The sequence below is a fragment of the Dendrobium catenatum genome, unplaced genomic scaffold, assembly GCF_001605985.2.
Source record: "Dendrobium catenatum unplaced genomic scaffold, ASM160598v2 fragScaff_scaffold_743, whole genome shotgun sequence".
NCBI lineage: Eukaryota > Viridiplantae > Streptophyta > Magnoliopsida > Asparagales > Orchidaceae > Dendrobium > Dendrobium catenatum.
In genome coordinates this window covers 2,425,114-2,552,037 of record NW_021319205.1, presented here as the reverse complement: position 1 = coordinate 2,552,037, position 126,924 = coordinate 2,425,114, and the positions used below count along the sequence as shown (strand labels likewise).

At 34.3% G+C, this 126,924-nt stretch overlaps 2 protein-coding genes across 5 annotated transcripts; one reads left to right on the top strand and one right to left on the bottom strand.

Moving 5' to 3' along the window:
* The first annotated feature begins 16,520 nt into the window (after positions 1–16,520).
* LOC110110895 (leucine-rich repeat extensin-like protein 6) lies at positions 16,521–18,575 on the top strand. The gene has a single exon (XM_020842548.2). The coding sequence runs from the start codon at positions 16,635–16,637 to the stop codon at positions 18,573–18,575; it is 1,941 nt and encodes a 646-aa protein (XP_020698207.2). The 5' UTR covers positions 16,521–16,634.
* A 6,897-nt stretch (positions 18,576–25,472) lies between these two features.
* LOC110110872 (coatomer subunit beta'-1-like) lies at positions 25,473–82,544 on the bottom strand. Of its 4 annotated transcripts, none has more exons than XR_002304767.2 (26): positions 82,415–82,541; positions 82,119–82,139; positions 81,953–82,014; positions 81,789–81,843; positions 79,130–79,166; positions 78,719–79,044; positions 78,487–78,618; positions 78,262–78,410; positions 69,315–69,383; positions 68,901–69,051; positions 68,738–68,803; positions 65,278–65,466; positions 64,534–64,674; positions 64,370–64,444; positions 64,009–64,185; positions 63,825–63,916; positions 63,611–63,727; positions 58,855–58,969; positions 58,695–58,766; positions 57,809–58,005; positions 57,599–57,692; positions 57,370–57,476; positions 56,236–56,365; positions 28,805–28,971; positions 27,972–28,021; positions 25,473–25,819 (listed from the first exon to the last, which is right to left on the bottom strand). XR_002304767.2 is itself a non-coding variant. In XM_020842520.2 (26 exons), exons 1-25 carry the CDS (start codon positions 82,415–82,417, stop codon positions 27,999–28,001), a joined length of 2,715 nt encoding a protein of 904 aa, XP_020698179.1. In that variant the 5' UTR covers positions 82,418–82,540; the 3' UTR covers positions 25,473–25,819; positions 27,972–27,998. The 4 variants fall into 4 exon arrangements, 2 of the variants coding, with proteins under 2 accessions (XP_020698179.1, XP_028552272.1); XR_002304765.2 differs by having other exon boundaries at positions 28,781–28,971; positions 82,415–82,540; XM_020842520.2 differs by having other exon boundaries at positions 28,857–28,971; positions 82,415–82,540.
* Positions 82,545–126,924: the final 44,380 nt, after the last annotated feature.

Genomic DNA, 126,924 nt, shown 5'->3' with positions numbered 1-126,924 from the left:
CCGGTAATAAACGGCGCAGGCACCGGCGGAATTGTTCGACGAAAATTTTGCGTCAACATTTCCGGCACAAAATACGTCGTAAATTTACCGACGCCGGTTCCGCCGGTCGATCCGACGGTATAGGGATGTCTGAACCATTTCCGTCGCACGTTACGGCAGAACAATTCCGATGTACGTTACCGACGGACATTGCGCCGGCGTATTTAAACTCAACGAAATAGAACTGACGGATGAGACGTCGAAAATTATACCGACGTCAATACCATTTTTTAACGTTGATAACAGTTCGTTTTTTCACCAGTAATTCGTCGAAAACTGCGCCGGAGAAATTTCCGGCTCAAGATTTGCGCCGGAAATAATTTATCGACGCAACCAAAACCGACGTATGAATTTCCGCCAAAACGTGCACCGGAAACTTATAGTTCCGTCGGAATATCTATGTTTTCCGGCGGATTTCGTCCGCCGGTAATATGGGGTTTTCCTGTAGTGACTCCAAATGACGCCGGAATTCTGCCCGACTTCCACGGGACGCCAGAATTCTGCCCAACTTCCACGGGATGCTAAAATTATTCCCAATTAATGATAGAGTTTCCTCCTGATGCGAAAACTCTGCCCAAGTGATGCCGGAGTTTTCCTCGGCCACAAACAGACGTCGGACTTCTACCCGACGTTGGACCTTCACTCTTTGACAAGTTTCTACCCAACGTCGGACTTCTATATGTTATCGAACTTTCGCTGGACGTATATCCAAAGATGGATTTCTTTCCATTGTTGGACTTCTACCTGACGTCGTCCTTCTGACCTTCATCATCAGACACAATCCTTCTAGCCTCCGTCGCAAGACAACAGTCTTTCCGACCTCCTTCGCCCGTCGACTACACTCCTCCTTATTTATATCGCCCACCAACTACAGTTCTTCTGGCTTATGTCTCCTACCAACTACAGTCCTTCCAACCTCCGTTGCCAGCCGACTACGGTCCTCCTAACTTATGTCGTCTGCAGACTACATTCTTCTGACCTCCGTCACCAGACTATGGTCTTCCCGACCAAACGAATACATCAACAGTGACTCTCTGTATTTCCAACATGTAATGTACTTCATATAATGTACATCAAGCCCAGGCCTTCCCCAAGGAAGGGCCTCATTTGTAATCGACTATAATACTAGTGGATTTATTCAAACTGGCTAGGCCCCGTGGTTTTCCCCCCTTTTTAGGGGTTTTCCACGTAAAAATCTTGGTGTCTCATAAATGCTAAACCCTTTCTCTTATCAGATTGCGTGCCAGATTTTCGTATAATGCTAAGATGTTAAACTTTATATTTCTCTACTGCCGTGAATACTCCTGGACGCAACAGTTTGGTGCCGTCTTTGAGAATCTAGTTCCCGACTGGGGGGCAACTATTGCTCTAATCTCAAAAGATCACTCTTATCAACTTCTTGACATTAGTCATCATTGCATCAGTTGCGGACTGGGGGCAACTTTGACTCTAACTGTGGTCAAAAAGATCTTCTGATGCTTTCATCATCAATATGATATTTCAGGAAATCCTAGCAAATGCAAGGATGCTTCCAATCAATTACAAGCTTATATAGTCCCATGCTGGACTTCTACTCCTTGGGCAAGGTCTTAATCTCAACCTCAAAAAGGTAGTAACGGTCTAAAGATATTCCATCCTTTACCTTTGATTCGGGATACACCCAGCGTTCGCCCCTCCAATCAAGGCAAAATCGATCCCAGGGGGATCCGATTTGACCTCTTCCACACAAGTTAATATCGTCGAGCAAAGGCTCCGACATACAACCTTGGATAGGTCTCATATCCTTGGTGGATTCTCTCGACCTCTTCCACACAGGTTAATGTCATCGAGTAAAGGCTCTGACATACAACCTCGGATAGGTCTCACATCCTTGGTGAATTCTCTCGACCTCTTCCATACTGGTTAACGTCGTCAAGCAAAGGCTCCGACATACAACATAGGAAAGGTTTCACATCCTGGGTGGATTCTCTCGACCTCTTCCATACAGGTTAACATCTTCGAGCAAAGGCTCAGACGTACAACCTCGAAAAGGTCTTAAATCCTTGGTGTATTCTCTCGACCTCTTTCACACAGGTTAACGTCGTCGAACAAAGTCTCTGACATACAACCTCGGATAGGTCTCACGTCCTTGGTGGATTCTCTCGACCTCTTCCACATAGCTTAACGTTGTCGAGTAAAAGCTCCAACATACAACCTTGGAAAGGTCTCATATCCTTGGTGGATTCTCTCTACCTCTTCCACACAGGTTAATGTTGTCAAGCAAAGGCTCCGACATACAACCTCGGATAGGTCTCACATCCTTTGTGGATTCTCTCGACCTTTTTCACATAGGTTAACGTCGTCGAGCAAAGGCTCCGACAAACAACCTCGAAAAGGTCTCATATCTTTGGTGGATTTTTTTGACCTCTTCCATACAGGTTAATGTCGTCGAGCAAAGACTTCGACATACAACCTCGGATAGATCTCACATCCTTGGTGGATTCTCTTGACCTCTCTCGCATATGTTAACTTCATCGAGCAGGGCTTTGACATACAACCTCGGATAGGTTATATATTCTTGATGGATTCTCTCGACATCTTTTACAGAGATTTTTAGAATGCTAAAAAGCCTAAAAAAGTATATTATGCAATATATCAGATTATGACTCAAAGATGCATAAACAATTCAATTTCCTCTGAGGGATAACATCTCAACTTCATATTCAATATCATTGGAGTTACATTGCAAAAATTGTACATCAAGTTTATTTTTGTAAGAATCTAAAAGTGAAAAGTACATTGGCATCAACCATATAAGACTACAAGTTACTATCATATCCTTAGTGGATCTGAAATACTTCTTCTCTATTGCACACAAGCATCTCCTACAACTTCTTTTTCAAAGAAAGATTACAATTTGGTCTTCATCAGGCCTCAACTCAGTTAACAATATACATGTGTCGCTAGAATGTCGGCATAACACACTGCTCCGGCCCCTTGACTCAGGGATATTTGATGTCAATACACTTAAGTATAGATTCATATTGTATTAGCAAAATGTCACTGGACTACCGCCATCATTGGGCCTTCATCTGATATTTGCTGGCGGCCCTTCACTTTATATCAGCCATCATCGACTTCTCGCTCGACTGCTACTTGCAGCGCACCCTCGAACTCTCTCATTCAGCTCTACACTCGACCGTTGACTGCTAATGGGCTTCAACTCGATCATCCATCGCCGATAGATTTCCACTCAAATGACATTGAAAAATCCCTCATCTACTCATCACTTCGAGTTCTCCTCCAAGACACTATCACGCTAGGTCTTCTCAAATTACCCTCGCATACAAGCAGTAATGGATATTCTTCTGTCAAGGGTTATCTATTAAGAAGATAGCCTCTCATCACGACTTTTTCTATACAATAGAGGGGCATTGAAACTTGATAGGGGAATGCCGCCTATCTCTAACAGTGGAATGCCTCCAATATAAAAAGAAGAACACAAGTGAAGAATAAGGAGGAAAAAATTCTCCTTCTATACAATAGAGGGGCACTAAAACTTGATAGGGGAATGCCACCTATCTCCGATAGTGGAATGCCTCTAATGTAAGAAGAAGACCAGAGAAGAAGAAAAGGAACGACTGCAAAAATTTGAACTTCTACACACGGAGAGGGGACCTGAATTTTAGTAGGGGATGCCGCCTACAACAAACAGGAGAATGCCTCAACTGTAAGAAAGTTAGAATGAGGGAAGAGAAAGAAAAGAAAAAAATGTAAAAAGTCTAACTTCTGTACGAGAGGAGGGGCTCCGATTTAAGTAGGGAAAATCACCTACGAAAAACAACGGAACGCCACAATCGTAAGAAGATTTTCAGAGGAGAAGACAATGCAAGCAGAAAAAAAAATTGTACTAAAGAGGGGCGCTAATTTAATTAGAGAAAGTCACCTACGAAAGATAATAGAAAACCTCTAGAGTAGGAAGAAAAATAGGAGAGAAAGAAAAGAAAATTTTAACTTCTATATAAGAGGAGGGGCGCTGAATTGAGTAGGGAAAGTCACCTACTCAAAAACAATGAAAAGCCTCAACTGTCAGAGAGACGGAGGGAGAAAGAAAGAAATTCTAGATTGTAACAACCATTAAGTTTTTTTTTTTTGTAAACTCTAATCAGCCATATATAACTCTAAATATAGTCTCTCACCGTCATTTTTTAGCTTAATCATAAATCACAAAAGGGACCTGCAATCCTCCCACAAACTACTTTGAATCGAATAAATAAACTTAACGCTAAGAATTTTATGCTCAAGTCTCATTTTGTTGCAATTTGATAGAAAAATATATTTTAAGAATTAATATTTTTTGTTGAATCTCTTAAAAAGCAAGAAAATTCCTTTGTTAACACCACCTCTTTTAAAAACAAAGAGACAAGTGCAAAGGCTTCATAATTATAATTATTTATTCTTGTAAATAAATTAATTATGTCATTGCTTGGCTTCATAATTATACTAGAATTAATATATTATATTTTTGTACTTTCTTTAATGGATAAGAAAAGCCTTGGTTTTTATATTCATTAAATATTTGGTCTTAAATTGATATGATTAGATCAAAAGGGCAAATGTCATTTAGGTATGGTTTGTAATGAATTTTTTCATAAATATGAAAAGTGTTATTACCAAGAAAGAAAAAAAAACCAATTAATCCAAGTTAATATGTGTAATAAATGACATAAAAGTAGTTACTACATGCATACTCAAATTATTAAGGTTTTGTTTAGGGAAATTTAGGAAATTTATATTACCGCTTTCTGAAGCAGCTGTTTAGTACAAAAATTTTCTGAACTACGAAAACGAAAGCTATTCCAAATGAAGCCTTAATCACAGTTTAAAAAATATTCTTTCTAAATACAACATTTAAAAGAAAAAATTTAAAACAATTGTGAAAAAATAAACTTACGAACACACTATTTTTTACTAACTATTTTTTCTTTCCAAGAACACGGAAAAAAAGTTGTTCCAAGTAAAGTCTAAATAGAATGAAAGTTATTATACCCTCTAATATTGTCTATGAAGTCATTAAAACTAAATGTTTTGATGATTAATATTAATTATTAGTTAATTATTACTAAGGATCATGTTAAGAGAGATATTTATCTCATTGAGTATATTTTTGAAATTAATGAATTATTCAGTTAATGTTATTGCATTGCAATTACCAAATTGCATAAAACAATTGTTACCTTATATCATGCCAAAAAAAATTTTGCATCATTAAACTTTTAATGACTTGATTAATGTTATAAAATTTCAAATAAATTGCATTATAAATTATACAAAAATAAGAAACTAAAATTTGTATTTTTTTTGGACATTTAGGCCAATTAAGACAAACTCAAACTCAATTCCTCTTGGTTGGTAGCCAAAGCTCCCAACCGACAGAACATGATGAGCTATGTAAATTTGTAATTCTTACTCTTCAATAATGAACTTCTCATAAGTGCAAGCCCTTATTACATCCCCGTATATGATGCTCCTATCAATTGTATGTTTCAATGAAGTACTCAAATTGTTGCAACATGAGTGGTTCACCACTTCCAAGAAGACCATTGAATATTATGATTTAGGGAAAGGAAAAGTTTTGTCAAGATTGTGTAAAATGTACCCATGGAGAATAAGGGTGATCAAGACCAAAAGATAAGCTTTATTAATTTGATTACATCATAAGGTTATGCTATATTAATAAAATTATGAGTATTTTACCATCTTAAAGATTAAAATACATCTCTCTCTCTCTCTCTCTCTCTCTCTCTCTCTCTCTCTCTCTCTCTCTTTCTCTCTCTCTCTCTCTCTCTCTCTATATATATATATATATATACAAAAATCCATAATACAAAAAATAAGAAAATGTATTATATGTATATAGATAAAATACATACATATACACACACACACACAATTAAAAAATCCATTAAAAAAATTCAAAAAGATAAAAAACAATTAACCTTGCAAACTAGCCTCACTTTTTTATTGTCACACAGTGTAGCCCCCATCTCTGTTGCACGCAAAGGTATAAATTGTGTAAGACTTAAAAATCTCAAAAATATATATTGCGTTGCAATCAACATAAGTAGCGAAACTTGTGCACACTTTTATTAGCATGAAGGGGGATACTATGGGCGAAGTTCGTGATGCTACAAGTAAGTCCTATGTGCACTTTTTCTTGGCACGGTGGATAAAATTTTAAGTATGTGTGCTCATCTGTCTTGATGTAATGAGAATAATGTAAATATCAAAAGAGATACACAAAACCTCATGCATGTTTTTCTTGATGTGGACGGATGGATCTCGCCTTAGACGAGGAAGTAACGACAAGATCTTGCTAGAAAGGGGCTTCGATTGTCATTCACCTCTTTCCGTATCAGTAAAGATCTTTCATCGACTAAGAAGAGACCAAAAAGTTGCAACAGAATTTCACTGAAAATTAGAATGATGAGATTTACGATGCACAGCTTTCACCACCTCATCTTCAATTCCTAATTCAGCATACACAACACTCTCATCATCTCCTTTCGCCGCCTTGCTAAACCCCCATTGTCATTGCCAATGACATCTTCCTCGCCATCGATGAGAAGAATGTTATTTTTATATTATTTAAATTTTGAGTGTTATTAATGTAAATTACAATATCTTTTAGTTAGATATGAAATATATAAACTCTTAAAATTTGAATGTTATGCATATAAATCCTCCTAAAATAAAATATTTATGTTTTTACCTCGTATTTATTTCAATAAGGTTTCAGTGCCCGGGTATGAAGGCAACTACACGTTAAAGTTTAAACTATGATTTGTGGACTTGGTTTATTTCGATCTTCGGCGCCTCGGCTAACGTGCCCCGGCGGCCGGCGGCCCGGCCGGTTGACATTGCCAGTCGTGCGAAACAGTCCAAGCGTGCGAGTTAAAAATGATGAGGCCAGCAACGCGTAATTTAAACATTCCAAAGGGATCTAAATGGAAAAAGTCAACCACATGCGTCATAATTATTATTTTTAAATTAATTTAAAAAAATGTCAAATATTTTTGTTATAAATATTTTATATTACATTCATTTTAAAATAAGTTTTAAAATATTAAAACTCGCTCCAATCAAAATAAAAATTTAGTCTGAATAATTTGATGGAAACATTATATAGGATGTTATGATCAGGATGCGTTTAAATCTTTTGAATTTATTTTGAAATAAATATAAAATATTTTTTTTATATATTGTACTAATCTTAGAGCAAATTCAAATACTTTAAAGTTTATCTTGACATGAAATTTTAATTAGTAAATCTTATTATGTGCTAGAAAATTAAGTTGGAAGAGTAAAAAATATAAGTCTAAACTTTTGAAAAAAAACTCAAAACAAACAGATAAGCCTGTAAGAGATCAGAACTTGTTTTACGTAGAAAATCCAAAAGGAGAAAAAACCAATTGAAAAATTAATTATATAGCAAGTGATACTAAAATCCTCCCTTTCTCATAGTTGAAGAGGAATGACTATTGAGAATCAATATTTGAGTTTTGTTATAGAGATTACAAAAAGAAGACGTCCACAAAAGGACAATTAAACAAAACAACCGGCCAACCGGGTAAGATCTTGATAGGAGTCTAGAAACAATGGTTGTCGGCAACGATTGCTGGAGGCCGTCTATCACGACCCAACCCGATCGGGACGGATCCCACTCGCATCGAGCCGCGACAGAAAATAAAATCCATGATCTAGTTTTGGAAACTTGCTTCAGAACTTTCTTCTAAGTATTCAAACAAATAGAAACACAGAGCTACTATAAACTTCAAATATACATAACAGATCTATATTTTCTTTCATCAAAATAATCATGTACAATACAGTGCATGGCTGCAGACAGAAAAAACAGAACAGAAAAGCCATGACTATACAAAAATCAATAGTACAAAATACCTAATCACTGATCAGACACAGAACTGCTAGTCCAAGGCTTTCTTCCCTTTTCCAGAACCTGAAAACCATGCAGAAAATAAGGATGAGCTAACAGCTCAGCAAGACTACACTCACCAATCAAAATCTTCAGAAATACGCATCAGAAAATACATCATAAATCATACAAATACTTGATCACACAGAACTTAAACCACTGATACAGAAAAATTGAATTCATTTCATATCACATAACATCACGTCAGATTTCTCATAACAAATAGAATCGTATAGAACATACAGAATCATACAGAACAAACAGAATCGTACAAATCAAACAGAATAGTACAGAACAAATGTCAAATCAGATAAAATCACATTTTAGATATCACATTTCACATATCACATATCCCTGACCCTGACAGAATCTCGACGGATTCTGGCCCCTTATGCCTTCCTTCCCTAACACTAACAGAATCTCATATTCTGACCCCTTATGTCTCCCTTTGTGCTTATAGCACCAGAATGGAACAGATATACAGAAATTTCAGAACATAACTTATTTTCAAATTTCTCAGATTTCCCTAACACAGACAGAATCTCAAAGGATTATGGCCCCTTATAACTCCCTTCTAATGTCACATCACATCAAAACATTCAATTCAAAAAATCGAATTACGTCGGAAAATCGTCAGCGGCATAACGGTACGGAATTTACACATAATGCACAGATTCAAAAATTCACCAAATTATCACAGATAACACACAACATCATTATAAGACTTTCATTGTACTGAAGTAACATTTTTCAACAACCCAATAATTTGTTATTCGGTTAAAACACCGCAGAATTCAAAATACCCAGAGAAAATCTTTTAGAAAATACTCAAAATGTGCAAAAATATCATCTCAGAGACAAACCAAAAGTTACGCGGTAAAAAGTTTATCAGTGCAAAATGAAACCAAATATTTGGTAACGGAAACAAAATTTGGATCAGAAAAATCATCAAAATCCTCATTTCTGAAAATTGAGAAAGGCGGAATGTGCCTTACCTCAAGTCGGTCAACTTTCTCAACTGCAGCTACGGACGAAAACTGAAAGAAGTCGCCCAAAAATCATTTCTTTTCTTTTTCCTTCTGTTTTCTCTCTCCTAGGTTTTCTCTCTCTTTAAAAAGATCTCGATTCCATATATACCCATGCAGATCGTCCCGGACGATCCCAGATCATCCCGGAACGATTTGCCCTTTAGACGAATTTTGTTCAGACGAAATTATTATCGTATCAGGACAAGTTGTTCTCGGGAGAAATTTCGTACGGACAAACCTCATTTCGTCCTGGGACGAACCTTCCAACCAGAATTTTCTTCACAACCTGTACCGATCATCATAGGACGATCCAACTTTGTCCTGGACGATCTTGGAAGGAATACATGAAAAATGAGCTTTCACAATCTCCCCAACTTCAAAAAAATGTCATCCTCGACATTTTCAAAATAAAACTAAGTCAGAATAGATGCGGATATAACTGTCTCATATCCGACTCCTTCTCCCAAGTCGCCTCTCGTGCTGTTATGTGCTTCTACTGAGCTTTAACCATCGGATTCTGTTTACTTCTTAACTTATGAACATCATAAGTCAAAATCTGTTCAGGCTCTTCCTTGTATTGCAGATTCTTCTGAATCTCCACATCATCAATAGACAGTTTATTTTCAGAATCAGATATCCACTTTCTCAAAGAGAATACGTGAAACATATTATATACATCAGACATTTGATCAGATAATAACAATCTATAAGCTGAATTTCCAATCCATTCAAGGATTTTAAAAGGTCCGAAATACCTTGGACTAAGTTTGCTCGTTCTTTCAAATCTGCTGACACCTTTCATCGGACTGACTTTAACATATTCAAAGTCACCAATATAAAATTCAACAAATATGTACTTCTGATTGTAATACTTATGTTGTCTGTCTTGTGCAGCTTTCAATCTTTCCTTAATCAAATTGATTTTTAAAACAGTTTCATCCACAAAGTTGCACCCATTTTTTGTTTATCTCCCACTTCAGTCAGAGTCAAAGGGGTTCTACACTTTCTGCCGTACAGAGCTTCATAAGGTGTCATACAAATACTGAACTGAAAACTGATATTATAGGCAAATTCTATCAAAGGAATGTGATCCTCCCAACTTCCTCCAAAATCCAGAACACATAACCTCAGAAGATCTTCCAATACCTGAATAGTCCTTTCAGATTGTCCATCAGTCTGCGGATGAAAAACTGTACTGAAATGCAACTTCGTACCCATATCTTGCTGAATACCCTTCCAAAGTTTGGAAGTAAATCGTCCATTTCAATAAAATACAATCACTTTTGGCACACCATGTAATCGGATAATTTCTTTAACATAAATCTGAGCTAACTTATCCATCGGATCCGTCTGTCTGATCGGAAGAAAATGTGCAAACTTCGTCAGGCGATCAACAATCACCCAAATGGCAATATGTCTTTGCCTTGATAAAGGAAAACCCATAGCAAAATCTATAGTTACCTCCTCCCACTTCCACTCAGGGATAGGCAACGACAACAAAAGACCTCCTGGTCGCTGATGCTCTGCCTTCACCAACTAACAGGCTTCGCATTTTGAAACAAAGTCCGCTACATCATTTTTCATTCCGGGCCACCAAAACAAACTTTCATATCTCCATACATCTTACCACTTCTTGGATGAATGATATAACCAGAATAATGAGATTCATACATAATCTCTTTCCTCAGATTTCCAGGCATAGGAATCCACAGTCTGTTCTTACAGAAAATAATACTATAATCAGAAATTTGTAGTTCATGTTTCTTACCAGATTCAATCTAAACAATCAGCTTTGAATATTCAGAGTCTGTCTTCTGAGCTTCAATAATCCTCTCTTCCAAAGACAACTGAATGTCCATCTGATTTAACGCATCAGAATTCGAACAAGTAGAGGAAATTATCTCCAACTGTAATCTTTTCATATATCATATCAGATACTCATCAGAAGTGAGCTGAATATCTGCTAATCCAGAAGACTTCCTTCTCATAGCATCTGTTACCACATTAGCCTTACCAGACTGATACAAAATCGTCAGATCATAATCCTTGATCAACTCAAGTCACTTCTTTGCCTCAAATTCAGATCCTTTTGAGTGAAGATGTACTTCAAACTCTTATGATCTGTAAAGATCTCACACCTGACGCCATACAAGTAATGACGTCAAATATTCAAAGCAAAGATAACTGCAGCCAATTCCAAATCATGCGTCGGGTAATTCTTTTCATGTGGTTTCAACTGCCTTAAAGCATAAGCAATTACTCGACCATGATGCATCAGAACACAACCCAAACCTTTCAGTGAAACATCACTGAATACCTGAAATCCTTCCGTACCTGACGGAAGTGCTAATACCAGAGCAGATGTCAAACAATCATTCAATCTCTAAAAACTAGCTTCACACTCCGGTGTCCAAACAAAAAACTACTGACTCTGAGTCAGTCTCGTCAAAGATGCAGAAATCTGGGAAAATCCCTTCACAAACTTTCTATAACAACCAGCCATGCCTAAGAAACTACGTACCTTAAATACAATAGTAGGCCTTGGCTAATTAGCAACTACCTGAATTTTCTGGAGATCAACAGAAATACCTTCGCCGCTCACTACATGCCCTAGAAAAAAATTCAGCCATAATTCACATTTGGTGAATTTAGCAAACAACTGGTGCTGCCTCAAAGTCTCCAACACAATCCTCAAATGTCTGGCATGATCTTCCTCAGAAGCAGAATATACCAGAATATCATCGATAAAGACGATCACGAACTGATCCAGATACTCCTTGAACACTCTATTCATCAGATCCATAAAAATAGCAGGTGCATTATTTACCCCAAAAGGCATAACCAAAAACTCGTAGTGCCTGTATCGAGTATTGAAAGCTGTCTTCATCACATCAGCTTCCTTTACCTTCACCTGATAGTATCCAGATCTCAAATCAATCTTTGAAAATACAGAAGATCCAGCCAGTTGATCAAACAAATCATCAATATGTGGTAACGAATATTTATTCTTGATAGTGACTTTATTCAGATCTCTATAATTCACACACATACGCAGTGTTCCATCCTTCTTCTTTACAAATAGCACAGGTGCTCCCCAAGGAGAAACACTAGGATGAACAAATCCTCTATCCACCAACTCCTGAAGCTAAACTTTCAACTCTTAAAGTTCCTTCGGTGCCATCCTGTACGGAGCTTTAGATATTGGAGTCATACCTGGAAATACATCAATACAAAACTCAACATCTCTATCCGGAGGTAAACCAACCAACTCCTCAGGAAATACATCTAAAAACTCTTGTATAACCGGAATATCAGAAATAGAACCCGCATCTATGTTCATATCCTGTACTGAAGCCAAAAATACTGTACAACCCTTCTTTCACATTCTTCTGACTTTCAACACAGAAATCAAACAAAATAAAACTCCTCTTAACCCTTGGAATACACATCTTTCACCATCCAAAAATAAACTCACTTGCTTCTTCAAACAGTCAATCTGAGCCTCATACAAACTCAGTCAATCGCTGAACCTCTTATATGAAGAAATCAGCAATAAAATCAAACATGATTTCCACTTCTTGCCAAAAATATCAATCTCAAAGAAACAAAACTTTCGGGCAATCAAATTATTCCCAGCCGGTAAAAGAATATAAAGTGAAACCGGTAGCAAAACAGAATCCAGATGTAAAATATCAAAATAACGCTCGGAAATAAATGAGTGACTAGCTCTAGAATCAAACAAAACATGACAAAGATGATCAAAAATGTAAACCGTACATGTCACCACATCCGGAGCATCATGAGCCTCTTGTTGATTCAAACTATACACACGTGTCTGAACTGGAGTTGAAGCCATAGAACCACTAGGCTCGCTCTGAGTACCACTAGGTGGTCTCCTCGTCATAGAACCTGATCCACCAAGTCTACAAAAGGATCCCTCAGAAAAAGTACGTGGAGGAACTGTCATCGGCCTTCCTGCTGGTCTAACAAAACTATCAGATTTGGACTCAGCTCATCGATCAAATCCAGTTTGTGGACATTCTGCAATCCGATGTCCTATCTGACCACATCTGAAACACTGACCAGTCGTCCTATAACACTGGCCAAAATGTCGTCGACCACAAGTCTGTAATATAGGTGCCCCACTAACTGATCCAGAACTAGTAGTTTTGCCACTACCGGAAATTGTAGTGGAGCCTGACTGCCCACTCCTCCTGGAGTCGCCAGAAACAAACCTCTTCTTTCCAGAAAAACCACTACTAGAAGCATCACCACTGAACCTCTTCCTACTAGCAATCCACTGCTGCTGAGTAGCCATCAGATCATTCTCTATCAGACGAGCTCTCTCCACAAGATCAGAGAAATTAAATATGTGAAATGGTACCAGGGGCTACCTCAGACTATCTCGTAGTCCTCTCAGAAATCTGTAGCACTTCTCAGCTGAAGTACTTACCAGCTGTGGAGCATATCATGCCAAAGCAGTAAACTCTGCCTTGTACTGCATAACTATCCTGCTCCTCTGAATTAACCTCAGAAAAGTCTCCTGCATTTACTGTCTTGTAGAAGGAGGTATAAATCACGATCGAAATACCTCAGAAAATTCTTCTCAAGTAATCAGAGAGTTCAGCTTGCCTTGGAATTTCTCCTCTTGCTAGCCCGTCCACCAGCGCTCAGCTTCCTCATCTAACAGAAAAATAGCTAACGGTACCTTCCTATCAGGAGGGCATTGCATACCGTCAAAGGTCTTTTCCAACCTCCTTAACCACTCCTCAACTGCTCTGGGCTCAACAGTGCCCTCAAATCTCAGAGGCTTTAATCTCAGAAACATATGTAGATGTCTATCCACATCCTCAGATCGAACAGTAGAGGCTCTACTCTGAGTCTCGCTCATCATATAAGCAACCAGTGTAGCAAACTGAGAAGCTGTATCAGAACCAATCACTGGGGCAGTACTGTTCATAGGAGCTGCCTGACTAGCTCTCTGTTCATCATTCATATCTAGGTCTGGCAGATCCATAATTACATAGAAAACTATGCAAATAAAATAACACAATAAAAAATCAAACAAACCAGAACTACCCCGACAAACTTACAGATCAATTCCTATAGCTCTGTCTTACAATCCAAGTTCCAAAACTAGTGCTCTGATACCACTAAAGTTTTGTCACGACCCAACCCGACCGAAATGGATTCCCGCTCGTATCGGATCATGACGGAAATTAAAATTCAATGATCTAGTTTTGGAAATTTGCTTCAGAACTTTCTTTCAAGTATTCAAACAAATAGAAACACAGAGCTGCTATAAACTTCAAATATACAGAACAGTTCATCTATATTTTCTTTCATCAAAATAATCATGTATAATACAGTGCATTGCTGCAAACAGAAAGAACAGAATAGAAAAGCCATGACTGTATAAAAATTAATAGTACAAAATACCTAATCACTGATCAGACACAGAACTGCTAGTCCAAGACTTTCTTCCCTTTTCCAGAACCTAAAACCACAGAAAACAAGGATGAGCTAATAGCTCAACAAGACTACACTCACCAATCAAAATCTTCAGAAATACGCATCAGAAAATACATCAGAAATCATACAGATACTTGATCACACAGAACTTAAACCATTGATACATAAAAATTGAATTCATTTCATATCACAGAACATTCACGTCAGATTTCACATAATAGACAGAATCGTATAGAACAGACAGAATCATACGGAACAAACAGAATCGTATAAATCAAACAGAATAGTACATAATAGATGTCAAATCAGATAAAATCACATTTCATATATCACATATCCCTGACCCTGACAGAATCTCAACAGATTCTGGCCCCTTATGCCTCCCTTTGTGCTTATAGCATCAAAACAGAACAGAAATACATAATTTTTAGAACAGAACTTATTTTCAGATTTCTCAGATTTCCCTAACACAGACAGAATCTCAAAAGATTCTAACCTCTTATAACTCCCTTCTGATATTACATCACATCAAAATATTCAATTCAGAAAATCAGATTACGTCAGAAAATTGTCAGCGGCATAACGATAGTATACAAAATTTACACAGAATGCACAAATTCAGAAATTCACTAAATTATCACAGATAACACACAACATCATTATAAGACTTTCATTGTACTAAAGTAACATTTTTCAACATCCTAATAATTCGTTATTCGGTTAAAACATCGTAGAATTCAAAACACCCGGAGAAAATTTTCCAGAAAATACTCAAAATGTGAAAAAACATCATCTTAGAGACATACCAAAAGTTACGAGATAAAAAGTTTATCAGTGCAAAACGAAACCAAATATTCGCTAACGGAAACAAAATTTGAAACAGAAAAATCATCAAAATCCTCGTTTCTGAAAATTGAGAAAGGCGGAATGTGCCTTACCTCAGGTCAGTCAACTTTCTCAACTGCAGCTATGGACGAAAATGGATAGAAGTAGCCCAAAAATCACTTTTTCTTCTTTTCCCTTTGGTGTTCTCTCTCCTGGGTTTTCTCTCTCTTCAAAAAGATCTCGATTCCATATATACCCATGCAGATCGTCCCGGGACGATTTGCCCTCTAGACGAATTTTGTTCAGACAAAATTATTATTGTATCTGGACGAGTTGTTCTCGGGAGAAATTTCATACGAACGAACCTCATTTCGTCATGGGACAAACCTTCCAGCCAGAATTTTCTTCACAACCTGTACCGATCGTCCCAGGACGATCCAACTTCGTCCTGGACGATCCTGGAAGGAAAACATGAAAATGAGCTTTCACACCGTCGTTGTAATGTCCCAAAATACAGTCTATTACAGTCGTCAACAATAATAGCTTGTGGTAGTTATCCTTAACGAGAATTGATGGTGATCATAGAGACCTAGGAACCTCTTTACTTCTCTCAATACTCCATCCTCTCCTCTCATTCTATCTAGACTAAAGCTCTATTCATAAGCTTTTTGATATATTAAAATGTTTAGAAGTTTCAATAAGGAAGTTAATGAAACTTGTGGCATTCAAAAATATTCTTATATAATTTTTTTCTATTCTCATCATTTTTTTTTCTAACTTTTTTTTTCCCAACATTTGTTCTGCAAATTACTTCAATTTTATTACAACAGATATCATCAATATTTTTAAAAGGGGTAATTACATTCATAATATTTAAATATTAGCTATTTACCAAATTAATATCCAAATATCAAAATCTGAATAAAATCCTCACCAAAATTTTGTCACTTTTCTCCTTTTCTCAATAATTTAATTATATTATGCAAAAACATAAAAGAGTTGGACAATTTAAAAAAATAATAATAATATGAGTATCAGAAATTTAAATAAGGATGTGTTTTACAATATTTAAATATATTTTAAAATTTTAAATTCAATAAACTATTTTTTTATCATTTAAATATATACAATATTTTTATTCTCATTACCGTTTCTTCCCTCCATCGTTCTCCAGAAGTCCGTTCCTACTGGTCTTTCCCAGCTCTGTTTTATCCGTCCCGCTTGTTTTATTTCCCTCCGCCTCCAGCTTTCTCTTCATCTTCTCCTCTCCCCCATTCACTCACGCGGATAATGAAATGAAGAGAGAAGCCATTGATCCGTCTCCAATAGCTTTTCTTCTCTTCATCTTAGCACTAATCCCCATCGCCGGCCACGCCCTCACCGATGCCGAAGCCGGCTATATCCGCCACCGCCAACTCCTTTACTACCGCGATGGATTCTCCGAAAAGGTTTCGATTCCTCCGTCCTTCTCTTTCCCAAACCCTCGCCTTCGCGACGCTTACATTGCTTTACAATCATGGAAACTCGCCATAATCTCCGATCCGAAAAACAAAACTGGCGATTGGGTCGGCCCAGACGTTTGTCATTATACCGGCGTATTCTGCGCGCCTCTGCCTTCTGATCCTAGCCTAATCGTAGTCGCGTCCATAGATCTTAACCATGGCGATATTGCAGGGTTCTTGCCAGAAGAGCTCGGCCTGCTCTGCGATCTTGCGGTTTTCCATATCAATTCCAACCGTTTCTGCGGCACAATACCCAATAGTTTCGATTCGATGCATCTGCTCTTCGAGCTCGATGTAAGCAACAATCGCTTCGCCGGTAAGTTTCCAGATGTTGTTCTCCGTCTTCCTTCGTTACACTATTTCGATATCCGGTTCAATGAATTTGACGGGGAGGTTCCAGACGCGCTTTTTGAAAAGAAACTCGACGCGATTTTCATTAATAATAATAGATTCTTTGATGAAATTCCCGATACTGTTGGGAGCTCGCCGGTTTCTGTGCTTGTTTTGGCGAATAATCGGTTTCATGGATGTGTTCCGTCGAGTTTGGGCAATATGTCCGACACATTGGAGGAGATCATATTTTTGCATAATAAGTTGAAGACTTGTCTGCCGAAGGAGATTGGGTTGCTGAAAAAGGTAAAGGTTTTCGATGCGAGTTTTAATAGTTTGGTTGGGGAATTGCCGGAGGAGATTGAGGGGATGGTGAGTTTGGAGGAGCTTGATGTCGCGCATAATTATCTGACGGGGGAGATACCGGAGGGGATATGTGAGTTGCCGAGGTTGAAGAATTTTACGTATTCGTATAATTTTTTTACTGGTGAGCCGCCGGCGTGTTTGAATGTGCCGGCGTTTGATGATCGGAGGAATTGTATCAAGGGAAGGCCGAAGCAGCGGTCGGCGAGACAGTGCAAGGCGATTCCGAATGAGCCGGTTGACTGTTGTTCGTTTAACTGCAAGCCGTTTGTGCCGGCAGTTCCGCTGCCACCGCCGCCTTCTCCTCCACCACCGCCATCACCTCCTCCACCAACGCCTTCTCCTCCTCCGCCACCTCCGTCTCCTCCTCCGCCATCGCCCTCTCCTCCTCCGCCGCCGCCACCACCTCCTCCTCCGCCGCCGCCACCACCACCTTCTCCACCTCCACCATCGCCTTCTCCTCCACCGCCTTCTCCACCATGCATTGAACCACCACCACCGCCACCTTCTCCTCCACCACCATCACCACCTTGCATTGAACCACCGCCACCGCCGCCTCCTTCTCCACCATCCACCCCACCATATCAATATAATTCTCCTCCACCACCCTCTCCTTCCCCTCCATACCAATATCCTTCACCCCCGCCGCCTTCACCTTCACCACCACCGCCTTCTCCACCATCCACCCCAACATACCAATATAATTCTCCTCCGCCACCTTCTCCTTCCCCTCCATACCAATATCATTCACCCCCGCCACCTTCACCTTCACCACCACCACCTTCTCCACCATCCACCCCACCATACCAATATAATTCTCCTCCACCACCTTCTCCTTCCCCTCCATACCAATACCCTTCACCCCCGCCGCCTTCTCCATCGCCACCACCACCTTCTCCACCATATGCCTACTCTTCTCCTCCACCACCCGAACTTCCTTGTGAAACTCCTCCACCTCCTTCACCAGTATACGAAAGCCCATTGCCACCTAACAACACGGGAGCCTCATATCAATCTTCTCCACTTTCCTCTATCTCATAATTTCACGAAGGTTCTTCCGGGCAAATCAAAACTAGGTGAACAATCATCTGTCTCCGACTTCAACTCATGCATCTTCGAGGCAGAAAAAAATAATAATAACAATAATATTTTGCTCATTCAAAATTTTAATATTAGATCAATTTATAACAAATAAAAAATCATGTATTTTACATGATTTTTTTAATTTGTTGATTTGATGTTAAATTTTTGCATAGGTAAAATATTATTTGAGTTGTGACATTGATGATATTTGATATGGTAGATCTTTTTTCTCTTTTTGTTAAATTTTATTTGATTAGAAAAAATTTGATTTGTGAATAAATGGTTGTGTGAAACAAAGTTAGATAGAATGAGAACAATTTTTTTGTTGTTTCTTAAAATAATTTTTATTATTTGAGTTGTGACATTGATGATATTTGATATGGTAGATCTTTTTTCTCTTTTTGTTAAATTTTATTTGATTAGAAAAAATTTGATTTGTGAATAAATGGTTGTGTGAAACAAAGTTAGATAGAATGAGAACAATTTTTTTACTGTTTCTTAAAATAATTTTTAGAAAGAAAATTTTAATTTTCGTACTAAAAATTATTTTAAAAAATAATAAAAAAATGGTTCCTAATGAATGATGAATGTGCAGAGAGAATGAGATGGAATGATACTCATTTGTTGGGATTATTATCACCTTCTATAATTTGTTCTTTTTATATCTGATTTATTTCAGTGTCATTTTTGTGATTCCTGAATCTGATCTTTGTGTGATTTATATTCTTCAATTTTTGAATGTTTACATATTCTGTGGTTAGCAAATTAAGGTCTTTCTCTTACGTTGAATATCATCATGTTATAATTATTAAAATAATTTATTACTGTTACGGGGGCAATTGCCTAAGATCATAGTATTTTAATTTTTTTAGAGGGTGAGTAAAAAAAATTGGAGGGGAAAAATTACCTGAAGATATATATATATTGGACAATCCTAACTCTGATTTCAGCAAAATTACAGTCGAACTAAACATCTCAAGAATACGAACCTAACGACACCAAATTCGACTCAATCCGAGCCCAAATGGGTTTAAATCGAAAACTCGAAGCAGATTTAGAAAGTTAAATCCATAAATTGAATGACCAAACGATTTCCAAATGTGACATGCTAATAATCTAATCGAGCGTCTCGACGAGACGAATCCAACAAACCTATGATTGTTGAATTCTGATATCATTAATACATTCAAATGCCCAGTAAATTGTCCATAATCAAGGGGATCAACATCGACCGTCCATTCAAACAACTAGCTCCCAACTTACCTTTGATCTCCCTCCTATTTACTAGCTATGCCACTCTCAAAAAATTATAAATAAACCTCTCATTCATCATGAAAACGGGACTGAAATAAGGAAGGGAGAAAAACTAGAGTTCTCTTGCCAAAAGAATCCTCCTCGACTAATAACAGACTTCCGCTCGGTCATCGATTCATATTGAACTTCGACCGGCCACCGGCTGACGTTGGACTTCCGCCTACCCATCGATTAAAGCCGGACTTTCGCCCGGTCACAGACTGATTTCAGACTTCCACCCGACAATGATTAACACTGGACTTGTGCTCGGCCACCGATTGACGCTGGATTTTCTCCTGGCTACCGGTTGACGCCAAATTTCTTCCCAACCACCAAACATCGTTAGATTTTCATCCAATCTCCGTTTGTCGATCGCTACATTTCAACCCAACGGTTGACTTGTAATATAATCATCCTCAATTTCAAGGATGAATTAAGTCACTTTTTTTCTATTCAAATACTAATTGAATCATTTTAATTGGGCGTGACCCCATGGTTTTCTCTTTTCTGAGGTTTTCTACGTAAAAAAAAATCTTGTGTTTCTAAATTTTCGTTTGTGTGCAGGATATTTGTACAACACTGAGTTGAAATATTATAACTATATCTCCGCGTATATTCTACCCCGCAACATTCATAATTATTGAAACGATGAAATTATTGATGACATTTATATCACATTTTTAAGGATATTATTTTGCCATAATCAATTTTATCATTTTGATATAAAAATAGATAGAAATGAAGATATTTATAATAGTTTTGAAGCCTAATATTAAATTTAAATAATATATATATATCAAATATGAAGACTCATGCTAGACATATAAAAATCATAAAATAATTAATTTTATATAGAAACATATGAGTAATGCCACGTGTCATTATGTTAAGGGATCCTAATGAATTAAAAAAAAATCTTATTACTTAATTTCTTTCGAAGTTATTGAATGCAAAATACTCTTATATGAGGAAGAGCTCACTGAGAGAAGTGTTTGAGTTATTGAATTTTTCATTATTGATATATCATATATTATATTGATCGAGCACAAATCTCGATGTAAAATCAAGTTGGAAGCATAAAAAATTTAATCTGGGATCATTTGAACTCCGATTTTAGCAAACTCAGTGACGAACTGAATGTCTCGGAAATATAAATCCAACAACACCAAATTCAACTCAATCCGAGTTCAAATGGTTCCAAATCAAAGACCCAAAGGGCATTCAGAAGTTCAATCCATAGGTTGGATTACGAAATAGTTTCCAAACGTGACATGCTTATAGTCGAATAGACCGGCTCGACGAGACGAATCCAATGAACCAAGATTGTCGAATTTTGAAATCATTAAAACATTCAAATGCCCAATAAATGGTCCATAATCAAGGGATTCAACATCGGTAGTCCATTCAAACCACTCCCAATTTATCCTTGATCTTTCTCCTATTTACTAGTCATGCTACTTTCAGAAAACTATAAATAAATCTCTTATTCCTCACGGAAGGGCCCAAGTAAGAAGAGTAGTAAGAGAAGAAAGATTTCTCTTACCACTAGACTCCTCCTCGAACACCGTCGAACTTCAACCTAGCCACTGACTATCGCCAGACTTTCACCTGGCTACCAACAGACGCCGAATTTTTGTCTAACCTCCAACTGATAGAGTATTTCTGTCTGGCCACCAATAGATACTGGATTACTGTCCGGCCACTATCTGACGCCGCATTTCTGCTCGACCACCAACTAATGCCTAATTTCTACCTAGCCACCAACTAATGTCGAATTTCTGCACGGCCACTAATTAATGTCGAACTTTGGTTAGTTGTCAGACTTAGGCCCGTCGCCATATTTTTGCTTGATGACGGACTTCTATCCAACACCGGACTTCTACCCGTCGTCGGACTTTATCCAGATTTCTACCTATCGCCGGACTTCCGCCTATCAGCGAATTTCTACCCGACACCATACTTCCACCATTCGTCGAACATCTGACCGTCACCAGATTTCTATCTGATGTCAAACTTCTGCCCATCGCTGGACTTTTGTCCGATTTCTACCCAACGTCGGACTTCTACCCGTCATTAAACTTTTGCTCGTCGTTGGATGTTCGTTGGACTTCTACCTAACGTAGGACTTTCGCGCATCGCTGGATTTACACATAACACCAGAATTCCACCTGTCGCCAAACTTTTTCCCTTTGTCAGACTTTCGTCGGAGTTCTACCAGACGTCGATCTTCCATCAACCGCCGGAATTCTGTCCATCACCAGACTTCTACCCGACGCCGGACTTCCACTCATCACTGGACTTCTACCAGTCATCGGACTTCTACATGATGTCAGACTTCCGCCATTTGCTATATTTTTACCCATCGCAGGACTTATGCCCGTCACTGGACTTTTGCCCGTCATCAGACTTTCGTCGGACTTCTACCTGACATCAAACTTTTGCCCATTACTAGAATTCTAATCATCACCGGACTTCTGCCCGTCAGAGGACTTTTTCTAGTTGTGGGACTTTCTTCAAAGTTCTACCCGACGCATATCGTCAAACTTCTACCCATCGCCGGATTTATGTCGGACTTCTATCTTAAGTCATACTTCCGTCCATCGTTGAACTTTTACCCGACGTCAGACTTCCGCTCGTCTCTAGACTTCCTCCCGACTTAAAATTACTCTTGGACTTCCACCCGATATCGGTCCTTCTGACCTTCATCGCGTGCTATCTATGGTCCTTCTAACCTCTATCTCCAGACGATAGTCTTTATGACCTCCGTTGCCCATCGACTACAGTCTTTTTAATCTCCATCGCCCACCGACTATGGTCATTCCGACCTCTGTCGCCCGCCGATTACGATTCTTCGAACCTCTATCGCCAATTACTGTCTTTCCAACCTCTATCGATGTACAATGGTCTTTTTGACCTCTGTCGCCCACTGACTACGATCCTTTCGACCAACGTTACTCGACTACGGTCTTTCTACCTCCGTCAACCGAATGAATGTGTCAATAGTGATTCTTCTTATTCCAACCATGTAATGCACTCCATATGATGTATATTTGTTACATCAAGCTAAGGCCTCCCCCCCAAGGAATGACCTTATTTGTAATCAACTACAAATACTAGTGGATTCATTCAAACTAGGTCATGCCCCATAGTTTTTCCTTATTCATGATTTTCCACGTAAAAATTTTGATCTCTTTAAAAATTGCTCTATCTCTCTTATCTGATTGTGTATTTGATCTTTGTACAAAGCTATGATGTTAAATTTTATATTTCTCTATCACCACGAATATTCCAGAACAAAATAATTATCATATTATTAAATAATAATTATTACAATTACAAGCTAGAATTGTAAACTTTAACTACTACAAGGAAAACAAATTCTCACCTTATCTTGCTTTCTAGCTGAAGAACCATTCTTCCTTTATATTTGTACTTATTTTATACTTATCTCTATTTGGTCATCTTTCTTATTGATTTCTAAAGCAACTTATTAATATAAAAAACTTTCATGCTAAAAAGCAATAAGGAAGAAACCCCAAATTAGGATTGGTTTCTTACTACTTTCTAAAGCAACTTTCTAGTATAAAAAAATGCTTTAGAAAGCAGTAAGAAAGTCATCCCAAACAAAACCTTACTCTCTATTTTTGACAACTTTCTCGTTGTTTTTCTTTTCAAATTAAGTCATAATTTTATTCAACTATTATTTTCTTGTTGTTTTTTTATTGCTTTATAAAAATTTTTATAATGGAAAGTTATGTTTTACAATCAAAATTATTAACATTTGGTAGCTTTAAAAACATAGTTATTAAAGAAAATTATTTTCTTGTTGTTTAATTTTCTCATAACAAGCTTTACAATTAACTTTTCAAAACGCTGTAACCGTCCCCAGAGTCTAATAAAATAGCGTTTGTCTCTGCCTTCAAGCTGAAGGAAGAAAACAGCTGGAAACTTGGAGCCGTTCATGCTTCGATTAATCCTTCAAAGCAAAAGGCCAAATGACAGAAAAATAAACAAATAAGAGATTAATATAAATTTATATATCGGCATTAGATTCATTCAAAATATTATCTAATCCTTTTTTTTTTAATTTTTTATTCAGCTCTCTTGTAACTAACTATTGACCATTTCCAAGTATTTGGGAATTTTAATATATATATATATATAAACAACTTTCTTATTATTTTGTAATGCAATTTTTGTACTAAAAAGACGTATTAGAAAGCAGTAAAAAAATTGTCTCAGATAAAGCCTCAATCTATTATTATTTTGTAATAAAATTTTATTTTATTTTTTTGAAAAATTAATAAATTAGTAAGTCCATCTTACTAAATATTTCATGTGTGAATATCATCATGTCTAATGAGATTGTGCATGAAATGTCACATGAAATATGGCAATATCTTATTTGTTAAGCTTGATATTAGGAAGGCTTTCAATATTGTGAGTTGTGGGTTTATTCTTCATAGAATGGAAAATAAGGATTCCCTCCTCTTTCATAGACAAATAAAAGCTTGCACTTAGATTTTTTTTTCCTTACTTTGTATCCATTAATGAATCTATTGAGGGGTTTTTCAACTCCTACTCTTGGCTTAGGAAAAATCGTCTTTTATCATCATATATTTTTTGCATTGTCATGGATGCCCTATCTAATTTGTTGCATAGCAAAAACGATTGTCAAAACTATTATGTTTATGCTAATGATATCCTCATCTTTGACAAGTCCCCAGCTAACAACCTCAACTCGGGCTACACGTCGACAACTCCAAAATCTTATTTCTCTTTCCTCCTAAGAATTAAAATTCCATTGATATTAGCATTTGGGAGTCCCCATTACAAGTTCGCATTAATGACTTCCAACCTCTTCTTTGTAAGGTCTTTTATATGTTGGTAAGGTAGAAGAAAAAAGTCAAAACCTTTGTGAAGAGATTTCAAGTGTTAGAATTCTCCATTTGGAACACTATTACTTATTGAATCAGACCCCTAAATCCTAAAGCTTGAATTAAGATTATCAAAAGATGTTGTACAAGATTCCTAGATCATGAAAACATAAACCGTCAAAAGCTTCATCTCATATCTTGGAATCTGATGAGCCTGAGCTTGCTTCTTTTAACACCATCAAACTTCCTGATGAATAAACTATGATTTTGTTTGGGACAGTTTTATTATTATTTTTTATAATAACTTTTTAGTACAAAAATTTTGATTTGTATACTAAATTTTTTTTTAGCAGTAGCAAAACAATCATCCCAAACGAAACATAAATATCGCTCAATGATTTGGAGATATTTCACGTGTTGCGAGACCAATGCTCGAGCACATCCTAACATAACTAGCTGTTGATTTTAATTTAAATTGCAATTAAGGCTTTGTTTGGGACGGCTTTCTTTATGATTTTTAAAGCTGCTTCCTAGTATAAAAATTATAATTTTTGTACTAGAAAGTTGCTTTAAGAAGCAATAAAAAAGCCGTCCCCAAACGAAGCCTAAGATAACATTGACAATTGAGCTTCGACGCTCATTGTTTCCAAAACAAAGGGAAATGCATACAACCTACCCACAAAAATGAGTAAAAAATCTTTTTCATTGGATTGAAAAATAAGTTCTCCAAAATTATTTCTACAGAAGGTTATAAATCATAATAAACCTAACAGTCAATCATTCTTATAACATTATCCGATTCCCAAGCTCACAAAACTATGAGGTTTCAAAAATAAAAATAAAAATAAAAAATGAGCTCAATTGAAAGAAAATCTTCTATATGTAAAACATCAAACATCTCTATGAATCCTTCTACGCCCAGGCCTGGTGTTTTGAATGAATTTGAAAGCAAGCAACGAAGTACCTGTCAGCACAGAGAGGCAATTGCCTCATCCACTCAAATGATCCATCTATGTATTACAATGCCACTTCCTGTAGGAAAATACCAAAAAGAGGCATTCATTCAGCATATAGTTAAAAGAAAACAATTGAACATAAGAGGGGGAGGAAGAAACTTGATTGGCTTCAATGCTTAATAATTATTCATTTTTGTAATAAAATCTTAAATCATGATTTGTATAGAAGTCCTGAATACATGCAAAACTTAACATTGATAAGGCAAGATATAATGTAGGGGTGTCAATTTCGGGTCACGGGTCGGGTTCGGATCGAATTCGAAATTGATCCGGCACTATTTGGGTCAACCCGAACCCGACTTGTTTTTGAAAACGGGCCAGTTTTCCTGACCCGAACCAACCCGCTTCGGGTCCGGGTCAATCCGACATGACCCGAATGACCCGTTTTCAACAAAAAAATGCTACTTTTCAGGTAAAAAACGGATCTATCTCCTCTTTTTCAGGTCAAAAACGGGTCTATTTCCTTTTTTTTTTCGGGTCAAAATCGGGTCAATCTTGGGTTGTTGGGTCAAAATTGGGTTTTCGGGTCAAAACGGGTCAAAGGATTAATCCGAACCCGACCCAATTTTTGAAACGGGTCAAAATGTTGAACCCGAACCCGACCCATTTCGAGTTCGGGTTGATCCTAACCCCAAATTTTTGGGTCGGGTTCGAGTCGGGTTTTCGGGTCGTGTCAAATATTGACACCCCTAATATAATGTCACTTTATTATAAAATAAAATCTCATATAAACCTAGAAGAGCACAATAAAAAGATCTGTCTAAAGAACTGACAGTTCAAAAGAGGCAGCAGTCATGGCTATGATGGAGATAGAACTGGATTATGGGCATTTTAATAGCAGCAACAAAGAGAAATAGTCCACATGTGAAAGAATTTAGGGTTTTGGTTCAAGATATCACTAGTCACCATGCCACTATGATACATAAGTAGGCAATAATATAAGGGTGCTAGAGGGGAGCAACCTATATAATCATCCCAACAAGTGGTAAAGGATAAGGCCATCAGTAGATACTATACTAGTAGATCGTTGGAAGAACGGATCTACTTGAAGCGATTCCCAATCTAGGGACAAACACAAAGCTTAAAAATTTGAAAAGAGGGTAATATTCGTCAATTCCCTTTCCTACTACAATACTTGCATATTTATTAGGCTAATGCAAATATTCTAGAAGCTATTAGTAACAAACTTATAACAAATTATAATATGATAGTCCTGAGAAAAATCTTACCTAAGATGTTCCGCATCATATATATATATATACCACTAAGTATTATAACCTATAAATAGCATGTATGGCTGGAAAAATCTATCGAGTGCGCAACAATATAGGTAGCTAGATAACAACTAGTATCTTCATTTGTTAGAGATTAGAAAACACAATAATGACTTAAGGCTGCTTGGGCTCAGGCTAAATACTAAAGTTTGGTTTGATCCGAGAGATGAACCCGGCATTGACTAAGAAAACTAGAAGTCTACCTTTAACTGCCAATTCATCAACAAATATGGGCACGTCATCATATAATATTAAGATGTCAACATACGACCTAATGAGTACCCACAAGGACCATTCATATATCCAAGGAGGGGTAAAATTGAAAAAAATAAGAGGAAACAACAATTGAACTGCACAAGGAGAACATGGTTGACAAGCAAGGGGGAATAAGTGAACTCATTATAAATCTACTTTTGCAAGCATAAAAATTCCTTAAAATGGTAACAAAGGTCTAAGGGAATCAAACTCAAAAACTAATGGGCATTGATGAGTGACTATGATGGCTTTCGCTCAATAAGGGTGGAAACTAGCCATAATAGGTTGTTCACATGCTTTATAACAAGAGGACATGTATCACCTCAGCTCCAATAAAACAACGGCCTCAATAAAAGACAAAAGAAGCAAAAAAGAGAAGGATAAACAGAAATTGAGCGCACAATACAATGACTTCGACGAGTATGATGTCTAAACATATTACAGATACAACTGCTTATGATGATTGAAAGTTAATGGTACCAGAATAGAAAATTTATTAGTGAAATACGGGAAAAACAGCCAAAACCAAGATAACTTTTACCATATGCATATAATCAAATTGAAATATGCTATTACACTTACCCTTAAGATTGGCCGCATAGATGTGTGCATAAAACATAAATTAAGGAAGAGGCATACCTCTATGATTGACCTCCAATTGATGGATCATTGATGTCGCGGAGTAAGAACTGCAAGAATAGCATCAATCAGAAAGTCAGGAAAGCACTTAAAGTGTTAGAATAGCCCACACACCAAAGAAAATAAGAAAAGAAAATGACCAGGCTTTCAAAATAAAGTTTCTCAAGGAAAACTTCATTTTAACTAGAAAAAAACAGTAAGAGCAGCTTGAAAAATAACGACATCAATAGTTCTGTGATGTCCAAGCAGAGGTAAAATACATAGCTTCTTTATTTAACAATTTTCAAATGTAAACATGAATAACTAGTAAAGAAATCATGAACATAAAAGAAAACCTCATTATATAAAAGAAGATATCCTAATGTACCCATTCTGTAAATAGATAACAAACAATGAAGAAACTCTTCTCATCCTGTGCCTGTGCCCATCGCAGAACAGAACAGGTTTATATTTACCATAAGAACAATAACTGTGTTTCCCAATATCTTAAAAAGATAAATATGCATGTTAAAGTTATGGCTTCAACGGTTAATGATACAAAAAATGGCAAGATGGAATCTCTTCAAGCTCATAGTATGTAAATTCGACATAATATGTGGGAATGGGAATCCCGAATCCATGAGTATGGCCATTATACACCATTACTTAGTTGGTTCTCACCGCAATGTTTAGATTTGTTTAAAAATAGCATTATTAATAAATGCCAGTTAGCCTATTTCTTGGTTTCAACTACAAACCTGAACTTCCAATAGTTGATATTGTTCCAAAATCAATAAAAAGAGCATGTTAATAGAAATACATTTAATCACCAGAAACAAAATTTGGACTTTTACACTTCAGCGAACTAATTCCTTTAGGCTGACGGAGTTCCTTCATTATTCATACCATACTCTTCTTCACCGTCATCCCCATTTACAAAGACAGTACCCTCGGTTGAATCCTCAGCTTCAACCTGAACAGCTTCCTCGGGGCCATCCTCTTCTTCACTCACCTGCACTATCTGCATAAGTGTACCACTAATCAACATCCAAAAAAAGGGAAATAGGGGAAACATTTACAAGAAATTCAACTTATGGAATTATCCATTAATGGAAAACGTAATGAAAAAATAAGGAATATAGCCCTGAGAAAAATTGCATAAAAACAAACACAAGGGAAATAGCCGAAGCATTTATTTAACAGGATGCTGAGAAATAACAGCACGCTGCAAGAACTATATTTCCAGCCAATTTGTTATTGAAAAATCACAATAATAGCACAACCAAAAAGATGCAAACCTCTGCAAATGCAAAACAATCAGAAACAGCAAATGAAATCATGAAAAAAAAAAAAAGAAATCTTACAGAACTTAATTGTAACAAAGGCAGTTTAAGAGTGAGAGGGCTAGAGATTTCAAAAGTCTCAACAAGCATATAAATCCTCAGTTTTCATCATTCATCAAAATACGGATAAACTCATTCTCATGTAGGACTAAATGCTTAAATGGATGAAATAAGAATTTGCACTAGTTCTTGAATTAAGCAATTAAAATTAGAACTATTAGCAAATAAAAACGATCAAATAAAACATAAGAGTGATCACTTCCGTTTAGGCTAAGTTGCGCACACTAAGCACTTGGATTATCAAAACAACATAAAAAATCAAGTCATGCAAATAGAATAGTTTTCAACAAAAATCCCTAATCTAACAATAAGATTAGAAGCAAATAAAAGTGCACTCAATCCTACGTTCACTAAGCTTTGGCAAGGGCGAGATAAAATCCTACGTTTACTAAGCTTAGGCAAAGATGAAGCACGGCTCCTTGTGATTCGTCATCACCTACAAAATTAGGGGATTAGGAAAATAATGGAAAAGAGGGGAGAAGCTCACCTTAGTCAAAGTCAGGAAACAAATAGCCGAGATGTTGAAGAAGTTGTCGTAGGAGAAGTCGTATATTGTTTCCAGGTCAACCATCCATGCGAGACGTCACTGTTTTGACTTTGGGAAGGGTTGGATGACAAGGAGAGGCTTCTCCGATGTTGCTACAGCAAAAAAAGAATCCAGCCGAAACTGCTGGACAGCAGTTTACTATGCATAAACTTCAGGACAGCAGGTAGAATCAGTCCAGAATGCAGAAATCTGTTCTGGATAACAACCTACATTGCTCAGAAAAGCCTTGGGCAGCTTCTTCCTGATGCTGGAAAACTTTGGACAACAATTTCGGACTTCCAAGGGAGCAGGACGACAGGTTTCCCTGGCTGGATAGTGGGGCAGCTAGCAGAAATTAGATGTGGAGAGAAGCAACCGTGAAGGTGGTCTAGAGAGGAGGTAGCCGGGTTTGGAAAAGGGGTTTAACGGGAAAACATTGGGACGGGTAAGCTATGGCTGAGTTGGGAAGTGTTTCCAAAATAATGGGCTGATTTTAAGGGAAAGAAATAATGAGGTGGCAAGGTGGGGGGGTTTTGAATTCTTTCCAAGAGAGATTTGCAATATGGAAAGAATTCCCAAAGGAATTCAAGAGGGAGGGCCGGCAGAATAGGAGTGAGGGAGGGAATGTGGGGAATTTAAAAGAGATTTCCTAATTCAAAATTAAGAAATAGGAAAGATTTAATTAAAACCTTTATCATTTAAAATTCAAATAGGAGTTTAATTAAAATTTTTCCTAAAATAGATTTAGTAAATTAAGAAAGATTTTGAATTTCAAATCACTTGTATTTGAATTCAAAATCTGTCCAATTTTGATTCAATCTAAATTAGGAAATGATGCATTAGGAAAAAAAGAAGGAAGAGGGGTGAAGGGTGAGGCCGACGGCTAGGGGAAACTAGGGTCGGCGGTTTGAACGGGCTTTCGGGCAAGGTGGCCGTGACTTGTGGGGGAAATTGGTGGAGCTTGGTTAGGAGGAATTTCGGTGGGGTGAAGGTGACGTTGGGTTGGTCGGGTGAAATTTGGATGGTGGCCGGCGGCTTAAAGAGGTGAGAAGGGATTTCAAACCGGTGGCTAGTTGTGGAAGGAAGGAGAAGGAAAAAAAAAAATGATAGGGAATGTAGAACCACAAACACGGCCGTCTCCAAAGTTGGTGGGTGATCCGTTTTCCCTCTCCTAGGGATCTCTCCAAGAACTCTCAAAATCTCTCCAAACACACAAGTGCAAGAAATTTTTCATAATATTCATTCATTACTTTTCAAAGAGAACATCGTGCTATAAATAGCCAAGTACAAGGACTCAAGAAAATAAAAAGACAACAATGCCCTCAGGGCTTACGTACAACCTCCCTTTAAGGGGTAAAAACAGAAAAACAATTACAACATAATAATAAAAGATAAATAACAAAATAAAAACAAATACATAAAATAACTAAAAAGTCATCGACGCGATTGTGGTCGTAGATCGACGACCACAACTTTGATTCATGCTCTGATGTCCTCATCATTCTCCCAGGGTGGGAGGAAAACTCGACTCCATCGAGTAAACATCTATGGTCCTCTCGTGGATCTCCAATATGCCGGAGTCAATCTGCTGCAGCTCATCGCGACCCAGCTATGCATTCTTTGACTCAGGCTTCCCTTTCCACCTGATCAAGTACCTCCATCGTCCACCTTCTCTTGTGGAGATGATGTCATCACTTAGAGTCGAGTCCACCTTTTCTGCCATGGGTGATTTGGGAAATATTTGGTAGTGGAGGTGGGCTTGGGTTCTCACACGATGGGGTCACACAAGGCTGCTGTATGAGTGAATTTGGTGGGTTAAATTTAGGACCTTCATATGCGACTAGATCTTTTATGTTAAAAGAGAGGTTGAAGTTGAATTCAACGGGCAGAACTATTTTATAAGCATTATTATGAAATTTCCTAGTCATTTTGAATGGTCCAGCACTCTTAGCATACAGTTCCTTAACTGATCCCTGCGGGAACTGTTCCGGACGAATCCGCACCATCACGGAGTCACCAACCTCAAAGGTTTTAAATTTTTGTTTCAGATCGGCATATAGTTTGTAATCGTTATTGCTCTCTTCAATTTATCATGCAATTCTTTTATGAAAGTCATGTAGATGCAATGCAAATGAGAATGCAAGAGACTCGGCGTGTATGATGATAGACATGGATTGTGGACTCACAAAGTTTGTGACAGAGGGAAATTTTGGATGAAACCGACACACACATGCTGACTCACATAGATATGAATAAAGATGGATCAAACACAAAATGAGAGGACATAAGATTCTCATGTTTAAGGGAACGGGTGTAGGAGGCGCAATGAAGACATCTTTAGCAAAAAGGGTATTCCCATAGGGATTTTCAGCTAGGGTCATGGATAGTCTCCTAGGGGCAACTGGGTAATCTAGCAAAATTGTCCAACTATGAAAGAGATGGTCTTTAACCGGGAAGGACAAGAATATGGAGGACATAACGGAGAAATCATGAACATGATCAGACGATGGGTCCTGACTCACAACCATAATGGGATAGCCCAAGGAGTCAACAGCAGGTATGAGATTCAAAAGATGGGGTGGAGTGTCCAAAACAGAAGTGGGCACAGTAGATAGAGAGGCGACATGAAAGTGAAGGCTAACATTCTCTCTAACATTATAATCGGTATGAGGAATGGTGAGATAAGTCCCATCAAGATAGTCACACTCTTTCAAATATAAATCTAAAAGAGCAACTCCTAAAACAGATTCCAATAAAACAAGAGGATGTTCATCTTCCAAATTTAATTTCAATATGTTCAAGGTCAGATCAGTTTCTTTCGGGATCAAATTAATATCATCCGGGCAGACCTTATCCAACGGGATATCCTTAATGAGACTAGGATTAAGATGGGCTAAGGTATCAATGCTCAAAGGTTCTAAATCTCCTATATCAGGGTCTAATTTAATCAATTTAGTTTCATAATCAAAGAAATCCTCATCATCAATGATATCATTAGTATCCACGAAATGGATGCACTCAATTTTAGGTTCAAGGGACATTTTCTAACTGGGATGGCTAGGAGTCTGCCCAAGTGGGGAGTCATATGGAACCGATCCAACAGAAGACCCAATAGTAGGTCGACCATCAAGGCTAGGTAGAGACCTAAAGGGTGGGGCAGCAACCCTGATGTCACTAAGGTATGGGTGGTCTTGACCACAGTGATGTCCACGGTTTGTCCCAACAAAAGAGGTAGAATGGTGTTCTAGATGAAGATCACTTGGTGTTGGGGTAATGTGAGTGGGAGGTGGGAGAGGGAGATATTTTAACTCAAGTTCTCGCCTCATGCTTTTCCAATCAGAAATAGGGTATTCACCACGAAACTCTCTATGATCTTCTACCCTCATCCAAAACTGACAAGCATGACCACTCAGGAGAGACCTAGCAATGTTAGCTTGTTGGGACTCATGAATACAATGAGATTCAAAATAGTCTTCTAATCGTCTAATCCACTCCTTAAAGTAGTAAGGGTTCGATGAACCATCAAAAGTGGGCAAACGATCATGTGACTCTAAGTGAGGTCGTTGCGGCTTGGATTCATGACTAGGTTGATAAATAGAATGGTTAACCTTCCGACTGTCATGATTGACCGACTGGGGCACATATCTACAGTGGGGAATGTCAACATGTTTCTCCTTCATCATTTTAGTTATAGAGCCCACTATATTAACTAAGTCATCTAACTTCTTTTGAAGTCCTAAAGATTTTGAATTTCAAATAACTTGTATTTGAATTCAAAATCTGTCCAATTTTGATTCAATCTAAATTAGGAAATGATGCATTAGGAAAAAAAGAAGGAAGAGGGGTGAAGGGTGAGGCCGATGGCTAGGGGAAACTAGCGTCGGCGGTTTGGAAGGGCTTTCGGGCAAGGTGGCCGGCGGCATGTGGGGGAAATTGGTGGAGCTTGGTTAGGAGGAATTTCGGTGGGGTGAAGGTGACGTTGGGTTGGTCGGGTGAAATTTGGATGGTGGCCGGCGGCTTAAAGAGGTGAGAAGGGATTTCAAACCGGTGGCTAGTCGTGGAAGGAAGGAGAAGAAAAAAAAAACTATAGGGAAGGTAGAACCACGAACCCGGCCATCTCCAAGGTTGGTGAGTGATCCGTTTTCCCTCTCCCAGGGATCTTTCCAAAGTTCTCTCCAAGAACTCTCAAACTCTCTCCAAACACACAAGTGTAAGAAATTTTTCATAATATTCATTCCTTACTTTTCAAACAGAACATAGGGCTATAAATAGCCAAGTACAAGGACTCAAAAATATAAAAAGACAACAATGCCCTCAGGGCTTACATACGACCTCCCTTTAAGGGGTAAAAATGGAAAAACAATTACAACATAATAATAAAAGATAATTAACAAAATAAAAACAAATACATGAAATAACTAAAAAGTCATCGCGCGATCGTGGCCGTAGATCGATGACCACACATTTGATTCATGCTCTGATATCCTCCTCACAATCCCGCTACACAAAGATGCTCCGACCCAGCATGTCTGACCTTCACAGAGCTGTTCACTGGTCGGTATGCAACACTTGACTCTTGCCAATTTTGCATGCGTCAATACTGCAACCTATCACTATGTATCACCTTCGTGTTCCCCACCAGAATCCTCACCTACCGCAAGAACGCTTGTGCATATACGTGCCTACTGGCATTTTTTTATATACCTTGTTCATTTGTGAGATATCTGTGTTTCTAGCCCTAATTCTCCACTTAAAACCCTACTCTTAAATCTTCTGAATTTCTTCATCTATTGTCATAACATCAGCACAACTATGAATATTGAACTCTATTATTATAACATCAAAATAGCTTATGCCTGGAAGATACAATACAAACACATACACACTGCAACGATTTTTCAAACTCTATAGTCACTAAGAAGCCAATGCCATTATTTTATTGAAATATTTCATCAAACCCATAAGAAACTTCATAGAGAAAATCATTTTAAATATAATTTAGAACTGAATAAAGATAAATGTACAAAATATTGCTTGAAATTTCTAGATGATCATCAGTCATATAAAATAATTGCTCAAACTCCATTGGTTTAGAAACTAGTATCAAATTCTGTAGCATACTCCAACCCACCTAGAACTCTTACTAAAACTTGAGTAGAGTTTAGATAGAAACTATATAAATTAAAGGAAAACTTGATGAATTTATAGTTATTCAATCACTCTAATTCCTATTATTTTGCCAGCTCCAATAGCTGCATTACCTTCCCATCCTTATGTGCTTGAGCTTGAACACGACAATTTAATTGAACCTGATTGTGAACCTGATAATTCAATGCCTAAAGATGAACTTAAGCCAGGGATTTTTCCAAGAGGCCATTATTGTACCTAAGTTTGAAAAGCCTATAATCCTTTCCGTTACTCTCCACCCCCTACAAATGTATATAAAGGTGCTAACATCAAATTATTATATATAGAGCAAGTGTTAAGTTCTTGTTACCATTGGTGTCACTACCATATGAATATAGAACTGTTTGAAGAAAAATACTTGATGCATTGAAATGTTTGAATTTAGAGCTTCTAGATACTAATTTCTATGCCCAGTATGCACAAGCTACCGATATAAAGGATGCTCATAAAGTAGTTCCTCCAACATAGTGGCCAGACTTTCAAGCAAATACTTTGGTAAAACACCTTAGGACAAGAGTTTTATCGAGCCCAAAAACCAAAGGAATTCATGTTGCACAAAAAAATAAGTTTAGATTATTTTATAATATTTTAGAATTTATTAAAATTTATTAGGATTTTTTAATTTATTGAAACTAAATAAATTAATCTTTTTGGATAATCATTACATTATAATTTTAATTAGGATTAGATTTAATTTCACTCTATCTTTGTAACCCTATTGCTATGAATAGGAGTTGTTGGTTTGTATTTTGAAACAATAAATTTAAGAATGAAAATTGAAGCTTCTCAATATCCTCTACACCCACCCTCTTGCCCAATTGATTTCATTTACGTTGCTACTTTGCACCACCTTCACTCCTATGCGTAGTCTTCATCATTCTCATTTTACAGTTCTGCTAAAAAAATTTTGTAACCACTCTTACGATTAGCCCACCCATACCGGTAAAAAATTCATGAAATTCTTCTAAAATTTTTCTTCTTTTTTTCATATCCAAGAATTTGGTTGGCTAATTATGGCATAGACTATGTTAATGCTCCGATACAAGTCACTAAGCTGTTGATTGTATACCATGTCAAATTGCCCTAATACCCACCACTTCACTGCACCGAGTGTTAGTTTTGAAAGGATCATTGGACCCAAAGAAAAAAAAAAAGGATTCTTGGAGTGTTCACTCCAGAAAAAAGAGTTGCAGGTTTTCCTTTCTAAGCTTTGACAAATGAAGGAGATTTATGATGGATTGAGCTTTAATTGACAAAGAAAATTAAAATATCTATGAAAAAATCACCTAATGTAAAACCCGAAAATTTTAAATTGTAGCATCGCAATGCGCTGCGTCACACTGCGACAAAATTAGACGAATTTTCAGAGTTGTGAAAATTCGACGAAACAAATTTTATAAAATTCTGCATTTAATTTCGATTGATTTGGTATAAAGGACTTAGGATTAATTTCGCAAGGATTTAAAATTAAAAATTGGCAAAGTTTATTTAAAGACAAATTACTAAATAGCTCATCCTATTCTCAATGAATCTTAAACATAAAAGGGCACATGCGTAAATTGGCTTTTCCATAATTGCCCAAATAGCCTAAAGACTGAAAGTTTCGATTCCTTCATTCCTTCGTGTCTTCCTTGTTCGGCCGAAAGAAAGAGAGGGAGAGGGTGGCAACAAGGAGATTCGGCCCGCGGCAGCGGGCTGTTTCCGGCGGGAGTTTTTAAAAAAAATCGAAGGGGAAGCTTTAGGAAAGAAGAATGTATGTTCCTAACCTAGAAATTTCTTCTTTTTGCTTAGATTTTCTTTTGCTGAAAAACTAGGGTTTTCCAAATTCTTAAAATTTTAAAAGGGAAATGTTTAGGGAAGTTTAATGGTGAGTTCTAAACCTAAATTTTTGTTTTCTTCCACAATTTTTGAGATTTCTAAAATTGAGGCTTTTTCCAAAATTCAATTTATTTGAGAATACCTTAACATATATTATTCCTAATAACCCTAGGAATGTTTTTAAGGGTAAAAATTATGATTTTTCACAATTTCACATTTTTCCTAATTTTTTATTAAAAAAATCCGAAAATAATCATGCCCTAATTGTTAATAAGGTAAATGGGGAGGTTTTAGCATGAATATGTGATGAAAATAATGAAAATTAAGTTTCCAAATTTAGGGTTTTAGGGCAAAACAGAAAATTAAGGCTACTTTAAATTAAATTAGGAAATTGTATAAGGTTAAAAGGGGTAAATTATGGGATTAGACTAAAATTTGGATTTTTAAAATTTAGGGTTTATTTAAAATCCGAAATTAATGATATTAAAAGGCTAAGTTAATGAAAATGAATTATGGTTAATACTGGGTAATAGAAAATTTGAGATGAATTAGAGATCTTTTATGTTGTAGTAAATTAGGTTATCGTAAGAAGAATATGAATCATTGATGTTTCTTTATAAATGAGAACTCCAAGTTGAAGGTTTAAGATCTTTTAATGTTATTTAAACAGAGGAAGATTTTTATAATTAAATTAGGACGAGTATTGAAATCTGCAGCAAAACTTGAGGTTTGGGAAATATAAAAGCTTGGAAACATTCAATGTGAGTACTCATTTCTTTTAATTACAATAATGGTTTTGTTTTTTATTAAATTAAATGCATCGAAAGATCCTGATATTTGCTTATTATTTATTAAGTATTTATTTCAAATTAGATTATGATTTGTCTTTGTCACACTCAATGATTGATCATGTTGAATCAAATAAAACTAAATATCTGATGACTTATATTTTCATAGAAAGTAAATGAAATGATATGATATAGTATGTTTGCATGTGCATGTTGAATAATGGAGCATACCCCTTATGGTACTAGTTGGAGACGCAATGTACCCGTGCACGTTAAAAGAAAAAGGTTATGAAAAAGGAAAAGAATAAATAAAATGAAAAAGGAGTACCTTTATTGGTACCAAATTAAACGGTGGCTCTTGTGACAGTTGTATTATTTATGAGAAATGAGAAATGTATGAATACAAATATGAGATGTATGATAGTTATTATTTATTCATAACATTGAAAGTCATGAAATGATATAATTAAGTATAATTATTTTATGATATAACATAAAAAAAAAGAATTATGCATATTATTTCAATTGTCTTAGGGTTATTGTAGTTTAGAAACATGTTTTAACCACTGAGTTGTGGCTTACTGTTAGTTGCTCTAACATTTTTTTAGGTAAAATCGAAATGAGTTGAAGAGGCAAAAATGTGTACCGTAAATGTAACGCACTGAATGAAATGTATTTGAATGATTTTGAATCAGTTTATTTCTTTTAAGTAATTGTAGCTCTTTCAAGGTTTATTAAGATAGTTTTGGATTAATTAAAAAATTTAATTTTTTGTCCAATTTCGTTACAGCCTCATTTACGCGAGTTTATCTAACTGGATCGTGACACCTTAGAGCTAAATTTTTAGAAGTATAATCATCGAGATACTGAATCATGACAAAACTATTACCTCTTGTATGATCTTACCCTCTCTCCACCCCATCTATATTTAATATTGCCAACAATTGCGTAGAATATTCATACTCAATTCCTGCATTTGAATTTACTTTATTCTACTAGCACACTCCATAGAATTTGGGCTAAAGTCACCTTAATTTTCAATTAAAACTTTTGAAATTGTGAATTCACCCAACTTTATTTATTAGTGCAATTGACTTTAGTAGAATAGTAAAAATACTAAAATTATTTTGAATTTTATTGCTTATTTTTTGTATAGATTAGAAGTATTTCTCAGCATCTCCAACAATATTAAATATAAAAAGAAAAATGCAATTTAGACAAATAAACAACAACATCATCATCAAGCTTTTATCCCACTATGTGGGGCCGGCTACATGAATCTTTTTTATCCATTGTGTCTTGATAAGAGTCAAATTCTCATTTAAATCTAAAAAAGAAAGATCATTTCTAATATTTTCTAACCAAGTCTTTTTAGATCTACCTCTATCTTTCTTAAAATAAGTCAAATCTAATACATCATCAAAAGGCCACCGTTTTATGTGAACAAACAATTTAAGGCGACTCTCTCAAATCTTATGAAAGTTACTCCAACCTTTGCAAGTATATGCTCGTTTTGTACCTTATCTCTAAGAGTAAAGCCACTCATCCACCTAAGCATCCTCATCTCTGCAACACTTAAGTTAATATTATGCTTCTCTTTTAATGGCTAACATTCTGCGTCATAAAGCATTGTAGGTCTCACCGCCATCTTATAGAATTTTCTCTTAAGTTAGAAGGAGATTTTTTATCACACAACAAGCCCGGTGCATTCTTCTACTTCAACCATCCAATTTGAATTCTAATAATATCCCCATCTATTTCACCATCACCCTGAATAATAGACTCAAGATATCTAATACGTATACTTTTATTAATGACTTGATTGCTATAATCCCCCCATTGTACATATTATTACTAAAATTACACTTCATATATTCAATTTTAAATCTACTCAAAAGAAAACCTTTGGACTCTAAGATTGACCTCTATAATTCAAATTTACCTTTAAATTCCTCTCTAGTTTTATTAAGAAGAAGAATATCATCAGAAAAAAGCATACGCTAGGGTACAACCTCTTACAAATGTCTAGAAGAACATCCCTAACTAAAGAAAATATATATTGACATAAGACTAATCCTTGATGTAATCCAATTGAAAAAAGAAAATACTTGGTCAAACCATGGTTTAAAATTGCGCAATATGAGGCTCGCCTTGAGGCCCGCCTTTGCGCAATTCCAGTAAAAAACGCCTCGAGTTCCTTTAATGTGGCTTGCGCCTCAACTTGGTTGAGGCCCGCCTTGAAGCCCGCCTCGCCTCACTGGCATGAGGCTTACACCTCACACTATATATATTAAAATTTACATAAATCTTGAAGTAATTGTCCGACATTGGACTCTATAGAAGAGGAGGAAGGGGAGAGAGCAATTCACCATAATGATGATTCAAATGAAGAAACCCTTAGTGATTACGGTGCTGATGACTTATGAGTTTTTATGTGATATGTCATTGCTATTTATTTTTGGAAATTGGAATTATATGTTAATGAAAAAAATAATGGGATTTGGGAAAGATAGAATTTGAGTTGAACTATATTTCATGTTGTCTTATTATTGAGATATTTTGATTTCACTTCATATCTTATGTTTTTTTATATTTTATATTATTCACTCATTTGTATATATAAAAATTATTATTTTATGTTTACGCGATCTTTTAATTTTGAGGACGCCTTGATGCTTACGCCTCGCCTCACGAATGAAAAACGCCTCAATACCCGAATACGCAATTTTAAACATTGGGTCAAACCACCTTGTGTTTGAACCCAAATAATAGCTCCTGCATACATATCCTTAATGACTTGAATATAAGCATTATTAACACTTTTTTTCTAGAACTCACCATAGCACTTATCTTAAAACTTTATCATATGCTTTCTCTAAATCAATAAATATCATATGTAGATCCTCCTTGTTCTCTCTATACTTCTTATAGGAAGTTGATGTATAATTTGTGAAAATTTATGGTTGAAATCTGATTTTAGCAAACTAAAAATTGGAAAAATCATAGAAAGAACTCACAAGAATACATTTTTTATTGAAATAGTTATGAAAATAAGACAAGATACACTTGAATCTTCAATTGGAGAGGATGATCCAGCACTCCCAAATCCCCAGCATCCGGCTTGAGCGCTCTCAACTTAAGAACAATCCAAATTCAACAAACAAAACATGAAAAACTCAACCCTAGGGTAATCAACCTACATAAAGTATAAAATCATGAGGCGAATCCCAAAACACCTCCTATTTACAACCTCCGTCTTCCCGTCTGTCTGGGGAAGGAAAGCAGTGCTCTGCTTCAATACTGTCCCCTGCAATCTGAACATCTCCTTCCAAAAATGACCGAGGAACATCTTATTTCAGTCGAACACTATAGAATCCAATATCCCATGCAGTTTGAACACCTCTCTGATGAATGTCGTTGCCACTGTCATTATCGTGTACAGATTTCATAGGGGAATGAAATGAACATACTTACTCAATATGTCCATCACCACCTAAATCATTGTAAACATCTCAGATATGAGCAACACATATATAAAATCTTTGGTAACCTCTTCCAACGCTCTATTTAAAAGAGCTAGAGGTTGAAGTAATCCTCTTGAAGCCATGGACATATATTGCTCATCTGGCATACCTCACACCTAACCACCATCTCTTCCACATCCTTATGCATCTCCTTCCAATATAACTCTGTCGCCAATCTCCTATACATCTTCTGCACCACTTAATGACCACCAACCGCACTCTCATTGAACTCCTGTAGAATGTAAAGAATATGGACAAAGGTTCATGGTAACACAAATCTCACATGGTACAACAGTCTCTCCCTCTCTAGGGAAAAACCAAAATGGCTACTCGCATCCCTCAGCAAATCTTCCTTAACCCACTCAACTCCTCGTCCTGCACACTCTCCTTCTTCATAGCCCCCAGTCCAACATCAGTGGTACCGAAATAGCTAACTCATGGTATTCCCCACATATCTGGACAAAACATCAATCATCTTGTTCTCTAGCGCTAGCCTATACTAGACCTAGAAATTATATCCCAACAGGTTTGCCACCTCTGATGCTCCTCGGTCACCATTCTCTACTCTAACAGGCATTTCAAGCTCCTCTAGTCTGTACTCTATCCTAATGATGAAATGTCAGCCCAAGTAAGGTTGTCACTTCTGAATAACTAACAAAATGGTCATCAACTCCATCTCATAGACTGACTTCAACCTAGCTTTAGCTATCAATACCTGGTTGAAGTAAGCTATGGGCCTAAGATTTTGCATGAGCACTACCCCCAATCCATACCATGATGCATTAATCTCCACCAAAAAACCTGGCTAAATTCTGGTAGGGCCAAGACTAGTGCCATGGTCATGGCCTTCTTCAATCTCTCAAAGGCCTAGATAGCTGCCTCTCCTCATAAAAATCAATCCTTATTCAATTGTTCTGTCCATGGCCAAACTATAGTGTTGTATCCCCTCACAAATCTCCTGTAGTACCCAATCAACCCAAGGAAACCCCTCAGTTCCTTTAGATTCCTAGGTAGATGTCATTTCAGCATTGCCTCAATCTTGGCATGATCAACATCCACCACCTCTTGAGATACCACGTGCCCCAAGTACTCCACACTGACCTGCATAAAACAATACTTCTTCAGGTTAGTCGTCACCTGATACTCTTGTAACAACTCTAATACCACCACCAAGTGCTCTAAATGCTCCTCATCTGACCTGCTGTACACTAGGATGTCATAAAAGAAAACCAATACAAATCTCCTGAGGTATGGTCGGAACACCCTGTTCTTGAGGGACTAGAATGTAGCTGAGGTGTTAGCGAGGCCAAATGGCATCACCAAGAACTCATAGTGTTATTCATGTGTCCTAAATGCAATTTTTGAGACATCCTGCTCTCTCATCCAGATCTGATGGTACCCTGACTTCAGATCCATCCTCGTGAATACCACCTCTCCACAAAGCTCATCCAACAACTCATCTATCATCGGAATACGAAACTTGCTTGGCATAGTCTCCTTATTCAGGGCCCAATAGTCCATATAAAATCTTCAGCTCCCATCCTTCTTTATGACCAATAAGATTAGGCTAGAAAAAAGATTCACGCTCAGTCTAATGATCCCTGTCTCCAACATCTCTCAAATAAATTTCTCAATCTCATCCTTCTAGATCTAAGGATAGATGCTCCCTATGTGGTGGCAATCCTTGAGGAGGCTGAAAGACCTCATTCAACTGTTATATAAGTGGTTATACTGAAAGAGGAATGCCTCCCCCTCTAATCTTATCCCCTTTAAACTCTACAACTCCAAAAATCTTCTTCCCATCTCTTGTATGGTCCTTATCATGGTTTTAAGAGACACCATGACTTCAGATAACACTGCATATCCCCTAATCACCACCCTTCTTCCCTCCACCAGCAGTCTCATCATCAATGCTCCCCAATTGACCTTAGTATCCCCCAAGATCTGCATTCATTTCATCCCCATAATGAAATCAGTGCTCCTTAACTCTAATGGGAGAAAGTCCTTTCTCATCTTGACCCCCTATATGATCAGAATAACCCACCTACACACTCCTCTACCTGTCTCTAACTTTCCTATACCCATCATCACTCCATAGCACCCTGTGTCCACCAATTTCACCCCAAATTGTGGGTAGTCTCACTATCTATCAACACTACCACCTCCATATCTGTTATTTATCCTCTCACTTTCATAGTGTAATTTAGAGTGAATCTCATCACTGAGTTCAAAGAGACTTCTGCCATGTCTAAATGCAGCTCTTTCTCCTCTACCAATGCCTCACTCCCACCTCCCCCAGCTTCCTTGTCATAAGAGACGGTAAAAACTTGAAAAGTTCAGTCCTTACACCAATAACCTAATGTATACCTCTCATCACATCTGAAACATACTCCCTTTGCCCTCTTCTCCTGTAGCTCCTTAGTGAGCTTCTTGAAGTTTCCCCTAATTCCCGCTCCTACAAGCTTCTCCTTTAGGGTGTCTCGAAGGATACCCGGTGTCGGCCTCATGGGTGTAAAAAAGAAGGTGGTCATCTTATACGAGCCTCTTGATTTGTTGCCTCTGCCCCCCTTCCCCCCCCCCTCCCTCCCTCCAGTTTGATCATCCACTAATTATGCTACCTTCATAGCTTCTCCTAAGTCACGAGGCCTCATCACTCAAATTGTAGCTCGTATCTCTAGTTTGATCCCTTTGATATTCCCCTCCAGTACAATCTCAGAAAGCCAGTCCAATCAACTAGTAAGCTATTCAAACCTCTCACAGTACTACACCACAGATCCTTCGTATGTCAGAGAGAAAAACTGATCATAAAAGTCTTCTCATCAACTTGTTCGGAAACATTCCAACAAGCAATCCTTAAACTCCCTCCAGCTTCATATGGGTCGCTTCATGTCTCTCAACTGGTACCATGTCAATGCCTTCCCCTCCAAAAATAAGCTAACTTTCGTCAATCTCTCCTCCTCCGTCAACCCATTGACGGTGAAATACCTTTCCACCTTATAGATCAACCCATGTTCATCCCCTCCCTCAAATATAGGCATCTTCAGCTTCCTCGCTCTTGAATCTCCTTCGTTCCCCCTGATTCCCCCATAACTTCAATTCCCCAAGTGGGTGGTCCCCCAAGTGTCCTGATCATTCCTTACACACTCGTACACAAACCCCTCATCAAAATCCCCCCTCCTTTCGAAATTAATACCTCTTCGATCATAATCAGCCCCACTTCATTCAAATCCAGCACTCATTCGTTCATACCCAACCCCCTCATAACTCTCCCCATACCTTCTACTTATCTCCTCCCTATGAATAGACTCTAAATGAGGTCTTCTCTCTTCTCCCTCCAAGATCTCCATATCATGATCATCTCTCCGACTGCTCGAATTTGCATTTCCTCCTATCAGTGCACTTGCCTCGGATGTCGCTGGTTGGTTGTGAAGATCCAACACCTTTTTCATCAACTCTTCCAGGTTAGAGAACTTACCCTCCATCGATGAAATTCTATCCTCAAAAATCGCTATGATTTGGCTCACTTCTCCTTCAAGACGTTCTTCCAAGGCATCAACTTTCTTGGTCACAATAGATACTGGATCTTAGCCAAAAAGCAAAAACCAATGGATCTGGCCTTTAAACAGTAGAAATTAGCAATACATAGGGGAAAACGCAATAGAAATCAACAATGAAGTCCTATATTTCAGCCCAGGACACCGCTCTAATACAATTTACTAGGAAGTGGATACATGATTTCTAAAAATCTATGGCTGAAATCTAATTTTAGCAAACCAGAAATTGAAAAATCACAGAAAGAACTCACAAGAACACCTTTTTTATTGAAATAGTTATGAAAGAAAGAAAATATACCACTAGCTCTTCAATTGGAGAGGAAGATCCGGCTCTCACAAATTCCTGGCCTCCAACTAGATCCCACTCAACCTAAGAACAATCCAAATTCAGCAAACAAAATATGGAAAACTCAAACCTAGGGTAATATACCGACATAAAGCATACAATTAAGAGGCAAATCACAAAACAGCTACAGTTTTGAATTTTCCCTCTTAATCAAACTTTAATTTCTCTCTTGAAATAGCCGCTGGACCCCAACCCAAGGGGGGTGGAACTCAAGTTCCGCTTCTTGTACAGTTCCACCTCTTGTACACTAGAGCCAATCCAAGAGGGACCGGTTGGACTGGTCCAGGAGGGACCGGTCTAACAACTTCTCCATCAAACCTCTTAATAAATGCAATTTAAACAAAATATTCTTAAATGTATCATTGTAGAGACTTTTATTGAATATGCCGACAACTTGATTTCTTATTAGTACATATAGAGTACATATCAACAACTAACCAGTATCTCTTTTATGAAATATTTATCTAAGGGACCGGTCTAACAACTTCTCCATCAAACCTCTTAATAAATGCAATTTAAACAAAATATTCTTAAATGTATCATTGTAGAGACTTTTATTGAATATGCCGACAACTTGATTTCTTATTAGTACATATAGAGTACATATCAACAACTAACCAGTATCTCTTTTATGAAATATTTATCTACCTGCATATGCTTAGTATGCTCATGTTGTCTTAGGTTATGAGCAATATTGATAGTAGATTTATTGTCACAATATATATTCATTGGTACAACCCACTTAATTTTTAAATCATGTAATACAGTGACAAGTGTGCAAGGGCCGCTGCACCGGCGCCCGGGTGCAGTGTTAAATAGGCAAGGGTTCCCACATCAAGGACGAATGTGGGCAAAGAAGCTAGTCCATGAAACTAAAATTAGGATAGGAACTTGGAATATAGGTTCTCTTACAGGAAAATTAATGGAATTAATAGATATTATGATTCATAGGAAGTTAAATATTTTGTGCATTCAGGAAACTAAATGGGTTGGAGAGAAGGCTAAGGAAATTGATAGTTTAGGATTTAAACTTTGGTATTCGGGTAAGAGTCGTACTAGAAATGGTGTAGGTGTTATTATAGATAAGAGTTTAAAGGATAATGTTATAAAAATTAATAGGATTGGAGATAGAATTTTAGCGTTAAAGATTGTTGTTGATGATAAGATTGTTAATATTATATTTGATACATTTGTCATGACAAGATCATCCATTTAACTTTGACTTTTTCTTTGAACTGTAGAAAAGTTCCTCAAAGTTTATTATCTTGTTTGAAATTGGTCTCTTCACTTGCATTCAACTAACCCCTCCATCTTAAAATGGCTATGATTTTTTTAAGTTGCATAAAAGGTTGAAGAGGATCAACCTGCACATGTGGCTCCTGCAAGGGAGTGAATTAAATTTTTTGCAAGTACTTACTATTATTGGGGAAGTAATAGAAGCATATTGACCTTGAATTGCAATTGCAGGAGGTTTGTTTGATATTTGATAAGTTATATTTAAGGCAAGGTTACTGGCAATGGAGAGAGTGTCAAGCATTCCTTTTATTAGTTATGATGAAGGAATTCCTTCAATGGAATCAGAACACTATCAAAAAAGTTGTACTTGGAATTTCATTTTGTTAAGCAAAAAAATTCATTTGATTATTGTACTCTCTCGTCATCATGTGGCCGACCCCACATAGTAGGATAAAGGCTAGTTGTTGTTGTTGTAGTATTCTACTTCCTCATCAAATTGAATGTATCTCTCATGCTGTTAAATGATTGATGAAGGGCATACTTGAATTTCTTAATGGGTATCAGCTAACTTGCACAATGAATGAAAGCTCAGGAATAAATTTTGGTGGTGTATGCTCCTTTATCAAGCAATAAGAATAACCACTAACAAATAATTTTCTTACCAACCTTCTCAATTGCTAAAGCCAACTTCTTGATGAAATGTTGCTATACCTTGTGTCCTTGTTATTTCCCGTGTTTGCTTTGATACGTTGATACTAAATTGATGGAGTGGTAGGTGATGGAATTATCGAAGATAGATGACTATTTTTATTTGGTGTAGTCTTGATGAAAGGAAGCTAAAGGATGTGCTTTTGGCTTGGATTGGCTTAGAAAGGATGGGACTTTTATAGGTGCTTAGAACTATGTAGAAGAAAATTGCTAATAGGGTAGTTTTGTTTGGAGTTTGAGATATGTTGAGGGTTGAGGTGATTATTTGCGAGGATTAGGAGAGCGAGAGGGCTCGATTATTAGTAGTTTAGGATGTGATTAGATGGTAGGAATGGTGCGTAGAGTTTGAAGACAAGCGATATGGAGTGCGGGGCTTGTGAGGGGTGGTGGGAGCTGGTTCAGAGTTTATGGAGATGGGAGATTGAAAGCTTACAAAGAGTGGGAAGATTTTTGCATGTACTGACATGGGGCAGGATTTATCTCATTTTGATACTTTTGTTTCTTGATCTTATTTTATCGCCATAATTTGATATTGACTTGATTAGTGCTCTTGATTTTATTTAAATTTTATACATTAGAAATCCAATTTTTAAAAGTTAAATTACCATTACTCTCTCATTTTATGTTATTCTATATCATCACTGAATTTATCAAATTAATTTTATGATTGATTGGGTTTTAATTCAAGTATAGGTATTAAATTTGACTTATGTTAAGAAAGGTAGGGGTAGACCTAAAAAGACTTGGTTAGAAAATATTAGGAATGACCTTTCTTTATTAGGTTTAAATGAGAATTTGACTTTTAATAGAACACAATGGAGAAAAAGGATTCATGTAGCCGACCCCACGTAGTGGGATAAAGGCTTGATGTTGTTGTTGTTGTTGTAAGATAATTTTGATCCACAAAAGTTTATGGATTCCTGGGGCAAATTCTATATTCAAATTTAACAAAAGAAATTAAAACAAAAGATTTTTTTTTGCTCATCCATGTTATAAGAACTTTTCCTAAGAATTTATGGTATCTTAAAGTGGATCTTTTATTCACTAATGATCCTACATAATCCACTTAAGTACAACCATTAAAAAAGCAAAGCAGACGAGGCGTCCGCATTGAGTCGCACCTCAAGTCGAGGCCGAAGTCATGCGTATCGGAGCTTACGCCTCGAACCATCCAACGAAGCCTACGATTTTTTCGCACGAGGCGTACGCATCAGAGCGTAACGTCTCGAGGCGTACGCATCAGAGCATAACGCCTCGAGACAGTACGAGGCACCGCTTCATAATTTTTTCTTCTGTATATATGTAAATATGATGCAACCGATTCATGTTCGCGTATTCGCTATAGGATTAGGGCTCCTGTGGTAATTGAAAGGCGAACTGGAGGCGAAGCCGTGAGGGAAAGAGACGAAGCCGTGAGGGAAGGAGACGAAGCCGAGAGTGCAGGAGATGAAGTCAGAAGGAGACGACGCAAGAAACGAAGCCGAAAGCAAGAAATGAAGCCGAAGTTGTGAGTGCAGGAAACGTTCAGGCCTCGATTAGGTCGGAAGAGCAGGTGAGCGGTGTTGTGGGCCTTGACTTTGACGTGTAGTGACGAAAGCTTGAATAACTCCTGATTCGGCTTACTTTCATTCGTCCGCTCGGTACATACTCGGTACTGCTAGGCATCGCTAGGTACCGCTCGGTACCGAGCAAGTATATGCTCGGTACTGAGTGATACATGCTCGGTACCACTAGGTACATGCTCGGTACCGAGCCAGTACTGCTCGGTACCGAGCAAGTATATGCTAGGTACTGAGCGATACATGCTCAGTACCGAGCCAATGCCACTCGATACCACTAGGTACATGCTCGATACCACTAGGTACATACTCGGTACCGAGCCAGTATTGCTCGGCACCGAGCAGTATATGCTCGGTACCGCTCGGTATCTTTCTATATAAATAATTTACGAACTTTAAAGACAAGCAGAATTTCAAAATCTCTTATAATAAAATTTTGTTCCATACAAATAAGAGCAGGTCGAACCCCGTCAGTGGTAGCGCCCACTTGGACCCCCGGCAGACCGGTATATTGTTGTATTCATGTTGTCCTATTGTTGATTTTTTATGTTGATTATTTAATATTTCTATATATTATTAGCATGACTAGTGGCACAAGAAGGAAAGATCCCGCATGGAAATATGGAACTCAAGTTGAAGTGTTAGGCGAAGGTGCAAAAAAGGGATATGTTTACATGAAATATAATTTCTGTTAGAAATGCATAACTGGTGGCGTCAAGAGGTTGAAGGATCATCTAGCCTGCGCTCATGTCAATGTGGGACCATATACAAAAGTACCTGATGAGGTGAAAAAGGAATGTATAGATTATTTAAATAAGTTTGTCACCACAAAGGAGATCACACAAAGAAATATGGAAGAGATGATAGGAAACTCTTCTTACTATTGATCATAGCATGAAGGTTCAAGTACTGGAAGACATCTAGTTTCTTCTGACTGAGGCAGTCGGGGGCCCATGGATAGATTTATGCTAAATATTGATAACGAGGAAAACATAAATATTCAGGATATTCAGCCTCCTACAACTACAAAAGAACTCGGGAACAGAGTTTGTTTGGATATCACCAGATTCACTTATGAAAATGGGATTCCATTTAATGTTGTTAGGAGTCCGTCATGGATCAATATGTTACGATCTGTTGGAAGCTATGGAAGAGGACTACAACTTCCAAGCATGTATGAGCTGAAGACTTAGATGCTGAATGAGGAGGTTCAGACAACTTTTAAAATGGTGGATGATGTTAAGAAGACTTGGATTGAGACAGGAGTGACAATAATGTTAGATAGAGTTAAGACAACCTTTGGAAGCAATATTTGCTTCTGAAGAGTGGGATAAAACTTCATGGGCCAAAAAACAAGAAGGAAAATAAGTTAAAAAGATTGTTATGAAAGATAATTCATTTTGGCGCAGTATAAATTATGCTTTGAAGACAACATGACCATTAGTAAAGGTGCTTAGAATGGTTGATGATGAGAGGGCCCCGGCTATGGGATTTATTTATGAAGCAATAAATAGGGCTAAAGAAGACATTGCAAAAGAATTGGGAGGTCAAGAAAGTGCCTACAAAGAAATATGAGATATTATAAATGACAAGTGTGATCGACAATTACACCAACACTGACATGCTGCTGCGTACTATTTAAACCCCCAATTTCATTATGATAAGGATTTTCATGTTGACAAAGAGGAGAAAACTGGTTTGTATGCATGTATGGACAGACTCATTTCTGAAGAAGACTACCTCAAAGTGAGTGATTAACTTGAGGATTTTCATTTGAAGAAGCGAATGTTTGGATTTAGAGCAGCACGAGCATGCTACAAAACACGATCTCCTTGTATGTTTATAGTTTGTGTATTTATAATTTTAATGTTAATATTTATGTTCAAGTCTTCTACTTCAACCTATATTCATAAAATACTATGTTTGTTTTCATGTAGAATGTTGGTAGGCTCAGTTTGGAGATGATGTTCTTGAATTGAAATCTTTTGCAGTTAAAGTTCTTAGCCTAACGTGTTCGGCTTCTACATGCGAGCGTAATTGGAGCATTTTCAATCAAATTCATACAAAGAGAAGAAATATATTGGCAGCAGATCGAATGAACAAACTAGTTTATGTTATGTTTAACAAAAAAATTGAAAGATAGACACCTTAAATTGCAGAATCAAGGAAATATTGAGAATGAAATTGACCCTTTGCTTGTTGATGAGTTACAATCTGATGCAGAATGGGTTACTCCTAAGAATGCTGATGTTTCTAAAGTTGAAGCAGAAAGAGAAACTCATGTCGATGAAGAAAATAATGAAGCAACTACCTAAGTATATAAAAGAAAGAAACAAAGTGAGATTGGAGCTTCAAAAAAATTCAAAGGTATTCTTAAATATAATGATTTATTTTGTATGTTACTATTGTTTCATTTTAGAGCTAATGAAATATTAACTGATATAGGAGATAAAGGAAAAAATATTATAGATGAAGAAGAGTTTGAGGATAACTTTGACATTAATTATGAAGATTCTTCTGAAGACAATCAAAGTGATGCTGAGCCTGCTTTGGGTCTTGATCCTAAGGGGATGTTTTATTTTTAAGTGACTTTATTTTAAATCTTGTATTCCAGTAATATTATCTTGAAACAAATCTTCAAATTCATAGTTGACATAATATTTTGTTATTTTTGTCATTATTTATAATTTTAAATTAATTTATTTTAATCGTTTTGAGGCTTATGTCTCGATTCGCCTCGAGGCTTACGCCTCGCCTCGCTTAGAAAAAACGCCTCAATTCCCTATTTCGCCTTTTAAAACCTTGCTTAAGTATAACCTTCAATTTATAAAGTGTCCTGCATTTATAGAAAATTCTTCTTTTTTTTTTTATTAGATTTAAGGTATATCAGAACTCTATAAGCTGCTTGAAGCTGAGACTCTTTGGGCTAGTGCATGAATTAATTGTGAGACTCATTGTAAAAATGTATGAACAAATGTGAGATATTTTAATTTTTTAACGAGTCTTTGATATCATCCTTTGTCTACTATCGCTCCTTCATTTGTGTCTAACTTTCAATTTGGTTCAACTGATGTTTCATAAGGCATGAAATCAATCATTTTTATCTCTTTAAATAGGTTTATAACATATTTTTGTTAAGAGACAAATATTACTAGTTCTAGTTGAGACAACTCTATACCTAAGAAGTACTAAAATTTTCCCAACTCTATGATCTCAAATTATTTAGCAAACTTTCTTCTAATTGACTTTTTTTTATTGTCATCACATGTAATAATTATAGCATCTACATATATAATGAGAATTGATATCTTACCATCAATAAAGCATTTTATGAAGAAAGTATAATCCCCTTGGCTTTGTTTGTATCCAACTTCAATCATGGCTTTTGTAAATATGTTAAATAATGCTCTCATGTACTATTTTAAGTTCATATAGAGCTATTGTCAATTTGCACACAATGTTCTTTGCAAACAAGTTATCAACCCCTAGTGTATGATTCATATCTTCTTCAATATCTACAAGGAAGAAGGCATTGTTTATATTATATACTATTGCATAAACCATCCAAAATTAGTCATTAGAGAAGTCAATATACAAACTGTATTCATTGATATAATAGAAGCACAGGTTCTTTGATAGTTAATTTCATGTGGAGTATATCATTTGGCTATTAATCTTGACTTTAGTATTCCAAACGGATCTACCCTATATTTTAGAGAGAAATTCAATTGCTTCCTACTATTTTATTTCCTTTCAGTAGTTCAACAACTTTCAAAGAATGATTTTTTTAGGACATTTATTTCTTCTCTCGTGGCATCCTTCCAATTATTGTCTTCAAATGCCCCAGATGGAGTTTGTGGAATTGGAATAGAATGTAAAGGAAAAAATCATGAAAGGATGTGTCTTGGGAGAAGAAATACAAATGAGGAGTGATTGGTTGATCATTACTGATAACACATCAAGTCTTGAGATTGCTGGAGAGTCTAATTGAGCTTATTCCTTCTTATGTAGACCAAAAGTGATACAAAATTACAAATATTAGATTTATTTTTTTATTTCAAGATGAAAGATGGAGGTTTCATCAAACTTACCTTCCAATTGAGCTTAAAAAAAAAATACTTTACCTTTCATCAAAAGTGACATCCTTTGATGTATGGAATTATTTTACAGTAGGGTGATAACACTTGTACTATTTTTGAGTGGGGAAGTATCTAATAAAGCTAAATTTGAGAGCTCTACAATCTAGTTTACCCCCGTATTATTTGTGAATATGGACCTAAGCAATACACCCAAATCTTTTTTGGAAGATTTTTTTTGAGGAATTTATTTGGGGAAAAATTATGCCAAATAATCTAAAAAAACTTTTAAAGCCAATCCCTCTTAAGGGCATTGTATTGAATAGGTAAGTCACAGTTAGGACATCTCTCTAGTATCTTTTTTATATTTGATTCTAGAGAAGAAGAGTTCTAATGACTTTCAGAATGTGATGATTTTTCTTTTTTATCACTCCGTTTTGTTGATAATTACTAGGATAGGAGGATTGATGAATGATGCCACTTTATGAAATAAAAAAGATAATGCGTATTCAAATTAATCAAGAATATTATCTGTTCAAAATATTTTGATGTTGGTATTGAATTGATTTTTTATCCTGGCAATGGAAATGACGAGGGTAATGTTGACATTAGATTTTCGTTTTATGAGATGTACCCATATCATGCAAGTGCAATGATCAATGAAAGTGATAAATCCAGTGGCTCGAAAGATTTTAGGGGTTTTGGAGGAGTCCCAAATATCAAAATGAACTAATATAAAAGGAGTGGAGGATGTAGAATCACATTCAAGAAAAATAACACGATGAGATTTTATAATTTCACAAGTCTCAAAATAAAAATTTCAAATGGAAGTTATCATACATTATAGAGTTTTAAAGGAAGGATGTCCAAGCATTAAATGATGCTTCCAAATAATTTTATCGTAGGTGAAAATAAATGAGCATTATAACAAATGATTTTTCTTTTCAAGAAGATATAGCCCATCTTTCTATCTAGCTTGCCAATCATCTTTTTGGAAGTGAGGCCCTGAAATATGCAATGATTAACAAAAAAAGATTACCTTGAAGTTGAGGTATTTAACAATTTTATGAATCGATATAAATTTACAGCAAGATAAATAAAATGTAATACATTACCAATGGGTAAATGTAATTGTAAGGAAAATTAAAATGTTTCTTTGACCTATAATAGTTGTTGGGGAACTATTAACCATTTTTATTCCTATTATTAGGACAAGTTTTGCCAAGTGGTCAATGACTCCTAAATCAAAGATCCAATTTTAGGGGGAATTATTTAAGATACTAAAAAAGGTTTTAGGCGCCATATCACTTTGAGCTACAGTGCATAATATGGATGATTTCTTTGAGTCAGATAAAGAAGCTTCTGAGTTTATCAACTTCTTCAAAGTTGAGCCTTTTGTTTAACAAAATAGGCTTTCCCTTTTTGGTTCCCTTATTTGTTTCTACCATAGCTTTGAGGCTTGCTGTGGAGTTAACATTTTTCTTTGATATGTCATTTCTTCTTGTGGTAGTTACACCGTAGATTATCTTTGGAATAAGGCTTTATCCTTCTTTAGGAGAAGAGCATGTGGCGGCAAATCACTTACATTGAGATTCGGTGGTAGTTATAGCAGATGTTTTGAAGACTAGAATGTTAAGCATTACAATCCCTTACTTTTAAGCATATTTGTTTGACGACATACCAAACTTCTTTTGCCGATAAAAACATCTATGGCCCACTAATTTCAAACAAAATGTTATTCTAGAACTATGTCATAATAATGGAATCAACTTCATCATAAAATAATAACTTTAAGTCCTTTAAACTTTAGAGGAAGATCCACAATGTGAAAGATCTTTCTAAAGCCCTTCATAAAGTTCTTCACAATTTGGGACCATTCAAGAAAGTTTCTGCCATTCATACAATATAAAAGCACACAATCCCTGGAGTTTTCTTTTAGCCTGATTTTATACATTTATGATAGTCAACTCCTTGAAAGAGAAGTAAAAAAAAAATCTAACATAATAAAAACAAGGAAAACTCTCGACCAAAAACAAGAAGAAAAGAGAAAATAGGTTAAAAGAAGGAAACATTATCCATGCTATAAAATTGAGTAGAAAAGAAGAATATAAAAAACTACTTCAAATTTTATTACTTACTTTTGTATACATATTGAAGCTATTTATATATTCCTCCAAAAATATTATAAATAAAAAAAGGTAAGTACAAGTTATGTAAAATAAACAAAAAGTACAAAAAAGGTAGGCCATTGGCTAGGTGAAGGGAGAGAAGCACATGGATTACAATCTAAAGGTTAAAAGGGAGAAAATCTAATGACTAAACTCCTCAATCTCTGTGCTCAATAAATATACTACAAATGGTTGCATAGTGGGGCCCACAATTACTCTACTACAACAACAACAATAGTATTAAGCCTTAATCCCACTATGTGAGGTCGGCTACATGAGTCTTTTTTTCTCCATTGTGCCATGTTAAAAGTTAAATTCTAATTTAAATCTAATAAAGAAAAGTCATTTATAATATTTTCTAACCAAGTCTTTTTAGGTCTACCTCAACATTTATTAACATAAGTCAAATCTAATACATCTACTTTCCTAACCGAGTTATCAGAAGGCCACCGTTTTATGTGAACAAACCATCTAAGGAGAGACTCTAATCTTATCTTCCACTGGAACTACTCCAGCCTTTTCACGTATATGCTCATTTCGTATCATATCTCTAAAGAGTAAAGCTACCCATCCACCTGAGCATCCTCATCTCTACAACAATTAACATTATGCTTCTCTTTTAATGGCCCACAATTACTCTACCTATGGCAAAAATTTGGATTGAGTGAATGCAAGGAGGTGGAGTAGGTCCCAACCCAACAAGTATTGCAAACATTGTGACATTTCATATATAACCTCAAACAAAAAAGTTACAAATAAAAAAAAATAATAATAAAAATAAAAATAAAATTAAAATTAAAAAAAAAAAACTCAAACAACAAGGTTCACCCCCTTAGATCGCAAAAGAGAAAAGGACCAAAATGGTCCCTCAACTCTTTGTGAGGGACCAAAATGGTCCACTGCTATATAAAAGTTTTTTAAAACAATACAAAAATACAGTTCTCTAAAAAGCATTTCTACAAAAGTGGCACATACAAACAATAGCAAAAAAAAAATTCTGCCATTTCGAAATTGAAAAGGCGAAGCCGTCGCAAACGAGGCCTTAGTCCCTCGCAAAGAGTTGAGGGACCATTTTAGACATTTTCTCGGTGGGAAAATTATGCCAACATCAAGTCTCTTTGTCTACAATCTCCCCACGCCATCCTATCCATCCGCTCTTTATATATATAATATCTGTATGCCCACAAGTCCCTCAAACGCATTATATCTATTACAATCTCCACATGCCCTCAAGTCCCTCCAATTCATTATGTTGTACAATTTTGAAGCTCAGTGAGAACAATATAAAGAGAGAACCATGGTCAAATGAGAAATACACATTAACAGCAATCTAAAAGAAAAGAAAGAAAAATAATAATAATAATAAACATAATACTTACAAAGAAGACATACCTCATGGCCAGAATCTCCATTTTCAAGGGGCAAATCATCATATACTTTCATATTTTTGAATGATTCCACAAGATTGACATTCAACTTCTCAAAATGACTCAAGTATTCCTCAGCAGCAGGATAGATGCCCCTACATAGAAAAAGAAATCAATACTGAAATGAAAAATGGATGATGCAGAATGATATTAATAGCTCACAAAATGTGTGACCACAAAATTATAGAGTGCAAATGGGCGAAGCCATCCGATAATCAAATCATTTGAATGCAAGAATCCTTCAAACTCCAAACAATCATTCTATTTATAAATTTAAATATGCTAGTTACAAGTGATCCCTCTAGTTTACATGTTAATAAATTTACTAGACTAGACTATAAACTATGATGCTTAGTTAATTATGCTCACTCGAGAAGAATAAAGCTAATTTATTTAAACAAGCAAAGCCCTACGAATAAAATAGTTGGAATAACTGATATTAACAACGTACCATCCAATGAATAGAAAAAAAAAAGTACCTTTCAATGAATAACATTTATTTCGTAGGGAATACCAGCAAGAGCAAAAGATAAAGAGGTGGGCATAACAATTAAGAGATCAAATAGCAGTGATATACAACACTACTTCAATATTATTTATATAAAGTTGGAATAAAACTTCCCTTCCAACATCCATGAACAAAAGGTCAAGAAACAAAAAAATATATGTTTCATCAAGTGTGATACAGAAACAGAATAGCAAAAAGAAACGCAGCTGTCAGCTATTAGCATTTCTGGTAAGTAATTGCCTTATTATGCCACATGAAGTGACCTATCAAGCTGCAATCAAAATGAGACTGACCAATGCAGGGCCTATCACACCCCATGGTTAAAGTGATTTTTAAGATGCAGACATGCGCTACAAAGTATGTCAGTGAACCCAAACCCTGCCAACATAATTATGACACCAAATGTACAAGAAACAAGTATACTACAAAATTCAAGGCAGCTACCAAAGTAATATAAAGCATGTAAAGAACAGGTCAAGAAAATTTGTTGTTTGTGTGCATAGATTGGCTACAATAAGTAGTCATCTACTCCATTATGTCAACAGTATAATGATGAACTCCACAAAGTAAAATTGGGCATGTTCCAGGCACCTTGTCGGTGTAAGAGTTGACTCAACTGCAAGAGCAACCTGCCAGTCCTCAAAAAGATTGGGGTAATCCTCAGGATCAGCCAAGGACTCAGCTGCTCTGGGGTTGACCTTCAGAGAACCAAGAATAACAAATTGAGATAATTAATTTATCCAAGTCCAAACACAATACAGAAGAAAGCTATGACAAAAGGAAAAAAAATTGAAAAATTGAAAAGATACCAAAAAGTAACCTTATTAAGATCATTTTTCCAAATTTCTACAATCTCAGAGACTTTGCTTGGAAGATATGATCGTGCCATCAAAGCTGCTTCTGGAATACGATTGCTGAAAAAGAAAGTGCTCGTAGAATTGTTGATTACATTCCAAAATCACAAAATATTATTAACATAATTTAGTTAGAACTAAGAACTATGTCAACTACTTAACATAAGCATTTTTACCTCTCCACCAATAGCTGGATACACTCTTCCAATTTTCCTAGCATAAATAGACAAAGGAAGGCAACATTGTTCTTTCCACGCCTTTTAGCAAGTGAAGCTAGTCTTGTTATTCCTTCTGCATCTCCAAGTGATGAGTAAAGAAGCAATAGACCACTCAAATCCATTGCATTAGACAAGCAATCCTCAGCCAATTCTAACTGCAAAAGAAGGGAAGTCATCATTAGACAAGTAAGCCTCGAAGGTTGCATTTACTAAATGTTAGAAGCTTTTTAAAAAATATGAGAAAACAATAAATTCATAAAATTAGCTATAAATGATGGTAAAGATAGATGATCTTGCTTGCATAAAGCTTTCTCATGAAAATTAAGGAAGAAATACAATGTTCAAGAAGGTAGCATAAATATCTCAAAATTGAAGATAGTAAAAAAAATTAACCAATTTCACCATGGAATTCGTGGAACTGTTCCAAGAAATTCCCACATTAAAATTAAATTTTATAATCCTAAAGTAATAAGGCCTCATTTGGTAATGCTTTTCAACTGCTTTGTTCATCAAAAGCTTAAATTAATATAATAATTTTGATTTGTTGAAACATATATCAAAAAGCGCTATAAGCACCTCCTACATGACATCACAAATATAGGAAACACACTAGCAGAGCAATTTTTCCAACTCTGTGTGAAGCAACACCTTAATTTTGTATTAAATAGTCCAGCACAGATAATATTACCAAAAGAAGCCTAAATTTTGATTTTTTATCCTTAATGAAATAAATTAACCCAATCAGCATTATGTAGGATCTAATTTAAACTCTAAAAGCTCATAAAAAGCAAGGTCAAACTGGTTATATATATATATATATATAGTCAGGGTGAAAATCTACAACCTTTCCAGATGACATCGCTAGCTTGCCCAACTCTTTCCATTTTGATTCACTCTGAGCTTCAATAGCAATTGCCTACATGCAAATCAGATCGTAATGAGAAACCAAAGGATAGCAGAGAGAAATAAGCGTACTACAAAACGTCGTTTACTTCAAAACATACCCTTGCAATATCAAGTCGTCCAAGCTGTATGGCCAGATCAAATTTGTAATTGGCATCTGTGGCTACTTCCAAAGCATCTTCCTTCATTCCCCGAGACTCCAAGAAATGAGCAACACTATATGAAAAAAAGATTTTTAAGGACAAAAATAATCCCAAGTTCAAGAAAAGTGCCCCAATAAGTAAAAGAAAGTAAAATGTATAGAGTACTACATACAAAGTATTTTCATCTTTTATATGGAGATTGATAGTTTAGAATTTAAACTTTGGTATTCTGGTATGAGTCGTACTATAAATGGTGTAGATGTGATTATAAATAAGAGTTTGAAGGATAATATTATAAAAATTAATAGAATTAGAGATACAATTATATCTTTAAAGATTGTCATTGATGCTAAGATTATTAATATTCTAAGTGCTTATGCTTCTCAAATAGATTTGGATATGTATTCAAAATTAAAATTTTGGAATGATTTAGAATAATTAATACAAAAGATACCTCTTCGAGAAAGAGATTTTATTGGAGAATATATAAATGAATATGTTGGTTGGTAGAGAGAGAGATGATTTTAAAATCATTCATGGTGGCTATGGGTTTGAAACAACTAATAAAGGTGCTAAGACCATATTAGATTTTTTTAGCTTATAATTTTGTAATTGTTAATACCTTATTTAAGAAAAGAGATGTGCAGCTCATCCATTATAAGAATGGATATAGTAAAACTTAGATTGATTATTTTTCATAAGAAAAATAGATATTTTAGATTGCAATGATTGTAAAGTTATTTCAAGTTAAAGTTTATGTATCCAATATCGCTTAAAAAATAAAAAAAATAATAAAAATAAAAAAATATATATATATATATAAAAGCATCCATATATCGCTAATTAGTTAGACTTTAAGATGAAGGAGAATAAAATAAAAATAAGATAAAATGTTGTTCGAAGATTAGATGGGGTATTTAAATAATATTAACAAAAATATTTTTTAGAGTAAGATTCTATATCTTAAGATTTTGTCTGTGCATGAGAAAGCTATTATTATGTGGGAAAAAATAGCTAGTGATATTAAAAATATTATAAAAGATTTGCTTGGAGTATCAAAGGAAAAAGCTCATAATAGTAAAAATAGTTGGTTGTGCAATCAAAATATGCAAGAAAATATAAAAACTAAAAAGACTTGTTATAAAAATTAGTTAACGGGTTAAAAAATCTAATAATTGTGTTAACCCGCCGTATAAAACAAAAGAGAGAAAACAAAAAAAAATTAAAATCAACGTACCTGCCATCCCACGCAGTCGCACGTCGTCGCCGCATTTCGCACGTCGACGAAATATAAAAACTAAAAAGACTTGTTATAAAAATTGGTTAACGGGTAAAAAAAACTAATAATTGGAAAAATATAAAGAAGCTCGGAAGGAGTCTAAGAAAGCAATATGCAAAATAAAAATTTTAGCTTTTAATGATTTATAAAATAGATTAGATACTAAGGAGGGCGAAAGATATATGTATAAGTTAGCCAAACAAAAAGATAGGAGTAATAAGGATTTAGTTCAAGTGTATTAAGGATGAAGATAAAAAAGTGCTTTTATTAGAAGATGATATTTAACAAAGGTGGATGAGATTTTTTGCTAAACTTTTCAATGAAGATTGTGAGAATGCAATTACTTTAGTGACTTTAGCACCTTAAATGAAATAAAGATCTTTATTTTTATCAGTGTATTAGTAAAATCAACGTTAGAGAGGCATTAAAGAAAATAAAGTGTTGAAAAGCTATTGGATCTAATGATATTCCAATAGAGGTGTGGAAATGCTTAGGAGATTAAGGAATTTCTTGGCTTAGGGGTAGTTTGGTTAACTATAAAGTGAATGCAACGTAAAGTTAATATCTGATGTTGTTTGGTTGTATGTAAAGTGAATGAAGGAAAAGTGATTGTTATGTTTGGTTGGATGTATGCAAAGAAAAGTAAAATCCATGTACTCTCACCGGAGTTCTGTTGCATTCTCGACCCCACGACCTTTCTCTAGTCATCCAGCTATACAGCAACACAAGGCCATGCTTTAGCAAGACGTTCGCATTTGAACTGGGCAGAATCGAGGCATTGGTGGTCGAACTTGGTGGAATATGGATAATTGGGCACGACCGAGACGTGCGAAAATGTGATCGCCATCATCAATTTAAACCCTGATAGCATGGAAACCACCTACGAGGTCCATCTGGTCTACCTCTTGCAAGTCACGAATTTAGCGGACGAGAACAGAGCCATGAAACTTCACTAGACAAAACACCATCTTCCTTTTTGTTGAATCATGGATGAAACACCACCTGCGGACCGAACTACATCGGACAAAACTCACTATGTGGACGGAACTCCATCAACTGCGAAAATCCATTGGACGAAACCAGGGCCGGATGGGACTAGTTCGACGCTTCAAGAGTCAAAGAGACGAACGAGACACAAGCTTTTTCGAATCTCAGCGGACGCTTCTCACCAATGCCGGCTCCAACTTCCAACTCGGAATAAATAAAGATGAGGAAGAGATGAAGATGGTTCCCGCACTGTCGTCCCGCGTGATTTTCTTTTTTGCACAAAATTGGGTGGGTTTACTTTACGTGTGAAATGAGGTGCAACCGGAAATTAGGAATACTTTGGATTTTATTTTATTATACACTCCCTCCAACCAAACACTATAAAGTGAGAAAATCAGGGTATTTCTTTTACACTGCATTCCATTTTCCTCCACCCAAACAGCCCCTTACTAAACTTTTTAATATTATTATGAAGACAAAAGATGTGAGATGAGTGGAGAATGAATGTGTTGATTACTATTTTTAAGAATAAAGATGATGCACAAGATTGTGCGAATTATAGAGGATTTAAGTTAATTTATCATACTTTAAAACAATAGGAGAGAGTTATGGAGTATAAGTTGCAGCGTGATACTTATGTCTCTCAAAATTAATTTGGATTTATGCCGGGTAGGTCTACTATGGAAGCTATACATTTATTAAGAGGTTTGATAGAGAAGTATGGAGAGAACTAGGAGGATCTACATATGATATTTATTGATTTAGAGAAAACATATGATAAAGTTCCAAGAGAAGTGTTATGGAGAGTTCTAGAAAAGAAAGGGGTTAATAAAGCTCATATTCAAGTCATTAAGGATATGTATGCAGGAGTTATTACTTGTGTTCATACACAAGGTGGTTTGACCAAGTATATTCCTATTTCAGTTGGATTACATCAACGATCAGGTTTAATCCCATATCCTTTTGCATTACTAATGAATGTTCTCGCTAGAAATTTGCAAGAAGTTGTACCCTGGCATATGCTTTTTGCTGATAATATTCTTCTTGTTGATAAGACTAGAGAGGAAGTTGCAGGTAAACTTGAAATATGGAGGTCAGGCTTAGACTCTAAAGGCTTTCGTTTGAGTAGATCTAAAATTGAATATATGGAGAGTAATTTTAGTAACAATAGATGTAGTGGGGGGGATTGTAACTTTGGACGATCAAATCATTAATAAGAATACACATTTAGATATTTTGGGTCTATTGTTCAGAGTGATGGTGAAATAGATGAGGATATTATTAGTAGAATTCAAGTTGGATGGTTGAAATGTAGAAATGCTTCGAGTTTGTTGTGTGATAGAAAAGTCCCCCTCAAACTTAAGGGAAATTTCTATAAGATGGTGGTGAGACATGCAATGCTTTATGGTACAGAATGTTGGCCATTAAAAGAGAAGCATAATATTAAGTGTTGCAGAGATGAGGATGCTCAGGTGGATGAGTGGGTTTACTCTTAGAGAAATGATACGAAATGAGCATATACCCGAAAAGGTTGGAGTAGCTCCAGTAGAAGATAAGATTCGAGAGAGTCGTCTTAGATGGTAAATGGCGGCCTTAAGATGACCCGATTAGTAGATGTATTAGATTTGACTTATACTAAGTAAGATAGAGGTAGACTTAAAAAAACTTGGTTAGGAAATATTAGAAATGACATTTCTTTATTAGATTAAAATGAGAATTTGACTCTTAACAAAGCAAAATGAAGAAAAAGGATTCATGTAGCCGACCCCACATTATGGGATAAAGGCTTGTTGTTGTTGTTATTATTAAATCCTTCGATAAGTAAAAGAGATAAAATCTTTCAAGCACATGGGTTCTAGTTAACTGCATGCCTAGATAAAAGTTCCATGCAGCCTCTCCAAAGCATTAATAGAATGACTATTTTAATTTCAGCCCCATAATCACGTCCAGGTCAAAAATAGAGGTAATAATACCATATACCATATAAAGCCCGCACCAGCTTCTTTATAAATGCATTTTAAGTTTCTTAAACAGTAGCATGCTTGTTTGGAATCTAAATCACATTTCCATGCATTATTCAAAAATTAATTATGCACGTCAACTATGGCTGCTATTAAATAAAATTGATAATAACTAGAAAATAAGTTGCAAAATAAAGAACTAGTTTTAATTATACAGTTAACGTTTGCATAAAATTATTAAAATACAATGGAAAAAAAATACATGAATGCACTTTGTAAAAATATCCTACAAACAATGACCAATTTAAAAAATACTATATTTTAAAAGGAAAACATATATTAAAATTAAGAATTAAAGAGTTTTAATAAAAGCTCACAGCAAATGAAAAAGATGACTTCAATTAATGATATATGGCTTCGAACATCATTTGGTACGTTTGAATAGAATTCATGGTCCTAATTAACCTTCAAGAAGAAAATGAAGTACCTGTTGAGATGCTCCTTGGGAATTGAAGGTAGAACTTCACCTGCACGCTCCAAATCTCCACGCATAACCAGTGTTTTATACTCAATCAAACTAAGGAGCAATGAGTAACCAATGATGCTGCATATGAAAAGAAAAACAGTTGAGTCAAATGAATTGAAGGTAGTGATTAATGCTACAAGGAACACATCCCGTGAGATCATTTCAATATGCTTACTTGAACTCCTTATCAATGAGATACACCTTACTCTGACTGGCTAGATACCCAAGCAAATACATAGGCCGGTCCAAGTGAAACATTGTTGTAACCTAAGACACAAAAACTCAAACATCCGTAAGTTATGAGAGAAAATGGATAATACAAGTAAAAATTACAACATAATGAACATTTAATGGCATACCTCTCCACCAACACAATAATTCAGTCGCCAGGAATAGTTATTATAGATGAAACAATCTCCAACCCAGATGCCAGTTCGAACCCGCTCATTTATTTGATGCTGAAGTTCAAAAGCATCCTCAACCCCTTGCTCATCTGCAGGTACTCCACTATCCAGATAAGAAGAAACTATTTCTCTCTGTGAAAAATAAAATAAAATCCAATATCCATGAAAAGCAACACACAAGATCTATAAACATGAGCTAGTACAAAGAAAGAAACAGGTTAGAGGTAAATAAATATTACATTATTAAAGCTGCTGAAGAAAGCAAATTAAAACAACTGGTATGTTAAAACAAAAAACCAAGAACCAATGAACTTACATTGTACTTCAGAATGTAGAATGATGAATCACTGGCAATGGTAATCAGATCACCACTATCTGCCCAATAAAGATTCTGAAAACATACACAATGATAAGAAAAAATGGTAGATCCAGATATTTAAGGCATAGAAAAGAACCAAACATTGCAAGGATCAAACCTACCTTAACATTAACATCAATACGGCGTATCAGTCTGCACTCCGCCCAATCATAAAAGCAAATAAAATCATTCGAGCACATTGCCAATAGAGTTCCCCCAAAAATGCGCTCAGCAGAAAAGGTTGGTCGTATACTCTTCTTTTCCTGGACAACAACAAAAACTTCAGTATCACAGCAACAGAAAATAAAAAAGAAAGCAATTCACAACTTCAAAGGTGAAAGAGATTTACAAATAAAACCATCACAAATATGACGCCAAATGGCTCTTCACATGCAAAAAAAATTTTTTTTTGACAGACAGAGTAACATCAATGTTTCAATTTATTAAGAACCAGAAAGAAAAAAAGTCGACATCAAAATTTAGATGACAAAACAAATGCCTTAAAGATGGCAAAAACCAATCATTTGAAAATCAGCTAAATAATGGAAAAGTGACAATAGGCTTTCTACAAGTTAATGACAGTTGTTATTAAATTGGGAACCTAAAAGTTTAGATGAACCAATCAAATTCAAGGGAAAAAATATCTGTAAGAAAATGGAAGGGTTATGGTATCAATGAAAGTAACAATTGAATAAATAATGGTCAACAAAAATTTATACCAAAAAAAAAACCTTAAAACTACAAGTTTTGAACACAATGGCTATGCAAACTTTAACAAGGCATAAGGTAAAGCTCATGAACTTCAGTTTTGAGGATCTAGCCGACCAATCCAACGCTAGACACAAGGAACTGAAAAAGAGACAAACCTGGAAATTTTTACCAAAAATCTTAATCCTTGAAGTACTCTCTCGAACTGCATATTCACCGTCAGAAGACCAACAAAATTCCAATGCAGATCCAAAGGATCTATTTCTCCAAGCCAAAGCAGTATAAATAATATATTCGCCATCTCCGCAAACAACAACAAATCTTCCATTTGGATTATGCTTCAAATTCTAAACAAAACATAAAAGGAAGCTTTAGTTCATGTTTAACTGAAATGAAGAGTAACGCAAATCACATTTCAAGACGTCTTTACTTGATTTTCCTTTTTTTTTTTACAAAGCAGATCCAAAGAATCTATTTTGCCTAGCCAAAGCAGTATAAATAATACATTCACCATCTAAACAAATAAAACAAATCTTCCATTTGGAATATATTTTAAAGTATAAACAAAACAAGAAAGGAAGCTACAGTTTTTAATGAAATGAAAAGTAATGCAACTTACATATCCGAATATATTTAGAGGGGTGGGGGGTTTGTGATTGGTTGCTGGGCAACGAATTTAACATTTCACCTAAAGAAAAGCTTACTAATTTTTTCCAATATGAGCATAATATCCAATCACATCAACTAACAGGAAGATTCCTGACAAGAAAACAAAATTGTAGGATATTCAAAACTTAACTGAAATATCCCCAGTTAGACTCTATGGATGGTGTGTTGGGGGTGACGAATATAGAATTTCTTCCAAAGAAAAGCTTGATATTTTTTCCCAACAGAAGCATATCCAATCACCAGGTAAAACTTTGTAATGCATATTGTAATATAACCGGTTTAATCTGACTAGTTCAACGGTAAAACTCTGTAATGTATATTGTAATAACCAGATTAATCTAGCCGGTTCAATTGAACCAGCCAGCCCTAACTTCTAAACCGCGCGAGTACAAGCAGAACCTAGAGTAGCACAAGGAAGCTGGGCGGACCGCACGCAAGCTCAGGACCAGGCTCGGTTCAAGGTTCAAAGCGAAGGAACATGTACAGAATGAAAGTAAACGACTTCTCTCTAAGTATAACTCCCTCTTCATTCATTATCGCTAAAGAAGCAAAACTCATAAGAAAAGGCAATGAATGAGAGGAAGAAGAAGAAAGGAGGTTAGGTTATCATTTTATTTCATTTCTATCTAATTTATTCCATGAAATAGTTTATAAAACAGTAACTAATGTCTCCCTGAAGGTAAAGGAAGAAAAGTCGAAGGAGAAAGAGAAGAATTTGAGATTTTGGAGTTATTCCACTCTCTAATGGTGGAAGAAATAGTAAGTGTTAAATTATTGATTTTATTATTCTTAGCACAATAATTATATTGTTATTTCTCTAATCTAAGGAGAAAAAAAATATTATTTTGGATAGGAAGAATTCAAGTGGCATAATTTATGATGCAACAGCGAAAGAAGGGAAAGTTCATTTGGAAGAAAATATTTTGTGAGGTAATTTTATATTAATAATAGTGTATTAAATTGTGAAGGAAATTTGATGATTTCTTTTGATGATATTTGAGGCAACAAATATCATCCATATTAAACTTTAGTATTAATTAAGACATTGTGTTGTATTGTTAAAAGTGGAAGATTTTATAATAAAACAAATATTAGAAGTCAACTTCAAAAATTGAGAAATTTGGAAGGATTTGAATGCGAAAGGAAATAAAATGGGAATTTCAATTGTTTTACGACAGTCAGATTTTCTTTTATCTTATATCAACTACTTTTTAATTATATAATTGCTACATGATTATAGCACTATATTCATTTGATGGTTATTATATGAATACATTATTTGAGAAGGATAAAAGAAATAGAAAGGTGAAGTATTTGCTACATGATTTCTATAAAACATAGTAATACATCTAAAGCGTTTAACATAGTACAATATTAAATATAAAATTAACTCGACGTTGATTAAATTATGGAGATATATATATGTGTGTGTGTGCGCGCGCGCGCGCGAGAGCGTGAGAATATTCTTACAAATTATGATAATAAGTGAAGAAAAATGGAATAAATTAAATAATGATTTAAATGAAAAGGAAAGTAATTAAAAGAAGGAAAAGGTATATGCATGCAAAAATTACACCGTATGGTACTCAATGGGGAGGCAACGTACCCGTGCACGTTCAATGGAAAAGGAAATGAAAATGGAAATTATTGTACATTTATTGGTACATTTAGACGGTGCTCATGTACTAATGGAAATGGATTAAATATCAAATGAAAATGAAAGGAATGTTAAGTGGAAATGGACAAATGAAACAGAATATGAAGTAATTTAAGTGAAAAATAAATTATAAAATTTATGGTATATGAAAGAAAATGCATATGTTACTAAGAAAGATAAATAAAAAAAAATATGTTTGTTTATTTTATATGACTAACTGTTGTATATGAAATGGTGAATAACCACTAATATTACTTAATAAACTCACTCTATAAAATTAACTTTTTCAGGCAAGTCTCTTGATAAGTAAAAATGGCTGAAAGAGAAAATTGTGTACAAAAGACGACACTCAAATGAAAGCAAGTAAAATATGTTTATGTTTAAATGCATATTCAATGTATAAGTTGTGTTAGTGACTCTTCAATGTTTGAGAAATATTAGTCATTACTGTCATGTATAATAGAGGAAAAATGTATTAACCGTCCGACTGTTCGTTTATGCCTCGTTAATTCGATTTTTCTAGGCCGGGTCGTAATGCATGTGCATCAAATTACTGTTACGTGTAATTGAGAAAAAATGTATTAATCGTCCAACTGTTCATTCCTATCTTGTTAATTCGAGTTTTCCGGGCTGAGTCATGACACATGTGCATCAAATAACACAAAGATTCTTGATAAGCAAAACTAAAATTTTGCAAAAAATGCAAATCATAGAAGAAAAGCATTTTTTTCAACAGCTGGATATTCTTATGCATAACTGAAGCATCCTCATCCAAACTTTAGGGATGATTGATATCAAATTCAATTAATATCTTCATTTTATGTAAATGCCAATGGAAAGAAAACACCAAATCTCCAAGTTGTAGAATTTTTTATAGAAGTGCTTCAGTAGAGCAAATGAACCAATGTACTGCATTAACCTAGTTCTAGCTATGAACGTAGATGTTGAAATTTATTGTCGTGAGTAGACAAATTTGATGCTCTTGCCTAAAATAATTTTCAGCCCCTCGAAAGCATAGGCCTTCTAAATATTGTCTTTCTCAAGTGTCTTAGTCTTACCATGTGAAAGCATATCACCAGAAATAGAGTTGTAATGAGAAAAACCATAAATTAAGCACTGTTTCAATCAATACATAAGGTGTATATAACCTTACCGTTTAATCAACTTCCAGCCTCAGTGATTGCATCAATTTTCACAGAAGCTTTTAGGGAAATTCATATACTTTCAGGAAAAACGTAAGAAAAAAAAAAAAGAATGTAGCATGGTAGTTCAGAAAAAACTTCTACACATACTTGTGGGTAAAGGTCGCAGCTTCCCAACTCCTTAACAGCCAAAGGTAATCTTTCTCCATCCGTAACCTGAAAGGTGGATTTACTTGTAAGCATTTCATAAATGACTCCAATAAAGCACAGCTACAACTGCAATAAAAATTAGGTCACATATTTAGCAACTTACATCATTATCTGATCCAACACTCTTAATATTCACAGTTTGAATTTCATTATGCTTGGCCCATATAACCTTCCCACCGCTGTCCATACTAGCAACTGGCACCTCCCGGCCAAGTTTAATCATGATACTTCCTTCGTCATAGCCAATGACCACTCTGCAAGCTCAAACAACAACGTAAAGAAGAAAATGAAGCAGGACAAATTTTTTTCAACAAAATCAAAGTCATTGAAAATCCATCTAAAGTAACTTTTAGACATGCACATTCCTGCATGAAAGAAAGTATTTTATATGGACTCACTATGGTTGAACAATAGCATGACGCATCATGTTTTCATTACTACAATAAATAAGAGGAAGCTTGTGAAAGCAATAATTTCAAAATATAAAAAGGAGAAACCGAGAACTTCATACATTTACCTCCTTGATCCTTTCATATATCCAATTGCCCAAACTCGCTCCAAGCCATAGTTTAGTGTGTTCTCGAGCCTAAAAAGAAATTCAAAAAAGTTAAGTTCATGAGGATCAAATCCCTAAATTCAAATGCCAATCAATTAAGATTCTTCTTTATCAGACAAAAGTGCATGTGGAATGATGAACTTCATATCAAACATTGTAAACAGCATAAAACTGAGAGAATGAGATGCCATCAATGAAATATGGCACAGCTTAATAATTAGCAGAATTCTTGAAAACAAATGCCACTATTGACCATCTTAATGTTCATAAAATTTGATTATTGTTCCACAGGTTTGCACCAGTAAGACATTCTCCGTGAGTCCTATAGTTCTTTTGACATCAGCCATGCTTATAGTTCCATCACACCACAGACAAATTCACGGTGGACAGCAGAATGTTTTGTTGTAGCGGTTTGAGGACAACTTGGGGAAAAGGGGTACACAACTTAAGAGAAAAATAGGTGAGGAAAGGCTACACAACCCCCTAAGGAAGGAGTGAGGAAGAAGGGATAGAGAGAAGATGGGAACTAATCCCAAATAGAAGGTCAGCAGTATGGAACATAGGAGATATAGTCTTAGTGTAATGATTCTTAAATGAATTAAACTTGAGGGAATGGGTACAAAATTGAAGGTTGCTTATGAGGGTTTGTGCGCCATGCCCGTCTAAACAGATCAGCATTAACAAGACCACCAGGAGCAATTTTAACAGTTAACGGTTCCATAAATCCCACTCGGTCCTTCCTCTACGGAGGGGAGAGGAGATAGTAGAAAAAGACACATAATCCAAGGGGGAGGGAGAGAAAATGTGTACACAACCTAGAGAGAAAGAAGAAGAGGAGATGAGAAGGGAACTCAAGCAACAAAAATTTAAGTTGTATTCTCATTTTCATATAAAGAATATTCTATTTTCATCCATATGTCCTTGTTTCTTTTGGAACTCAATATTTCAAAACTTAATGGTCAAAGTATAACACAAACATTTTAGTTAATAAATAATATCGCCAATATCGAAGGTGTAATAGTATGTATTTTGACTCATTTTCAGGAGTCATTATAAGTTCAAATCGCAAATTATTTTCATCATAACATAAATATTATAGTGATTTAATTACACTAATCAAGAAATTGACACTTGTCAGGGTATTTTAGGATCGTCATGCATCCGTTTTGCAATCTAATTTCACCAAAAATTTATAAATAAAATGAGTTGTTTAATAAATATTTTTCTATAAATTTTGTAGCCCCAAAAAATTTTATATGAGCTTTATGCTGAAAATTAAATAATTATATTTATATTATATTATTATTTTATTATAAAATAAAATATCTGAAGTTACTAAAGTAATTAAAATTCCTTTTCTCTTCTTCAAACAACTTAACAGTGAACCAAAAACAAATTTAGGAAAAATAAGAGAGAAGAGAAAATGTTAAGATTTGGAAACAATAGAGCGATTATCATCCGTCGACCCTTTTGTAAAATTTGTTCATCTCATTGTAAGAAACATTTATCCTATTACTGATTTCAATAATTTGATATTTTTTTTAGATTTTTTCAGTTAAATTTATATTTATATTGATAAAAAAATGAGGATAATTTTGTATTATTAAACTTTCATCGCATAACTTTTTACATGTTAAAGAGATTGAATGTTTTGAATGTTTATATTGGGATTTTTTGTCGGATATTTTAAAAAATCAGCATTTTTTATCAATTCAGAAATTTATTTTGACATATAAAAATAATGTTTTGGTTCAATTAAAGGTTAAAAATATTGTTATATATGATCTCTGATAATTTGATTTATTTCTGAAAATATAAATTTATGCTCAGTAGGGTTTTTGTTGTCTGACTTTAGGACATTTTGACACTTTCTGAATTAAATCCAATTAAGCTTTATTTACTGCAATGCATTGAAAATGAATGTGGTTATGTGATTGAATAATAATTGATCGTTATTACTGTCATAGTACTGTGATAATAATGTGTGTAAAAAGCAAGTAAAGACTGGTTGAACCGTTGATTGGAATTGATTGATCTGTACAAAATGGTGGGCCTACGGGCTTTCCTTTAAATATTATGGTAGGGTGTTATCATCTACTGATACAACAATACGACGTTTGGGATTTCTAAGGAGTTATTATGCTGACGGGCAAAAAATGACGACTCTGTTTACTGAGCCAACATTTATCAACTATCTATTACTAATTACTGAAAAATATTATAATAACTAGAACTTCTTACTTGTTTAAGTGTGACCACCAAAATGCATGTTAAAAATTCATTATTACTGTACGGCTTTACTGATACTATATTGATTTATTGTCATTGTACATATTTACTATTACTGCAATACCTTACTATTATTGCCATAGATTTTAGTGCCGTTGTCGATACTATAATGATATTGTTACTGATATGGATATCGATACTGTTTGATACTACTACTTATTTAATGTTATTGTCACTGCTATTGATTCACTATATTAATGTTTAGCATGTGATATATTAAGCATGTGATATACTGAGCATATAATTAAGATACTAATATAGAATGACTGGATAACATAAATATATTATTATACTTTTATTGCATTGATATGATTTAGAAAGTCTTTACTGATGTTTTGATTTTACTGCTTTATACAATTTATTTATTAATTGATAGTATTGATATGATAATTGTTTTAATGATTCGACACCCGTACTAGTTTATTGATTTATCCATTGCATTGTTTTATTGGCTTCTGTATTGCATCATTTTACTAGTTAAAGACTTTACTGCTATTGCATGTGAGTTTTACTATTTTTTCACTGATTCAATGATCATATGAATGCTACTGCTATAATATGATCGTTGACATGCATATTACTCATTTACCATGCTTTGAGTTCAGCTGTAGGTTTTGATGACATGTTGGGTTTTTTAACTTATTATATGTGATTTAAATGATTCCAAGTCATGGAAGAAATTCAGGAGTGTGAAGCTAATGAGGTCAATTTTTTTTTAATTATTCTTTTGTACTCGAAAATGGAAGAATATGTTATGATTATATGATTCATGAGTATTGTATATAATTTATTTTTTTAATCAATGAATATAGATGTGTATTGATGTTTTGAAATACAAAATTTGTTTCCACTTTTTATTATTAATAGATGAAATTAGATAGAACTAGTTGTTGTATGATTAAAGATAAAAGAAGGAATTCTTTTAAATTAAATTCTGGGCGTTACAGAAGGCTTGTATAAACTATCATTTATGCTTAGCTTCATCCAATTTCCTACTAAAGGATGTTATACCATAACCTTCTCAGCTTAACATTCATACAATTTCAACACTAGATGCATCACAAGAAACCTTAAAACCTATTAAAATAAGCCAACTCAAGTGTAAGTGTATTTCTAAATCTCTTTCTTATTTTAGGGTAAATATGGTCAACATATTTAGTCCACTTAAAATCCCTTTTTCCGAATAACTAGTGTTTGGAGCTGTAATCATATTAAACCCTTTAATGACTCATTTATAAAAAAATAGTCAAACCAAAAAAAAACTTTGAATATCATACATATTAATAATTTTTATCCATTCATTCATTTATTTGATCTTATCAAAGCTAATAAATAATCAATCTCCAGAAACAATAAAACCTAGAAAAATCACAAAATTACGTCACAAAATAACGTTTCTTTGGACTATGGTACATCTTTTAGTTTATAAAACCTCAAATACCTTCAAAAGCCTAGAATGATCATTTATGTCTTGAGATAAATTAAATATCATCAAAGGAAAATGTTAGCATTTGTTCGAATCTAATGCAAGCATAAAGCATTCATGAGTGCTGAAATACAAAAAGGTGGCATCTTCCAATAAACATCAAATCTTGAACTAAACTTTAACCTAGTGAGTGCGGCTTAAGAATATTTAATAATCGCATAATGCAATAGCGGTTCTTCAAATATATTGAAGTATTCATTAGCAATTTTAATCCTTTGCTTTAATGAATTAAATTTATCAAGCAAAGTATCATAATATTAAAAGAAAATATTTCTCTAATAAAATTCTTTCATTTCAGTCCAAGACAAGGTTTAAAATTGCGTAAATAAGCCTCGAGGCGTTTTTCATTTCTCTAATAAAATTCTTTCATTTCAGTCCAAGATGTAGCCTTCCCAACCTCTCCTTCGTATTTTCATGTTCATTAAATAGATTTTAGCTTTATCAATTATTTTCTTTTTTTACAACTCACATTTCTTGTTCATCAGATATGGTTATTTATTTAAAGTTATCTAAATCTACTTATACAGCAGGAGCGAGAGACATAGGAGAGGGAGCTAATTTGGGGGTTGATTTGAAAGGGATTAATTAGAAAATATTTTCTAATTGAAGATGGTAGATTTGGGGGCTAATTAGCAGGGAATTAATTAGAAAATTTTTTTCTGATTGAAGAGGGCATATTTGGGGGCTGATTTCAAGGGGATTAATTAAGTAATGTTTCCTAATTGAAGAAGGCATATTTAGGAGCTGATTTAAGGGGTGATTTGGCAGGGAAATAATTAAGGAAATAGTGCAGATTTGGGAGACAATTGGGGGAGGGCTATTTGGGTATTTGTTGGTCATTGTTTGCTTTAAGTAGGTGATTTTTCTATGGTTATGGGTATGTCTTATTTGTTGAATTTAGTTTATTCTTAGGTTATTTGGACTCTATCCGGTGGCTGGGGATTTGGGAGAGTCGGATATTCCTCTCCAATTGAAGATCCAATTGTATCTTGCATTTCTCTTTATAATTCTTTCAATAAAAATTACTTTTGGGCGTTCTTCTTCACAATTTTTCATGTTTCATCCACTTATTTGGTGAACAGAGCATCCACTTCCTATTAAATTGGTATCAGAGTGATGTCCTTTGCTAAAATTTAAGTCTTCATTGTTGATTTTTGTTGTATTTTTCTTCCCACCTTCTTGATTTTCACCATTTGAAGACCAGATTCGCCAATTTTTGTTGTTTTTCATGATTTAGAAACTAAATCTATGAACGGTGGAGAAGAAGATGGAGGTGTTGGAAGGCGAGACAGAAAATCTCAAGGCCAGAGTGGAGAAAAGATAATCCAGCATGGAAGGGAGGATCTCATCCATAGAGAACCGCTTCAAAAATATGGAAGATTTGATGAAGTTGATCGAAATGCAGTAAAAAACCTCACAGGCAGTTCCGAGGGCTAAACCAGAGGGGAAGGAGATTTTGAAGGACAATGATGAAGTAGAGAATATTTTCCAACAATGACCACCACAGGGGGGGGGGGCTCCGTTGACGGGCAAATCGGGATATTTCGAAGGAAGGACAACAAGGAGGGAGGAGGACAAATCCTTTGGGAGACTACCCAGGCATGGGAAGGGGTGTAAGTGAGCCGAACTGGCTCAAGCTCGACTCATTAACGAGCTCACAAGCCAAGCTTATCGAGCCAAGAGCTCGAGCTCAAATCCGAGCTCTTTTATTAAATGAGCTCGAGTTCGAGCTTGATGAGACCCGGCTCGAATCATTATTAATATTAAAAAAATTAATAATTAAATAGAACAATATTTAACAAAAAATAGGATTTGGGGCAGCAGAAGATCAGGATTCAATATTAGCAGGAGAAAATCGGGATTTGGGCGAGAGAATGAATGTTAATATGTTATAAAATAAAAAAGCTTATGAATGTAGTAAAAAAACGAAACATTAAAGCATTGAATGCCTTTAATGTATCCTGCAACAACTTTTTTTTTTTTTTTTGGAAAACGAACCGAGCAACTCAAAGCATTTAGCAACTGTTCATTAATTATTTTTTAAAAAATTACTCTTCACCCAATAAAAAAATATCCTTCTTCATCTTCTTCTCGGAAAACGAACCGAGCTCTTAAGCTTCTTCACCATGTCGCTAAGCTCCAAGCCTCGAACAGAGCATAACTCCGTGAAACGCGACCACGCCTCTTCGTCGATGTCCTTTCTTCCTCTTTCTCCAGTGAATTAAGTGGGTTGCTGAAGGCAGTCCGAGCTTGCGAGTTGATCTCGAGCCCGCAAAAACTCAAGTGAGCCGAGTTAAATGCGAACGAACAAGGTGCTCAACGTCGACGGTGGGCTCGACTACGAGAATCGGGATGTGGGAATTCTAATTCAAGTGTGAAGTTGAGCTGCTTGACGAGCTGACCTGCACTACAACAAGTCGAGCTCGACTTGGTGTTGGCTTTCTAACTAACGAGTCGGACTCGATAAGGTCACTACTCAACTCGACTCATTTACACCACTAAAAAGATGTCATGGTTGGGCGAAGCCATGAGGTCTAAATCATCTAAGTGAAGAAGGGAGAGATTCATCTCCAGTGAATTAAGTGGGTTGTTGAAGGCTGTCCGAGCTTGCGAGTTGATCTCGAGCCCGCAAAAACTCAAGTGAGCCGAGTTAAATGCGAACGAACAGGGTGCTCAACGTCGACGGTGGGCTCGACTGCGAGAATCGGGATGTGGGAATTCTGATTCAAGTGTGAAGTTGAGCTGCTTGACGAGCTGACCTGCACTACGACAAGTCGAGCAACAGCCTGTGGAAGGGGAAAAAGTTGAATATGTCAGTGTTTAAAGGGGAAGATGCTCAGGGTTGGCTATATCGGGTGGAGCGTTACTTTGCGATCAACAGCCTGTGGAAGGGGAAAAACTCATAGCGTCAAGGTTATGTTTAGAGGGAAAAACTATAGCTTGATTTCAGTGGAGGAAGACTCGATATCTGACATAGATGTCAATGGCACAAAATAGCGGGCCATGGTGCACGGCACAACGCGGTGCACCTGCGGCGCTATGTGTATGGCGCGCACTATTTGTGTCACATGCGCGCCATGGCGCACGGCACAAAATAGCACGCGCAAGTGTTTTAAAAATTTTTTAATGTAATTATAACTATTTTTTATATTTATTTTTTTATTTTTAAGATAATATATTTTCTAATTTTTAAATATATTAAAAGTGTTAAAATAAATGTTAGATTGCATATTTTTATCTACTTAATGTTATTTGTTTTTATTTAAATATATTTGAGTTGTATGAAGGAGGGGGCATCTATACGGATGTTCTTAACCAACTGAGCGTCGTTATCTCCCCAAAAGTCTGGTTATGACCTAACGGATCCTGGTTGGGTCTATGATGTGGATGGTAATGGTCTTGAGGTGGTCCGTAGTTAGCACGAGCTTCTTTGACATAAGGGAATGGAGGTCTAAAAGGCGTGTACATTACAGGATTTCCTAGCCTTTCAATGCTATCAAGCCGCTCACCAGTTTGGCGTCTAAAGTCCACTAAATAAGTTTGGGTGTTTCTAATTTGTTGAGTGACCGCTCCTAATTGACCCACAATAAGGTCCAAAGTCGCTTAAATGTGTTCCAGATCCATGGGTAGACACTGGGGAACACTTAGGATTGAAACTGGATAAGGGCAGAACCTAAATGCAATGTTATACTCACTAAAAGGTCACTAGATGGTGCAGGAATAGTGTAGTTAGCAAGCTACACTAGTGGTGTAAGTAACCTAGGCACTTAGAAATGTCGTAGGGTTGAGAACATCACTTAAAACACTTATGTAGTAGTCTAATGTTCACTAAATGAGTGCAGGAAATGCATGGACAGCAAGCAGAACAGTGAATTAAATTATTATAAACGATGATATGCATGCAATAATAAAGATTAAGGTTAAACAAACTCCTAGGATGACTTCTAGAACATGTTATGCATGCCTACTATGCTCTGATACCAAGATGATATGAAACTACCAGGAGTTAGCAAGAAATTAATTAGAGCAATTCATGGTCGTGACGCGGTTCAGTGTTGCGCACTGTGTAGTAAGGATTATTATAATATACTACATGTATATGATGATCAGTAATGTAAATTGGTTCTCCTCTGATGTTGTGTACCCACCTATACCCACCCACGAGGCTATGGGCGTACCCATACCCACCCATGCCCATTGGGTATGGGTGGGTACGTGGGTGGGTGTGAGAATGGGTACCCAATGCAGGGCTCTGCTGTGGAGTGGCCGGCGATTTGGGTCTAGGGGAGGGCTCGGTTAGGGGGAGAAAGAAAGAAGCCGACAGATGCTTAGGGGAGAAGGTGAAGTAGAAAACAAAAAAAAAATAAAGAACCAAGAGCTCCCTCGTCGCCGGGCTGTTGGGTACTCTGTTGGCCTCTCCAATGCTTCACCACTCACATGAACTCACAAAAATATCACTAAGAAAACAAGCTAGAATTTCATTTCATCAAGTCATCATCCAATACAATAGAGGAGGCCACAATATATAGGCCTAAAGAAATAAAAAGACAATGAAACATATGCCCCTGGGGCTACAACTCAAGCAGACTCAAAAGAAAGGGTAAAACCGTAAATAGCAAATAATACATAAAAGCATCAAAAATAAAGACTGTGGATCGTAGGCTCTTAGCCATTGATCTATGACTCCTGCACTGATATACTCGTCAATAACGTCTATCGACATCATTATCACTCAGTAAATAGGGCATAAAAAGTGAGCCCCAAGCATCCATAGCAATGCCTTCAACTATGCAGTGCCTAATTGCCCTGTTCCGTTTTACCCAAACCCGCCCTAAGGCAAGCTCCAAAATTGAAATTTAAAACATTAAACTAAATAACATATTCATAGTAGTTTTAGTATGACAAGCAAAATCAGCAAATTAGACAGCAAAACAGAAGCTACCAAACATGTTGGCATATAAGTCATTCGATTGGCATGTATGAAAGTTGCATGAGCATATGTGAATGTGCACTAACAATGATAAGAATATTATTTCGCCACACAAAAATCCTGGTTACCTAAAAATATTGATTTTTATGCGGATTAAAAGTTTTTGAGGTCTCTACTTTAGCCTTAGATGATTTAATGCTCACCTATAAGTTGTTGCATGCCATATCCGAACAGTTCCATCCTCAGAACCAGTTATTATTATGGGAAGCTCTGGGTGGAAACAAACTGATGAAACATTATGTGTATGCCCTTCGAGTGTTTGGACGCAGCTCTTGGTTTGGTAGTCCCAGACCTGGAGCCATCTAGTAGACTTTAATAAAGTACAAGAAAAGAAGAGAATCTTAAAAATTAAAAAAAAATTAGCACACCTTAGCTGTTTGATCATCAGAACCAGTTATTAAATACGGTCTATCACCCCCTGTAAAGTAGTCAACACAATTTACTCCCTTCATATGGGCATCCAATGTAAAATTCGGATCAGGAGATCCAAGATTCCATATCTGCAGTTTTAGTCACATGTCAAAATTTGAAAGACCCGAACACATAAGAATAATTATAAGTGAAATTAAAAGTTCATTCACAACACGAACACATGAGCACCTTTATTGTGCGATCAAGTGAGGCACTAGCGAAAGTATTTGTGTCTTTTGGATTAAATGTAACTTGCATAATATAGTGGGAGTGTCCCTCAAAAATCTGAGTGCACAGCCAACCTTTCTCCCAATCCCAAAGCTTTATCAACATGTCATCGGATGATGACAAAACATATGGAAGTGTTGGGTGAACAGCAACACATCTGATGTAATCTGTATGCGCCTCAAAAACTTTGACCTTGTCCATTGTATTATAATTATAAACACGAATGAACATATCATCTGCCCCAGCCACAATCCACTGCTTGCGAGCTATAAACTTTGCTGATCGAACTGACAGTTTTAAGATAGTGATTTCAGAATGTGCCAACAACACTTGAACGAATCAAATAACAAAAGGCCAAGATAAATGTCATACCAGGTAACTCAGTCACCTCAAATGATTTTGCCATTGTCTGAAGGAAAACAAACAATATTTCAGTTAATAAAATATGAAAGATAACCTAAGTATAAAGGGGTTGGCTCTATAGATTTTTTCAGCATGTACTCTGCTTAGGTGATGTGTTGGTAGTTAATTCTAGCTCAACGATACTCTTTTGAATCATTTCAAACATGTAATAGTTGGCCAGCCCCTCCTAGCTTTTTCAGCTATGTTTTTTGAATTACAAATAAACTGGAAAGTACTGCATAATAATGCTGCCATATACTCATGAAAAAATGAGGGAGCAGTATGTTAGGAGCTCGACTGACAAAAAGGTAGTTACAAAGTTGCTGATCAACATCTCATAAGAAGAGGCTGCATCCGACAAAATCAACTGCGCCACAAACTATAATTGTGTTGGAGAATAATTTATAACTTAAAAGGTATAGAATGCCCCCATATTAATCTATTATGCCTCATGATTAGGGATTACCATATGACTATAAAGCCTTGGAGTTTTTAGCTTGAATGCATTAAATGATCTCCAGCTCAACCAAATGCCTTTATATGTTTGTTCCAGCTACTCACTCTACTTGATAAGTGGTTTATTTTTGCAAGAAGAGCTATCATCTGAGCATAAAAATCAATATCTATGCCCGATCTTATATTATCAACAAAAATGTGTTTATCACTTGCAAACTACGAGCCAAAAATTGATGGCAAGTGAAATTTCATTTTTTTTTTTTTTTCAAAAAAAAAAAGTTTTTTTTTTTCAAAAAAAAAAAGTGGAATTTCAAATTCAATTTCAATAGTTCAGGATGAGCAAGCAAACTTCTTAGAAGTTCCAACATAGAAAGCTAACAGGTGAGATGGACTTACACAGGAAAATCAACATAAAACTCACAAACACACAAACAGAACCATCAAAATTTGAAGGATAGAAATGTTCTCCATTGAGCATATTATAGTAATCTTGCTGCAGTAAAATGTTCTGAAAACCTCAAGTTCAATGTCCAACTTAAATCCAGATGGAAAGCATTATAGTACAGTTTTAACCCTCAATTTTTCTTTTAAACAACGCTAAGTTATGAATAGAAATTTACTGCAAATTACATTTATAGTCAGACCTTCATTAAAGGCAAACAAAAAAAGAAACTTTGACGGGGAGATGACTTAAAACCTCATTGAAATGACTGTATTCATAAAGCTCACATATCAAGATAAAGGTCACCGAAAGGAAAATGCAAAGGCTACCAACTTTTGGTTCATTCTATACATTTTAACAAGCAAAATAGAAGATATTAATGGAACTCAAAAGACGTAAAAATGGATTTCTTCTGATGCTAGTCAACAGCTCATAAAACCAAACCATGCATATTCATTTTGGCAAGCATTAGCCTTACCCCAACAATATGGGTTTGGCCTTCTTAATCCTCCTTTGTTCATAACTATTACCATAGTAGTATCAATTCTAGTCTGCTAACATCCAATTTGGGCATTCTAAATAGAGCTAATGATTTAACTTTTATGGATCTTCTTCCAACCTAGTGCAACTTAACCTTTTTAATAAATCTATAGTAAAACTATGATTTTTTTTCCTTTTTTCTTGCAAATAGATTTTGTGCTTGAACCCATTCATTAATAATTTCTCCAAAGAGCATTTCTATTATTCCTTGATATCAGTGCTTTTGATTAGGATTCTACAATCTTCCTCAATATCAATCATTCCCCAATAGTTGGGATATGAAGATGACCCTATTATCTTCACTCTTAAACCATCTAACAAGATCAAAGAAATCATATTATTATTGGGACATTTTTTAAATAAATTAAAAGCACGTCTCTTAACTTTAATAATATTTTATGCCTTCTCAGTCCACCATCATCTTCTTACTTTTGGAAAATTTATTTATCACATTGAACTTCTATGGAAACCTTTTTAATAAACCTAGTCATTACATCCCATATCAGGTTTGATTCAAATTTAAAAATTCAACTTTCCTTATTGAAAAGCTATCATGGAAGCTTAATATATCTCAACCTTTAACTTACACATTTTATCCTACGACATCATCTATTTTCATTATTTATGCTTCTAAAATACAAATCCAGAACAAAATATGCCAGTACACTAGGTAAGAATTGTTAGAAATGAATACTAAACAGGGTAGTCTCCAAACCAATGCCATATGAGGAGTGGACACAATGCAAAAAGCCAAGAAAAAATCTAGTGCACTGCACTAACTCACTAAAAGAAAAAAAAACCATAGCCTTTTTACACCAAACCAAAGTTAGTCTCCAAGAATAATCTTAGGTGCATATTTTTCTTATGTGATCATAACATATTCAAAAAGCTAAGCATGTTAATTTGAAAGAAAAATGTAAACTTCACATATCAATAAAATGCACAGCACTTTTGCATGTTGCTTTTGTATTACACGGATCATATTTATTTAACAAAATTAACAAATCTGCAACATAGTGATGAAAGGATCTTTTAAACACTCTTCAAATAGATTCATCATGTAAGACTTGTACTTACTTTCAATGCCACTGTAGTTATAGTCCACTCACAGAAAAAATAATGTAATTTCACATGCAAGATAAATGTAAAACAGGAGGAGATAATGAAAACTAACAATAATTAAATACTTGCCTGTGATTGATAGTCCCAGATGCATACACTGCCGGAGTAAAGGCTTGCAAGAATCCTGCGTCCCAAAATTAAATTCATTGAGGAAAAGAAATAAATTCATGGCTTAAGAATGATAGTGTTAGGATTTAGCAAAGACAGCTCTCTACCAAAAGCAACAAGCTTACCATGGTTCCGTCGGGTGTAGATCCACTGATTTCACTCTTTCTGACCTTTGTGCAAATTTTCTCTGATCAACAAATTCCCATAAGCAAACTCAAAACAAAAACAAAATAAAACACTGAAATCAAAAATAACAATAGATCCTTATAATAGCAGGGCGATAAGGCGTACCTTGATTTCTAGCCTGAGAGGCTGCAATCATCGCCACCGTACCGAAGCAGAAAGAAACAGTAGAAAAAAAAAATGCCCACAGTCAACTCCAACTGAAAATACATAGATCTCTAAACTAATCCCACCCAGATCTCATCAAAGGAAATGAAAGCTCAAAATGCAGTAGATTACATCAGATGACACAGTGCAAAAACAACTGTGATGCTTCCTCCAAACCAAACGTAATTTGGTCTAGATCTGATGTCTACCGACATGAAGAATGAGATCGGAGTGGAAAAGAAATCGACGAATCCTACCATGTTTTCCGTCTGCAAAGCGAAGACGCGAAGACGCGGAGACGGCAAGCGAGTGGGTAAGGAACGATCAGTTAAACACTACAAATCGAGTTCGTGGATCTGGAAAGCGGACGAGTAGCTGGAATACGCGAATTCTCCTAGAACAGAAATCGAGGAGATTCAGGAGGCGTCGGCTTCCAAAGAGAAGTCGGGACTTCTGCACCTGAAATAGGCAAATCAGGATGGTACTGTTGAGATGCAATTGGATTACTCGTAAATGGTGACTTTAGGGGTTGTTTGGTAGAAAAAATATTATGGGTAGAGTGTGCATCGTCTGCATAAGTATTGGGTATCTAGTGGTATTTAAAGATATCGAGTGCGGGTACCGTTAGGTACCCAATGCTTGTGCAGACTGTTCTTCCCGTTCGCACTTCGCACCTAATAATCTCTCTGTTTGGTATTAGATTGTATTTAATTTTAGTGAAATTTAGACAATCATGTAAATTTGGATTATGTAAATTTTGAGGCTGTTAAATTCTGAAAATTTTTGTGTATAATGAATATTAAATTTTATTAAATCCTGATAAACTATTTGACAACATATTTTGAGATTTATAAAAGTTAGAGATTTCAATTTGGACACATGTCGAATATGTCTACTATAAAAGCTATATACTTATTGAGAGATTTTATAGAGAAGTATAGAAAGAATAATTAGGATCTATATATGATATTTATTAATTTACATAAAGCATATGATAAAATTCTAAGGGAAGTACTATGGACAGTTCTAGAAAAGAAATAGATTAACAATGCTTATATTCAAGTCATTAATGATGAGTTGTTACTTGTGTTCAAATTCATGGTGGTTTGGCCAAGTATTTTTCTATTTCAGTTGGATTATATCAAGGATCGGCTTTAAGGCCATATCTTTTTGCATTAGTCATGGATGTTTCACTAGACATTTGCAAAAGGTTGTACCTTGGTGTATGTTTTTTTATGATAATATTCTTTTTGTTGAAAAGATTAGAGAGTGAGTCGAAGGTAAACTTGAATTATGAAGGTCAATCTTAGAGTCTAAGGGGGGGGGGGGGGGGGGGGGGTTTTGGGTGGTTTTCTTTGTGACTTTGGTTGATCAAGTCATTAATAAGAGTACACATTTTAGATATATTGGGTCTATTGTTCAAAGTGATGGTGAAATAGATGGGAATATTATTAGTAGAAGTCAAGTTAGATTGTTAAAGTGGAGCAATACATCGGGCTTGTTGTGTTATAGAAAAGTACCCCTCAAACTTAAGGGAAAATTCTATAAGATGGTGGTCAGACAAGCAATGCTTTATGGTGTAGAATGTTGGGCATTAAAAAATAAGCATAATATTAATTTAAGTGTTATAGAGATGAGGATACTCATGTGGATTAATGGCTTTACTCTTAGAGATAGGATATGAAATGAGCATATATGTGAAGAGGTTGTAGTAGCTACAACAGAAGATAAGATTATAGAGAGTCACCTTAGATGGTTTGGTCACATAAATCGACGGCCTTACAATGACCCGATTAGAAAAATAGATGTATTAGATTTGACTTATGTTAAGAAAGATAGAGGTAGACCTAAAAAGACTTGGTTATAAATATTAAAAATTATATTTCTTTATTATATTTAATTTAGAATTTAACTTTTAGTAGAGATCATAAACATGATAATTAGAATTTAAATTAATTATCAATTAATTTAAGTATTTAATTATTTATTAATTTTATTATATTCTTAATTAATTTAAATTAAATTATTTAAACTAATTAAACTAAATTAATCTATACATATATTATCTCGAAAGTTTTTCACTGCCTTTTTTAGACACGGGTTTTCTTTTCCTCTTCTCCGACTGTTCGTTGCCATTCGACTTCGCCTGCTTTGCGTGAGAGGTAGTTCTTAATGATTTGCTTAATGACTTATTCCTTCGACGATGTTCCTTCCTGTTGGATTTGAAACCTCACCTCCTCGTTCATTGTTGGATTAGAACTTTAGAAGTAACGACAATGACAAGAGCTTGCTCTTGCTCGTTACCAAGGTAGGCATCTTTCTTTCTTTCACGCGCTTCTTTGGTCAAATCCAGTTAAATTCGCTGAACGATGGGATTTAGTAAATCCCAAATTTATGTGGATTTACTACATAAATCTATAAATTCGTAAATCTCGGATTTACATAGGTGTCAGATTTAGATGACCTCCAAAAACTATTTGGCTAAATTTACCTTAAATCCTAGCACAAATTCGATAAGGGCTATTTCGCAACAAGTATGATTTTTGACATAATTTTTAAAATATTTTTTAAAGTAAATTTTTAATACAAAATTTTTTTAAGTTAAGATTTTTGTACAAGAAAACAATAAGAAAGTTGTCGCAAATGAAGCCTTAATTTTGATAGGATTTAGTCAATTCTATAAATTTAGATTTAGTAAATTTTGAGTACGTTAAATTTTAAAAATTATTCAACGAGAGAATTATTGAATCATATAAAACTGTTTAGCAACATGATTCAAGATTTAAAGCGTCAGTTTATTAAAAATTTAAATTTACTTTATGTCTCAAATTTAATTGATATTTGAAATAATAATTACTTATTAATTTTAATTTTAATAAATTTCAATAAATTATAATTATAAATAATATTGTTAGATGCTAGTTTAATGATTAACTAATTTAAATAATTATTTAAGTATTTTATTACTTCTAATTAACACATTTACTTTCTTATACATGTAACTTATGGATTTCAGCATAATGATTCATGCTTTTTGTTACTTATCATACTGATTCATAGTATTAATGATTAATCATTGATTGATTATTGAAACTATTTATTATATTAGTTGAGATGAGCATGCATATTGATTTATAAAACCTTGTATAGGAATCTTTAGTGAGTTTTGGATTTCTGTTGAGATTTGTAAGCTTCTTATGTTGATTTTATTTATTTTAGGATAGGGAAGGGGCTAGGATTGTTATGAGTCAGGCTTATTGAGATCTCCAAGTTTTTATGTTTATATTTTTGTATTTTATTAATTATTTTGTAGCTAGGAGCTTGTAATAGATTATTGTTTGTAAATGATCTCCTGATTATCATAATTGAAATTTTGATGAATGAATATATTGAAAGATTTTGATGCATGCAATGCTTAGTTGTTGCTATTAGATGTATTGACTTATATTGATGATTTTATAGAAACTATGATAGATTGTTAAATAAAAAATAGATAATTCTTCCTATTTAGGTATTGGGAGTCACAAATTTGGTATTAGAGTTGTGGTTATTAGAAGAATTGAATTGTAACCAGAACTATAAGATTGATTATGAGTGTGGTAGAGTTTGAGTATTATATAATTTCATCTTTGCATATTTGATTAATTGATTTGCATTTGTGTGTATGTTGAGTTTAAGAAAGAGAATTCTATCAGTGGACAAAATGGATCTTATTAATTAAGATGTGTATACTAGTTAAAGTGCAGCAACAACTTCAGTGACTTCAAACATTATGTTATAGCTTGCCAGTATGGTTGCTCAGATTGTAAGTGAAACTGAAAGTAAAAAAATTAGGGACAGAAGATGGTGATGAAGATAAGCACCTATATATGTTTTATAAACATAAATTATCATTATTTAAAGGAGCTATAGAATCCCATGCAACAGATGGCTGGTTGTTGAGGATAAAGAAACTATTTGATAGTATTTAATATCTAGATAATAGGAAAATGTCACTGGCGGTGTTTCTATTTAAAGAAGAAGCTCAGAGATGGTGGATAGGACAACAATGAGAGAAATTTTTAGGAAAGATGAATGTGGAGATTTTCTGGGTAGAGTTTGTAGCTATTTTTAGAGACTAGTTTATGCCATCATCAGCCTAACAATAAATATAGGAGGCTTTCATGAGACTAGAATAAATGTGGAACAAGATTAGTGAAAAATGATTTAGCAATTCTAGTCTTCAGAAATGATATGAACAAGAAAAGATTTGGAGATAATGATTTGACTAAAAGAGAAAACAATGAAAAGAGGAATAAATCAGACAACATAAAAAGATTTATAGTGAGTATGGGAAGTATACCAGAGTGTACAGTGTGGTTGATGTGGTAGGAGGCATAATGGATAGTGTTTTTTGATGACCTGATAGTGTTTTAGATGTGAACAGAGAGGACACTAAATAGATGATTATCCATAACAATGATAGGGAGCATGATCTGGATGTAAAGGGGAGTAGTCTATAATAAGTTATGAATAGAAAACTTATCTTACCCTAGAATTAAATTTGAAAGAATTATCTATTTTATCTTTTTTAATTATTGACCATATCTTTAATAAATCATTAATATAACTCAGTATCCATCAAAAGTAATTTAAATATCATACATATTAAAATATTTCACTATATTCATCCACCAAAATCACATTTATAATAGCCATGAGATCATTAATAATCAATAAGTCTATTAATAGCTCACGACTATAAAGGAATAAAAAAAATTAAAAATAAAAGAAAAAACTTGAAGATCTTAGTATATCTTACTGCACAAAGTCTTGGTCCCTTCCTTGACTTGAAATTAATAAAATCACATAATGAGCTTACAAAGTCAAGCATAAACCCAAAAATTACCAAAGCTTTCAATACAAAATTTAAAGAATCAATATGAATGCTCACCATAATAGTAATGATCAATCACCACTGGTATAATTCAATATGATTAATAACTAAAAGTGAGATTCATCACACTTAAATCCATATATTAACAACAGGTGTGAGAATGTAAATACATCTGAAATTAATAAATTAGTTATTAATAAATCAATACTAGAGCATGAACTTATAAATGTCAATGTCATTAGTTTTATCTATCTTGTCAATTATGCATTATATAAATTCAATACATATAATAGAGCATAGGCTATATATGCACAGACCTTACTAATCTATCTATCAATATTATCCATGTACTTATGCATCTGTATATGATTCTTTTTTTTTTTTGAAGAAGGCAAACCAATTGCCGATACTATTATTCAAAGAAAATCCTAATTACAAACAAAAAAACTCAGAATTAGATTCATCCTTTAACAATTTTGAAAACAAAGGAGGAACATTATTACAAGAGAAATCTTCCCAATGAAAATTCCTAAAAAAGAGCATAGTTAGCACAAAGATTCGCTAACTTATTACACATTCTATTGACCAAATTAAAGAAAATAAAATTATGATCCTTAAAAAATAAAAGTTCATCTCTCCATTTGCCTCCTAATTCTTGCAAAATTTTAATGCCATTGTAATTGTCTCATTCTATAATAATTTCTTGGTAGTCTGGCATCCAATCTTTCTTGATTTCCCCTATAAATTGAACCTCCATGAGTTATAGATTAGAGATATCCCAATGAATGCAATAGTGACCATAGCCCAGTAGAAACCTTCCGTTGTTGTCCTGAACCACACCTCCAATTCCAGCCTTATATGATTGTAACAAAGATGCATCTAAATAGATCTTGATCCAATCGGGAGGAGGGTACCAACAATCCAATAGTTTAGTAGACTAATTAGTACCCCAGTGTCCCAATTTTCCATCCATCATGTAAGAAATGGAATCATAACTTACAGCATTTGACGCAATAAACATAGAGTTATCCTCCTTCCCTTCATGAACGAGTTTGTTCCTTGCTCTCCATGTTAGATAAACTAGATTACAATAGATATTGATGAGAAAACCATGGACTTTGCTAAACTTCTCCATTTGTATATGATTCAATAAGGTAAAATATCTATATTTATGTGGTGTTTTCATAATTTCATATAATACATCATTATCATTATCATTATCATTATAGCATATTTATCATTTTTTCATTATAGATGGCTTTCCATAAATATTTAAGAGTCGTCACTTTCTTCTCATCAGTGTAATCGGTCATCACTTACAGGCTACAACTAAGTTAACATCATAAATCATCTTTAAAGGAAAGCATCGGCCCACCCTCCTGTTCAGAATATTATATTTTAAAAGCCAACTAGTAATAATTATAGTGTTAATAATTAGTTTGTGATAACCAAATTTCTAAAATATTTTTTTAAATAAAATTTTTGAATTTTATTATTGTGCCTTGTCGAAGAAGGAAGAGGAGAAAGGGAAGCAAAGAGGAGAGAGGAAAAAAAAGAGAAAAGATGAATTTAACCATCATATCACTTTGCCGTTTTCATGAAACTTGCTCAAATTGAGGTAGGTGACTCTGATCTTATTTATGAATTCAAAGATTTTGATGTCAATTGTTTGATTCTTCCTATAACTAATTCTATTGTATTTTCTCTAAACTTATTAAACTTCTATTATATAACTTTTTATATAATATCATATTAATTATTCTAGAGATTTTGACTCTAATATTTATGAATTTCATAAGATAAATATAAGTTATTAAATTTTGTATAATTTTTCATGAATAGAATTAAGTATTTTTATTTAAACTTGGTATTAATACAAGTATTATGAATGAATATATACATGTTTTTGAGTAGTAGTTAGTCGTTATTATTGTTAAAAAATGTGATATTAATATGTGTGAAAAATGAGTAAATGACTGGTTTCACTGACATTGGCTAGAGACTAACTAAGCTGCACAAGATGATGGGCCGACAAGCTTTCCTTTATATATATATATGTGGTTTTCTGTTATCTTTGACCGATTAACGTTATACTGATTGAGAGTTATAAAGAGTTATTTTTATGCTCGCAGATAAAAGAGTGATGACTTTATTTATTGAGCTAGTGGTTATTAACTATGAATTATTGGTACTTGAAAACACTGCTTAAGCTAAAACTTCTTACTTGATTAATATGATTACTAAAATGCATGCTACTAATTTATTATTAATGTATGACTTTACTATTCACTATTTATTGATTTATTATTATTGTACGGATTTATTATTACTACTATAGGTTTATTGATACTAATGCTACTATTGGTATAATATTAATATTAATTACTGCCATCATTATTGATTCACTGTATTATTTACGGATTAACTAATTATGTAATATATTGAGCATGTGATTATGATACTTTGCTAATATTGATATAGAATGAGATGACTATCATTAGTTTACTGCAATGATATTAAAAATTCTCGATTTACAACTTTGATATGATTTATGATAGTCTTTATCGATGCTTTAGCTTTATTGATCTAATAATTTATTTATTTATTGTTACTGATTGATAGTACTGATAAGATGACTGATTTATAATTTCAACACTTGTACTAAATTATTGTATTTCGCATTATAGTGCTTTACTAGTTCTTGCATCATACTGTATTCATTTCCTAAAAAAATCATGTACACTACTCGGGATCTATAGAATCTTCTCACAATTACGCTATCCTGAGTATAAAAGAATATCTAAAATAATAATAACCTAAACTTGAAGAATTCTAATTAATCTCACACTTCTGCTCACTTATCCTGACTTAAAACCATTTAACCATATATAATGAGCTGAAGAGCCTAATAAGTAACTAAATCTTACAATTGAACCAAAGCATGAAAAAGAAGCGGTGTGTATGTCTAATCAATTCAATACTAGTAATAGTCATATAATCATGAATCAGTATAAAAATAGTAAAACTCACATATAACAATAGTAGAGTTAGTAAATAGTGAAATAGTACATACATTACGGGAACCAATAAAGCAATATAATATAAAACTAGCAAACAATTGTGAGTGTCAAAATTATAAAGTAGTAGTTGTATCAGCAATATCAATTAGTTACAATCAATAAAATAATCATATAATTTATTAGAACTAAAGCATTGATAAAGACTATCATAAATCTTAATGCAGTAAACCAAGAGCAATAATATTAATATAGTAAACTAATATTAGTAATCACATTCTATATTAATATCAGAGCAGTATCATAATCACATGCCCAATGTATCACATAATTGGTTAATCAATAAATAATACAATGAATCAAGAACAAAAACAACAATAGTAAACATCAGACAATATTTAAACTTTTGTTGAATAGTTTTTCCCTCTCCAGTTGAGAATTAGAGTGTGAGTAAGAGTACCAGATCTTGATCACCAGCATCGACAGTATTTAAACTCTTATCAAATGTTTTGGGGGGAGAATTGGAGCCTGCATAAGAGTATTGGGTCTTGATAGTCGTTATCATTGGTAATTAAACTCTTGTATGACATTTTTTTTGCCTTCGGAGGAGAATTCGAGCATGCATAGGATTACCATGTCTTAATCGGCATCGCTGTAAGTAGTTAAACTCTTGACGTATAATTTTTCCTCCTTCGGGGGAGAAATGGAGCCGGTGTAAGAGTATGAGGTCTTGATCGCCAACATCGTTAGTATTTAAACTCTTGTCAGACAGTCCCCCCTCCAGGGGAAAACTAGAGCTTGTGTAAGAGTATCCGGTTTTTATCACCACCGCATGTATTTAAACTCTCACTGGATTATTTTTCCCCTATTAAGAGAAAATTAGAGCTTGCATAAGAGAATCAGGTATTGATCACCACCATTGCCAGTATTTAAATTATCGTTGGATATTTTTTGCCCCACCAAGAGAGAATTGAAGCCCTGTGAGATAATTTTTTAAAATGCTTTTGGTAGATCCCACAAAATTTGCTCTAAATATATTTTTTAGTGATTTCTTTCAATTAAATTTACATAATTTAACATTATACCACCTTGAAGGATTAATTAATGGTCTACTATTAATTTGAAAGAAATAAACTATAATTTATTTTACTAACCAGAGTTTCATATGTGAATATACAATTCATCCCAAAGGATAAAAAATATATTTTCCTATCATTCCAATTAGAGAAATTAATTCTAAATTTATTTTCATAATCAAATATAGAGGATATTCTATTCTTCATAAAAGTGAATAAATTATCCATCAATATTTTGATTATAAAATAAAATTTTTAATATGAATACAACTAGTCTGCGTTCACAGATTTTCCCCTTACCTAAGAAAGGAAACCAAAGTAGGGCTTATTTTATTTTGGGATCTAGAATCTTTATAGGGGCAAGCTCCTATAGTTAATTGCATCTCCTAAGAGAATACTCTTGATTAAAATGAAGACTATATAATGTTAAAATCCATATAAGCTCAAAGAAATGTTTGGGCTAAATAAATTTCAAGGCATAGGCTTTAGATTATAAATTTTTGAAATTGAAATATGAAGATTTTAATTTGAATTGAAGAAAGAATGTGCAAAGAAAGGTGTATACAATATGGACTTACCACTTACCTAGAGTGAGCTGTCAGCTAACAATCCTAATCACAACAAATTATGATATGACTGCAAGATTTATAAAGCTTTATCATAAGAATCAAGGAGTTATTAAAGAATTTAAATCAGGTGCAATATGACATGCTTACCAAAACTAGAATCTACTCATATGATGTATGAACATCAATGTATGAAAGAGCTGATTTTATTAATATAAATTTACGAAGTATAATCTAAGACTTGCAATAAAGTAATAGTGGTCATGCCCCACCAACAAAAAATTTGGATTCTAATCCTATCATATATATCTAAAATAAAATACAACTGCTTATGGTCTTCAAGTTCCAATTATTATGTGGAATTATAAAAAAGAATATCTTCTTGAAAAGAGGACATTACTTTTTGGAGTTTCACACGTATATGTATTATCGTTGACTCTTTTACAACTAATGACTTTGTACAACTCGATCTATATATAAAAATATTATGAAATTTAAATGTACTGTTCTCTTTTAATATATATCATCACCTAGAAACATTCTATTTTACAAGAATTTAAAAAGCAAGAAATTATATGTAGTTATAATGGTGCAATGTGAGCAGTTATATATACATGAAAGTAAATGAAATTAAATTGCATGGCCTTGAATCCATTCACACCGCTCTTTGGTGCACAGATAGAAAAGTAAATATGGCATGTTATATTTTGTAGAAAGTAAGCAAACACACATAGGTTCCCTCTAGGCAAAGACACTCATAATCAAACAAAATCATTCCATCGGCCTAACCTAAGCTAAACTTGGTTGTCCTAACAAACCATCAAAGTGTGTGTAAGAGGTTGTGTGGCTTTAATAGGTCCTTTAGAGATTTATTATTTAAATTGCATGCATTTTTAATGTTTATTCATTAAATATTGAAAGGTAATTTAATTAAAGTTTAACTGTTGTGTATTTGAGTTTTAAATTATTTGAATTTTAGATGTTGTAGTTGTTTGTTTTAGTTTTAAAGAACTTATAGATTAATAATCTTTAAAGTGCAAAAGGTTATTAACTTATAAGTCCTAAGGCTTTCAAATGAAACACTCATCCTCTATATAGGACAGATGATCATATGAGGGCCTCCAAAGATTTATTAGAGATAGAGAAGAGACCTTATAATCCAATGCAATATGCATTCTAGATTGAATCAAATATGATGCATAAGGTTGGTGTATGAAAATCCCTCAATCCAATGTATTGGTGCCTTCCTAAAAGGAATCATGCATAATACATAAAGGATCTTTTTATTATTGAAGTGTATAAAATGTCTTAAAATTTAATGCCCAAATGACCTCCAAAAGGAATCAAGCTAAGCATAAAGACCTGAATTCATTTTATTCAAATTAATTACCAAATTTGATTGATCAAAATAAATTATAATCAATCAAATCATCAAATTAATTTGCTCTAAATGAATTAAATTTACTACAAAATTTTCTAATTTTTATTATACTATTCAATAAATTTTAATTAATTATTGAATTTTTAATTAAATTTTATTAATTATAAATAGATTACTAATGAATTAAAACTAAAAATCACTGAAAAAATTTCTATAAATTTGAATTATAAATATCTGAGTTTTATTTAATTTTATATGAATTTTTATGTATTTTTGAATTTTATTTAGTATATTTAATTAATTATAAATAAAATTAATTAATTAATGAATTAGAAATTAATTTTTAATTGAAAATTAATTTAAATTGGAATTATAATTTTTATTTTATCTTTTATTTGAATTTTTTTATATTTTGGAATTTTACTTTGATTTTGATGTATTTACTTAATTAATATTTAATTAAGGGTAATTAAGTGTTAATTAAAATTTAATGAGATTTGAATCTTAATTTAAAATTTAAATGATTTTATATTTGATTTAGAGTTGATTGAAATTAAATTTAAATATTTTAAAATTTTATTTGACTTATTATAATTTGTTGAAATTAAATCATTAATGAAGGGTTAATTGAAATTAAATCGTTGTTATAAGGTCAATTGATGTCAAATGAAAGTGTATTAAATCAAGGGATATATGACACTAAGTTTTCTAAGTTTATATTTCACCCAAACAGGATGTGTGTAATGAATCCTAAATTTGGCTAAATTAGGTAAGACAAAATCCTAATTTTTGTCCTTAATGTCACGAAAGTTTGATAGGCTTGCAATCAATGTTCTCTAACCCTTGATTTACACATTTCAATCATATTATAGCTATCAATAAAATATTAAAGTGTACTAATACCCAGTGGAATGATATATATTGCATTTATTGAAGTCTTAGGTCACATAGTGACCTATGAATTAAAAAATTCAACTATAAGGAATTGAATGAATCAAATTGAATTTATGGCATTTGAAGATGTAAGAAACATCCCAAAATTAAGCTCTAGAAAAATCATAAACTAAAAGGATTTGCATATGTAACCTATGATTTTTTAAGTTACGAAGGCCAAATCATGCAAATAAGTGACTAGGGGCTTGTGGGACAGATTATATCTGAGTGTAGCTAGATGTGACTTGCAAGGTTAAAAAATGATTATGTTTTCTTTGATATGTCAATAATTAAAGCCCACTTAGATATATACATGTATACATGATTAATCAAGTAATGAAGTGATAAAGTAGAATGTCAAACTCATGAAATTGTTATTCTTAGTTGTAATAAAATTGCTACTGCTTACTCTAATTGTATAAGTTATCATAAAAAAATAAAAATTAATGTTGTTGGAGTTTCTACCATAGGATAAAAATAAGTAAAATGGTTGATATAATTTTAATAAAATGTTTTGGATTAATGTATGTAAATATCATATTTTTTCTAATAAGACTTAATTTTAAATGTAGATCAGAGCAATCCCTATATCTCTGTCGAGTTTATATGAGTTAAAAGTATATTTAAGAACCTCCTATAGTTTAATATATCCATAAAATCAAGAATATTCAAAAATCCTATATCTAGGCATTCCAGCATTCTATCTCAATATTCTTAATTATTCTTGTACACCTCCTTTGAGGCTATACATCACACTAAGTTTAATTTAAACATATGACCATTATATGTATTAAATGAAAGATGGGAAATATTAAAAGTATTCATAAATTATTTAGAATAGAATAGTCTATATTTGTACTTAATATACTCTTTGCATCATCAATCCAAAATAAGAGATTTAGCTAGGCATAGAATAAATAACAAGCAAACCCATTTTTATTATATTCATAGAAGAATAAAGTACAAGAAAACTAGTTGAATTTTATCACCAAGTAGGATCAAAGTATATTCTCTACACTCCTTCCTCCACTTATAGAGTTGCTTATATAAACACAGGCTAAACTCTCTATTAGATTATATCTTGCATTTCCCTAGCCTCCCATTGAATTTACTCTAAGAGGGAACTAGACAAATACACTGACAAGTATTAAGTTTTTACTCAAGTGATTGAGCTCTCTCACAAACAAAGCTGAACATCTATTTATAGGTAAATAAAAAATGGCTTCAAGAATTGCGACGCTTGAAAATGTGGCATTGCGGCACCTGAAATTGAATATCACCTCGATGCTGACAAGTTTACGCTACTACGGCACTTATGATGTGGAACAACTACTAATTGAACATAATCATCCTTTTATTGAGTTGACATGTCCCTTAGAAGTTATAATTGCTATGCCACGATGCTCCAAAAATTTTAGCGCTATAGCGCCCAAATAGATTATTCGACACTCAGGATTTAAATATATAGGGTTGCAACATTCATATTCCTAAGAAAATGGCATTTTCCAAGTTGAATGTTCAACACCGAGGCATCCAAAATGCTGCAACATTGACTATGATGCCATTGTAGTGCTCACAAATAAAGAGGATGATGCTACAACATCCTTAAATGACACTTTAGCATAGTTGAATTAGACGCAACAACGCTATTTCATCAAGTGCAACGGTGCTACATGATCATTTATATTTCTAACTATTTCAGAGTATTTTCTATACAAAAATAACTAAAACAACTAAAATAATATATTTTTACTAAAGTTCAAATATAATAAATAATATATTCTTTCACTTAACAATATGCTGATTATGTTCCGTGAAAATAAATTAGTAGAACCAAATAAGTGAATTGTGTAAATATATCACCAATACAATATTGTAGCATGATCAACAAATGAGAAATTAAATGTACTTAAGCAAAAAGAAAATATGGAAGAAAACATACACCAACCAACAAGAATATGGACCCCAAATTAAATTGTATAATGCGTATATAAAAAAAAATAATAACAAAAGCAATAGTTACTTCAGTTGCTTTATTGTTGTTCTACTTCAATTATTTTATTGTTGCTATTATATATATATATATATATATATATGTTGCAAATATTTCTTCATTATTGTTTACAGATGTCTTTTAGTGATGAGCCTCACTGGGGATTGATCAAGAATATTTTTGGTAGGTGCAAGAAGGTGGCTAGTGGCTTAGACAATAGATCTATATGTACTAAGGTAACCTTTTCTTCTTAGCTTGACAATCAGAATCAGCCTAGCCTACCTTTACCTACTCCACCAGACAGTTGTCTGCAATTTTACTCATCTAATCCACACTTTTCTTCACCAGATGCCACATACAATACTCTCTCCTACCCTTACTACCCCCCACCATATTCTCATGAAGGCCCTCCCACTTATCCATATCCACCATATGTGTCTTCATTCTATCCCCCCACCACCCTCTCAGCCCTCTACGAGTAGACCTTCCAACCCTGTTGCACCAAAGCAAACATCAGAGGGGTGCATATTGATTTCACTTGAGGGTGACACACACACACACTTACTTTATTAGCATGCTACTAAAATATCATAAATATTTCTTCACCCAACAAATTTTATGCAGGTTTCATCCATCAAAGCAATCGACGCATAAAATACAGAACATCATACGGAGCAGATATAATTCTCCCTATAGTTCTTGGAAGAAAATATCAAAAGAAGTGCACAATATGTGATTTAGAGAGTTTAAGGTTAGTTAATATAAAAAAATATATATTATATCTTTTTTAATTAAGCTAACAAAAATATTCTATGTTGTATATTTTTTTATACATAAATATTTTTATTGGTTTTCCGAGCACAATGATAAAATTAGAAAGAATTTTAAGAAGTGTGAGTCGAATTGCATGCGATACATATTTACAAATATTATGAAGTCAGGTGAGCGACCCCTCTGGATTGGTGAGATTGTATGGGGTGAGTTGACCAGTGCTTGGGATAGCTCAAATTATATTATGAGGAGGGACCAAAATAGATAGAACATAGCTTCTAATATTAGGGGCATGGATAGTTCCTTATTTGTTGGGGGCTCAGTTTCACATACTGAGCACATGTGATATTTGGTAAAAAAATTTAAAATATTTTAATAATTACTTAATTATGAATACTAATGTAAGCATATTATAGAAAAAGTTGTTGGGTAGAGAACTGACCATTATTGAGTTGCATAGTCATACCCATAAGCAATAAGAGGACCATCAATGGGTTGATGAGAGAGCAAGGAGAGCCCATATGAGTACATAAGTTTAATATTTAGGTTTCATATGTAAATTGAATAATCTTGCATTAAATTTTATAGGAAGAGTATACATGGCTTCGAGAAAGACAAGCTAGAGCAAGTGAGGGATCTTTTGGGTAATCTGCAGATTATTTTAGCTACCACACTTGGTCGCAAGTGATAGGTAGAATGTAGAAAGGCAGGGTTTATGGTTTAGGCTTGCAAGCCTATGTATGTGAGGGGCAGACATCTAGTGGCTATAGCTTCTCAGCAAATAGCCTTGAGTCATTATATAGCCAATAGGTAGATGCTCTTACAACGGAGCTAGATCAAGTCAGAAAATCACAAGTTGACATGCAGATGCATATGCAAAAAACCCCTACATTTGGAATAACCTCAGTTGTATTCATTTTGTTATAGAACTTAAGGTTTTGAGAAAAATCAAGAGGCAGCCTGCCCGCCACGTCAAGAAAGATGTGCATGGTTGGCGTTGTGAGACACCGCGGTCGTAGTCTTTATCATCCACCATGCCAAGAAAGACATGTATGGGTCTTTAAAAGCATATATTTAAAAAAGCAGTTCTTTCCCCGCTTAAGGGTACTTATATATATATATATTTTTTGCCTCGTAGTGCTAAGAAAGGCACGCACAGGGATTTCCGCCTCGCCGTAGGCTTTCCATATATCATAATTAACTATATTTAATAATAATTAATTATACTTAATTAAAATAAAATAGGGTTTAACAAGATTTCTACAGAATTTGAACAAGATTTATCCAATTCTTGTTTGGTTGCCTGAAAAGAAAATGCAGTGTAAAGTAAATACAATGTAAAGTAAATGTTGTGCATTTCGAATACTTTGGAACTGTTTGGTTGTCTGCAAAATAAAAGTAAGAGAATTGTTTCCCTTGTTTGGTTAGGTAGAACCAGAGTAAAGTAAAAGCGGATTTTTTTGTAATAATTTATTTTGGCACCTCTAATTTGAGCTTGAGCTTAACTAATTATTATGATGACTTGGGTGCGTTTGGGACGGCTACAGTTGTCGCTAAAGTAGGTTGTGAAATTATTGTATAGAAAGCTTCTTTCTGAAGTTGCTGTATAGAAATCTTTATATTTTGTTTGTATAGTATAACTATTGAGCTGCTGTGCTACAGTTGTATAGGAACAAATTATATTCATACCCTTATATATATTGAGATTGAAATAAAATTTTTAAAAGATAAATTTTTTAAATGTAAATGATAACCAACTAGTAGTTCTAAATCAAAATTATATCCCTTAATTTTGTACAATTTTATATATATATTAAAGCTGCTATCAAAAAAAAATTAATGCTGTTGTAAAATATAAATTTTTAATAAAAAAATTGCTAGCCGTGAAAAACCAATGATAAAATAAAATTTATAATTACGATTTTAAAAGCTAAGTAATAAAAAAATTATCCCATGCCTTAATTTTAATGCTTTTGATAAAATTTTAATAAAATAAGTTATATATTTTTTTATTTCACTTCTAAGAAGTTGAGAAAAACATCTAAGAAGGCTTGAAAAATACTTTTTATACAAAGTGATAATGTGCTGACAGCTAATCAAAAATTAAGAAAATTGGAATAAAATATTACTTTTATTAACAATTATAATAAAATGATATCAAATTCAAAAGTCTCCATAATATATACATACATAAGGAAGAATATTCTATATTTTATATTATACCCTGCAAAATCCCCACCTTATCTCTTCATATTTGGTGCTACAGTCTGCGTCAAGTCACTTCATTTAGCTGGCGTTAGGGAGAAACCCAAGTAAAGGATCTCAGAACCAATTTGAAATCCCTTACCATATCTCTCACTCATTCTCAAATCCTTCTCCCACTTCCAATATTCTTCTCACGCTCTAAGCCAACTCCTCTACCGCTTTGACCTGCATCCATGAAGAGCAACACAGTCAGCCTCTATAACTCATTCCAGCTCTCACAACCCCTCCATTCATACCTACAAACCTCCTCCAACCTCTCCTCAACACCTCATGCATCTATTAGCCTTCTCTAACAGCCATTACACCATGCTGCCGTAAATACTTCCAGCAGCCCTCAGTTCGAACACCAACTACAACAGCTACTCCTCTACATCAACCCTTCACGGATTCTGCTCTCACACACATGCTCCTCACTGAACTCCTTCTACCCTCGCCGCCGACAGCTGTACAGCCCTCCTCCCATAAGGATAAAGAGAAGAGCTATAATAGGCGGAGAAGCGTAGCCCAGACCGTCGATTACAGCTTCGAGGGACTGCTGCAAGCCTCCCGTCTCATCTATGTCGGCAATCGAACAAATCCACTTCCCCGCCACTGCCATAGATCCATATATCCCTGATAAAATTCATCCTTAATTAAAATAAAGAACAATTAATCAATTCTCTATTTCGGTCGTGGTTAAGCCCCAGCGTCGGAGAAGACCGAGCAGTCGCAAACAACTGACGTATTTCACCGGCATTCTCGCTGGACAGAAGGAAGCGAGGAGGACCGTTGATTCCTTGGCGCCGGAAGTGAAGTTGGATCTGGTGCGGAAGCGAGAGGTAAGAGTAGACGGCTTTGAGTAAGAAGATAGAGAGGATGATCAGAATCGGTGCGAAGAGAGACATTAATGATATAACCAAAAGCAAAAACAGAACAAAATTATAGAGAAGAGAAAACTGCACTTCTCACTTTTCTTCTTCCACGGGAGAATAAAAAACTAAAAAACTGAGAACAATACTTATTCTCTCTTGAGTTTCACGGACAGAACAACACAGAGAGAAATAACTTGTCTTTCACGGAGAACAAAAATGGAACTTCCAAATGAAAATCGAAAGCCAAAATAAAAGGTCTTTCACGGGATAATTCTAACATAGAATAATTAAAACAGTTTTTATAACTATTCGAAAGAAAAAAGAAAAAAATAAAAGAGAAACAACGCACTGCTTGGTTTGAAAAAATAAATCCAACAATCTCCCCCTCAAACCAAGACTTTCTTCATCCCAAGCATCTTCAATAGCTTTAGGAACCTTGGTGTCGGCAAAGCTTTAGTGAACAAATCGGCTACCTGATCCTTTGTACTACAGCGCTCAATGCTAATGTGACCCATCTTTACTGCATCTCTGATAAAGTGATAACGCACATCAATGTGCTTACTCCTGCCATGTTGTACTGGATTTTTAGCCAATGCGATCGCCGACTTGTTGTCCACAATCTCTCCAAAAAATTCCTTCAGCAAATTCTTCAACCACATTGCTTCACAAGCCGCTGCTATATACTCTGCCTCACATGTAGATAATGCTACAACTTTCTGCTTCTGTGTGCACCAAGTAAAAGCTGTATCACCAACATAAAATACATATCCACTTGTGCTCTTTCTTTCCTCATGATCATTTGCCCAATCACTGTCACAAGGCAGCCCCATTAATTAATATAACTTAATATATCTATTATTAAATATATAATTAATTGTATAAATAATAATTAATGGGTAATTTGTACTTAACATATTATTAAATTTATAACACATTATATTTTTTATTTTTAATTATAAATTTATTTTTAAGTTATAATTATCTTCTTCACATTTAAATGCCCAACTACTTTAAATCCTGAAATATGTTTTCAAACAGTTTTTCTGGATTTAACAGGATTTAACATTTGGTATACCAAACAGTTTTCAAGATTTAACACATTTCGAATTTACTAAATCCGGATTTACAGGATTTACTAAATCCCACTAAAGTTAAATCCCACTTGTTGCCAAACATCCCCTTAGAGTTCGGCTGGTTCACAGGATTTGGCCGAACAAACGTGTGGAAGGGGAGAAGTTACCCTCACAACGAGGGCAAATTATTGCATCTGATCACCAGACGCGGGGATAGGTCCGGATATTAATAAAATATTATTTTAAATTAAGTGCGGGTAAAGCCTAGGTAAAGCGCAGGTAAAACGTAACTAAAGCACAAGTCAAAAGCGCAGGTAAAGCACAAGTAAAATGCAGGTAAAGCGCAACTAAAGCGCAAGTCAAAAGCACAATCAAAAGCGCAGGTGATGCGGAAATTTTTATTGGATGTCCGAACTTAATTTTCGCGTCCGGTGACTGGATGCAATAATTTGCCCACAACGAGCGGCTCGCATCCTTCCGATCAAAATGTCGTGTCTCTCGATTCAATGGGATGGGAATGACAGTCATCGGAGGAGGCGAAGTCTTCTAGGGTAGACTGTGTAGTCGGCGAGTAGGTGCTCCCTCCTCTCTCTCTCTCTCTCTCTCTCTCTCTCTCTTCGAAGGAGTTGGGAGGTAGAGGTGGCTGCGGCTTGAGATTGGAAGGGAGATCGTGGATTTGGCTTTATCCTGGAGGAAGATCAGGTGAGACTTGGGAAAGTGGGGGAGCTATCGGTTTGGGGAGAGGAGAGGAGGTCGGCGCTTGTGAAGGAGTTCGCCTGGTGGCGGGGTTGATTTCGGCAGAGGAAGAGGTCGGTGGTGTTGGAGTCGTGGTTGGGGAGCGAATGGAGAAGTGAGAGCAGCCGAAAGGCTTCATTTGATGGCCTTTTATCTACAATTACAATTTTCGATTTACATTAAAAATTCGAAAAAAAAAAAACATTTTCAACGGAAAACTCAAATTTGTTGTGTTTTATTTAGCGGTTGAAACATAATTAATATTAAATTTAATTAACTGTTAATTAAGTTATGATTTCTGTTAAAGTATTATTATTTTAATCTTAATGATGTTATTAAAATAAAATTAACTTAAGTAACAAATGATTTGTATTAAATTAATATTATTTAATTTTTAATGACATTATTAATACTCAAATGAATGATTTTAAGTGAAATATGATTTAACATATTAAAAATTTAATTATAATTTTTAACAATTAGTAATTTTTAGGAAAAGAATAAATTTTTAAAATTATTTAAGTTAATTTATTGAATTTACAAAAGAAAGGAGAAAAGCCTTCCCGTGATGAGGTGGCGGAGGCTACGGGTGTGTTGTGAGATGGTGCTGGAGAAGAACTTTATAAGTATTAAATTTGTAGGTAAATTATTAGGTAAACATATCTATAAAAAGGAAGCATTATCGAGTTGTATGATAATGTATGATAATGTCACTTTCTTATCAAATACTTTGTCATAGTGTTGTGATAAGTGATATGTGGTGTTTCGTATTTAGCAAGAAGGAGACAATATCATACAATTAGATAATGTCCTCTTTTTGATAGATTATCTATCAAAAAGGGAACATTATCTAGTTTTATAGTAATGTGACTTTCTTGCTAAATATAAAACACCACATATCACTTTTCATGTCACAATGACATAAAGTATGTTCCCTGCTTTGTACTGTTCATTATAATTGATCATTAAATAAAAAGAAAAATAGAATTGATCGGTTAATCCAAGTGATTGAGGGAGGATTACACACAATAAATAGAAAGGAAAGTATAATATTAGTTATGATCTATTACAAACTATACATGACACGTGGCATAAACTAGTAGATGCACACGAGGCTATATATATTTAATAAAATTATGGAGTCCGTTATGAGACCTTTAGCGGAGTCTTTGCTGTCGAGTGTACCGAGCTAGTCCTCCAGAATAGTCAAGTAGAACAAGTCTATGTAGGCGATTCCTTTACATGGATACAATTTTTTTTTCTTTTTAAAAAATTTCGTGATGATCTTCTTATGAACTTCTCTTAGTCTTTGCGCAATACCAAGAAAATATTATTATAATTTTTTTAGCATGTAATAATGTAAATAATATTGAACAATCTTCTAATTTTTCGTTAGAATCTTATTGAAGAAAGTCTTTTTTTTTTTGCTGTGGTATGACCCTTGTTTCATAATCTTTGTTTAATTGATTTCAAACTAATACAAAAATACTTATATAAAGGCAATAAAAAAATAATAAAGGAAATATAATAAATAGAATATTCTCAATAATGAAAACAATGTTACATGAATAAATACTATATATTCTAAGTATTAATATATGGCAAAGACTAATTCAAATAACACTATTTGGTTGGAGGAATTTAAAATTTATGAGAATTTTCAATATAATTTGAACTAAAATCATATATTTGAAAGACTTTTTAATTGTTTAATTTCTTTTAAAATAAGTTTATGAGTTTAATTTATTTTTGTATTTGATTACTTGCAAAATAAAATTTAATATTAAAATACAATCATGATCAACGATGATGGCGGCGACAATTGTAACGGTCAATTTTGACGATAGTGGAGGCAATAGTGACCAATATCGACATTGATGGTGATGTTTGACCATGATTACATGTGAAACTTCATATTTTTAATGTATTTAGAACTTACCAAATAAGATGAATTCTAAATATATTAAAATGAACTAAGTGAGAAACTTCAAATATCTTGAAATATTACTATGCATTTGCCTTTTTTTTTTCAATCAAATATCCAAGAATTAAAATTCAACAAACATTAGAGAATGGGCAATCCAAAGAGTATATTTTTATTGAGATATATGTACAAGAAACTATGTTATGCATATGTTAATTTTTTGATTAGTGAAGGGAAATAAATATCATTGTTTTTTTTTTTCTTGTCTTAAATTATAAAATAATAGGAGAAAATAATTAATGATTACAAGTAGAAGGCAAATAGAAGACAACATTTTGTCACTCATTGATTGCAGTCCAATATACATTATAAGGAAAGTAAGTTAAACAATCAATTACAAATTGAATTTTATATAATGAAGCTAGTAAATATTTAGATTTAAATCTATAACACTATTTTACAAAATAATGGACATTCCACTTTAATTAAAGCTAATTGAGAAGTTGAATATGCTCAATTAATTGTGTATAAGTGCAAATGCTTTCTTAAGTGCTTAGCATATATTTAATAAATCTCAAGGGGAGTATTGGATAGTGAAGACTTGTGCAAAGGTAATCATTTTAAATTCAACAAAGTAATTTAATGGAGTTGATTCTCAAGAATACACCATGGGTTCGTGCAAGTCCCCAAAGATTTGGAGGACAATTCCCACCTACTAGAAGCACACTTGAAATCAACATGTCGTTAACTCGAGTGATGAGTCATCAATAGAATTCATTAACCTAACAATCAGAGAGGATCATAACAAGAAGATCCAAGCTCCCTTTATTCACGCTCAGTCAACTATGGACTCTGTTACACTATATCCAAGAAGACTAGTAACTCATATCGAAATAGCTTGAATACTTTATCAACTGAATGAGCACTTAGTAGAAGCGAACTTTCCTTGACGCTAAAGATTTAGATCAACAAGTAGTAGCCATACCAAATGCCTATCAGAGTAAGACACATGATCAGGGCTACCCGTATTGCATATCTTATATTATTATACTTTTTTTTTGAACAACCATCCTTGTAGCCATCGAATCTCTATAAATAAAATGTGAGGAGACACCTCTTTTATTTTTAGAACATTCTAGAGGACTTATTGAGTGAATAAATTGCTTTACCCAAAAGTCTTCTTCTTCTTTATATACTCACCACATGTTTTATGGTTCCAATATTCATAGCTTGCATGCTAAGGTTGATATCACCCATGGACAACTAATTGGATTTAACATCATGAAAAAGTGAGGTGAGTATGGATTGATATTTGTGACTGAAAGATAATCACAACTTGATGAATAATCTAACCCTAAGCCATTAGTGAACATAGAAATGCCACACTATACCACTAACGAGATCTCATGGAAATAGAGAAAAAGCTGACCAAAACGATCCAATATGCCTTTTGTAGAGCTACCAAGGCATGCACCAAGTGGGAGCACCACCAAGGGATCTTCTAACTCAAATGTTCGCTACAAGAGACTAGAGAGCAAATCACTAACCTTGATAAAAAAATGTTTACACAATTATAAGTGTGAGGAGTACAATTCGCCACCTTGGTGCATGAGAAGAGTTGAGTCTGAGCTGACAAAAGCCTTTTTCATAGAGATAAAAGAGGCAAGATCACCTCCAAAATTCAAGAGCCTCACTTGAGCAAGACTAACTTGGGGGATAGTGTTGTTAACTTTACTTATCATGATGTTGTTGTAGGGTGTTAATTATGCATTGAAATGCCGGTTGTTCTTCATAACTTATAAGAAGTCGACACTCAGGTGGTTCACTCTCCTTCCAATAAGAGTGATCACCTCCTTTGTAAAATTAAACTAGATGTTTGTAACCCAATTTATAAGTGCCCTAAAGCCTATAAAGAGCTTGCAACCATCCTCTAGATGCAATAGAAGCCCATTGAGTCGCTATAAATTTTATTGTGAGTTTCCAATGGGAAATGCTTGAGGTGAAAAACTTAGTGCCTATTGTTGCCCATGATACTTGAACACTAGGGCCATGAGAAGGTCTATTTCTACCCTTAGTTTTAGTAGCTAAAGACTCTGTCTGAGTTGCTTGAACTCACTAATCGTCGGGTTGACGCAAGTCAAATAAATATCCCAGATTTTTAACTTTCTACGTAAGCATCCAAACATAGCTCTATATTCGATTTCCACAGAGAATAATTTCTCCATGACTACACACGTTGTCCCCAAATTTCCTTTCATTTCTTTCTTTCCATAAGAAATAGATAGAGAACCAAGAGATTAGAAAGTAAAAGAAATATTAAATTCAATTAACAGTTAATTAACTTATGGTTTCTGTTAAAGTATTATTATTTTAATCTTAATGGTGTTATTAAAATAAAATTAACTTAAATAACAAATGGTTTGTATTAAATGAATATTATTTAATTTTTAATGACATTATTAATACTCAAATGAATGATTTTAAGTGAAATATGATTGAAAATATTAAAATTTTAATTTTAATTTTTTATTTTTATAGTTTTAACAATTAGTAATTTTTATGAAAAATAATAAATTTTAAAATTATTTAAGTTAATTTATTGAATTTACAAAAGAAAGGAGAAAAGCCTTCTCGTGATGAGGCGGCGGAGGCTGCGGCTGTATTGTGAGATGGTGCTGGAGAAGAACTTTATAAGTATTAAATTTGTAGGTGAATTATTAGGTAAACATATCTATAAAAAGGGAGCATTATCTAGTTGTATGATAATGTCGCTTTCTTATCAAATACTTTGTCATAGTATTGTGATAAGTGATATGTAGTGTTTCGTATTTAGCAAGAAGGAGACAATATCATACAATTAGATAATGTTCTCTTTTTGATAGATTATCTAGTTGTATAGTAATGTGACTTTCTTGCTAAATATAAAACACCACATATCACTTATCATATCACAATGACATAAAGTATGTTCCCTGCTTCGCACTGCTCGTTATAATTGATCATTAAATAAGAAGAAAAACAGAATTGATCGGTTAATCCAAGCGATTGATGGAGGATTACACACAATAAATAGAAAAGAAAGTATAATATTAGTTATGATCAATTACAAATTATACATGATATGTGGCATAAACTAATAGATGCATGTGGTACTCTATATCTTTAGATATAATATAATTGTTGAGTCCATTATGAGACCTTTAGCCTAGTATTTGTTGTCAAGTGTATCGAGTTAGTCCTCCAGAAAAGTCATGTGGAACAAGTCTTTGTAGGCAAGTCCTTTGCATGGATCCAATATTTTTTTCTTTTAAAAAAAAAATTATAGGGTTTATTTGGGATGGCTTTCTTACTACTTTTTAAAGCAGCTTTCTAGTACAAAAATTTTAATTTTATATTAAAAAATTGATTTAAGAAGCATTAAAAAAGTCATCCCAAATAAATCCAAAATTTCTCATGAACTTCTCTTAGGCTTTTGCGCAATACCAAGAAAAATTATTATAATTTTTGTTAGCATGTAATAATGTAAATAATGTTGAACAATCTTCTAATTTTTTTCGTTAGAATCATATGGATGAAAGTCTTATTCTAAGTTTAAGGCAATAATGTAAGCCAAAATATATGACCCTTTCACTGATCAGATTCCAAGCAGTTGGGGCTATTATGCATCTTTGAATAAGTCAACAGCTACTAATCATTTGCATGTGAGCTACTAATTATATTTATGACAATTAACTTTGTATAATCAACATATAAAACGAGATTAGTCTATAATTATCACTTAAATTTTTAGTTTAATTTTGTACTTTCACATTCAAGCACCTATCGACTAAAGAATTTAATGAAACAAATTTGATGAAGATATATTGATGAAAATATAGTCATAAGGAATTTTATATCTCTTGAATCTATTTTATAATGAGACTAATAAAAATATTAAGAGATTATTCATGAAAAAATTGAGTTATGGATAGATTTTGATCATCTTAATAATGATTGATTATTCACAAATAAAATTAGAGAGTAAATAAAGAAAAACATTCCATCACTTAGACCCTGAGAACCGAGGTTTAAAGTTTGTAGCAAATTCAATTGAAAATATGTAGGCATTGAGGCTGCCAATATAGGCTACTAGAAATTTCATGGCTTTGGCTTGTTTCATAATATTTATTTAATTGATTTTAAACTAATAAAAATATACCTATATAAAGGCAAGAAAAGAATAATAAAGGAAATATAATAAATTTAATATTCTCAATAATGAAAACAACATTACATGAATAAATACTATATATTCTAACTATTAATATATGGCAAAGACTAATTCAAATAACACCATTTGGTTGGAGGAATTTGAAATTTATGAATATTTTCAATATAATGTAAACTAAAATAATATATTTGAAAAACTTTTTAGTTGTAAAATTCAATAAGATTTTTGTAACCCAATTTATAAATGCCCTAAAACCTCTGAAGAGCTTGCAACCATCCTCGAGATGCAATAAAAGCCCAGTGAGTCACTATAAATTTTATTGTGAGTTCCAATGGGAAATGCTTGAGGTGAAAAACTTAATGCCCACTATTTCCTATGATACTTTAACACAAGGGCTATGAGAAGGTCTTTTTTTCCCCTTAGTTTATAGTAGCCAAAGACGCAATTTGAGTTTCTTGAACTCATAAATTGTCACTTAAACACTAAGTATAATCAAGTGGTCGGGTCTTCCTCATCCACTCACCCATAGGAACTTGCCGTTAATGATTGACATCATGGTAGGGAGTAAGAGAGAAACAACCTAAGGGATTAAAGAGTTGATAGGATACCTATAACATTGTGTGACTAGTATCACCTAGATCATCATAGAGTGCTTATTTAGGCCAAACCACTCATAATTTCTAGACCACCCACACAAAGGGTTAACTAGCCCCATAATGCCACTCACCCCTAGCAAGGAGAAGGTATTCACCATGCCCTTAATTACCCTACAATCACCCCACTAAGTGTTTGTGAAACCCCTTAAGTAAAATAAAGCTAAACTCATAAAGATCAAAATGCCTTTTGGTATAATGATTATAATTTCATTTAAGAAACTCTGTAGTTGAATGTGCTCATCCCAAAAAAATTTTGAGATGGGTAACCTACTGGAAAGTTACACTAATATGATAAAACCGTGAGGCCTTGGTCCAAAGTGAATAATATATATATATATATATATAAGACTTTGGACTTTTATAAATAGTATCAGAGTAATACACTAGCCGAAAGATGGGAACTAAGTGTCATAAAAGATAAAGTTTTATGTTTTGGGAGCCACCTCTTGAACCCTCTATGGAACAAAGTGCAATATGATGGAAGCCACCACTTGAACTTGTAGGGGCAACCTCTAGAATCCCATCTGCCTAGTGGATGATTCTTGGATAAAGATACTTATGAGGATGTCAGTTACTTTAGTGAGGGAGATTGTGAAATCTCTTAAGTAAAAGAAAGTTAAACTCTTAAAGATCAAGACACATTTTGGTGTAATGGTTGGAATTTAGGCCTTAAATCAAAGAGGATAATATCTCGATAGTTGAGAGTTTACGCTATTACTATGTTAATGGTAAAAGGAGCTCTTTAAGCACCTAGTGCCTATAAAGATTACTACACTGTTGACCTTGATTATTGCTAAACTCTTGGTCAAAGGGTTTGACTTGGTCAATTTGACAAAATTGAGACCCAAGACCCCTCCCACTCAATTCCTTGGGTCAAACTGAGTCTGTTGAGCCCAGACCTAGGCCCTGGGTCAACCTGGCTGACCAGGTCAACTTAGGTTGACCCATTGGACCCATTTGAGCTCAATTCAATTTCAAATCAATTCAATCCTTGCTTAGGCTCAAATCCAATTCTCCTATGACCTAAATGATTGGTTTGACCAAGTCAAGCTTTGACTTGGTTAAACCAAGCCATTAATAGGTCAAATCAACCTATTTAAAGCTCAATTAAGGACCATTTAATGGCCAATTGATTCCAAAGGGATTTGAATTGCAAACCACGGCCAATTTTTGATATTTTCCCTCCTATTTGACTCCCCACTCAATCCCAACCATCCATGATAGGGTTAGGACCTTTAAATAGTGAAAATTAGGTCTTTACAAGGACTTTTTTTTCTTTTGCTCTCAGTCTAGCCGCTCTTATCCCGAAATATTTTCGTCTGAGAGCTCCCCTAGGATTCCTTCACCTTCCCCAAGCCAAACCCGAGCTATTGGAGTCGCCGGCAGTGAGATCTCCGACGAATTAAGGCCAAGAAACTTCCAAAGTCCTTTGCGACCGATTCACCAAAATCATTCGTGGACAGTCTACAAATTCAATGAACCCAAGATCTTCTGAATCCATTCATTGGATTGAGGTAAAATCAAAACCCTAGCTAGAACACTTAGATCTAAATAGATTTTCATATACTGTGTTTTAGATCGTAAGAAAGGGCCCCCATTGATGTTCTTCATACCTATTATTTATGTTTAAATTTTCATCAATTTCCATCATACCATTTGAAAGAACAGGACCATTATTGTTTTAGAGCTCTAGTTTTCCCTAATTCCGACGGCACGGGGTCTGAACAGTTGATTCTATGATTGACGGTACAGATCCTGCCGCTCCGCGGCTTCATCCAAACTGTGGTCTTAATCTGGAGGTTGGATCCAACGTTCGGCGCAATCAGAGCCGTCTGTCTCAAACCGCGTGAGATCGGACGGCCCTGAGCCATTGCCTACGTGGATTAGAGGGAGCTCACCCATTCACAATGATTGCGCCAATCATTGCCGACGGCGCAATCATCGTGCCGTCAGGCAATGATTGCCCGGGATCGACGGGGCATATCCTAATATTACCACTATCATTCTTATTACTTTTATTCTTATTATTATCATTATTTCATTTATTTTAATTATTATATTATTATCACTATTATTAATTTAAATTATTTTAAATTTTAATATTATCACTATCATTCTACTAAGTAATATCAAATTTCAGAGGTTTTATTATTTTAAGTTAATTTTATTTTATAATTAGTTTTGAGTATTAATCATTTTAAAATTATTTTAAAATGGCATTTAATTCATTAATATTCAGAAAGTCATATCTTTTTTATTTTAAATTGGATTTCAGCGTGCAATACCTCTAATTTTTCAAAACAAATATGTATTTTTAGTTAAAAATAATTTTAGATATTAAATTTTCTTTTTATAGCTATTTTTTATGTTATTTATTATATTGATTATTTAATTATTATTTAAATACTTAATATAATAATTATTTTAAAATAAAAAATTATATTTAAATCATTTTGAAGCCTTGCTTGGGTGACCAGTGGATCTCCCTTATATTTACATAGATATGAATTGATTTATTTTTAATTACATTATTTTCCAAAATTTATATATAGGTATTTTAAATTATTTTATAATTACTTATATTATTAAATCCTAATTTTGGGAGATCCACTTCTTGGAATTTTAAACGTAGATCATTCATATGAAGATCAATCATGGGAGAGTGGATTAGTGAATGATTGAGTCCAAATCATTCACTAATCACCTCATTTATCATACTTTCTTTTCTTTTATTATAGTATGCATGCGTAGGATGCACGAGCACTTAGTTTAGGCTCTCCTAGATCTAAGGATATGTATGTTTACTATTTTGTAAACTCCTTGCATTGTTACCTTGAGGTTTAGTATAAAACTTCATTTAAATCCCTACAATGTAGTGACATCTAAGGACAATAATTAAGGACCCGTCTAGCGAACTTAAAAAAATTCTAAGAGCTAGGGTAGATCATTTATTGACATGAAAACATCAAAATTTAAACCTAATGACATCTAAAACATCTCATAATTTTCTAGAATTTTTTAGGGCTCTTTAGACCCCTTTATTAACCAACCCTAATTTACTTGGTAAATAGGGCCCCGATACCTTCTAAAAATTACAATAAATCCATTTCAACTTAGAAAAATACCCATAATATCTCAAATTTTTTAGAATTTAGTTCTTTACCTGAGATAAATAGGGACCCTTAGGTTGACCTCAGTAAGATACTTAATTTCAACTTTAATTAAAATTTCCTTTTTTCCCCTAATAAATTAAAAATTCAAAATTTTCTCCAAACACTTGGGAACACTTTCTCAGGTCATTCGTGACCTTTGGGGGTGATTCCAATTAGTTTGGAGCTGATCTAAATCAAAACTATAAAATCACCCCTTAATTAGATAATTTAGATAATTCAATAAATACCCAAACTTTAGAAATTCATAACTAATTATAGAAAATTCTAAATTAAGAAAAATTAATTGCATTCAACTCCAATTAGGGTCTAATATTTATTAAAAATGTTAGGATTCCATAAACTAACTTAAATTAAAAAGTCAAATTTTCAGTCAAACCTAGCCTAAAGTCTAGGGCTCGAAACTTCTAAAATTCATATCTTTGCATAGGAAACTCCAAATTCAGCAAACTACCTGTCAAACTACTCACCTTAAGGTCTAGTATTTACCTAAAATATTAGGAGCCCCAAACCTAGCCTATTTCTCATAGTGACATTTTGGACTCCCTCAACCTAATACCTAAGAAGACTCGGGACTTTCCAAAATTGGACAAGATAATTTGAACTTTAAATATCACTACCCTTAGTATTTAAAAGCGATCAACAAACTAAATTAACTAAAATGAACCCTAATTCATTAATATTTAAACTTTAATTAAAATTTCATTTTCTGGCCTTTAACAAATTCTAATCTTAGGCAATTTGAACTAATCATCCTACATATGATCTATCTAAAACCACAAAAACCTTACACACATAAAATTATTTACTAGGGCACCACTTCTAAATCTAGGCTAGGCTAGTGTTTCTTTTTTTAGTGTTTCATTTTTTGCTGTGTACTAGATTTTCTGAGTTTTCATTGCATGCTGTGATGAAATTACTGTGTATGCTTACTTTATTGTATTTTGTGGAATTGATGTGATGAGCGATATTTCTACCTCTAGGTTAGGGATAACATATATATTGTTCTTATTGCAGGTGGTCATGCTCATGCAATAATAAAAGGGGGGCAACCGTTATGATTTTTAATGATGTTTTGTGCAGGTGCTTACCCAGCCCCCCTAAATAAATGAGAGTTAATTTAACAGGTGCTCTAGAAATTTCTTAGCCCTCAATGATTAAGAGCATGGACAATAATGTGGCTGTGATGAGTTCTTTTTATTTCCATATAAAACTAATTAGGATTTTTATTAGGATAACATTGCATGTGATTTTAGATTTATTGCTTTCCATTAATGTAAAAATTTGTAATAATTATAAAGAGTTGTGAAAATGTATGTTGTGTGTGGATATTCTTATCCAACTTGAATTCCAAAAGAAGAAGGCATCCTCAAAGGGGAAAGTCTTCTTCCATTTGGAAGATTGAGTTTGGATGGCTTTAAATATCCAAAGAGAAAAGGCAATACCCCCCCCTACAGGGGGAAATTGTCTCTTCGTTTGGATATTCAAGCCATAATAAATCCTAGGATTCCAAGGAGAACAAATCCAAAGAAGGCTGAAGAGCTGAAGATTTGAAGATCCAATATCCCACTCAAAGTCATTTGCATCAGTCATAGGCTTAAAAATCTGGGTTTTGGCAGTGGTGCCCGGCCACTTTATTTTTTGTAGACCCTGGGTTGTAATTAAAGGGAAGTTGCTGCCCTATGGACATTGAGTTAATTAGTTGGATTATTTATGATGTGTTTTATCTATGCTGTGTGCCTTTAGGGTTGCTTGCTTTTTCTAATTTATTGATGAGTTGCATGCCGTGTTTTGTTTTAGGCTGGATCTCGTTAGACTCATTAAAGACTATAAAACTTTTTCTATTCATATAAAAAAATTTAATATTTAAGATTTAAATAATATAGAAACCTAACGAACCTAAGGAATTGCCAGAATCGTCCGGGGTCGCATGCATATTATTGCATTTCTTCTTCTCTCTTTCTATGAGACACTTCCCCGCCTGCGGGTATAGTCCGAATAATCTGGCCTATGAGGATGAGGTGCCGGACCTGGGAAAATCTAGTCTCCTTCTAAAAATTATTTTATATTAAGCCTATTTTAAAATCTGATGCATATTTAATTTAGCCTCTTTAATCAGCATGCATTGCATTAGTAACTAACTAAATTAAATATTAATTGCATTAGTTAGGGAAATTTACCCAACATAAGTCCATGACCAATTAGGAAACTCTTTAGATGACGGTCCTATTTCTAAAAACTGTACCACCCACCCATCTTTCATAAATGACTAGACTGCATGGTTTTAAAGCGATTAGGTGGTTAGTTGGCTCCCCAATCCAGGCCGAGGTAAGTCCAGGTTTTGCACTGTATTAGCTAAGACACGGGTCTTAGTATTATTTGTAGAACACTAAACCCAACTTAGATTTAGGATTTGAGGCTACTATACTTGATCTCGTAGTATGCCTTAAATAGTAGGTAGGTTTCCTATTCTTCAGGGACTATAAATCCTACTTATATATATCATAGGACGATGACACCTCCATCATTCTCTCATGTATGTGTTGAGTGCTTGATTTCTTTTCCCCGGTTTCTCTTTAGTATCCTAGAGCCTTCAAATACTGGTGTGAACCCCGCATGTCGACTAAGCCCATTTGGACGATAGGACTTCTTAGTCTTAGCCCTATATATCAATCCCACTTTGGAAGGGATAATATATGATTCTTAATTGAGAGTCTTCTCGGGCTTCGGCCTGAGATGTAATTAACCATAGAATTCCACCATGGGAAACTGAATTCCACCATCTCATAAACCCCATTTTAAGATGATGTATCGAATGGGGGAAACCCTTGATTGTGATCAGGCCATATATATTTTTTTGGTGTGCTTATATATGTGTTAGGGTTAGTTGAACAAAATTTTAGACCCATTTGAACACTAGTGACACATACTAAAAATAATTAAGGATAATGTCTAGAAAATTAAAAAACTTTTAGAAAATTTCACTCAAATCCAATTGAGGTGAAACTCTAGAATAGTAAACCTAGTGACATTATGAATTCTAGGATTTAATTTCACTCAATTTTGAGGACATTAGGTCAGAAACTAATCGAATAAAAAATCAGTCCCTTAAAGGGATCTAGAACTTAAAAAATGTAATAAATACAAATTAAATAAAAAATATAAATAATGTACTATAGTATTTATACTTAAATCCTCTATCCAAGAAAATTAAAAGCCTGTTCATTATTTTTTTTATGTAGGTGACTTTCCCTACTGTAAAAAAAAACCTCTTCACTAGACTTCAAAATTAAGCTTAATTTAATAATTAATTAAATTAAAAAAAATTATTTTAAAATAAAAAAATCTAAATCTAGCAAACTTAGTATCATTTTATCATCTTAGGGTCTAATATTTATGAAAATATTAAATCACCAGAGTTTATTCAAAATTAGAAAGTCAAAATTGGGCTCCTTTATTTAATGAATTAAAATAATTCATAAAATCCAAAAATTCAACAAATGATCAAAACTACACCATGCATTAATCTAATTAATAAAATCAAATAACCAACCCCAAAATACATAATAAACACTCCATTAATAAATTTTTTAGGATGAACTATCTCGAGTTGTAGGGTTGTGTCCTTTTGAGGATTGGTTCCTCGAGCCTATTGTGACAATGCCATGAACAAATTCAATTGAGTAAAAAACTATCAAATTAACTAATAATTAATTACTTAACCAAAATCAAATCATTAATACAACTACATCAACCTAATTTTTAGGATGTATAACCTCGAGTTGCTGGGCTATGTGTCCTAAATAAGCCTAGTTCCTTGAGCCTATTATGGCAAAGGCACGAATTGATCGAATAAAAAATTAAAAAAAAAATAATATAATGAGTTAAATCAGTAACCAATTAAATGAAAAATCATCAACCCTTAATTTCAACTAATTAAATAAATAAAATAATATTGGTTATTATTGGGTAATCTGAGCTTACGAGACTATTAACTTAGCCCCAAGGAGAATAAAAGAAATCTCATATCCCTAATGTAAATAAAGGTAGTAATTACTTAATACTTAAAATTTATCCTAAAATAAACATTAACATACTAATGCTTAAATTCAAATTATTATCCCCTTTGACTCACAACAAATAAATTAAAACACTAGAAAGTTTCAATAACTACCGCAACCCACATAATATAATGCACACACTTTAGATGGTATGTTAGGACAATTACTTATAATTTTAGGTTAGGTCAGTGTTCTTTCTTTTTCTACTACTTATGTGCCAAGGATTTCTATAGATTTCACTAAATGCTGGCTGTAATGAATTGATTAATGTGATGCCTTGTAATATGTTGATTTTATTATGCTATCTGTGAATTGATGTGATGAGTAATAGTTTTTCTTATGTTAGAAATGATCTTGATGTTAACAAATTTTTTTTGCAGATGATCATGCTCATTCAGGACTATAAAAAGGGAGTCAAATTAAAATTTAACTAACAAATTTTTTGCATGTGTTAAAAATTACTAAGCCCCTCTAAAATTTAAAGAGCATTGACAAGTGATTATGATTGACTCAAATGTAAGCAATTGAAATAATATAACTTCTTGGGATGATATTGATGATTCTGATTATAACTGCTTAGGTCACATGAAGGTTGTCAAGTCTTTTAAATTTTTTGCATGTATTTTAAATTGTTAAGTTGTGAAAGTTAATTTTAAATGTGATATTATTCAACCAATTTAATGTCCAAAGAGAAGGTAAACATCCCTTAGGGGAGATTCCCTTTCATTTGGGGAGCTAAATTAGGATATGATGATTTGAAAATCCAAAGAGGAAAGAAACACCCATTATGGGAGGAGTTATTTTCATTTGGATATTTGTACCTGACAAATCTAAGAAGCTTGTAGAAGGAATAAAGATGAAGAAATGAAGACTTCAGAAGAAAAATATCCCATTTTAAAATTACTTACTTCATTCCTATGACTAATATTCTAGTTGTTGTCAGTGGTTCCCGACCAATTTTAGTTTATGCAGACCCTGTATTATAATTAAATGGCATTTGCCATATAGACTTTTATATTTATATGATTCATTTTGGTTATATGATTTGATTGTTATGTTTATTTCTATGCATTAGGATTTTTATAATTTTCTTTGGTTTCTTATTATGCATGTTGCTTTTGTTTAAGCCTGGATGCAGTTAGGCTCTTTAAGAATCAATTTTTTTTACTTATATTAAATAATATATTTACGTCAACATATAAAGATAAATAATTTTAAGAAGTAAGCTCAGGCTCGTCTAGGATCTTATGTATTCACATCATATTTTCTCTTCCTTCTTAGACTCCTCCCCACCAGTGGGTTATGGTATACCACATAGCATATTAGGGTGTAGTTCTGTCTGAGGGATATTGTGCAATCTCTAGAAACAATATATATATTCTAAGTTAAAAATTTAAACCACTTCATATCATTTATACATACAAGGTCAATCAATATGCATTGCATTAGAAACTAATTAAAAAATTAAATTTTAATTATATTCGAGCATAATCACCCAACATAAATAAAGAGGCTAATTAGGATATTCTCTAGACATCCGCCCTAATTCCTCAATACTTAAACAACAAATTTATCCATCTTTCATAATGACCAGACTAATGGTTTTAAAGCATTAGGTGGTTAGCTGACTCCCTAATCCTAGCCTAGATAAGTCCATATTTGCATATTATTAATGAGGTTCAAGTCATCATGTTTTAGTAACTAAAATAGATTTAAGATCTGGGCGAACCAAAAATCATAAGTCCCCAATTTTGGGAATATAATCCAATATTTTAATAAAATGAAAACTTGAATTAAAATTTTCTCTAAACAAAGATATAAATCTTAACACATAGGATATATTAAGGCATTTTTGACCTATTTCATGATCCCAAAATGCCTCTGACTCTTTCTTCATTAGCCTTCAAAATAACTGTTCAAACTTACTATAATCCTTGTTGAAATTGTAACTGTGGGTCTCTAAAAGGATTCTACTGGCGGGGAACAGAATGCAAAGGGTACGACCATACTATCCCGTGATAAAATGATCGTAGGCCTTTATACTCTACGCAAGTAGGCCAATAGAAGAACAGATGGAGTCATACATACGATTAGTCATGGAGGATAGCAACTTTCACCTACACACCTCGATAGATAATAATATGTATAATCCAAAATATCATGAGATTTCTCCCATCTGATACATCAGCTCGAATGAGATTTATTTGATGTGAGGATCGGTTTCCCACTAGTGTAAGCCCCCGTGGTTAATTACATCTTAGACTCGGCCTAAGAAAACTCTCGATTAAGGATGTTATATTATTCTCTTATTAATTCAGTATACAGAGAAAGATCTTATGTTCTATTCCAAAGAAAAAAAACTCTTCTCTTTATCCTTAGTGGTGATTAAATCCTTTTCAAATGTATAAATATGTGATTACAATTTTAAGTTTAAAAGATTAAATATGGAATTTGCTATCTTAGGAGAGATGTCATATTCAAAATCCATCAGAAGTAAAAAGAGACATGCTGAGAAGTATACAATCTGGGCATATGCTTGCCTGGATAAGCTATTAGCTAACATCCTAAATACAATCAATTGTCCTATATTTATGCAAGATAAGAAGGCTATATCCTAAGGAATCAAAGATTTTCAGTTCAGAGGTTTAAATCAGTGATACATAAAATATGTAAATGAATATATCTAATGCCATGTATGATGCATGAAATATATGCATATATAAAATATTCTTAGGTTTACTAAAAGATAAGGTAGCTAAGCTCCATAACAACAGGCTTGGATTTCTACACTTATGAATGTAACAAGCTTAAATGTGATTATTTGTTTTCTTCTAACTCCAAGTCTATATTATAGAATTCTAAAAGAGAATATCTTCCAAAAAAGGAAGGATTGTCTTTTGGAGCCCTATACGTGTGCATAAATAGTCACATTTAACCTTTTTCAAGTCTTTGAAACTAAAACATACATAAATACGATGAACACTTTACATGAAGTCCTAGATATATTCTACATTGAATCTTTACTTTTACAAGCAACCTAGATATATTCTTTATTGATATTTTTACTTGAGCAATGTTGATATGATGCATGTATGTAGACAATGTGCACTATTAAGTAAAGTGTATAAAGATGCAAACATGATATCTAGAGTACCAAAAATAAATAAATAAGTTAAGGATACCCTCCAAACAAGGTATCCACATCACATAAAAATTAAAAAATCATCCTAACAGTGCCCACTTTGTGTGGGAAAGTAGGGATGCAAATGACACAAATAGGTGGCCTACACTACATGCCTAAAATGACCCTAATGATCTATAGGGCTGACAGAAGGGGGTGGGGGTGGGGTATCACACCAAAAAAAAAAGAACATCATAACTTTGCCCACTTTATTTGAGAAAACTATGATGCATATGACACAAATAGGTGGGCCAATACTACAGGCCTAAGGTGACCATAAGTGTCTCTAGAGCTCGAAGAAGGGGGCAACCTTGACCCACAAGATTAAGGCTTTGTTAGTACACTAACCTATGACCGGCTAACTAAATATTCTAGAATATATATTAAACTAAAAGTGGTTAACAAAGTGTGTGTGATGTGTAACAATTTTAACATATAATTAGAGGTCTTTATAAGTAGCAGAGATTATACCTGACCATGATGTACCCACTTAAAAGCTTCCAAGCAAATGATTCCATTGATTTGCCTATATAGGACACATTATACCTCGCAAACAATAAAGCAAGAGCAAACATAGGGTGAACGTAGAGGCTATTTAGAAAGAAATACAAGTAAATAATAATTAAAATATAATTCAATCTTTTCACTTATCTAACACATGCATGCCAACATTAGAACATAGAGCAATATGAAGGTTTTATAACATAAAGCATGAAGAGAAGTTATACATGAATTATATTTAAATATAATAACATCAAATATGAAATTCACTATTGGAAAACAAATGGGAAGATTATATATAAGGCATGTGAGAAATTGCTAACATAAATATCATCCTCTACATAACAACACCAAATAAAGAAGAAATGCTTTTCAACATGTGTACAAATATGACATTTGATGTCAATCACATGTTGACATCATTTTTGTATGAGGTCATTAATGACCCACCTAGACTCTAGATTAATCCTGACCCTAGATCAATTTATTCTCCAGACCAGTCTATACTCTAGGATCCTGCTAGAATCCAGACCTTAGGATCTCTTCTAGATCCTAGGATCCTTCTAGACTCCAAATCAATCCAGACCATAGGATCCACTCTAGACCCTAGGATTCTTCCAGATCAACATAAACTCTAGTATTCTCCTAGATCCAGATCTTAGGACCTATTTTAGGTCCTAGGATTCTTCTAGACCCCAGGCCCTGAAACTTCTAAATTCTAGACCCTAGAGTCCCTCTAGATACTAGGACCAATCCAGATTCAAATTAATCCAAACATCTGATTAATCTAAATCTCAAACCAATATAGACTTCAAATTAATCTTGACCTTAAGCCAATCCAGATATCAATTCCATTCAAACTTCAATTAAATCCAGATTTCAGACATATTCAGACTTTGAACTTTGAACTCCTCCTGATCCAAACTCAAGTCCAAACCTTAATCCTATCTTTGATATAGTTTAACCCTACCCTATCACTTATGATCATCCAAATAATAAATGATATGGATAGTTCAAATCCATAATCTAACTCAAACCCAAAAATCCAGAGTCAAATTCCAAGTCCAAAGGTTATGTCCTAAAAGCCTTTTTCAGTGATTTTTCAAACACTTCAAAACCCAGTCAAATGACCTCCAATTCAGAGTATATCTCTTGCATAGTGATAAGACATGTCTCTAGAGGTAGCCCTCCAAATTTGAGCCCATTCTGAGGTCTCTAACCCTATAAATCAAATTAAAATCCAAAGGCTGTAAAACCTTCAAATATTTACGGTCTATACCACTGGACTTGCCATCTAGTGGATCCTGACCTTAGAGCTTTCTCCAAAGCTTTTAATCACTTCCAAACACTTAATCCTGACCCACTAAACAATAAAATGCACTTTGGTGGACCCAATTTTACCCCCAGTTTACCAGGGATCAAAATGACCAAAGTACCCTTATGGGATTCAAATACCTATTTCAAACCAAATGAACTCCAAATTATTTAGAACCACTTCCCACAAGTTTCAACAAATACCCATTTCAAACCAAATGAACTCCAAATTGTTTGGAACCACTTCCAACAAGTTTCAAATATCAAACCAAACCTGTCAGACCCAAACCTAGATCCTAGGTCAACCTGGTTGACCAAGTCAACCTAGGTTGACCAACCAGACCCTTAAGGGCCAAAATAAGCATTTTAACTGATTTGACTTCTCCAGACCTGGAGACAACCTCCAATAGTCTCCAAATGTCATTTCAAATTGATTGAGCCCATTTCCAAACCCTGGGTCAACCTAGTTGATCAAGTCAACCTAGGTTGACCAAAATAGACTCTTTAAGGTCAAAATAGGCATTTTGATCAAATTAACCTTTCCAAACCATAGAACCACCTCCAATAGACTCAAAACATCAAACCAAGCTTGTTGAGCCCAAATTTGAGTCCTGGGCCAACATGGTTGACCTAAATTCCCTTTAATGTTTAAATAGGTTATTTTAACCTATTCAAGCAATTTAACCCTTTTAAGCTTCAAATCAACTCCAAACCATGGCTCAAATATTTTCTAATCATGGGCCAATAAAATCTAAGTCATGCTGACTTAGTCAACTTAAAAATACATGGTCAAACTTTCCTATACATGAGTTATTTCATTTAAACTTTGAACCTATAGCTTTGAACCCTTTCCAACCCAGCTCATTAACCCCTCTCACCTGCCACCTTAGCTCTCATGGGCCATTAACTGGTCAAACCAGTCAATGATTAGTCAAATAACCATTAAATGGCTAAAATGACCACTTTAAAATCTTTTATACTCTAATTTAAATATCTCCAGCTTCTTAGACTCTTTATAGAGTCTTCTTGAGCCATTCCCAGCCCTTAGATGGAGATCTAATGATCCCTATCAATTCTACATGCTTTCATAAGGACAAAGGACATTTTCCATCATGGCATGTCCTTTGATTTCCTGCTCCCATCAACTCCATGGGCACTTGACAACCATCTAGGAGCTCAGCCATTCAATCTCAACCATCCAAATGCATCAAGATGGCTTGATTAGGAAAAAATATCTTAATTAAGCCAATATGAACCTTAAGCCTCTCTCACCAAAATTCCTCTCATCCAAGATCTATCCCAGCCTCCAAAACCCTCAAAAACCTTCTCCAAGCCTTCCCCCACCAGATCTTGGCCTCCAAAACTAAAATTGGAGAAGAGAGATAGTTTATAGAGAGAATCAAGAAATTCCAAAATAACTTCAAATCCAGCTAGATTCAGCTCCTGAGGTCATATACAAAGTTTTAGTGGATCTTAGCAGCTTTCCTACACGCCCAAGAACTCAAAAATCTGATGGTTGGATTGTAAGTTATGCTCATTTGAAGTTTAAATTTCAATTTGAAACTGTGAAAAAAATACAATGCATGGAGCCACCAAACTCGTGGCATTGTTAGATCATGTTGCCCTCTAGCTACAGTTCTAATTTCGTCCAATTTCGTTAAGTATTTTGAAAGTTATGCGTATTTGAAAATTTTTGACTCTAGTTCATCCAGAGCTGTCCGATCGCGCCTTAGTGCAATAGGACGGTCCAAAAATGGCCACGTGGCCTCTCCCCGAACGCGGCATCTTCCCCTGGGTTTGTACTCACGCCGTTTCAGACCGCGGGTGATGATGTGGAGCAATATGGACCATCCACTCCACCCGCGATCGATCGAACGACTGATCCAGCCATCCGACGTGGTGAAGTGGCGGGCCCCAGGCCACCACGTGGTGCTTTCCTATTGGTCTCCGCCAATCTGGCGCCAATCATTGGCGTCGGCGGTCAACTTGACCCAAAAAAAATAAAAAAAAATAAAAAAATGTCTAGATCATCCAAAATTCATAGAAATTTGAAGTGTTCACCAAATTGGACATTCTTAGGCTCGTTGGAAAGGGAATTCAATGTAGTATTTATTAAAATTAAAATTAAGTAGATTTGGCCTCTTTATTGTGAGATATTTACATTAGTTTGAAATATATTTTTTGTAATTTTCTCACAATCCAGTGGTCAACTGGAGTCCAAATTTTTGTGGAAAATTATTGGGTATCTTAGGCATGTTCAGTGATTTTCTAGGGTCAGATACTCAATGGATTTCTGTGATGTAAATTTTCAAGGTAAATGATCCATTTTGGACCCTAAATTTTGAAAATTCATAACTCTCTAAATTCTTAGTTTTTTTTCTGTGAAATTTCTATGGTGTAAATGCATATGGACCAGGGTTAGAAAAACCAAATTTCAGGCCAATTGGAACAGAAGATACACCTAGGAAAAATATTTAAGAAAATGTCTAGAAAACTTAGAAAATTCCCAGGGAATTGTACACACACCCAATAGGGATGAAACTTAAACACAATAAATATAGTGACATTTTAAACCTTAGTTTCAAATTTCACCTAATTTGGAGGTCATTAAGTTAGAAAATTAAGCAAATAAAAAATCAGCCTCATTAAGGACTTTGAAACTTCTGAAAATTGTAATAAATCATTTTTAAATCTAAAAAAATATAAATAATACCTTGAACTGACCAGAAACCAACCTTGATCAACAAAAATTAAAACCAATTAAATTTGACATCAAATCTGATCTTAATCTAAGTTTAAGTAAAATTGAATATTTAATTAATTTAATTAATTAATAATAATTAAAAATTCTAGAAAATTCCCAAACACTTGAGAATCTCTCCTTAGGTTATTCACATTTGGAGTTGATTTCAAGGAGTTGGGAATTCATTTGGAGCAAAATTAAGAAAACCCTTCTAATTAAATAATTTCAAAAATTCAATAAATATTTCAAAATTCAAAATTTCATAACTAAATATAGAAAAATCCAAATTGACCAAGCTCACTTGCATTCAACTCATAATGATGTCTAATATTTTTTAAAAATATCAAAATTTTAGAAAAGCAATAAATTCAAAAAGTCAAATTTTTTGTCAAACTTAAGTCAAAATCAGTTCAAAACTTCAAACATTCGTAACTAAATGAAGAAAAATCTGATTTCAGCGTACTTAAAGTCTAACTGATAAGGTATAGTATTTTAATAAAATGGTAATTTTCCAGAAAACACTCTTAATCAAAAAGTCAACTTCTGACTCATTAATTAAATGATTAAAATAATCCAGAAAATTCCTAAAATTTGAAAATTATCATAAAACTCTAGAAATCATTAATAAACCTTAAAATCAATTTCAAATTTTTAATACTTAAACTCAAATTTAAATCTTCCCTTAAGTCTTTCAACCATCTAGAACTTCAAACAACTTTAACAAATTGTCCTCCATAGAATATATCCAAACCACACAGCCTACCTCACACACTTTAGATTGTTTGCTAAGACAACCAACTCTAATTTTAGGATAGACCGGTGTTTACTTTTCTATTGTGTGCCGCGCTTTCAAGCTTTCACTGCATGCTAGTTATTAACTTAGAATTGATTGACTGTCTGTTTATTTATTTACTGCACTCTGTTGAGCATTTAAATTTCAAATATATCAACTGCTTGAGATCAATTATAATTACTTGGGATGATATATAAGTACTGATTATTAGGATAACCCTATAGGATCGAGTCTAGAGTTTTCGATTTTGATTAATGTAATTTGATATAATTTGAGTTGTATTTAAAGTGATTTGAGTTGGGACGTTTAAATCCAACTTGAATTCTAAAGAGGAGAAGACATCCCTAAAGGGGAGAGTTTTCGTCCATTTAGAAGATCAAGTTTGAATGCTATTCAAATATCCAAAGAGGAAAGATAACACCCCGTTCAAGGGGGGGGGGGGTTTCTTTTCTTTTGGATATCTAGAACCGACGAATCAAGATGCTCGTGAGAAGATAAAGAAGTGGATAACGAGAAGAATCCCAAATCTCAAAGTCACTTGAGTTCTAGGTTTAGAACCCGGGTTGTTGTCAGTGGTGCCCGCCCACTTTACTTTCAGCAGACCCTGATTTGTAATAAGCAAGGCAACTTTGCCTATGGACTTTTATTAATTAATTCATTTATATTTGATGTGATTATGTATAAAATTACCTATTTTTCGTAGTTTTTTTGCGTTTGTATGCCGCTTTTATTTTTGCCTGGACTCATGAGACTCGTGAGGGTGTGAAAATGTTTATACTCATAACTTTAAACTTTAAGATTTTAGCGAGTCTGAATAAAATAGAAAGATAACAAATTTAGGAAATTAGCCGGGGATCGACCTCGGGGTCGCATGCATATTTCTGCACTTCTTCTCTCATTGCTTTAGACCCTTCCCCGTCTGCGGGTAGAGTCGTGATAGTCTGACCTATGAGGATGAGGTGCTGGATCTAGGGAAATCCAGTCTTCTAAAAAAATTATTTTATAAGCCTATTTTTTAACTTTCAAGCATACTTGATTTGAGGTTGTTAACTAGCATGCATTTCATTAGAAATAGATTTAAAAGTCAAAATTTTAATTACATTAATTTTTAGCATTTTGCACCCAGCATAAGTCAAAGGGCCAATTAAGAAAATCTCTAGATGTCTGCCCCAACTCTCCAAAACTTTAAGTAAAATGTCCATACCACTCTTTTATAAAAGATCAGATTCATCTATTTTAATTCAATTAGGTGGTTAGCTGGCTCCCCAATCCAGGTCGAGGTAAGTCCAGATTTGCATTGCATTAGCTAGGTGTTGATCTCATTTTTGTATGAGGTGTCTAATGGGATCCTAAAGCTAGCTCAAACTAAAATCAATCCAATTCCAAGTCAATTCCAGACTCAGATCTCAGGTCCTAAGGCACTGTCCTAAAGATCTTTTTAAGTGAATTTTTGAACACTTCAAAACGCAGTCAAATGGACTATGATTTAGGCTCTGTCAGTTTCATACTGATGGGACATGTCTCTAGAGTCAACCCTCCAAATGTGAGCCCATTCTGAGGTCTCTAACCTCAGAAACTGAATTGAATTCCAAAGGCTATAAGAATTTCAAATATTTACAGCCCATGCCACTAGACCTGCTATCTCGTAAATTTTGACCCTAGAGCTTTCTACAAAGTTTCCAATCACTTTCAGACCATCAATCCTAACATGTTGATCAATAAACTATATTTTTCTGAATTCATTTCATCCCCCAGTGGACCTGAGGTCAAAATGACTAAAATGCCCCTAAGGGGTACAAATAGTCATTTTAACCAAATGAGCTCCAAATTGAATGCAACCACCTCCAGCAAGTTTCAAATGTCAAACCAAACCTGTTGGACCCATTCCAAACCCTTGGGTTAACTTGGTTGACCAAGTCAACATGTTTGACCCAAGAGGCCCTTTAAGGGTCCAAACAGGTGTTTTGAACCAAAAGACCTCCCTAGACCCTGAAACCACATCCAATAGACTCAAAATGACATTTCAAATCTGTTGAACCCATTTCCAAATCCTGGACCCACCAAGTTGACCATGTCAACAAATTTTGACTCAAAGGCCCATTAAAGGCCCAATAAGCCTTTGTGACTCAAATGACCCATCTAAACCTTGAAATGACCCAAATAACACTCAACCATGTTGAGTCTAGTGAATAGGTTGTTAAACCTAAGTTAATGTCCCAAAGCTACCAAGAGAGGGGTGAATTGGTATTTTAAAAAATATCCCTCTTTTAGATAAATTGAACCGAAATTAAACTTTAATGAATTTTTATAAAAAGTTTTTCAACCACAATTTTTAAACAATAAAAAAATTACAGAAAAAAGCAGTGAAATAAACGACACACGATTTATAGTGGTTCGGTCTAAACCAGACCTACATCCACTCCCCAGAGGCACCCTCTGAGTATTGCACTAATACCAATAGTGTCTCTCCTTTGCACCCACAGCAAGGCGGAGAAGCCTTTACAAACACTCTTTTCACCACTATCCGATGCGGCAGAGAACCGTCATCCTTTTACACTTTCCCTAGTGTTGGCAGAGAACCGTCGTCCTTTCACACTCTCCTAGTGTGGGTAGAGAACCCTTCATCCTTTCACACTCTCCTAGTGTGGGCAGAGAACCGGATCTCCTTGACAGATCT

Bases quoted from the DNA above. Each gene is read 5' to 3' on its own strand.
- LOC110110872 (XM_020842520.2), bottom strand. The intron at 64,675-65,277 runs GTTTGTCTCTTT...GTTGTTGTCCAG, and splicing joins TTTTTGGTAAAAATTTCCAG to GAAAAGAAGAGTATACGACC. The intron at 58,767-58,854 runs GTATGTTTTGAA...ATTTGCATGTAG, and splicing joins GACGACTTGATATTGCAAGG to GCAATTGCTATTGAAGCTCA.
- LOC110110895 (XM_020842548.2), top strand. From the start codon at position 16,635: ATGAAGAGAGAAGCCATTGATCCGTCTCCAATAGCTTTTCTTCTCTTC.